General features: G+C 34.7%; 8 protein-coding genes and 1 long non-coding RNA gene across 16 annotated transcripts; 2 read left to right on the forward strand and 7 right to left on the reverse strand.

The window, feature by feature from the left end:
* Positions 1-21,762: 21,762 nt before the first annotated feature.
* Positions 21,763-49,121, reverse strand: PRL1 (pleiotropic regulatory locus 1). Of its 5 annotated transcripts, none has more exons than XR_016050115.1 (18): positions 48,836-49,121; positions 48,410-48,434; positions 47,758-47,881; positions 46,179-46,260; positions 45,618-45,689; positions 39,242-39,326; positions 37,885-37,977; positions 35,228-35,291; positions 35,012-35,116; positions 34,817-34,918; positions 27,222-27,305; positions 24,995-25,055; positions 24,845-24,911; positions 24,466-24,543; positions 23,115-23,179; positions 22,948-23,025; positions 22,563-22,757; positions 21,763-22,009 (listed from the first exon to the last, which is right to left on the reverse strand). XR_016050115.1 is itself a non-coding variant. In XM_006840528.4 (18 exons), the coding sequence occupies exons 1-17, from the start codon at positions 48,982-48,984 to the stop codon at positions 22,585-22,587; spliced, it is 1,488 nt and encodes a 495-aa protein (XP_006840591.1). In that variant the 5' UTR covers positions 48,985-49,121; the 3' UTR covers positions 21,763-22,009; positions 22,563-22,584. The 5 variants fall into 5 exon arrangements, 3 of the variants coding, with proteins under 3 accessions (XP_006840591.1, XP_088715565.1, XP_088715566.1); XM_006840528.4 differs by having other exon boundaries at positions 35,031-35,116; XR_016050117.1 differs by lacking the exons at positions 21,763-22,009; positions 22,563-22,757; positions 22,948-23,025; ... (2 more) ...; positions 24,845-24,911; positions 24,995-25,055 and adding an exon at positions 25,356-26,908.
* Positions 49,122-58,889: 9,768 nt separating this feature from the next.
* Positions 58,890-62,423, reverse strand: LOC18430372 (uncharacterized). Of its 2 annotated transcripts, XM_020664743.2 has the most exons (4): positions 61,879-62,420; positions 61,689-61,779; positions 60,388-60,500; positions 58,890-59,265 (listed from the first exon to the last, which is right to left on the reverse strand). In XM_020664743.2, exons 1-4 carry the CDS (start codon positions 61,952-61,954, stop codon positions 59,246-59,248), a joined length of 300 nt encoding a protein of 99 aa, XP_020520402.1. In that variant the 5' UTR covers positions 61,955-62,420; the 3' UTR covers positions 58,890-59,245. The 2 variants fall into 2 exon arrangements, with proteins under 2 accessions (XP_020520402.1, XP_006840590.1); XM_006840527.4 differs by lacking the exon at positions 60,388-60,500 and having other exon boundaries at positions 61,879-62,423.
* Positions 62,424-64,488: 2,065 nt separating this feature from the next.
* Positions 64,489-76,846, reverse strand: LOC18430371 (uncharacterized protein At2g24330). Of its 3 annotated transcripts, none has more exons than XR_016050119.1 (6): positions 76,586-76,846; positions 69,767-70,036; positions 68,562-68,706; positions 67,420-67,529; positions 66,167-67,288; positions 64,489-65,012 (listed from the first exon to the last, which is right to left on the reverse strand). XR_016050119.1 is itself a non-coding variant. In XM_088859441.1 (6 exons), exons 2-6 carry the CDS (start codon positions 70,031-70,033, stop codon positions 64,747-64,749), a joined length of 1,218 nt encoding a protein of 405 aa, XP_088715567.1. In that variant the 5' UTR covers positions 70,034-70,036; positions 76,586-76,846; the 3' UTR covers positions 64,489-64,746. The 3 variants fall into 3 exon arrangements, 2 of the variants coding, with proteins under 2 accessions (XP_088715567.1, XP_088715568.1); XM_088859441.1 differs by having other exon boundaries at positions 66,167-66,596; XM_088859442.1 differs by lacking the exon at positions 64,489-65,012 and having other exon boundaries at positions 66,794-67,332.
* A 4,179-nt stretch (positions 76,847-81,025) lies between these two features.
* LOC148783426 (uncharacterized) lies at positions 81,026-82,049 on the reverse strand. Its single transcript, XR_016050120.1, has 2 exons — positions 81,953-82,049; positions 81,026-81,266 (listed from the first exon to the last, which is right to left on the reverse strand). It is a non-coding gene; the product is annotated as an uncharacterized LOC148783426 (long non-coding RNA).
* A 542-nt stretch (positions 82,050-82,591) lies between these two features.
* SPX4 (SPX domain-containing protein 4) lies at positions 82,592-87,913 on the reverse strand. Its single transcript, XM_006840525.4, has 3 exons — positions 86,963-87,913; positions 83,742-83,907; positions 82,592-83,214 (listed from the first exon to the last, which is right to left on the reverse strand). Exons 1-3 carry the CDS (start codon positions 87,335-87,337, stop codon positions 82,691-82,693), a joined length of 1,065 nt encoding a protein of 354 aa, XP_006840588.1. The 5' UTR covers positions 87,338-87,913; the 3' UTR covers positions 82,592-82,690.
* Positions 87,914-103,286: 15,373 nt separating this feature from the next.
* Positions 103,287-106,832, forward strand: LOC18430369 (folate receptor family protein). Its single transcript, XM_006840524.4, has 4 exons — positions 103,287-103,597; positions 104,924-105,282; positions 105,842-106,179; positions 106,571-106,832. The coding sequence occupies exons 1-4, from the start codon at positions 103,519-103,521 to the stop codon at positions 106,692-106,694; spliced, it is 900 nt and encodes a 299-aa protein (XP_006840587.1). The 5' UTR covers positions 103,287-103,518; the 3' UTR covers positions 106,695-106,832.
* Positions 106,833-112,443: 5,611 nt separating this feature from the next.
* LOC18430368 (phylloplanin) lies at positions 112,444-113,507 on the reverse strand. Its single transcript, XM_006840523.4, has 2 exons — positions 113,265-113,507; positions 112,444-112,998 (listed from the first exon to the last, which is right to left on the reverse strand). Exons 1-2 carry the CDS (start codon positions 113,440-113,442, stop codon positions 112,697-112,699), a joined length of 480 nt encoding a protein of 159 aa, XP_006840586.1. The 5' UTR covers positions 113,443-113,507; the 3' UTR covers positions 112,444-112,696.
* A 6,079-nt stretch (positions 113,508-119,586) lies between these two features.
* On the forward strand, positions 119,587-124,885 carry LOC18430367 (putative glycosyltransferase 2). Its single transcript, XM_006840522.4, has 2 exons — positions 119,587-120,568; positions 124,240-124,885. The coding sequence occupies exons 1-2, from the start codon at positions 119,660-119,662 to the stop codon at positions 124,747-124,749; spliced, it is 1,419 nt and encodes a 472-aa protein (XP_006840585.4). The 5' UTR covers positions 119,587-119,659; the 3' UTR covers positions 124,750-124,885.
* Positions 124,886-128,473: 3,588 nt separating this feature from the next.
* On the reverse strand, positions 128,474-132,477 carry LOC18430366 (dormancy-associated protein homolog 3). The gene is made up of 4 exons (XM_006840521.4): positions 132,297-132,477; positions 131,928-132,071; positions 131,703-131,854; positions 128,474-128,821 (listed from the first exon to the last, which is right to left on the reverse strand). The coding sequence occupies exons 1-3, from the start codon at positions 132,400-132,402 to the stop codon at positions 131,706-131,708; spliced, it is 399 nt and encodes a 132-aa protein (XP_006840584.1). The 5' UTR covers positions 132,403-132,477; the 3' UTR covers positions 128,474-128,821; positions 131,703-131,705.
* Between the last annotated feature and the right edge of the window lie 4,869 nt (positions 132,478-137,346).

Below are 137,346 nucleotides of genomic sequence, written 5' to 3' on the forward strand. Positions count from 1 at the left end.
CATCATCTCAATGAGATGTACCTAAAAAGAAATTAAAAATATTTTTGATATCTTAAAACTTTTAAAAGTACTATGGCTTTTTTTTTTTTGTTAGGATTTTTTTTTTTTTGCATGTACAAGTTCAAGAGAGGAGTGGATGCCTAAATATATCAAAATATTTTATAAAAAAAAGATAAAAAATAAAACAATGTAGAGGTGTGACATTATGGTTGGGTTCATCTCAACCGTCCATTCAAATTGGACAGCTGGATTGGAGGAAGTATATAACTTATGTATAATAAGAGAAGTATAAAAAACCTTTCCTAATGGAAAATCTTTCTCTCGAGATTATTGTGAACCAACGTACCCATTAAACAATGGTCTTCATTTTTCTTTAAAAGAATTAAACGAAAAGGAAAGTAAATATAGCGAAGTATAGGAACTGAAAATGTCCAAATTGATAATGCAATAGGAATTTGAGATACTTCGAAATTAGAAGTTTTAAATGTCATCCTAGAGGACATTATCGTCCTTGGATAAGAGACTCGGCTTAATAATATGGGATTATCACTAACTATCTTTTGTACACGGAGGTCACAATCATTTTCACTCATTAGATGCCAAATTGGATAGCTTGGGAATAGGATAAGTAGTCAGAGAAATTTTTTTGGAACTTTGTGTCTATTCAATGACACTCCTACAGCCATCGATTTTGAAATTTAAGGAACAAGAATGATTGTGACCTGGATGTACAAAAAATAAATGGTTTCTTTATATACAATCTCTAATAATATTTGTAATTGATCTTCCTATAACAAAAATGAAATAACGTTCAAAAAAATATGTAAAAACAAAAAAAATAAAATCTTAAAAAGGGAACATGGGTCTAGAGTTTTGGAGTTTTACCCCACCACCCAACAAAGGAGTAAATCAACATGAAATAATTAGGTGAATTTGGCGTTCATCTAACTTTGAAGAGTCTTTGCTTGTAAATAAAAATATTATTTTTAAAGATAATTTTGCCTGTCCATTATTATTATAACTTTGTTCACCAGTTTCCTTATAGATGATGGGGGTCCCCATGCCTATAGGGTTCTCTCAATAGCTTTTTAGGGTTGGAGAAGGCTAGTTAGCTCTCCATGATTGATGAACCTGCCTCATATAATTTCGAACTTTTTTTTTTTAAAAAAAAATCTGCCTCATTAATATTAGGTGTGGTTTGTGACTCTAAACAATAAAATTAGAGCCTACCTTCAAATAGTGTCCAGATATGTGGTTTCACTACTGAAAATCTTTGTGATAGCCTTAAAACATATTTTCATTTTCATGTATAAAGCTTAAAACTTAAAAACTAGTGTAGATCGATAGATCTATGAAAACTTGAAAATCTTGAAAATTGAAGGTAAAAAAATGCGTTAGAAAATATACTATTTCTAAAACTTGAAATCCATTTTCTTCTCATGTCTATTCATCTTGATGTCGAGATGATCAATTTGAGGATATTTGGGCATCAAAACAACCTCTTCTAATGAAAATTTTGAGATAGGCTATAATTTGATTGTTTAGAGCCTCGGCTCTATGTAAACTTATCCCTATAATGTTTGGTTCACTCGCTATTTTCGGGTATGCAACTAGCCAATGAATACTTTCTTAACCACAGGGATATTAATATATTATAACATTTGTCTTTTGTGTCAATAAGCATTTTCTTTTACGGTTAGGATTTGTTTAAAGTGCCCACTTTATACTAAACAACTAAGGCGCATCTCTAAATTTAGCCGGAGGATGTTAATCTAGCGTTGAAAACTTTACAGTGACTTTTAAAATTCATGTTCAACTATGATTATAAAATTTTAAAATTAAAAATGATGCAGATCGTGCAGATCTATAACCATATCAAAATCTTGAAAGTAAAAGGTCCAATAACTTATTATAATGTGAACTATTTTTCGGACTAGGTAGAATGCTAGTTTCAAACGCCACTCTTCATGTGTACAACTGTAGGAATGAGGCTGCACTTAGTAGCAAAATGACTCCATTAGCGGGCTTTTGCTATATCAACAAATGAAAAAAAAAATACGTTTCTACTATCTTTTTTTTTGGGTGAGATAGTGGGGAGAGGGCCCCTAACCTTGGTTTGGACCTAGACCTAGTCCCCCAAGTCTAGGTTAGAGTGGAGATCTGGACATGGTCAGATAGGACCGATGGGGTGGTCAAGCCGATGGGGTTGTCAAGACCTGGTTTACACTCCTACCATGAGCATCTTGATTTTATTGGACCTTAGGACCCTATGAATAAGCTTTTTCATTCTTTTTGTAGGGTGAGGTTTGTAGAAGGTTGCATCTTTGAACTATAGAAATAAGGCAAACTCAAATTTGCTTAAAGATGTCAGTTTGTTGGAAACCATATGATGACTTGGAAAACTATATTGTCCTTAGTTAAATTTTAAAAAAGGTATACATTATGCAAATAAGTAAGCATTTGGAAATATTTAAAATAGATGGTCCAGATAAGTTGCTACAAGATGCATTATTTTTTGGACTTGGGATTCTTTTTTCTCATCAGGTCCAAACATCTCGAGATTAAGATAATTATTGAAGGGTTTTCCAACACCATAATACTATATTCTATAGGATTTGAGGTGCACTTTACTTCAATAATCTAAAGTTGCAATCTTATATAAACATTTTCTTTCTTCTTTAATATGTATCCATGCTTTTGTTTGGCAAGATGTGCTCTTTCATTGTGCTAGCTATCTTTTCATTCAAATTACAAAATTGAAAGATCTAAAAGGGTCTATCAGTTATCATTCTAGTTCCACTCATTCAAGTGCTAAAAAAATCATGCCTTATTTCTCAATCTTCAACTAAGATGGGTAGCCAAGAGGAAACATATGACCATCTTATGGATAGTGCTTTTTCCCCTATGCATAAAAGTTGTCCGTCGCTCCTACAGGTAGGAAAAAAAAAATGATAAAATAAAAATAAAATAAAATAAAAGAAGGAGACTTTTATGGCTCGTCAAGATGTGATATATTTGTCATTACTCCTCATTAGATTGCCATTAGCATGTTTATGATCCACTTTACAAGTAAACCAATTGCTAAAATTCCCCACAAAATAACTTTGTTTCTCATAAGGCTAGAAAATTTTTGTTAGGTAGATACGATATTTTTGGTCAATGAATATAAAATGCCTCGCAAGATATATTGGGATAAAAGGTCATGAATTGAGTGAAATATTGCACAAAAACAACCCAGATTCCACAGAGACATTGAAATAAGAACAAGGACTTGAGTTTCCCACGTTTGACATCTACCTACTTCACAAAAACGTGTGGTTTAACATTAAACTAGCAAAGTAAAGAGCAGCTCAGGTCGTGGTGGTGGCATCCTCACATTATAGTTATCATGGTGTGGTTTCTATTTCTACTGACCCCACCCAATTAACTTTTAAATTATTTGAAAAATGGGTAACAATTTCTCTTCTCTAACTGAATTACCTAGAAGTAAGGTGCAACTCCAAAACTATACTGAGCAATGCAGTTTTGATGTTAGATGTTATTAGATCTACTATTTACCACTTGAAATATTTTCTTATTCATAATAATAAATCTTATCCTCAAGATGATCTCAATTGGATGGTTTTTTCTTGCATCCAAATAACTTTTTTTAATGGGTTTTTGAGGCATACCTCACTTCTACAATATATAAAAAAATTTATTTATAAAAATAAAGGAAATTAATTTGAAATTTTTGTAGTTATAAAAAACATCTCTCATTTCTCATATCTTACATTCATTTTTTGTGTGTCCCCCCCCCCCCCCCCCCCTCCCCTCCCCAAAATACTCTATTGATCTATTCCTAACGAGGACATTTTTTATTTCGTTATTAAATTATTAGCTCATGACTTCATGTTCGGAATGAATCTTTTTTTCTTTTGTACGTCAACTAGTTTAGAATTTCAAGTTTTAAACCGGTTATTCTGTGAAGAAATTGTGTGGCACCTGTTCGAAACCTGGAGTACTTAACTGCTTGATCACAAGAAAATACGAAAATATCCACGAATCCAAGTTCTAAACCAGCTCACTTGTCTCAATTATATTTATTTTGTGCATGGGCAGATTAGAACTCCAAGTTTCAAGCCGATTGGTCACATGTTTTCCTAGCATATAAAACCAATTTGGGCATGGAGCTCTTACCCTATTATTCTAAATAGGGGTATTTAATTTTTCATTGAATGAATCAATCGGTTTACGAAAAATAAGTTTTAAACTTAAACTTTCATATCACATCATCATAGCATTTTTTCAATTAATTGGGGTCGGCTTAAAGTGAATAAGATCATCGTTTGATACTTATAATTTAGAACTGAAGGGGAAAAACAAAAAAATGGTAGACCATTTTAAGTACCACACAATTAAGGAATGCTTGCTTGCCTCAATTTCCTTTCAGTCCAAGAGCGAAGGATAAATATGATATTTTTCGCCACAACTGGTGGCATTCTCTACTTTCGAGCCACGTGTTCCATTGACTAATCGCCTATTTTCACCCGTTCTTTTTAGCAAGAAGCCGACTCTCTCTTTTTCGTAGGCCAGGCAAGACGCTGCCACGTGTACAAAAGAATCTGCCACGTGTGATACCGTCAATGGTCTCCCACTTCCTGGAAATCCCACAGAAGCCACCTTCCTAAGTCGCGTTTCTTTCGCTCTCGGACTAAGATTCCTCTCTCTCTCTAAAACAATTTTGAATGTTTCTCTCTCTAGAAATTAAAATATTGTTTAACAAGATATTTTAACTATGCTAAAAATATTTGAAATGCCTTAAAATTATTTGTCCAGCGATATTCATCGTTAGAATGTCACAGTACCCACCAACCCTTAATTTATTTTTTAGTAAGTAGCTAAAAATCTTCGCAGATTGAGGTCCATAAAAGTGAAAGTAGATAGTAATGGGGTTGGTGATCGTTCTGATTATATTATTGTATAATGATATTTCTGCAGCACAATCATTAATGGGTCAAAAGGTCCTAGTTAATATGGGAGATTTTTTTCTTTTTTTTTTGACCAAATTACATTTGGACCTTCTTTGAATGGGTCATTTGCTCATGGGTGCAGTTGCCATGCGGACGAGGTAAGGTGCCCTTCAAAATTTATTATGGTATATAATTTTGATGTAAAATGTAATTAGTATTATCTCAAAATCTATTTTCATACCTAATTATAAAGTTTTAAATTTCAAAAATGGTTAAAATCAAGTAGATCTATAAACATATGAAAATCTTGAAAATGGACATTGTAGATAATATGTTGTAAAATGCATTTTTTTTAGACTTTACATCTTTTTATTTTCATAGTCATACATCTCGATGATCAATCAAAGGGTTTTTCAACTTTAAATCTACTTTTTACGATGGATTTTTAGGGGCATCCGTAGTTCTACATTATAAGGTTGCATCTTTATATAAACTTTTTTCGATGAATATTTGTCGGGCCTCCGTAGTTCTACATTATAAAGTTGCATCTTTATATAAACTTTTTCATGTGTTCAATATTATGAACACCACTCCTCCCCAGGTTTTTTTTGTTTTTTAAATTGTCCCCTTTCTAACAATGAAAACACCAGATTCCTCCCAAAACTATCGCTACAAGGACCACATTACTTGTCTGCCTCTTCAAAATTATGTATGGAAATACTGATATTACATTTGATCAGGGGTTTTTTAATAAATTGATCCACCCTGATCGTGCAGAGTACTCCCATCTAGTGTTTCATTACTTGGATGAGCTAGCTTGGACTCGCCACCCTGGTGATGGGATTTTAAAAAATATATAAAAAATGTAAAAAATTCTAATTTTTGGTGAGGTTTTATTCTCTTAGTGAGTTTGTAAAGGTTTATGGTCCTTTAAATGTTATTTTCCCCATTATGAAAAGGAGATTATATGAAGTAATTCCTAGGAGGAATAGGGAGGACCAACTTTTTGATAAATTTTCCTCCACAACGAAAGTTTGCAAAGACATAGCTTAGCCATATTATATTTATGGTACAATAAAGAATGCAAATTGAGGGAAGGCTTCCTTTTCACGAAATGTTCTTCGAGCTGGAAATTAGTGGACCCGCCCTAATGAACAACTACTGTCTATGTCACAACATAAGACCCTTCCTCAACTAACACGTTGTGAAAAAAATCACACCTCAAGTTGGAGTATGAAAAGGGCCAAGAGGCAGGAGCATAAGTGAGGAGGGGAACCATCAATGTTAGTTCTCAAGTCTCTCTCTCTCTAAGGACCAATACCAATGGCACACAACCATTTCCTTTTTTTTAAAAAAACATTGATCATTTATGAATTAAAATTTGTTTAATAAATCATTAAAGGGGTAACAAATCTATTATAGATTTCACATTTCAGCTACCTCCTAAAAAATATTGCAAAAAATACACAACTCTAGTTATCCAAGGTTGGGCCTCTTGAGTGATCAAATTATGAAAATTCCCCTATTTATTCATGATTCTCAATCCTAAACAATAACAATTTATGCACCTTTGGAAATATATTTAAGAGAGACACCTAAATAAAATGAAAATTTAAACATCTACTCTATCTCTCAACCCCTTAAATAATATTTCCCCCTTTATTCCTCATGAGTTAACTGCAAAAGGCAAACAATTTAACTTGGTATTCAACCCAAGTACACACTAAATTACTTAGGTGGGTATAATATGATATGTTTTTTCCATGTACGATGGGATAATCCCTCTCGTATTTAGAAATTCAGATGGGAGCGGTCTCCTACCTATAATAGCAACGGAACTCCGGACATAGTTTCTACCCATGATAGCAATAGAACTCAAAACATTATACCAGGGCACCTCCCACCTTAACCACCTGGCCTGGAGCCCAATACTAGTTTCCACCTCGCGCTATCTGTACACAAACTCAAATAAGGCCAATGATTTCATGTAACCGTTGTATAGTAATATGATGCAATAACTTTAAAAAACCATCTTATAACCATTTGTTTGATCCAAATTTTGAAATATACATTATTTTCATTCTAACGAACAATTACAAATAATAATAATAATTGAAAACACAACCTATAAAGTATTGTTTTAGCCAATTAACATATGTCGTTCATTTTGGTGAGATACTTAGATTTAGGCCTTATAAGGATTTTTTCGTTTTTAATTTTTTTAGATAGTTTTATTATCATTAAATAAACAATGTTAAAAAAGAAAAAAATGATTTTGAGTTTATAAAGGCTAAGATCTTGGAATTCACAAAATGAATGGTCTAGATTTATTTTTGGAGGGGACTAATTTTGACAATATCTAAAGTTCAAATTGAACTTTTTATTTTTTTAAAGATTGATTATTAAGATGAAGAGTATGTGTAAAATTTGAGGTCATACAAATATCACAAACATGATTTTTTTGAAATGTCTTTGCATTATAATATGATAAAACCCGTTCCATCGTTCCTCCTCAAATAATTGCGCTCAAAGTTCTTTTTTATTTTATTCTATAGAGCCGAGGCTCTAAACAATCAAAGTAAAGCATATCATCAAATAATATCGAGAAATATGGTTTCAATACTGAAAATCTTTGTGACAGTGTTAAAATAAAATTTCATCTCTAATTATAAAATTTAAAGCTTCAAAAATAGTGTAGATCGAGCAGATCTATGAAAACTTGAAAATCTTGAAAATTGACGATCCAAAAATGCGTTACAAGATATACTATTTTCAAAACTTGAAATCTGTTTTTTTCTCATGTCCATGCATCTTGATGCCGAGATGATCAATTTGAAGATATTTTGACATCAAAACAACCTCTTCTAGTGAATTTTTGAGACGGGCTCTAAATTGATTGTTTAGAGCCTCGGCTCTATATAAGCTTTTTCCATAAATAAATCCACTCCACCCATCACATGGATGTGAGTGTACGACTCTTAAATAATAATGAAGCAATTTATTTCCCTTTTAACCCAGCCCATAGAAAGGGGGTTCAGTCACCATCTGACTGGCTTTTAATCCTTTATTTATGACATTCATATATGCCTTCTTTACTAATTTTTACTTTTTCAGTTGTCTTTTTGTCATTCCATGAATGTATACACCATTTACTGTTGTTGAATTTTGTTAGAAGTTTGAATACTGAGATTAGACAAAGATGTCGGTGACGAACTACAGTAGTACGTCATGATGTCCAGTCAATCTCCACGTAGCATTACACCTGCAAAACAAGGAAATTTTTGCCCCTCGACTTTGAAAATGAAATAGCAGTAAATTTGTATACCTCTCAACGCTGATAAGCAGAAATGGGGTGAAGTTTTCATTGCTAGTGACGCATTTGAAAATCATTAACTATTTTTAAAACAGGTAGGGTCTGTATTCTCTACTCATCCACCTCCTTTTTTTTCTTTTTCTTTTTTAATAAAAAACAAAAATAATAATAATATTTCAACCCAGTTAAGGCACTCATGAAAAATTTATCCAAAAAGATTGTTTTAGTACTGAAAATTCTACAAGTTGATAATCTCAACCTCAATGTTTTGATTTGAAAAAAAACGAAAAAAGAAAAAAAAAGATTTTAAGTTATGATATCAATACATCTTGTAAGTATTATTTATAAAACCTATTTTTAAATGCATATAGATATCCTTGATTTGTGTCATTTTTGGAGCATTAAATTTTATAATTAGGGGAAACAATAGATTTTTTAGTAACGACACTATAAGACCCTCCCACACCCATGTGAGTAGAATCCAAAACGATCATTATTAAATTTTGACATAAATCTCTAAAAAAGTTATCACATGGGTGTGGGACTTCGGTGATTGAGTTTATTGATAACTTTTATAGAGAATAGTGTCAAAATTTAATGGTGATCATTTGGGATCCTACTCACATAGGTGGAGAAGGGTCTCATAGTATCATTACTCTAGATTTTTAATGTTATTGTAATACCTTTCAGCAGGGAAATTGCATCTCTTGGCACAAATTTGAGGTGTGCCTTACTTTTAATAGTGTAAGGTTGACACCTTATTACATACCTCATCCGTGTAAGGTTGATACCTTATTACATACCTCATCCATTAAATATAGTGAGTTAGCTAATTCACCTATTTATGTGAGTCTCTTTATGCATCAAGGAAAAAGTTAACAATAGTTAGGCTGCTATAATGAATAGTAATATATGTAGAATCACAGTTGTCAGATATTCATCGAGTAGTTCAAAATACATATCATTATTTTAATTTTAATATGTTTTATAAATCTGATTAATATGAAATTTTGGTTGTATATACTCAACACTATTGCGCACCATATAAAAAAATTATTTTCAATAATTTTAAATGACCAAATTACCTTTGTCGTTTTTCAGGGGTATTTCGATTATTTTATATTTCGACAAATATTTTTTATATATTTTTTAATTATGCGCCCTATTTTTTAGTACACAGGTCTAAACTTTCATTATGATATGATTTCTAGAAAAAATATTAAAATTCATATAGTGATATGCATTCTAAACCACATGATAAATATCTGATGGCCGAGATTTCACATATATCACTATTCATTATAGCTGCTCAGCTATTGTAAGGTTTAGTCATGCATAAGGCATCTGTATTTATATATATATATATATATATATATATATATATATATATATATATATATATATGGAAAAGTCTTCCCAACGCCTATAGGCGAAAATGAACTGTAATTTCACCTATACTGTTCAAAGTTCATCGCACAGTCATGATTACCCGGTAGTGTTTCATTTTTTATTTTGCTTCTACATATATGGGAAAATATGGGATTAGCCTACTAACTCATATGAACATATGAGCCTAACGGCTCAGATAGAATCTGGGCCGATTTGACGATCACGGATGTCCGGTAATGCTTGAATTTTTTTTTTTACTTATCCAAATTACTTGAAATTTGAGGAATGTATTCTTCTCATCAAGGCACACCTAATAAAAATATATAAAAAAAATTTCGTGAAAAATAAAATGACCAAAATACCTCCCGAAACATTTCGAGGATATTTTGGTTAATTTATTTCATATAAAATATTTTTTGATATTTCTCGAAGATTTACCTATTTTTTATAAACACACACCTAAACTTTCAAGTGATTTGGATTTTTATAAAAAAAAAACTAAAATTTAAACACTACCGGACATCCGTGATCGTTAGATCGGTCCAAATTCAATCTGAGATGTTGTGGTCATATGTTCATATGAGCTAGTGGGCAAATCTCATATTTTCTCATATATATATATATATATATATATATATATATATATCTTCCCAATGCTTATAGGTTCGGACGGTATGTGGGCCTTTCGTGAACGATCGACTTCTTCAGTTGTTTGAGGTTCCGCCTTGTTCATTCTCGACTGATAGCTGGGCCAAGTCTCGTCGAGAGGGCTTCCCAAGTATCCAACGCCGACAGTTTAAGAGGGTTCAGGTTCTTCCGGATTCAGGAGCGAACGACCTCACCCCATTGTATTTGCTTTTTGTAGTAATAAAGTTGTTGGTTTATGTCTTCTGCCTCTGGTCTGCATCCACTTTAGGCAAGACTCAAGTCACAAGAGCACACACATGCACACGATCTAAATTGTACAACTCTCTCTCTCTCTCCCCGTTTTTTATATTTCTCTGTTTTAGTTTCTTGCTTGTTTTCCGTCAATTATCCTTGACCATGCAATCAGCAACCAACATTGGTGATTCCATGGATTTGTTTTGGACATTCGATTTGCCTGAATGTGTTACAAGTATCATGAATTATTCCTGTAAGAATAGATTAGTGTTTGCTTCTTCATCTCCTCCATAAATAATGCTGAGATATAGGTTTTAGTGAATAAATAGTAAATAAATAGATGCGATTTTCATAAACTACTTCATTGTGAAACTATATAATGTGTAGGTTGCATCAAATGTCTTCTTTTAATAAATAAAATTTAAACCAAAACATATTGTGAAATCATAGGTTAGCATTGTACATAATTGTGAGTATTTGCCTCAATTCAAGAAAAAAACTTTATCAAGAGGGTTGGGCTTCGTTACTGTCCCAAAATAGTTATTCTTTGGAACTATGGTTATAGATTAGATAATTGGTTTTAAATTAATAAATGCCAATATTTTGGTCATTTACAGACATGATTTCTCAAAATTGGAGCTAACTTTGTAAATGAAGGAAAAATATTAATTATATTTATGTTGTGAACCACAATCAATTATAACAAATAAAAACAATAACATTTTACTATTTATGTTGTGAACCACAATCAATTATAATAAATAAAAACAATAACATCTTAATATTTATGTTGTGAACAACAATCAACTATAACAAATAAAAACAATTACATCTTATAGTTCTATATATTCGTAAGGTGATATTTTACTTATGAATGGTTGATTTAGATTCAAAGGTTAATTTTTTATTGGTAAGAATACTTATGGCCTCTCACATTTTGAATCAACCACTCATTGACTACCTGAAATGGTAGATAATCGAAGATGTGAATGACCTTGTTTATTCCCGTTACGAAATTTATATTTATTTACTAATTAATGATATTGACCTATTATAAACTTTAAGTCATAATTATATTTATAAACTCATTTTAGTCTATTAATAAAATTTTTATGAAATTTATGTTTTAAAATTATGCTCATAAAATGAACTTAAATTCTACTTGTGTTTTATATATTCGAAATTTAACTTAAAACATAGAATTCACATATTTTAAAAGAAATTTTAGAAATAACATTAAAAATTAAATTAAATTGGAATAGATTTATTTCATCATGAGAATCAAATTTATTTTTCAAAAGTGTCTTTTAGGGAATTCGAAGTTGGTGAATTATTTTTAAATGATAAAACCACCCGTATTGTCTTTTCAATAAAGATAATGATAAATTAAACAAAAGAAAAGAAAATTAATTCGTATTTTTGTCTTCTAGCAATTAATGCAAGTCGTGGGTGCGTGTGTAAAGCTAAGGTTGAGGGAAGTGAGAAATTCTTGAATAGTGATCCTACTGTACCACATTGTGTGTCATACCTCATGTAAAATATTAAATTCTAAAATAGTTTTTAATCTTAATTTTAGGATCACTTCGGAATAATTGGTAGAGTATTTGAATAAATAATATGTCAAACTTTTTTCTCTAACCAAACATGTGGAATTATTAAAAGTTGATGCATGTGCCGGAACCTATTTTGTGCTTTATATATAATAGGTAGCTAATGTAGGTAATTTTGAAAATAAGGGACAATTTCCATAGAAAATGAGAAACTTTCTAGATGAAAATTTCTAAGTCATTGTAAGTGTTTTTTTATGAAAATCAAAAGTATGTGTTATCAAATTAATTCCGAAAATATTTTAGAAAATAAGGTATTTCTCACAATCCTAACCTTGTCACTGACCATAGCATTAGGCTTCCAGAATGTCCAAATATCACCTACCATGAATCTCTTTTGCATCATCGGCTACAAGCACACTTGATAAACAACTTTTACTAACTAGCAGTACGACCATCACAATGAATGTCATGTATTGTAATTATTTCAACCTTTATACATTTCATTGTTCTCTTCAGTCTTAACACTTCTGAAAATGCTCTTCCAGTCCCCTGTTACTCCTTTAATTTATCATAGTTAACTGAACACCAATTCATTTTTTGATCTCCATACTTTGAACATTTAATCTTTTTGTTCACCTTTCTTCATGATTTCCCTTTCCACCCTAAGTCAGCACGTCTTGTACCTGTCTGGTTGAAGACACCCTATCTCCTCTGGTTTCTTGTTATATTTGTTACCCAAGAAAAATTCACAGTCATCACCATCCTTTATGATTTTAACTAGAAGCTATTCTCTGCCCATCTCCTTTATTTTATTTAATACATTTTCTTGTACACTGGAATCTTCTCTTTGCAGTCCCTAACCTGCTTCATGAATCAATTATCAACCCTCTATGCTCTCCAATAATTTGGATACTCTCAAATCCATCTCATTTTCTGTCCTACTATTTTTCATACTAACACATTGTAGAGGTGACTATTTTTGGACATAAAATCCAAACTTAGTCACGTTAGGGACCACAACAGCCTAGTAGACCTAGTCACCTTTTTCGACATAAAATCCTAACTTTAGACCTATTCAAGCCCTAAAACAATCATCCTAGATAGTCATGAACCTAATAGATATAGGAAACCAACCCCGACATCGAACATACACCTTGAGACCTAAAATCAACACCCAAAAGTCTTATCCCCTTAGACCCTTGTAAAATCAACCAAATTGGGTTAAACATTATTTTAAATTGAAGAAGTGATCTTATGCTTTCCAACGGTCCAAGAATCACCTGAATTCGATTCACCGTTTGAGAGTTATGGTCTAGGTACTATTGTTTACCAAAAATTTCAGAATGGTCCCTGAGGAAATTCTAGAACCCCCCAAAATTTTTTGGAAGCTGTTGTGGCGGGCTTTGACTTTTTGATAAGCATGTGTTAAACCTGAAGCTTAAAATCCCTAATTTTCATTGTTAAACCCAAGCCCTAGCAAGCTAGACCTAGATCTTCAAGAAGAAAATTGAAGGAGCACGGTTTAAACTACCCGCGGTCCTGATATGGGCCCTAACTCCTGATTTCTCAAGTAAGTGCTCTTCCTGTTGTGATTTGTTTATTTATTTATTGCTTTAATTTTATAGTTTATTTTAATTTTCTGGAAATTTCATTTATTTTTAGATTTAGTTAAACTTTAAGAACTTTTTTTGAAGGTTTAATATACGGATTGGGAGCTGGCATTGTCAGAACACTCAAAAAAGGACCAGATCTGTATAGACCTATGACGTTTCTGAGCCCATAATTTGAGCATCCCACTCTCTCTATTATTCATAAAATTAACTCGTTTCGCATGGTATTTGAGTTGATCTCTCTCTCTCTACTATTTATAAAATTAACTCATTTCGCATGGTATTTGAGTTGATCTCTCTCTCTCTAAGATCGGTGCAAATACCATGCAAAACGAGTTAATTTTATGAATAGTAGAGAGAGTGGGATTGCTCAAATTATGGGCTTAGAAACGTAACAAATTTATACAGATCTGGTCCTTTTGTGAGTGTCCTGGCAGTGCCAGCTCCAAATCCGTATATTAGACCTTTAAAAAACATTCCTAAAATTTAACTAAAGCTAAGAATTAATGAATTTCCAAATAAATTAAATAAAACAAAAAATTAAAGGAATAAATAAATAAACATAAATGAGAGAAAAACAACACTTACCTGAGAATCCTGGAGTTAGGGCCCGTATCCGGACCGTGGGTTGTTTACACTGTGCTCCTTCAATTTTCTTCTTGAGGATCTAGGTCTAGCTTCCTAGGGCTTGGGTTTAAATTAGGTATTTTAATATTTAGGTTTTCTCTGATATTTGAGAATTTTCGGAATTTATTTTAGGTAATTTTCTGGGATCATTTGGTATTTGCTAAGGGGGTTTAATAGGAGTAGGTTTAGGATAATTCTAAAAATTTCTAAAAATGCTTGTAGTTATCCAATAAATACTTATACTTATCCTGGGGAAATTTGGGTCAACATATGATTATTACAAAGTCAAAACCCGCCACAACAGCTTCCGGAAAATTTTGAGGTGTTTTGGAATATCCATAGGGACCATTCTGGAATTTTTGGTAAACAATATTGTCCGGACCATAGCTCTCAAATGGTGAATTGGATTCAGTCATTTCTTGGACCATTGATTTCGTATACTATCATCACCGTCCAAAGTTCATTGCACAGTCATGATTGTCCGGTCGTGCTTTATTTTTCATTTTGTTTCTACAAATAGAAATGATCTAAAAAATTTGGAGCCTGTGTACATCTTAGTGAGGCACACTTAATAAAAATATAAAAAAAATAACTTGTAAAAAATAAATTGACCAAAAAACCCTAAAACTTTTTGGAGGTATTTTGATCAACTTTTTTATGTTAAATATTTTTTTGATATGTTTTTTTAGATTCACCTATTTTTTATGAACATACACTCCAAATTTTAAATCATTCCGATTTGTAGAAAAATAAAAAAAAATGAAACACTATCGGACAATCGTGATCGTGCGATGAACTTTGGATGATGATAAGGGTAGGCAAAATCACTGTTCATTTTTGCCTATAAGCATTTTGTAGTATATATATATATATATATATATATATATATATATATAACGCTTTCTATGTTCTCCTACCACCCAGCCATCCATTTTTTATCAAGAGAGCCACCCACCGTTTGATCTTACATCCGACATCTCAAAGTATTTTATTTTAATTTTTTTTAATACAATTTTTTTAGAATATGAAATTTGGTATGTGCCATCTTCTCATTGGGGCACACCTATAAAAAATATTAACAAATAATTTTTTGATAAAAACATAATGGTCAAAATACCCCTTAAAACTTTCAAGGGTATTTTGGTCATTTTATTTATTGAAAATATTTTTTTTATATTTTTTTTTAGTGCAAGTTTAATATAGGAATGGACGGCCAAAATTTGGTGTCAAAACAGTTTATAGAAAAAAATTAAAAATAAAACAGTGTAGATACGTGACATTGTGATTGGGGCAATCTTAACCCTCTATTAAAAAATGGAGGGTTGGATAAGGGGGAACATAGAACTCCTATGTTGTAGGAGGACATAGAAAGCTTTCCCACATATATATATATATATATATATATATATATTATTCAGAAAAGCGTTCCATATTCATGATCAACTTAATTTTTGAGATTAACAAACCTTATTTTGTATCTAAAATCCATCTTTAAGATGGATTTTGGAGGTGGGACGCACAATAATAAGTGAGTCAGCTAACTCACCAAATACTTTTCATAATAGTATGTACGTTCAAACATATACATCATATATCTGTTTAATCGGTGTAAAGGATGAAGAAAGCCTTGTTATTATTTTTTCATTTATTATTATTTATGGATGGTTGGTAAGAGAAGAAGTCCACACTCGAATTATCAAAACCAATGAGGTGCCAGAGCAAAAAAACTTCGTTAACGAACAAAATTTAGACCGACGGGTTAAGCTGGTCTCCCACCGGTTTTGAGCATGCTCATAATTGGATTGTCAATTTTTAGGGGTTTTAAAAAAAAAAAAAAAAAACAATAAAAACACTTGAAAACTGATGGGGTCTTGAACCCAACCCAGTAGCCCACCAAGTTGGAGTCTGCTCAGCAATTTTTAAAATACTAAATAATAAGATAAAAACATATGGGCACATTACATGCAGTGCAACAATACTAAACTTCATTAAACCTTAATGCTGGATACATATAATAGTGTGGTCGTAAAGCTCATAAAAAAGAAGAAATACCCTCATGCAGTTCACCAGAGCATATTCTGTGTCTCACATTTAAAAAACAAACAAGAAACTAATACGAGTGTTTATGGGGATCTTTTTATTCTATATTTTTGGAAGCACAACTGCTCCACTCCTCAAAGGCACATGCCTTAGAAGAGGGACAAAGTAGAGTGACCCCAGCGCAGGGCACAGAAGAGAGAAAGTTGGGAAAGAAAGCAATAAAAACCCTTAGAAATCGAGCAAGCCACGGACTCACGTGTTCAAAATAACAGAAAGTGGGACAATGTGGGCCTCCTGGCACCCTAAGTTTTGCAATGATTGTACCAAACCATGCTACATTGGGTTGGGACGAGGACCCCATAACTGAAAGGCACTCTTGGCAATACATGGACCCAAGGACCCCATAACTGAAAGGCACCCCTCCTCTCTATTGTTGGCCAAGGACCCCATAACTGAAAGGCACTCTTGGCAGTACATGGACCCAAGGACCCCATAACTGAAAGGCACCCCTCCTCTCTATTGTTGGCCAAGGACCCCATAACTGAAAGGCACTCTTGGCAATACATGGACCCAAGGACCCCATAACTTAAAGGCACCCCTCCTCTCTATTTTTGGCCAAGGACCCCATAACTGAGTGGACAAGCGATGGATCTCTCTCTCTAGGACCCCCATAACTGCCTGGACAATCGATGAATATAAATTATAAAAGGGCGCCCTAGTGGTTGAAGCACATGGATTCACTCCCAGTTCCCGCTTGGATGGACCACTCAAATGAGTCCCACTGCCATTCAATTTACAAGTTGAAAAGGACAAGGTTGGTACGCTTTTCTTATATGAGCCTCCACCATAACACAACAACTCTAATTTCAAAATGCCCATCAAAATACATATGATTTGGAATTGTATAGTACAAGAAAGGTAAAATGTTAAATAGTTGAAGAATGAGACATATTTCCATTCATTTCATTTCTCCAAGTATAATTGAGCATGACATGCACTTGCCTGAATACGCAAACAGGCCCAGTTAATTGGCAGAACGCCTACAAATTTCCGAAGAAAAACAAGCCATTTTGCCTTTACTTTTGATTAATTAAGACCATCTTCTCAAGAACAAGTTCTAAGTCCAAACCTGTCCGTGCTTATTTCTTGAATGCTAATCCAGCAGATCAGAATGCCATTGAACCGTTTCAAACAATTATAAAATACTTCCACAGAGCCTCTCTCGCTCTCTCATTTGGTTGGAAACAGGAGCACCAATGATTTAAAAATCAGCGATCCTCTCTCTCATCATGTGGCTGGAAGCAGGAGCACCGATTTTCTTAAAAACCAGCAATTAGAATTAGGAATCTTTGATCTGGACCACGAATTAGTCCGGACCACACTGGTTCCAAGTAAGTATTGATCCCAGCCCAATCCCCCCGTTGAAATTTTCCCTTTCAAACCTTTTTCTTGTCATTTTTTCAGAAGCTTATTTAATGTTTCTCAGTTCTTCCTATATCCCAACCCCATAAGCCCCCATTTTATTCCCCTTCTTTTTTTTTTTCTTTTTTTTTTTTATCAAATTTTATTATTTTAATATTTTTTTCGGAGTACGTAGTCAGATTGATCCAGATTGGCATTCATAATTGCATTTGATTTTGAGATATGGTTTTTTACAAGATTTTTCGAACAAGTGTTTGTTCTTTTCCATTTCTTTGACAAACTCAACTTGGTTGCAATGTTTTGTATTGTAAGTCCTTGTTTTTTCGATTGTTTTTGTGGCTTCTTTGCTTAAAGTTGGTGGCACTGATTCAAAATAAAATTGTTTTAAATTGACATCATCAATTCTGCCAATCTTATGATATCTCTTGTTCATTTCAGAAAAATGTTTCTCCAAATCTTGTCTTTTGAAAGAACAACATTTTAACTGAAAAAATTATTCTCTTGCAACATTTTGTTCATGCTTTGTTGGGCCAGTAAATTCAGAGACTATGTAGTTAAGGAACTCGAGCATAGACTCGCTATTTTTTAACTGGAGTTGTTTGTATTCTCCAAGGCTTATGTACCAGTCGAAAAGGCGTCCTCTTAATCTGACAATAACTTTCGAAATTGTTTGAGATAGAGTATTTGCTGGATTTTGCATTTCAGCATCCACCCATTCCCTCCGACTAGAACCCTCTACCCTCCAACAGGCTTAATTCCTCCCAGGAATTATGGGTTTAGACCTCTGAGAACCTTTGAACAAGAGAGACAATTTACTGAACATTTGTTATTCCCCCAGTTAAGAAAACGCCAAAACCTAAATAAACCAGCTTCATCCTCCGAAACTATACCAAGTTCTCAACCAAACTCAACACCAGTTGTTACACAGCCTCCACAACCTAAGAATGAAACACAAATGATTCAAAATTTTGACACAGAATCTGATGTCATTGTTTCTGATGTTGTAGCCTCTTCTATTCCCACACAATTACCATGCCTTCGAAAGATGGATGTATGTTGAAATGCTAAATCTAGCAAATACTGTATATCTCAAATAATTTCGAAAGTTATTGTCAGATTAAGAGGACGCCTTTCGACTGGTACATCAGCCTTGGAGAATACAGACAACTCCAGTTAAGAAATAGTGAGTCTATACTTGAGTTCCTTAACTACGTAGTCTCTGAATTCACTGGCCCAACAAAGCATGAACAAATTGTTGCAAGAGAAAAAAAATTTTCAGTTAAAATGTTGTTCTTTCAAAAGACAAGATTTGGAGAAATATTTTTTTGAAATGAACAAGGGATATCATAAGATTGGCGGAATTGATGATGTCAATTTAAAACAATTTTATCTTGAATTAGTGCCACCAACTTTAGGCAAATAAGCCACAAAAACAATGGAAAATCAAGGACTTACAATACAAAACACCAGTTTTGGTGAATTGTACCAATATGTTCTTCATGCCTTAGAAAGATTGTGCAAAAATCTTGTGAAAAATCTTGTGAATTGTACAAACACTTGCTCGAAAAATCTTGTGAAAAACCATATATCAAAATCAAATGCAATTCTGAAAAGAAATGCATATGCCCAAAAGGTCAAAAAGAAGACAAACTTCTGACAAAAAAGACACAAGAAGAAATTTAAATTTCTTCGAAAATCACGATTTCGAGATTTCAGACACAAGAAAGGAAATAGATGTTATGTCTATGGACAAAAAGGACATTTCGCAAAAAATTGTCCTAATCAGAGGAAAAAGAAGAAGATTATTCATCTTCTTTCTCATATCTTGGATGAAGAAATAGAGGATGACATCGAGTCAGTTTTTTCTTTAGATGATGAACAGTCGCCAGAAACACTATTGTCAATTGCATATTCAGATGAAAGTGAATTGAATGAAATATGCAAAACTGAAACTTTTGAGATATTGTCACCACAGGAATATGAGACAAACATAGCCAATTTACCCTTCCAACCTGCCCCAATCGCCATGGTTAAAATCCTACCAGAACATTATGCTAAACCATTGTCTGTTACTTCCTTTTTTGATACAGGTGCTTCTGCTAGTATCTTAAAGCTAAATCTACTGCCAAAACAATTTTGGGAATCATGCATTCAGACCTTTAGAGCAGCTAATGGAAAAAAGTTTACTATAAATCAGATCAACAAACCTATTTTGATTAAGCTTTTCTCTAAATTAGTTATCCAGCACAAACTGTTAGGATCCTATTTACCCAATAAAGAACTTTTTCTTGGTTTTGATGTTCTCCACAGCTAAAACTCCAATGGACCTCCAAAGGATTACACGACAAAACCCTGACCTTACCTGGGATTGCATCCATGGACCAGACATAGTTTGGAAACAATTACACAAAAATTTTTGACAGACTGTTGTGCTAATTTCCACACTGAGTTTCTCAAAAAATATACAAATCCTCTTGGGAGAAACTAAAACTTTTATGTCAAATTACCCTTCAAAAAGAATGAGGACATAAATCCCATAAAAGCTTCTCACAGAAGTTTGAAACCAGATCTTTTAGAACAAAAACTGGAAATTCAAGATTTGATAAAAGAAAAACCGATTGAACCTACAAGTTCTCCTTAGGGTTGTGACGCATTTTATGTCAATAAAAGAGCACAACAAGTTCGAAGAAAACTTCGGTTAATAATCAATTATCAACCTTTGAATAATTTTCTTGCAGATGACAAATTTCCTCTGCCAAACCAAACAACAATGTTTTTTCAGATTTCAAATGCACACATCTTTTCTAAATTTGATTTAAAATCATGATTTTGACAAATAGACATTGATCTAGATGACCGTCCCAAAACAGCTTTTTGTTTACCATATTATCATTTTCAATGGACAGTCATGCCTTTTGGATTGAAAAATGCTCCAACATATTTTCAAAAGGTTTTAAGTCACATTTTTTAACCAATTTCTAAACATGCACTGATCTATATTGATGAAATACTACTCTTCTCTTAAGATCTCCAGAGTCATATCATACATATTGTTAGAAAGTTTTTACTCCATTTGTTGTAAATATGGAATTATGCTCTCAGAAAAAAAAATGTATTTTTGCTACTACTGATATTGATTTTCTTGATATGCATTTCCGAAACGGAATGTATAAACTCCAACCTCGTGTAGCAAATCATTTGTTAGAATTCCCTATAATTCTTCCTATTGTTAAACATATTCAATAGTTTCTAAGAATTGTAAACTGTCTCCTTTTATTCTTAAACTTTTTCTGTTCACCAGTCCTCTTTATCTCCTTCCGTAGAAAAAAACACCACCATGGACTAACAAACAGATTGAGTGTTCTTAAGCTCAAAGATTTATCTCAAAATCTTTCCCCCTTGAAAATCCCTTGTGACGGAAAATAGATTTTACATACTAATGCTTTTGACGAATATTGAGCTTGTATTTTACTTGAAGAAAAAATAAAAAATTGAATGATTTGTGGATACAAAAGTGAAAAATTCAAAGAATCAGAACAACAATATCACTCTACATTTAAAAAAATCATTGCAGTAAAAAGAAAAATTGAAAAATTCCAATTTCACCTTATAGGATATTTTTTTTTAGTAGAGATGGATATGTCAAGTTTTCCAAATATACTGAAATTCTAAAACAAAATACTTCCAAATCCTCAATTACTCATATGGGCAAACTGGTTTTCCCAATGGAACTTTGATGTCAAACATATTCTTGAAAAAAAACAATATTTTAGCAGTCATGTTTTCTAAATAAAGAAAACCAAAAGAAAATCCTTTTCAAAATAGTCCCTTTAATGGGACCCATCATCAAGATTGAAGACATGAGCATGCAGGGTGGACAATCCACCCCATTGATCCAAGTTTTTGAAAGAGGGGCACTCAAATTTTCACACGTGCAAACTTAGTAATTCAACTAATAAAATTTCACACACGCAGACTTTATAATTAAGCTACTTCTATATTACCATAAAAAATGTAGTCCCCCTTTCGGTTATTTCTCACATAAAAATACGCAATTAATTTACAACCTTCAAATAGAGCAATTTATTGAGGCGGGTGCCTAAATTCTTTTGCGTGAAGCTCTCCATCTTAATCAGCAGACTCTTAAATGGCACCCCAAATCAAACATAGGCAAATGGCATCCTTGAACAATAATCATCGAAATGTTACAGGATACATGGTCATCTGCAAAAACCCCACGCCAGTGTCGTCAACCTTTGGTAGCAGCTTATACAATACGAAATGCAATTTTAAGGAATAGATTTATATTACACCTTAACATGGAGCAGCTTAATGATTCAAATCATTTGTCCATATGGTTAAACAATTAAGTTCCCGAATAATACTCATGGATTTGACATGCATGGTTTTGGTGTAGGTGCATGTGTGCTGCACACACACGTGTGTGAGAGAGAAAGAGAGATAATCATATGAAGTAATTAAACTCACAACAGAGTTTGACATGAGGGTGTTAAAGCACTACAACTGCTTCAGGTGAGAGAGAGAGATAGGATGTTGATCCCCTGTAGTAAGGACTGTTTAATACAAAATGTCAGTCCCATTATTCATGTCATTGGGATCTTACTATGAGAACTAGATCCTCAATTGCTCACATCCCACAGGTTTCTAATTCTTCTAATGTTTAAGAGAGAGTGATTTGAATCACACAGGAATGTAAAAGATTAACAATTTACAGCAATTCACAAAGAAACAAAGGATAGTAGAGAAATGAGATTACCACTAGTGGATTCTTTTTCCTCTTAATATCTCCGGAATTCTTTGGGTGGCTTGAAGTTAAGTGGATGGGTCTCTGGTGTGGCTCTCTCATCTTCTTTCCACAACTTAATAGTCTTGTCTGCCTCACACGAAATAAGTCTCGAACCAGTAACATCATAAGAAAGAGCATAAATGCCAGCTTCACTGTCCAATGATCCTGCAATGACAACCAGTTCAAAGAATCAGCAAGCTTGATCATAATGATCATAATTATACAATAACAAGAGCAAAACTCACAGTTTCCTTCCTCTACCAGATAAGCATTATAAAACAAAAGAGAATTGCATGCGTAAAAAAATGATAAAAGAGCAAGAGAATGATCATAGATATTGGTGTTTATTCCTTACCTGGCTGCACAATCGTCTGGGCTTGCTGGAAGTTATGGCCACTATTCCAGTCCCAAAACCACAGACTGCCATTATCACCTACAAGAAAAATCCAGAAAGAAAATGAAATAAGGAAAGATGGAACACAAACCATTAATGATATCACTATTCATATGTCTATTTCCTACCTCCAGTGACCATGACACCATCCTCATTAATCGCCATTGTGTTTATGATTGTTTTCTGTTGTGAGCTGCAAATGGGAAAATAGAGTATCAGATTCTGAAGCTGTCGATCCAAGTCACAATGAGCATTGTTTGCATGGGCTTACTAACAAATTATTTACAAAATTTGTTGCTTTTCCCGAGGATCAAGCCATGGAGCCTAGACTCTCTCTCTCTCTCTCTCTCTCTCTCTCTCTCTCTCTCTCTCTGTGACAACACTGTTTTGAAGTTTCCAATAAAAATTTCATGTCTCACTAGGACACAAAATGGTCTGACTGCAGCTGTACCGTCTTAGCAGATCTTCACAAGTTTTGACAAAATCTTATGGGATTGTATACAATTGAGACCATTTACCTTTGATACAAGGTGGTCACAATTACTTACAATGATCCGATGTGAAATTTGAGAGCTTCGATATGTCACAAAGTTCAAGAAAATTTCTTTTGAAGTTTGAGCTTGATCAATGATTAATTACATACACTCAATTTCACATCCAATGGTCAAGATTAATGTGACCACCTTGTACCAAAGATAAATGGTCTCATTCTATACTTTCTCAATTCTTATTTATATTGATTCTGGTAACATCAGAGGCCAATATCCGTTGAACAATTGTTTCATGAGGGCTGGACTACATTTGTACAATATGCGGTCCAAAGGTATAAAGCATCAATCTTAAAGATGGATGCAAATAGGTGGCCCATATAAAAACAATTGCAACTAGCGGTCCAATTGCTTTCTTAATATAATTATTATTTTTAGTTTTCAAAATTTATTTATTTTTCCATATTCGTGAACTCCATGTTAAAGACTATATATTCTCTAAAAATTATGATCAAATTATATTTAAAATATATATTTATTGCCAAGCCGACATTTGTACATATGTGGGCTTGGCCGCAAACTAAACGCATTCATATCTGTTTAGGCCAGATATACTTTTAGGGACATAATGTAACTAAGGCCTGGCTCATCAATATAAGGAATGAACACATCCAAGCTTCACCATGGATAAATATCCAGAGAATAGGCTACCGAAAATCAGGGTCATCAATGTCCAATCAAACGGTTGGACTAAGATGGCAATGGCCAGAGTAGGACTTGATGGAGTCATGTCATACTCTGGTGGTTCCCACAGCCTCTCAATTACCTCCCAATATTGGACATTAATGCCCCAATGACTACAAATTACAGCAACTGTAAAATCAGAAGACCATCGCGATTAATAACCACCAACAACATATTCCAAGAATGAATGGATACGCATAACAGTCCCAAATAAGGATTAGTAGGGTAGTTTCTGCAGTGAACTTACAGCATGTTGTGCAAGAACTCTCCTTTAGGGAGCTTGAATTTCTTTATGTTGTCAGCTGATGCTGATGCAAAGCTATGCCTACAATAAAATAGAAAGGCAGCCTTTCAGTAGGTATCTCAAAACAACAACAACAACAACAACAATAATAATAATAAACACAACACATGAATAATCTAACAAGAAGATATGTATGTGTATGTGTGCGCGTGCGTACGTAACAGAGAGAGTGAGAGAGAGAGAGAGAGAGAGAGAGAGGGAGAGAGAGAGAGAGGGAGAGGGAGAGAGAGAGTGATAGCAAAGAAGAAAAAGTTAACCACGAGTTATAATATATATAATCTTCTTATTAACTGATGAAGTATTACTTTATCCAAGAACCTACTCATTCGGATGTTTTGCAATTGCTCGAACCGATTTCTTGTGATGAGTAAGAGTTGACATTGTTTTCCCTGCAAGGTATAATCAGTTATCTGCAGAAGAGACAAGGCCGACTCAGAAGAGAGTTATAGACCTTAAATAGATCATTCATTACCTGCTACAAGGTCCCAAAACTTTATGGTTGTATCATGGGATCCAGTTACCACTTGTGGATCCTAATAAAGTACCATGTTAGTGTAAATAATGCAAAACCCATCATCAGAAGGAGAACACACACATGAGTACATTACTGAGGCACACCACATGCAGCTAGTAATTATTATGACGATAAGCAGGCAATGGGCAACAAACAAAAGCTATAAAACATGCCTAACTAAGATTTTGTATTTGTAGACGGACAAAGGAACCAACAACATACACAACTTATTTCATAAATCCATAGGAGCCAAATCTCATAAATCAATCATATCCCCCACAATCATTTGTCAGAAATCTCTCTTGCCCAAGTTCTTCAATTGCTAGAAGGTTTCATTGACTTTTCTATAAAATATTGTACAAAATGAGACTTCTCTTCACATTGACTCTGAGTGTAGATTAATCTACATGAATACAAATTAATCCTGTCTATGAGACCCAGGCTATACACTGAAACAGTGATTAAAAACTGAGATTCAGGATCAGACTTGCTAAGGTCTGAAGTCTCACAAACATTTGGCCAAGTGTCCCGTGCAAATAACACTGTAGGGTCCATGACCCGGTGAGACCTCAGCAAGTCCTGAGGTTTCTGAACTGGATCTAGCAATATAGTAACTCCAGCCCGAATCACAGAGTTTAAGCTCCACTGAACTGTAATCACCAACTGGTGTTTAGCTAAGCTTTCCTTTGCCAAAACATCTGCCCCTTGGTTATCATCTCCCCCTACGTGCTGCAAGGGCATTATCAGTCAGTATATGGTGCCAGACATTTTTCCTTGCAATCTGCCCACTTAATAACAATAGGAGTCTGCTTCAATGAAGATTGATTTCTACGCAGGATCCAAATTTTGGAGACCAATTACCAGATCCCCTGCAACTGCCTCAATAGGATCGTTTAAGCTGTAAAGAACCAGAGTAACTTCCTAAAACTTCTACCCAGGTAGTCCCTTATAACTTTTATGCCTGCCTTGCCAGGGTTGCTCTTAGCACTTGCATCAAAATTTAATTCTTATTGCACACTGGGGTCGGAGCCATTTCATTGCCTTAACTGAGTTTTCCTACTCAGAATTTAATGATCCCACTGATTCTCAAAGTCAGCTAGCGAGTAACCCCAAAACTCACTTCTTGTTCTTGGCCAAGAGATAACCACCACTCTGATTTGCTTGATCAATCTAATAGACTTCTGTTTTTGGTCTGTGATTTTTGAAACACCGCCTATTCCTCTCCATCCATAAGTTCCAGAGGACTGCCAGAACTGTCAGCCTCCACAGGGTTAAACCTATGCACCTGACTTTGGCAGTGGAGGTGTTAACCATTGAATCATGAGTGCTTTAATTATGGATCAAATTACCACGTCAAATTTGAAAAGAGATTTGAAACGAAGACCCCAAATATCTGTTGCCCATGGACAATGCAAAAATACGTGGCCAAATGTCTCAGCCTTGCTCCTACACCAGGAATAGGTATCACAAATCCTTGGCTTCTTCAGATGGTCAACAGTAGCATCCCATCAATGATCACAAACCTCCCAAATGTTTAATTCCTGGGTCGTCCAGGGATGGACCAGATTTTGTTAGTCGCAGCGAGCATCTGATGTTGACTCCACCTATTTTGATTTAATCGATAAGTCACCCTTGAGATCTGGCGCCCAGGTTACCTCATCAAATCTTTCAGGTCTGAAGAGCAATCTCTGCAACTTCGATAACAGGCTCGCATATGCTTCAACTTTATGCTTTGTCAAGGCCCTTCTGAGGCAGGGATTCCAGGCTTGAATTTCTTGGCCAAGTTTTTTAGGCCATAAGGGCATATTGCAGCATAGACCCTCAAACAAAAAGGCATTGCAAAATAAACCTGAGTTTCTTATTGTTTCTTTCCTGAAATGTGTCACATAGTAGGGTTTCATGATTCCAATTCAGCAAGAAGATAAAGTCAACTATATAACCAGAGAGTAATGGGAAACGTCAGAAAATAGGTGCTGTAAACTTCACATAATGATAAAGACATTTTATTAATTAGAACGCAATAATCTGAAAAGCAGGACAAATGCCAGAGGAAGCTAAGAATAGAACAATAAATAAACTCACACATAAAAAGTGCAAGGATCTCAATTTCATAAACCAATTAACATTCTAAGAAACCATTTCATTCTCATATATGGGATTCTCATATGAAGTGAGTTAGGCATACCACAGCTTGAGTGAAAACAGAGCAAACTGTGTTCTCATGCCCAGAGAGTGCAAATATCTGGGTCTTGGTACGTACATCCCAAACCTAGAAAAAGAAAATGCACAAACAATTAAAAAGATAGAAAGAAACGTCAATGCACATATAATCACCATACTAGATGCAGTCCCAATGGGAGGCTCAATGACTGAGGTGTAACATTCCTTTCAAAAAGCACATATTGGAATGTAGATACAGTAACATACCCCCCCCCCCCCCCCTCACCCTAAAAAAAAAGCAAGAGAGAGCGAGAGAGAATACATCCAGTATACCATAATCCAATGGACTACAAAAAAACCACGGACCAATGGATCATCACTGAAATTGAAATGAGCGATAGTGCTGAAGAGAGAGATCCACCAAAATACAACATATTCCCAATGCAAGGTCACATTCTCACCATTCATCATTGCTCCCATTTCAATGGATGGTGGCAACAAAGATTCAAAAATACTAGCATAAAGATTTGGTATGATTGAGGCACACTTGGCAAAATATAGTAACAGCAAATATATCGGGGCTAAAAAAGGAAAAATAATATCATCATCACCATCATAGCCTTTTCCCAACTATTTGGGATCGGCTACAAGAATCATTGTCCGCCATTTTGCTCCATCAAGGGCCATACCCTTAGTGAGATAACAATAATAATAATAATAATATAATAACTTTAAAACATAATAACATGTGATATTTGAAAAGATCCGATATTTATAATGAATTTATCAGTGGTGCTACATGCTTCAGAAAAATTAGATATTTCCTGCATACTTCAAACATTTGGTGCCAGCTATATTTTTTTTTTTTGCTCTAACATTGTTAGGGGGATTTTCATCAGAAATATTTAGGTGGGGTTTAAAACTTTAACACTTTTTTTGAGAGAGAGCAAGATTGACAATAATCAGATCTGGTAGCGAGATCAGGAAAACGGGATCATGAAATATAGGGATCTCGATTCCATTATGTGTGCGAGCTTGATCCAAACTTAATTAGGATGGAATGATAATGCAGGACTGTGCTTCATCTACTTAAACATCATGACCCCAGAGAGCACTTAACTGGTATATTATAGTATATACTACTATACTATACTACTATGCAATAATATACTACTATACCATTCCACAATACAATGCTAGCTGTTGTATTCCATCATAGGGTACCATATTATTAGCCGCTATATTTAATATTATTATATTATCATCATCATCATAGTCTTTCCTCAACAATTTGGGGTCGGCTACACAAATCTTGATCCGCCATTCTGCTCTATCAAGGGCCATACCCTCAATGAACCCATTAAGTCCTCATATCTTTTCTTACCACTTCCAACCATATCCTTTTCGGCTTACACCTTGCCTTTTTTTAGCCTTCCACTTGAACTAACTCGAACCTCCTAACAAGTGTTGTACTAGGTCTACGCTGCACATGGCCAGCCACCTAAGTCTACTTTCTCTCATCTTATCGCCTATTGTAACCACACATAAATTTGCCCGAATGTATTCATTTTCAAACTATATACCTTCTTGTCGTGTCACTCATCCATGTCAACATGCTCATCTCAACTACACTCATCCTATGGGTATGTTGCTTCTTGACCGCACAACATTATGCCCCATAAATTTGAGAGTGTAAAGTTGAGGACCTCCCAACAACTTATCTGGGTCTACCCCTCGAGCTGGGTAAACCTAAAAAGAGACATTGGTCCCATGTGATTGACAAGGCTGATAGACGCTTGGCAGGGTGGAAAGGGAGATACCTCTCTCAAGCAGGAAGAACCACTCTAATCAAAGCAAACCAGGCCAATGCACTTATGTACCTTATGTCTCTTTTTCAAATACCAACTTCAGTGGCTAATCGACTCGATCAACTCATGAGGAACTTTCTCTGGTCAGAGTAGGCCGAGAAAACCAAATTCCATTTAATTTCCTGGGATAAAGTATGCTTACCCAAAAAAAACAGGGGTGGTTGGGAATCAAGCTCTTAAGGAAACACAACTTGGCCCTCTTAGGAAAATGGTGGTGGCATCTGGCCACTCAAACGGACTCTCTCTGGGCTCAAGTACTACGGAGTAAATACAAGATTCCTCAAAACACTTGCGTGTCAGAGAGGAGACCTTGGACCAATGCGTAAGGAGCATGGAAATCTTTCACCTCCTCTCTCGCATTGTTCAAAAAATACATCAGGTTTCACCCAAGAGAAGCAACAAGAGTGCGCTTCTGGTCAGATCTCTGGCTTGGACACGCACCACTGAGGGACCTCTATTCACCCCTTTACTCTATCGCAGTGAACAAAGATGCCACAATAGTGGACGAAATGGTGTTGGAGGGAGGTCAAAGAGAGTGGAACCCCTCTTTTAGAAGAAACCTCTCTAAGGAAGAAACAACCACTTTATCTCCCTGTCGGCACTATTGCACCATTCTTTCCTCCCAACACAAGGATGGGACCAACTGGTATAGTCCCTCACTCCATCAGGGGCCTCATTGTGGCCTACTTCTACAAGAAACTCATTCAACATCCCATTTTCCCACTTAATCCCCCATCGGTTCTTTCCCAGATTTGGAATACTATAACACCTCCCAAGGTGCAAATTTTCAATTGGATAGCGGGTTCCCAAAAGGCATTTACAGTCGACTACCTACAAAAGAAAGGGATCCCAATCCCCAACAGATGCATCATGTTTTTATGTGAGGAGGAATCCAATCCTCACCTTTTCATCCACTGTCACCCTGCCCACGACCTCTGCTACAACTGTTTGGTGTCCGTTGGGTAACACCACCGACAGTTAGAGAGTTAATAGCTGTCAATTTTGCCTCCCAATGGCCGAAGGCCAGTAAACTCCTATGGAAGGCAGTGGTGGCAACAACCATATGGGTAATCTGAACAGAAAGAAATGCCAGAATTTTCCAAGGACAAATCAGCCTGGTCCCAACCCTCTTTCACAAGGTTACATCCTCAGTAACCTTTTGGGCGTCAAACCAACACCTCTTCAAGGGTATCCCTATGAACTCCTTCCTTAGTCAATGGAAGAATATTCTTGTCCACCGACCAAGGAAGGAGAAAAGATCAACCATTTGGAAGCCACCTCCTGATGGAGCCATAAAGCTAAACTTTGATGGGTGCTCCTTGGGGAACCCTCGCCATGCACGAGCAGGTGGTGTCTGCAGAGATCACCAACGTAATATTCTCTTCACCTACTCCGAATATCTTGGCCTTCAAGATTCTCAATATGTCGAATCAATGGCTCTTCTCAAGGGCCTGCCAAGCTTCGATCGATCTTGGGGGAAACACCTAATAGTTGAGGGTGATGCTTTAAACATCATTACTTGGGCAACCAGGAGGTCTACACCCCCTTGGTATCTAGCACCGATTATGATGAGATTGTTCACACCTGCAGGGAGATGGCCGTCTCCTGGATGCATACCTTGAGGACGTCAAACGAGTTCACGGACATCCTGACGAAGACCAGACCCGGTCCCTTGCTGCTTTGGACCGTTGAGGATAAACTTACAAAAACAACTTACTGTGTACGGGCAACTTTCTTAGCCCATTTTTGTAAACTCTTTGTAAACTTTATAAGGGGTCGATTTTTGTGTACTCACTGTAAACTTTGTAAGGGGACTATCTTATAACCCCATTTTTACCGAGAGTCCCGTCTACAGGGTACTCTCAGATTAACCAAAACTTGTACTTCCACTCTTTATAGCAATACAAAAGTTAACATTTATCAAAAAAAACAAACATTATGCCCCATAAAGCAAGGCCAGTCTCACAGTTGTTCTATAGATTTTGCCCTTTACATCGTTGGTATACGACGGTCACATAAAACTCCGGTTTCACATCTCCACCTCCCCCACCCAGCTCTAATTCTATGTGCGACATCTTCCTCAATCTCTCCATTTTTCGGGATGGATTGAGGAAGATGTCGCAAATAAAATTAGAGTTGGAAGCAAGGATTCAAGATTCATGTTTAGTTTTGGCAAAGTTTTACGTTAGCTGCCTACCTAACACAACTCACCTCCTTTATCCGGGCTTGGGACGGGTTAAGGGAAAGTTTAAGGTCCTCACCCTTCTTAGACCATTTAATATCACTATGCACAACTATATAATATATCGGGAAAACTATTAAACCCCCCTTCCCCCCCCAGGTTGGATGTTCTCCTCATAATGCCCGTGGAAAAGTATCTCTCACCCATTACCCCATAGATACTTTTTTCTAAATTACACCACAGGGGTACTTTTCAGTTATATTTATGATGAAAATGCCCTTATTAATGATTTCTAAAAGTCAAAATAAACAGTCATATCTCTATCTTTCCCCTTTTTTCTCTATAAGCCTACCTTTCATTGATATTCATCTCTCTCTCTCTAACAATGTAAATGGGTTTTTTTTCTATCTAAAGATGTGAATAAGTTTCTTCGTCTCTCTCTAAAGCTCTCTCACTCTCTCTAAAAGCATGAGTAGATTTGTTGGCTTCTCTCTAATTATAAATGGGTTGTTGGTTTCTCTCTCTTTCTTTACCATTTTTTCTCTATGTAGATCCCAAACCCATTAGGTCTAAAGAGTAAGAAACTAATCCATTTACATTTTTAGAGAGAGATATGAATATGAATGGGACTATGGGAATGTAGGCCTATAGAGAAAAAATGACGAAAAGAGAGCGAAATAAGGGCATTTTCATCACAAATAAAGCTAAAAAGTACCTTGTTAGTGAGAAAAAAAATAAGTTAGGATAGCGGGTGAGAGAGACTTTTCAATGGAGGCATTAAGGGGGTAACATCCAACCTACGGGAGCTATCGTAATTTCCCAAATATATACCAATATGGTATATATTACCAACTATACCAAACTGCTATACCATACTATATTGCTATACAAGTTACTAGTGGTTTAGGTGCGGAAGCCTAGGAGTATGGGTGGTCCTTTGGTTATTGATTGATTGGTGATTTGGGAGATCCTAAAATGTCTTCATCTAGGTCTAATAAGACTAAATCTGACCATCCTGGGGGTATGAAAATTTAATTTTTAAATGAACAAACTATGAATATGTTTGTACATATTGTAAATAAATAAACAAATAGGGCACATACTAGGTCAATGAGCATTTGGCCCAGAAGTCTGGCAAAGTGTGCAAATGCACTAGTGTGTGGGCAAATGTCATGTATAAAATGCAAAAGAGCATTGAAAATCACGACACTTAGCAGGAAAGAAAGCAATTGCTGTGAGATTGGCAAAACTTACCCTACCCCTAATGGAGACATTTGATGCTAATGAAGAAAAGGAAGGGCCGTCAGTACCAAATAGAGAGGGCAAAAAGAACCTGCTATAGTGGCTACTAGTAGGCCTAGAAGGCAGCTGGGATAGAAGATTATTTCCACCAAGGGCAACAATGCGGGCACAACCAACAATTCAAAGTATCTTGGTTGGGGAGAAGACCATGAAAAGGGCCCGGTTGATTTATGGTTCAGCCATATCGTTTGATGTCATCAACTCCTACTTTCAACCTACGTTGGATGCAATGTCATCCCCCTCAGCTTCATTGATATGATGTGATCACATAAAACCCTGGTTGCACGTCTCCACCTCGCGCACCCAGCTTTAATTCTATGTGTGACATCTTCCTCAATCTCTCCATTTTTCTAGACTATCAAACCAAGTAATCGAAAGTGTGTACTTTTTGGTATTTTGATTTATTCAGACTTGAGTCCCTTGATAGCCTGATAAAGAGTAATAAAGTTTGTTGTTCTAACTTTTAATCTTTAATAGTTCAAATGTCTTAACAAATTAACATGTGAAACAATGTAATCCATTCCATCTCAGATAAAATATCCAAAATTCTATACTTTAAAGTTTAAAACCCAAAGAAGCAAAGACAAAAAAGTTTGACATATAAAAGAAAAAGATAATCAACTTTCAGGTCTCAATCAAACAATCATCAAATACTTGAATTCCTTCTGTCACTTCCTTTTGTCTCATTTTCTTCTTTCGCATTGTTTGCTTGTGGGCATGCTTTAACAATCCCGGTAATACTAGCTAAGCGTTCCTTCTGCTGAAAACTACCCTCAGTATAAGTACTACCACATAGATTACAAATAAAACAATTTTTTCCATGCCGGCTTCTTGTTACTTGAAGTATTAGGAAATGAAAAATTACCAAACAATCCAAATAAATTTTGATGATGGCAATGCGGGTAATATAGCTGCATATGCGGGTGATGCGCAGCATCGGCCGCCACATATGCGAGCGCATCACATTTTTCCGCATAGGTGGCCTAAAGAAATGCGCTCCAAGCCACATAATGCATTGCCTTATGCAGCTAAATAATGTGTCATGCGGATGCATTTTAAAACAATGATTCTTAAAGTTATAAGCCAGGGAAATGATATTGTTAAAGAACGGGTCAAGCAAGAGGGCCTAGTTCTCAAAGACATGGAAGAACAATTAGATAACTGGATGGAAATGGAACTATCAAAAGTGGGTAACTTTTAAGTTTTAAGCTTTAAATACTCGATTCTTGGGATGATTTAGGGCATTTCATTTAAGGGGATATCAATGATGATGATCAAAGGTGGAAATGACGAGGAAGAATAAGAAACACGTGAAGATGAAGATGGTGAATATTACATGACTTGTATTTATTTGTCTGTTCTATCATTTATGTAGCAATGTAATTTTGAGATTTGGATTGCTTTATCATTTGTTCCTTTATTTGTTATGTCTTCGACCCAGTGAGAGTGTGACTGGGAGTATGAGGCTTTGTAAATTTTATGAACATGATGGATTCGCTTTAGTACTTAAATAATTACTTGCCTAATACCCTGACACCCTTCAAATTCATTGTCTAATTTGCCTTAGTGGAGTGCTTCATGTGATGTGTATTATGTAATGTTATCTAGAAATTTTGATTTTATAATTTTCTTATTCAGCCGTGATTCCAACACATCAAGAATGAGGGTTCTATAATTTTCTTATTATTACGATTTATAATTTTCTTATTAATCCTAATAATTTTCTATCTTTTGAAGTTTTTTCCGTTCTTTTGCAATTTTATTTGCACTTTTTCCTTTTTTTAGCAGTCTTATAAAATTTGGGCGGTACGACCGGTGCCGTAGTCCAGGCTGACAAAACCAGTGCCTCCACCAGCTCAATGATTGACCCAATCCTGATAACATCAACTAAAAACGCATGTTGTGAGCAAGTTTTAAAAAAAAAAAAGGTAATAAGAGATGGTTTATTCAAATTTCAAGAAAGAGAAATATTGGCAGTGATGCCAATACATAACAGCCACTATAAACCTCAAAATCGCCAATATTTGATCATATTGTGAGATTTTGACTTTATAGGCTACACCACCACATGTTGGACATACATTAGAGCATGCAAGGCCTTTTACATAAAAGCAGTTGCTGTACCCACTATTTTAGCTTCTTCTTTTTTTGAACCATGCTGACCACCAATTGCATCAATGATTTACAGTAGTCCATCAGATTAGTAAATTTTTCACATTGAATGTTCATGAAACATCAACTCCTTAGCTAAGAGAAGAAGCTTCATACCCGACAAACAGAATCACGACCACCAGTGAACAAAATGTCAAGAGTAGGATGAAGTGATAAGCAATAAACACCACTTAGATGCCCATGATAAGAACGAACAACCTGTACAATGATATTCACAAAATAGTTAAGAATCACATAGAATGCTAACATCGACCAGTAACCTTAGAGGTAACATGATAGGGAAAGCATTACATTGGAGGTGACAGCAAACCTTGTTTTGTTCAAGATCCCAGCATTTTACTTGTTTGTCATCACCAGCAGAGAACATGTAGGGATGGCGGCTACTCACAGCAAGACCTACGCATGAACTCAAAACATCAAGATGAATATGAGAAATACCAACAAAAGGTTCAAGACCTAAGACTATGCATTTGGTTATTTCACATTTGTATGATATAAGGAACTTACCACGTATTTGTTCAATATGTCCAGTTAATGTGAGTTTGAGTGTTCCGGAGGCTAGATCCCATATCTGATCAAATAAAATGAAAATTAATGTATGGGAACAACTCCTCAAAAATTATTCTGGATGCTAGATCCCATATTTGATCAAGTAAAATGGAAATTAATGTTTGGAAACAACTCCTCAGAAAATTAAAGGACTAAGGCAAGCCATATCAAGAAAATAAGGGGGATGATCTTGTGTATTTTCAATACACAGCCTTCTGATTTTAGCTCGTGACCGTCAGATGAAGGTTTAATCTCAAGATCAAACCTTCTTTCAACCCTTCAACCGGTTACCCTCATTTACAAATTTGTCCCCTGAACCTGTTCTACCCATATCTCTGTACTCTCTCTCTCTCTCTCTCTCTCTCTCTCTCTCTCTCTCTCTCTCTCTCTCTCTCTCTCTCTCTCTCTCGAATGTTCAAATGCTCTGAAGGCCGTAGAACTCTAAACAGAGAGAGAGTCTCTCTAACTTGGAGATCAATCTGACAACAAAGTGTTCAATGTTTGCCATGTTCTTATATTTCTTAGCAAAAAGATGGAATTCGTAGAGTGTTTGGGGATCCAATCAATGGGGTTTTTGTGAGAGTTATTGGCCTTTGAATAAGGCCAAAATCACAAAAAGTAATAGGAGAAAGAGTAATGAAGGAGAAAACAGAGCACTTAAAGCAAATAATCTTCATTTATTCAATTTTTTCTGGCATATAAGCCTCTGTCTAAGCTTGAATATAGTACATGAATTGTTTGTCCAGATAGGTTCTCAGATTTTTCTCTTTAGAGTAAGCCACTACAAAGGTGGGTACCATTTTTATTCACAATAAAATTGATGCAATTGGAGAACGAAAGTAGAGAGATTTCAGTTTCAGGTCGTTCTCTACTTCTTTGCACCATGAACAGCCAAATCAACCGCTTCCATCATTGTGAGCAAAGCACCCGACACCCACAGAGCACCACCCAAGAAGTAGCTATGATTAAGAACTGTATTTGCAGCAGCAACACCAGCAGTCCTAGAGATCAGGATAGACCAAACTCTTGATGAAAGGTTTCCATGTCTCTGCAATATGATCTAGAGGCATTGAGAGAGGGAGAGAGAGAAATAAGGGCATCTAGGTTACATTGCTGAGAGAAAGAGAATAAATTGCCCAGAAGCTTTGGGGGTGAGGCCATAACGGCCATGTTTCTGGCAAGAAAGGGGAAAATCTTTTAGGCCCATCTCTGCCTCTACCACCACCTGAACATTTCCATACAAAATACAGGTTTTATAATTGATTTAAGCGAAAAGGTTGCAGAAATAATTGGGCACAAAATGGAGGAGATTTTAGAGAAGGAGAAGATGGAGGTGGAATACTTTGTGGAGGTCTCATTTGGCTCTCTCTCTCTGTTAAGGTTTTATGCTTTCACAGCTTTGACCTCCTCAGAGGAAATAGAGAGACTCTCTCTCTCTCGGTCTAGGGCTTCTAGGGCCTTAAGAGAATTTGAATACTGAGAGAGAGAGAGAGAGAGCAAGGAAATGAGCAGGAGAAAAGTACGGGGACTTGGGTAGGAAAGATTTAGGGGCGAAATTGTAAAGATAAGGGTCACTGGCTGAAGGGGTTAACCGGTGGGAGAGAAGGTTTGACCTCGAGATAAGATCCTCATCTGACAGTCGATAGCTAAAACTACGAGAAGTCTGTACTGAAAATACACAAGATCATTCCCCAGAAAATAAAAATCAAATACAACATAAAAAATTGATGGAGATTAAGAAAAGAAGCAATGAAGGCACTCATTAAAACCATCTAATATTGGGAACACCACTTGGCAATAATTAAACAAGCACTGGGCTGGAAGTACCACTATTATAGGTATTACTGAAAGGATTATATCCAAAATGCACATATTTTGGAAAAATAGTCTTAAAAAATAGTGTACTTAAATCATTGGTCTTAAAAAAGAGTACTTAAATCATTAATTAGAAAGCTATCACTTGAAAGTTTAAGCTTCGCTTGCTTGCTTCCAGTTTTTCTCACCTCCGTGACATTCATGCTTTTGCATGGGATGGGAACCCCCAGTCCTATATCTAGTCTATTTCCAGTTACGATTTTGTTGATTCATGCTTTGTCCAATTGATGCTTTACGGAACAGTAGTAATCAAAAATGAAGAAAGACCCATATCATTGTCAGGAGTTGTTTATTGTGGATCTCTTAGTTCCTTATTAGTTTCATAAACAACAATAAATATTAAGAAACTTCACAAGAGAACTTTATATTTTGCAAGAAGAAAGATCATGATCATCATCAGATCCCGGCTCCTAGGTTCCATGTTTATAATCTAGTTAGTGAAATCTCATCCAAGTGCATGAATATCAAAGGTCCGGTATGATCAATCAAGAACTACTCAAGAAGATGAAAGAATTAAATTAGATGTCTAAATTATAAATTATAAGGTGGGCTTGGTATTAGTTTTTGTAGCTTAACCTTGAGCCAAATAAGATAAACATGACCCCTATCTTAATAACAGAAGAAGAAATCTTGAAGTCATTTTTTCAAAGAATTAAGCATCCTCTACTAGTTTTCAAGCAAACTTATCACAACAAAGAGTGAACCCAATTCTAAGAAACCTTCATGGAAAACAGAAATACCTTAATTGTGCGATCAGCTGAGCCAGTACAAAACCATTCATTGCTCGGATCAAATGCAACTGACCTTACCCATCCCAAATGACCACTGAGAACCTGGAACAGAGCAAAATTCAGAGAATGAACATCACGAAAATTTAAATTACTAGAGGAATGTGCCAATTCATAAATGTTTTAAGAAGAAAAACACAAAATGCATTACCACATTACAGAGACCTATATCCCCATAATAAATCTTAATTACCCACCAAAATATATAGGTAGGCTATCGATAAATTATTAAAGCCAGAGATTGACAAGATTCTTCTGATGCAAAAGCAGATATGACTACATAATAACTTCAGCATGCAAAGAAAAGACAGTTGCAGACAATATCCTGCTGCAGAGTACTTGGGGACTCATAAATGCATCTATGATGGCTGATATTCAACACCAAGGCACCATGACCTTAAGGGGCATAAATAACAAGGTTGAATACACGCAGCCAAAGTACTCTCACTAAATCTCCAATTTTAAAAATAAGATCCCAATTTTAAAGAGAAGGAAATCAAAGGTAAATAAATGCAATCAGATAAAAAATGAGAGATTCTCTCCTTCCAAATGCCCTATAGGATGCGAGTATTCTACTAATTCAGCAGAAGGAAGATTAAAGACAACTTTCCATGTAGTCCAGCCATTCAAATCGCACCTGTTAAAACCTAAAAAATTTCAAAGATACCATTCAAATCAATTAAACAAAAGAGAAGGAGAAGACAAGGTGAATGTTTTCATCACTCAGTGTAAAAGATGCAATCAAGAATATGAAAGACTCTTTCAACCACAGCCAAATTCTAAACAAGATCCTTCAAGGAAATGCACGCACTGAATAAACTGTATGGCCAGTTCCCATATCCAGTTTCGAATTGATAGGAAGCAGTGGTTAAATCCCAGATTCTGGCTTGTATTCACCAGGTCCTGAGTCCAAGTAGGAGACTGACTTGCAGTCCAACACAATCGAGTCCCTTAAACATACAAAAAAACAGCCAGAGTTTTAGGGCTATTATCCAGACTTGGAACCCTTCCGGGTCCGAGTTACTGGGTAAGTCCAAGCCCGAGTCACCAAATTTTTTAAACAAGGAAGAGATAGAAAATAATGATGGCACAGCTCTTCAAATAACTGATACTGCCTCCACAACCAGCACTGATCACTACCAACTCAAGCCAACAATTAAGTATCATAGCCAACAACTCTTTCATATGTGTACTGCCATGGCAAATATTTATAACTAGATAATTCATAGTCTTTGGGAAAAAAATATCAGCATGACAAACACCTACTGCACAAGTAAGATAGAAAAATAAAAAAGTAATTGAAGATTACTCTGTAGTTCCTCCATGGAGGACGCCATATCGGGCGAGGCCATTTGCTTGGAAGCCTTTCAATAACAGCTGCACTAGACTGATACCTAACCAATGGGAAAAAGAAATGGTTTTACAAACTGAATGGCATAGAAGTCTTGCCCCAGCTCATCATAAATCAAATGATAAGTAAACATAAACCAAAAGAATGAAAATAAAATAAAAAAAACCTTAAGAAGTTAGAATTGATAAATATAAAAGGGAAATGGTTATATAAATTGCTTAGCATCAAATGTTTGTTTAAGCCAGCCAAAGCCCAACGGGTCAGCAAGAGTAATGAGACCTAACAAGTTGAGACCGTCAAAGAATATACTAGACATAAAGCAAACTTTCTGCTTAACAATGCAATCTCCTTAATTCAGAGCAATCCAACCACACCATACAATCGTAGCCTTGAATCTCTCCTTTAGACACAAGGAACAAAAAAACTACACAATAAGCAGCAATCACATGTGCATTTAAAAACAAATAACCATTCCAGGCAGCACAACCAATAATACACTGAAAAAGCAATAAGCAATCTGGTCAGCTTCACCCAAAATCATAAACTTCAGCCAGTAGGCAAAGCCAAGCACAATTTTTATCTATGTTTATTTTTACTTTTGTAATAGGCAAAGCAAAGCACAGCTTGAAAGTCAGTCAGCATTCCTCCTTCAACAAAGGATCTACAAAATAAGATTTTTAGAAAGGCCAATAAGAAGCATTCAGAGCAATTGTGTAATCTCCAATTTGGCCTTTTTATATCAAAGTTTTACGAGCCAGACAGTAAGGTCCATGGAGAGGCTCCAACAGACAATGACTTGGATGCAGCAAATTTCATGAAAAGCCTCAAGACAGCAGAAAACCAAGAAATATTCAAAACAGGGAAATAACAAATTATGGAAATGAATAAATAAACTAGCAAATATAATCGAATTGTAGGCTATGTTTGAAAAAATCTAGCAGTTTAACACTCAATACACCTCAATTTTATGGCCTTCCAAAATTTCTTTTTACAAAATTCAAATTTTCAAATAATGTTCACATTCATATACCAAATAATTAAACTTGTCAACTTTTCAATCCATGTAATGTTTTTTAATAAGAAGGTGATTAAACATGAAAGTTACAAATAATCAAAAAAAATTTAATACTAGTGAATATTACTACAAATTAATCTAACCAGTGGAGGAACAGGTCTGATCAGATGGGCTCACCGGTAAGACTGATCAAATTTTAAAAAAAATACAAAAAATATGAAATGGAAACATACAAAATTTATAGAAATTTCTATAACAAATAAGAAAGTTTAAAAACAAGAAGAAAATACAAAATTTATAGAAATTTCTATAACAAATAAGAAAGTTTAAAAACAAGAAGAAAATTATAAGAGCTAGATCAGATCAAAGGAGCTGTCATTTTTTGGGCAACCCAGCACAAACACTTCAGTGGCCTTTCCGATTCCAACTTCCTCCACAGTTGGAACCCCATTCTCAGATTCAACCCTCAGAGGCCCCCTCGATCCTCCCTTTGGAGACCACCCGATGATAGGCAAAATGGCGGGGTATAAAAAAATTTGGCCTGTCTAGGTTCCTTGTATAGGTCACCCGTCCGTGTGTAGCCTATTTTTTGGGGCAGAACCCATATGTGGGTATCCAGACCACCTCCTTTTCTTTGTACCTCGTTTAGTTAGTATAGAGTTAACATATTCACAAAATAAAATCGATAAACTATTTCTGAAGCCAAGCTGCAAAAGTTATAAATAAAAAATTCACATGTTAAGTATCCAGATTTTTGTGTTAAGTATCCAGATTCCACCTGAATTCCAAAACAAACACCCGTCCACACCTAAAATAAAATATTCGAATCACCACAAACCCTTAATAAATTTACAATACAGAATAGAGTAGATATGTGACCAAAAAACAGAAAAGGATCACAAACTTTATATCAATTGTTTTTTCCCACAAATCAGAAACCCCTTTTCAAAAGATCTAAATCGTCTAACATGACAAAGTCTAAACAAAAACCTTACTTTCGAGAGATATAAACTCTGAAATAAGTAGATTCAGAGATGAGACCTAATATTTGCTGGAAAAAACTTATCCAAATTATTTGGACCCAGGTAGAAAGAGGCAAATTTTTTTTTTTTTTTTTTGGGGAGGTTGGGGGGGCGGTTGGTGGCCTCCCTCTCTCTCTCTCTCTCTAGATAGGGTGTTAAACCCTCACAACTCTCAAGCAACTCTAAAATGACTAAAACTGGCACAAGTAGCCAGTAAAACTATATAAAAAAATGAAATTACTGCTTCTTTTATTGTAGCAGCTTGGAACAGCTCGTTCAATCGAGTCTGGACTAGTCATACCGACCAGTCCACCTGGTCATATGGCGGCCCAAACGGTCCAACCAGCCGATTCAGTCTCTTGTTCATTCAGTGCAGTGAATAAACTTGCAATTGCATGCAAATACAGAATTCAGCCAATGGACGGGTTACTGAAGGTCTCCAATTCGAGACATAACAGAAATTGCCCGCATGCTAGGAAGGCCATTACCGAAAGAGGAAAGATTTCTGAAAACATATAAAATTTCAGGCCAAAATATAGGAATAGAATCAGGTTTTGGAAGGGCTAGACACTTTAGGGACCAAGTACCTAAGTTAGTCAAAAATAGCAACAAGCCTGATATTCTAGTGGCAAACATGGTGGCATTATTGGACGGGAAAGGATCTAGACCCAAACTTTTCGTCGTATCCTGAATGATGCCGAAGTTGAAGAACTCCAATCATTACTGTGCTATCAATGGACAACGTTATCTACCACTTTGAGGGCATGAAAAATTAGTATGAGCCTCTACAAATGCAGGTACCTTTTCAGCCCGTTCCTTTTATATGCAGCCACCAAAACCCAAACTCTTCACCTGTCATTGCTAACAAGGCCTGGTCCATACCAGCACCACATAAGGTCCAGATCTTTATATAGTTGGTGGGCGGGGACAAGGTCCTGAAAGCAGACGAGCTACAACATGGGAGGATCAAATCCCAAACTGATGTATATTGTGTCTGGATTAACAAGAGGAGACTACCAAACATCTCTTCCCATATTGCAAAACCTCTATCCAATATGGTTATATTTTATGAGGAAATTCAATATACCCTAGACAACACCACAATAAGTTGGCATCCTTCTAAAGCATTGGATGTCTCCCCTTTTACTAGAGGCAGGCCAGGTGCTTTGGTCCACTTGGCTGTAGCCAAATCAGCGAATACTTCGAAGTACCAGCATCCAGAATCATCAAAGTCCAGGAATGCAAAAAAATCTTCAATTAGCTTTTAGGCATAAAAGCTGCAGGGGTACCGAACCATTGACTTTGCAAAATATCCCATTCAGGTTTCCAAAATGAAGGCAGATCAAGATCATCAAATGCAGGATGCAGACTCGATGAGCTCGGGGATCCAATGTGTCACATGGCTCAATGTGATTTATATGATAGAAGGATTTTAATTTAGTATTTGCCTCTAACATACCCGTTGTCTAAGTCGTTAATAGCCTGATAAGGAATAACACAGTTTGTTGTCTGTATTATCCAACAGTCTAATGCATTTAACATGCAAAATAAATTAATCCATCCCATACAGTAAATTAAATAAAACATAAAAAAATATTTAATATACTAACTGACCAAGAAAGCACTTAAAAATATGTTGACATCCCCAAAATTTGGGTTAGCCTTAGACATCTGCCACACCACCTCACCCAAGGTCTTGCACCAAGGGTCTTTAGCCAATAGACCACAAGTGCGTGCACCATGCACCAATTCTGCACCATCTTAACATCTCACATGGTCAAGGCTGAGGGGCATCTCCCTCATATATGATTGTCAGTCTAAAGAGCTGGCTTGCTAGGAGAGATAGCTAACCCCACAAAAGCGGCACAAGTCGATCACTTAGGACTTGCAGATCACCCAAGGGGAACCGCATGCGCACTTAACCTGAACATGTGACACTAAGGGAGAGGGCTTGACAAGCCTCCCCCACCTCAACTCTGACATCCTCATCAAACGTTTGTCCTACACCGGTTCCCCATAAACCACGGTTTTGGCCCAAGCCTGTCGCTAAGTCCTTCTCGTACTTAGCCATCAAGTCTCTACGCATTCCCTTGGTCAGGTCCACAATTGCCACTAAGCCCACGCACACACTCAGATCCTCGAGCTGCCGCCATGTGTCTGGATACGTGGCCAGCTCCACAGCTACCACAACCCATGCCACCTACTACAGATTCAATTAAAAAAACTGATTCATAATTTCTAGACTTTATCCCGTTAAAACCAAAGCTATTAAGACCAGACAGGTGGTCGAAGCACAGCAATGGTGTGGCCTAGTCAGACCGTTCGAACATGACTTATTCACTTGTTAAGAAATAAGAATCAAAAAATTGAAGAGAAGTAGCTATAATGATATAAATATCAAAGTAAATAAAATTAAAAGTAATAAAAATTATACCAGAACCTAACCAATTTAACATTTAGAGATGCATTTAAGCATTAAACAACCAAAGCATGTGTAAATCAATCAAATCTTAGATAAAATAGAAACCCAAAAATACTCAAAATCCATAATATGGAACAATTTTCATCTATCAACATTCTCGATGTTTCCATAAGTGTTAAAGACCCAAAAAATAAAACAAAAGTGTTGAAAAGGCCAAATCTATATATACAACAAAAAATCCACATAAGCTACCAAATAAGTAAACAAACTACACATTAAACTATAAAAGTAAAACCGGAATCTAATTAAATACACTCAATCCATTGCATTGATTTGGAAAAAAAAAAAAAGAGGCAAAAACCCTAAAAAAAAAAAGATCTAGTTTTGCTAAATATAAAACAAACAAATAAAATGAAAGGTGTGATGAATTTATTTGGGGCTTGAAATAGAGCAATTGATGGCTAGAGTCCACTCTTAAAGTTGTCAGATTTTTGCCAAGGATTTGAAGGTTTTCAGGTAGAGAGAGAAAAAAAATTGCCGAAGTAACTCTCTCTCTAAAAGAAACATTTTGAACCCCCAAATATTAAAAAGGGCCAAAACACTCCTAAACAAATTCAAACAAGAAAAATAAAAACATATAAAATATGAAAATTTGACCCTAAATGAAAAAGAGAGAAAGAGATCATTTTGGACCCATATCGGGACCAGGTCAAATAAGACTGGTTGAACCACCTGATCCAAGTATTTGACAGGCTGGTTCGCGGGTCTTACCAGTATGGGACCCTTGGACAGGCTGGTAGGACCACTGTTTTTCAATCTGAACTGGCAGGTAGAGTCTGGTCTTCATAGCCTTGCTTAAAACCATGAAAAAAATGACTCTTAAGGGGGTTTTGGGTGGGTATATACCGTTGCCGCCCTCCCCCCCACCCCCCTAATCAAAACAAAAAAGAGAGAGAGAGCACCCAATGCCCTCCAACTTTATTTTCTTTTGGTGTGGGTGGGGGGGGGGGGGGGGGGGGTCTCAGCCCCCAAGCAGTCACCCGAATATGCGGTTGCATAATTCTAGATAATGCACCCTCATATGTGGTTAATGCACAAAATATGCAGGTGCATAAAGATACCGCGCATATGTGGGTATAAGTAGGGCGTCCAAGGGCCCATCCACTTTAAAGTGATAGCATAATGCGTTATGCGGAGGCATTTGATTAGGCAGATCAAGGTGTTAAGAGTGGTTGCCACCCGAAGCAGGTGTGGTGAAACTGAACTTCAAAGATAGTTCAAAGAGAATCTCTGGACCCACACAAAGAGGTGGCCTCCATAGGAATCACAATGGCCAAATACCATTAACCTATTCAGGTCAACATTGAAACCCAAGATTCTATTGTGGCTGAAGCTCAAGCCTTATTGGTTGGACATCAAAACTTTGCCACATCATTGGGGTTGGGGGTAACAACTTGATCATCGAAGACGACTTGGCATAAACAATTGCCTATTGAGAGGCACGGCCATGATACCTTGGAACTAGATCCAGTTTGCGAACAAGTTCACCATATGTGCTCGTGTTTAAGCGTGACTTTCAGCCACACTTGCATGGAAGTAAATTAAATTGCAGGTTCTTTAGCAAAAGCAGGGTTAGAAGAACCTTTCCATATCACTAAATGACCAACCATCTATCTATATTTGGATTGCAAACATTCACATTGTACACAGTTTCAGTGGTATAGAATTTTGTTACTCATGGATTGAAATTTTGAAACACATAGAGATTAAATCAATTAATTACTTACCAGTATAAGAGAAGGAAATTCTTTTGTTGATGAATAACTACCAAGAAATAAAGTTTGATAATTATCTTTTTAAAGAAAAGTTTCATACCTTTCAGATGCCCCAGGTTGTGCTACTATACTCCCAGTGGCAGTAGCACTTCTACTTGACACTCCATCAGTTCTGTAAAATTCAAACTATATATAAGCATTTTAATCAATAGCATCTAAAGTTCTATTAAAAAAATGTGGAATCTGCCCATCCAGATCTCCAAAGCTAGTTATGATCTACAAGAAATAGGGGTGGCAATGGACCTGGGACCCGAGGGGTAGACCCAATCCGGGTCTGGGTCCAGGTCAAAAAATTGGACCCGAAGGGTCAGATTTGGGTCCAAATCTTGCACCCCGAACACTATTCGAGTCTGGGTCCGGGTCCGGTAATATTTTTCGAGTCCCAGTATATGAAATATAAATATATTTAAATACATAGATATTTAAATACATAGATATTTTAATTTTTGGGTCGGGTCCAGTCAGGTTGGGGTCCCATGCTATATTTTTTGGTCCAGGTCTGGGTCCGGGTCCCATATCATTTTTTCAGGTCTGGGTTTGGCCGGACCCGGACCTGGATCCAACCCAACCCATTGCCACCCCTAACAAGAAAGAGACTTACGGTGCTTTTGGTAGTAGAGGAGGAGCAACTACTATAGCAGTTTCACTCCCTTCCTTTTGCAAATCCCCTGCCGGAGGTAGACCTACAAAAAATGATGGTGAATAACTAACCAAACAGAAACCATGCCCAAAGCTCAACTGGAAGGCATTGAGTTTTTGTGTATCAAACCCATGTACCCACCAATCAAAAAGAAATTTTTTTTATGAGAATACAACAATTTCAGGGCACAGCAAGAGTGCAAATGTGAAAAAACATGATGATATTGATGATCTCTTCTATACTCCCTTCTTTATAAGTAGAAGGAACCATCCACAAGGCACTATCTTGCAATAACCATCAAGAAGTCATGCATATATATGGGATTATATATTCCTTTGGAACATAAGCAAGAAGCAAATATGAAGAGCAAACAGATTAAGTTCATACTCCATAAAAATAAAAATAAAATACAAAAGAGGTCACAATCGAACATCATGAGCTCCATTTCTCAAAAATAACATACCACAACATATTAACTTGTTGCACCTATAGGCCTAAGCTTGTTTGCCTCTCAATAAATTACTTTACTTCCCCATCCTATGAGCTACACCACAAACTTGCATTAGAATCTGAGATTCCCAAAAATGCACAACATATTCATGGAAAATCAATATGCTTGGAAAACAAATTAAGCATGCAATCAAACCAGCCTTTATCACAAAAGAAAGTGAAATAAGTACTTGGGGTAAATATAAAGTGTCATCCTCAAGTCAAAAGTTTGAAGCTACAGAGAATCCACCCTCGCATTGAGGCCGTACAGTAGACGACAACCAACCCAAATTCTTCTATTTACATGATCCAATACCCAAGCCAACCAGATGCATATGAAATACTCCCCACCCATTAACAAAAAAAATCAAGTGCCAACATGGTGAAGAACACCATGCCACTAAAGGCCATGAAGCATGCACAATTCCTATATCACCCACATCACGATATGCTAAGCATGTTTACTACTACTTTAATGGCCAATTCATCAGCATGGAGCATGAAGTAAAACAGCCATTTTAGCCAGCATGGCTTGTGGGTTCCAAATGTTTGATGCCCATTATTTTTGGTTATTTGGGATATCAAACAAACAATTCCAACAGGTAACCCAGGGTCACAAAACAGCATGCAAGAAGGCATGTGAGTGCACATGCACAGGCAGGTTTTTGCATGTGCAATTGTGCAGGGACACACACACACAAGCATACACATGCACACACTTAAAGACATATGAAATTAAGCTTCACTTGGGGAGCCATTTCATGCAACAAGCCTCTCTAGAGTCATTCTATGGATGCTCGTTTAAAGTTCAGAATTCATACTCAATGCCAGTTAAATTTAAGACATTCACTTGCAAGTACCATGGACAACTTTTATCTTGAAAGCAAAACAAGAAGATAGAAGGAAAGATAAGGATTTAGGACATAATCCAACGTCATCCTTAGATACACAAATCAGAATGAAATAGTTTTGTAATAATAGTGACCAAGAAAATCTCTTTGAGCTATATGATAAGGTTTTTTAAATTAACTTGCATCACATTGAACCATACCTGGGACTGCAACTGCATTAGATGAAGTGGGAACCTGAGCACCTTGATCTTGTGATGCAGGATTCCCATGGTCTTGTGCTGGTGGAGTTGGTATGTTTTTTACGGCTCCATATTCAGCATTCATCTTTAAAAATATAAAAAGCAGAGGATCGATAAGTGGGGGATCGTAACCTACATGAATTTTAATTTAATAAAAGATTTTAACTAAGGAATGCAAATTTCTTATCTCACTCCAGATTCAACTGAGGTCTTTTACATTCCATTTTTAGGCAATGCTTTCAATTAAGGTCGTAAAAGGGGAAAAATTAAGCTTGAATTCAAGCTGAAACATGTTAACAATAAAAAACAAGTGCATGGAAGAAGAAGATATCTATCTTTCATCAATAAATCAAAGCCTATTTTTCCCCGCTTAAAAAAACAGAACTTATGTTAACAGAGCAGAGACTGACCAAACCCACCACAAGTCAATTTGATATAAATTTTGATAAGCAACTAATGAGTTAACTATAAGTTTATAGTAGCAATTACATGCAATTTTGTGAATAAACGGATACATACATATACAGACGCATAAATTTGAGAGCACACGTGCGGGTAACGAATATACTGTTTTTCCATTAAAATTGAAAATGGTTAGAGAAGGGATGAGTACCTTGTAGCTAATCCTGATGCGCTGACTGTAGAACCCGGCAGCATATCCATAATTAAAATACATGGAATCAGAAGAAGAGAAAAACAAGAATATTCAGATTTCTAGTAAAGTTTTCTGCAACGGTCAAACTAGAAAACTGAAGCATACGAGAAATATAGAAACTACTTCATCGTGATTAGGGATTAGAAAACTGGAATACAAAGAGCCATTCAGAACAGTAAAATTCCTAACCAAACAAATTTATCTGGCAGAGAAGATAAGCTTTAGGACGTAAGAATACCATTCCCAATGAGTGATAAACAAGTGGTCCAAGATGTCAGTCTACAGCATCAATTCAAAGAAGACCAAAACAATCCAAAAAATAGCAGAAAAAAAGAGGAAATTAAGTTCCAAGACTCGAGGGATTTAGGGTTAGGGTTTTCGCACCTCTCTGGATCAGGAGGAGCATGATCGATATGGCCTGGAGAGAAGACATCAAGGGCCCTCTTAAGGGATTTGAGACTGAGTTTCTTCAGAGACTGTGGCTCCACTCCCTCCATTGCTCCTGCTACTACTGCTGTTGTTGAACCCGGCATTATCTCCCTTCTCTCTCCTCTAATCACATGTGCGCTCTCTCTATCTCTCTCGGGCCTTTTGGAACTGGGTATCCAAACGATGACGGAAACCAAAGACGGCCTCTCTCTCTCTCTCTCTCTCTCTCTCTCTCGGAGATGAAAGGAGGGAAAAGATGACACTCGGTGGAAGCTTAAATACTCTCACTCACTCTGGGCGGGCACTTCGACACAATAGGAAAAAGGGCTTTCCACTTCTCTACTTTCTGCTTTAAAATATGGGAAAAGTTTACATGGACCCGAGCCTCTAAACAATCAAATTTGAGCCTACCTCAAAAATATCGGAGAAGTTTACATAGAAGAGCTTGTTTTGATGCCCAAATTTTTTTAAATTGATCATCTCAACAACAAGATACATAAACATGATAAAAAAAATGGATTTCAAATTCTAAAATAGTGTATTTTGTTACATAATTTTTTACCATCAATTTTCAAGATTTTTAAGTTTTTTTAGATAGGTCGATCTACACTATTTTTTAAACTTTAAACTTTATAAATAAATATGAAAATATATTTTAAGACTATCACAAATATTTTCAATAACCTGTCATGCGAGCTACAATCTGGATTCCTCCCATAACCTTTTCATGCCCGACGGGTGTTCCATAAAAGAGATAGCTTAATCCACCACACAGTAGATGTTGGGGTCCGGAGAGATCTGCCTATTCAATTCATGAGTACGCTGCCCACTTAATCAAACCAAGTTACGGTGTCCAAATTGGGCGTTTTCGTAGACCCTTGAACGCCATGGAGCAGTTAGCAACCTGCTAGTCACTTGAGCTAGTAGGAGCCTGCTTGTAGCTTAGCTAGTCTTAGGCCTAAGTCTGGTAGGAGCCCACTAGTAGCTTTAGCTAGTCTTGGGCGTAAGTTCAAAGGTCTACAACTATTCTAACTTAATGGAATTGTACGAAAATAAATTCTCAACTCCAATAGGGGCGGAATGGGTGGGCAGCTCGACCCAAAGCTCCTCCATCGAGATTTCCCCTTGCTCCTCAAGCGAGATTTGAATCTCGATCTTGAAACCACATTTCTCGATGCTATTTGGCAGTAGACTCTAATTTGATTGTTTAGAGCCTAGGCTCTATACAAACCGCATCCTAAAAATATACATATGGATACGAAAATATAATACTATAAAGGGTAGGTATACCTCAAAATAAAAAAGATTAATATTAGAAGTTGTTATGATGGATGTATTTATTAAAAAAATCATTTTTTTGTTTAAAAAATTATTTTTATAGTTAACTTAACTATTAAACAATAACAAAATTGAATTTTTTATAAAAATAAAATGATATTTTAAAAATTAGTATCATGAAACTTTATTTATGGAGTGCTCTTGTCTTCTATCGTAAATTTCAACTTTACCCCTTATAGAAATGGCAAAAATACTCATGGTCTTGTAGTAATATTTACAAAATTACTTTTATTTAATATAAAAATTATTTTTTTTTAAAAAAAGTAATAAAATTAAGAACTCCACCATTCACAACTCATTAAATTATTAACTTTTGTAATTTGAAGGATTGTGAACTTTAAATTATCCCTAATATAATATAGCTATGAAAATATAAATATATTAAGTTATAAAATAATATATTATGTAACATATTATCTTCAGAGTCTATTTTCATGGTTTTGGATTAGTTGTAAATTTGCTTGATCCGTACCACTTTTTGAGCTTTAAATTTTATAACAAAGGGTGTACGTAGGTTTTGCCAGCATAGTTTTGATTGTTCTAAGTTGACATCCTATGCAAATTGCACCCCTATTTAATTTACTTTTTAAAAATATATTTTGGTAAGGGTGTGGTTTGTATAAGTTTGAGCCCCAAACAATCAAATTACTACGTGCTTCTAAATAATGTCAAAATATGATTTTTCAATAGTGAGAATCTTTGTGATAACTTGAAAAATTATTTTCATATCTAATTAAGAAATTTAAAGATTCAAAAATAGTATCGATCAAGAAGATTAATAAACATTTCAAAATATTAAAAATTGATGGCTGAAATAATGCTTTACAAGATGCATTATTTTCTAACTTGAAATCCAATGTTTTTCACAGCTATACATCTCGAAGTCGAGATTATTGAGTTGAGGGTTTTTTAAAATCAAAACATCTTCTAGTGAATTTTTGATCTGCAACTTAATTTGGTTGTTTAGAGCCTCATCTGGTATGAACTCTTTCCCTATAGTAATGCCTAAAATAAAAATGCATGAGTTCCCCAAACAATTATTGGTGTTTCATAAGACACATCCCAAACATCATCCTCGACAATCAGGGGCACTCATATCATTTCACTACAATACCCCTAGGTTTTTGGGGTTTATATGGTTATCTTTTAATATAGAGCAATGATCCAACGCAACGATTGTATCATAGTATAATGCAACGACTGTATCATAGGATAATGCAACGACACTTTTAGAAAATCATGTTTATGGTATTTGTATCATCTCAATAATCAATCCTCTAAAAAAAAATAAAAAATCAATTTGAGCCCTAGATATTGTCAAAATGAGTCTCCTCCAAAAACGAATTGAGACTATTTATTTTGTGAATTTCAAGATCTTAGTCTTTATAAACTCAAAATCATTTTTTAATTTTTTAACATTATTTATCTAATGATAATAATTCCGTCCAACAAAATTGGAAATGAAAAAATCCTTTTAAGGTCTAGATCTAAGCATCTCACCAAACTGAACGCCTTGAGTTAATTAGGCAAAAAAATACTTTATAGGTTGTGTTTTCAATTTTTTATTTTTTGTGATTATTTATTAGAATAAAAATAGTGTATATTTCAAATTTTAGATCAAACAAATGGCCATAAGATGGTTTTTATAAGATTGTTGCATCATATTACTATACAATAGTTGCATGAAATCATTGCCCTTTAATATATTTTATAAACAGGTATACCCCTTTAAGTACCATGCGGTTTGTATAATGCCTAGGCTCTAAACGATAAAATTATAACTTAAACAATCAAGTAAGGGTACGGTTTGTATAGAACCGAGGCTCTAAACAATCAAAGTAAAGCACACCTTCAAATAGTATCGAGAACTGTGGTTTCAATACTCGAAATTTATGTGATACCTTTAACATATATTTTCATATCTAATTATACAATTTTCATATCTACACTATATTTTCATATCTAATGTAGATCGAGCAGATCTATGAAAACTTTAAAATCTTGAAATTTGACGGTCAAAAAATACATAACAAGATGCACTATTTTCAAAACTTAAAATCCATTATTTTCTCATGTCCGTCCATCTTGAGGTCGAGATGATAAATTTAAAGATATTTGGGCTTCAAATCAACCTCTTCTAGTAAAAATTTTGAGGGGCGCCCTAATTTGATTGTTTAGAGCCTCGTAAAAAACAATACATAACAAACAGATCTAAAAATATTGGAAAATCTTGAAAATCGATGGTCCAGATATTTTGTTACAAAACTCTATTTGTAGGTCTTAAATTATTTTCTTTTTTCTTTATATCCATACATATTGAGGCCTGTATGATCAAATTGGAAGACTTTCTGACAACAAAACATTATCTTCTAGAATATTTTTGAGGTGTATTGTACTTCAGCAATACTAGGTTGACACCTTTTATAAACCTTTTCCTTACTATGGCTATATAATATTAATGAAATATTATCATGAAACTAGGTAAATACTTGAATATTCATATGATATGATACTAATGCATTACGATAACTAGTTCAATTATGTTCATTGCACGTAACAATAAAATTAACAATCACAACTTTCTCATATATATATAAACTAATGTATTGTATATATATATATATATATGAAAAAGTTTATATAAGGATGCAACCTTATAATGTAGAACTATGGATGCACCTCAAAAATCCACCGGAAAAGGTAGTTTTAATGTTCATTGATCATCTTGACATCGAGGTGCATGACCATGAAAAATAAAAAGATTTTAAGTCTAAAAAATAGTGCATTTTACAACATATTATCTACACCGTCCATTTTCAAGATTTTTATATGTTTATAGATCTACTTGATTTTAACCACTTTTGAAATTTAAAATTTTATAATTCGATATAAAAATAGATTTTGAGATAATCCTAATGACATTTTACATCAAAATTATATACCATGATAAAATTTGAAGGTTTACCTTGCCTCTATAGCTACGGATGCATCCGTATGCCAACTGCACCAATATATATATATATATATATATATATATATATATATATATATATATATATATATATATATATATATATAACATAATGAACTTATGAATGGTGAATATTTGACAATAATATTGTACCTTAACTCTAATGATTATATAATTTTTAGGTATTAAATAAAAAAAAGCAATACCATAACAAATAACTTTGTTATAGTGAATACCATATTCTTAATAAGTTGTATGCTTTATTATGTCAAAACTATATTATGCACATTTAATAAAATAAATAAATAAATCACTCTAATAGCAAAAATGTTGACATATATATGATATCCAATAAAAGAAATAGCAATGAATTAGATTTTATTGTCTTCTTGTTGCAACTGTAGTTTTTAAGTAATATAGGAGCAGATAAATATTGCACTACATAAAAATGAACATATGCTATTTGATTTTGTGGAAGTACAACATGCATGATAATAATAAATAAAATAAAAAAAATAAAATAAAAGCATATACACATGGGACCAAATCTATTGACTTTTGGTAGTCTTATGGGTGTATGCGTAGACTATTACAAATTAAAAAATTGGTTAGTGGTTTATCAACCGTTTTATTGAATATATTATGAAAAATATAAAAAATCATATTTTAGTATTATTAGCATTACTAGTGCTTATACCTTTAGAGAGAAAATAAATGATCGTTTGAGAATGAGGGCTTTAGAGAGATAGCTTATTAGTGGTTGTTGGGCTTCTTGATTTTCTGCAATTGAGGAGATGTTAAAAAATAAAATGAGATCATTGGGAAGCAATCATACATATAAATAACAAATCATTTAAATAAGCAATAACTTTTGCTTCTAATGTACAGTAATTGTAAATTAATGTGACCACTTACTTGAGAAAGAATTCTACATTTGATGGACTATGAAAGACACATTGATTTTCAAGCCAACAAAATTTATAAGTACATCTTAGTTGTATAGTACTTTTCACCCCTATGTCCAAGTGGGGTGATCCAAAACTCTCTATTTGTCTCTCCCTTTCTTTCTCTAAAGACTTGTTTGTTTTTCTAAAAAATTTATTTCATAAATAAATCTTTCTAACTTTTCAAAAGTTATGCGTTTGACACAGGGTTTCTTTCTAAAAGTTCATAAAGTAATCTTCCAACAAAAAAATATTATATAATATAATATTATATTTATTATATCATATATAATAATTATATTAGTATTTATTATATTATATATAATATATACATATTTTATATTATATATTATATATAAGAAAAAAGTTTATATAAAGCCTAGGCTCTAAACAATCAAATCGGAGCCCACCTCAAAAATTCCACTAGAAGAGGTTGTTTTGATGCCCAATTTTCTTCAAATTGATCATCTTCACATCAAGATGCATGAACATTAAAAAAATTTAGACTTCAAGTTTTGGAAATAGTTCATCTTGTAATGCATTTTTGGACGGTCAATTTTTAAGATTTTCAAGTTTTCATAGATTTGCTAATGTACACTATTTTTTAAGCCTTAAATTTTATAATTAGAGATGAAAATATATTTTAAGGCTATCATAAATATTTTAAGCATTGAAACCACATTTCTCGACACTATTTGAAGGTGGGCTCTACTTTGATTGTTTAGAGCCTCGGCCCTATACAAACTACCGTTATATATAGTACAAATATATGTTAATAAAATATATAAAATACATTTTATTATATATTATATAATGTTATGCATATTATATATTTATATTCATGGGAAATGTTGGCGTAGGCCCATTAGCCTACAACTACATATAGGCCCAACGTCCCATATGCAATCTAGGCCGATCTAACGAATACGATCGTATTTCATATTTTAATTTTATTTTTCTTCTACATATGAAAATCATGTGAAATTTTTTATGTCTGTTATTCTCATCAAAGCGCACCTAATACAAATATTTAAAAAAATAATTCACAAAATATAAATTGATCAAAATACCCATGCAATATTTTGGGGGTATTTTGGTCAATTTATTTTTTACAAAATATTTTTTTGATTTTTTTATTGGATTCTAATGTTTTTAAAGAACACACACGCAAAATTCTAAGTGATTTGAATATATATAAAAAAATCAAAATATAAATATGAAATACAATCGTGATCATTAAATCGGCTCCGATTCAATTTAGGTCGTTGGGCCTATATGTAGCTGTATGCTAGTGGGCCTACATCAACATTTCTCTATATTTATATTGTTTATATATATATATATATATATATATATATATATATATAATGTTCATTATATTAAACATATTATATATAATAATATTATAATATTATATATGATTTATTATATTATAAGCAAATTCTGCTGAATCACTGAAAAAATTAAAATGCCATAATTTTATATTTGTTGTGAGGCAGGTGGTTAGAAACACTATGTGCAACTACATGTAGTATCTAAATCATGAAATTGTTGTATAATTTTGTCGGTGATTCATTATCTGTTACATACCTTTCTACTATGGATTATGGAAAATCCAAATGCAGAGTGTACCATGAAGGCTATGGTTAATCTCTCAATTGTGAATTTTGTATTGTGATATTATTATCTCTTAGGATAGAGATTATCTCTGTGGATCAATAATGTGACAGATCATACCCCATGCCTTTGCTGTTTGATTACTTAGAGAGAGATTGATTGCTTAGAGATTTTTCGATAAAAGATAAATAGCAAATATATTGGAGCTTAAGGATTTGACGAGTAGAGAGAGATAAAAGACGTAATCATATGGCCTCGAGGGTAAAGATGAGATTTTTCTATTTTAAATATCAAAGGATAATAACAATAGAGATAGATATTATGATTTTGAATAACAATCTATCATCACCACTAAAAACAATCGCAAAAGGAAAGATCGCGAAAATATCTCATCTAAAAATAAAATCTGCAAAATTACAAAAACTTGAAAAAAATATTGGAAGAAAGGCCACCATAAATCGGTATATTCGCCTTAAATAACATTAATAGTTTTCCATAATAATGCCACACAAGCCGATGCCCATGAAGTTTCAGCTTTGGAACATAATGATATTATATAAAGTGACATGAAGCCCAAATATATAAAGCTAATGCCTAAAAAAATTAGATGGGTATCTCAATTTATCTATGAACAAAATCTTAAGATTATTTTATCCAAAATTTCATTGCAAAAAATCAGAAGAATAACATGAAGAGCATACAATAACCATCAAAATTCCTAACATATACTTAACTCAACTTCTCGCTTCAAATAGCCAAAAGATTGATTAAAAAACTAAAAATCTATCCATGAACAAAATCCTAATATTATTTTATCTAAAGTTTCACTACAAAAAACGAGAATAATAACATGAAGAGCATGTAATAACCATCAAAATTCCTAACATATACTTAACTCAACTTCTCGCTTCAAATAGCCAAAACATTGATCAAAAAACTAAAAAGCCATAACTTCCTTAATTCAAATAACAAACTAAAAACCATAAAACAATAATTTTAAGAAACTTGCGCATAAACAAAGAGAGAGGGAGAGAGACGAAACACATATTGTTGCATGAAAAATAAAAAACAACGTACTTACTTTGAGAGGTTGAAAGAGACACATGAAACTATTTTGAGAGGTTGAAAAATTTATATTTATAAAACTTTTAAACTTCATTAGGATGTAAGTCGTAACACGAGGGAGATATTTTAAATGAGGAAATAGTAACTATAGATTTTAAGATATAAGTGAGATATAGATTGAGTTATCTCTCTCTATTCCCTTTCTTCCTCTTCCTCTCTCTTGCACGTACTCTCTCTCTCTCTTCAAAATCTCTCATTTGGTTCAAACTTCTTAAAATGGGCACTTATCCCGAACTCAATTCAAGTGAAAGAGATTTGCATATGTATCTAAGATTGTTTCCATATCCAAGATGACTCCCCATCCAAGTATTATAACATCTTTCAAGGATACACGCTCCACTTTTTTTTCTTCTATTCTTTTGTTCAAAGTTCCTAAAGTTGGTACCTATTCCCAACTCAAATTCAAGAGAGAAAGATACACACAAATCTAAAATTTCTCTTAAAACCTCTCATTATCTTTTCTCTCTCGTACATATTCTCTCAAATAAATCCTACAAAAATATTGATTTTTTAAAATCTTATATTAGGAGATTCTCTCTTTCTCTACTCTCGTATCTTCCAAAATCTCTCTCTTGCACATACTCTTCTCAAAATCGTTTTTAAAACCTCTCATTATCTCTCTTTCTCTCCCTCTTTTCTATTTTAGAAAATGAAGTTTTTTTTCCTCTACCCTATTCTCTCTCTTATCCCCTATGACCTAAGTTTTTTTTCCCTCTACCCTACTCTTTCTCTTATCCCCTACAACCTATATATAAATAGAGATCTTTTTCGTTTTCGAAACACGTGTCCACATCTTAACTCTTAATTATGGGACGTGGATTTAAAGAATCTGAAAAAATATTATATAAGCTCAAAAAAACAAAAAATAAACTTAAAAAAATAAAAGGATTTATGGTATCTCAAATCAAGTTCGATCCGGACAGGATAAAAAATAAGGTTTTAAAACACCGGGCCCAACAAAAACCTTCCTTGCGTACATCTTCAGCTCAATTAGCTAAAGGTCGAGCTGGAAAAACGTTTGCTTGGAGTCAGGTAGGAAGAAAAGACTGATTCAGCCCGCATTTTCACGTGAAAAAAGAAAAGAAAGAAAAACAACTAAAAATAAAACTCACCATACAAAAAGCATGTTTCATAAAGTACATACATTAACAAGTCCGCTAGACGTGGCACTGGGCCATATGAAGGTGCAAGCGAGCAGGTGGCAATTGTCCGTTACCGTGCGGTTCAAGTTTCTATAAGATCCAGGATTTATGAAACAAAATAAACCCACTCCACCTCAAATCTTCATCCGAAAAGCCTAATAAGTCATCGGCTCTAAAATCAATTTTCAATGACGTACAAATTTTATGAACACTTATTTTCAAGACCAAATCCATTTCGTCTTAAAAATTCGATACATCACTTTTAGCACTTTAAATTCTGAATTTTTTCCACAACCACGATGTTTATTGCGGCCAAGATGATCGATGTAAAGTTTTTTCAATGTTTTGAATTTCAATTTTCGATGAGTTATGGTTTACTTGTTTTGATAGGGATGCATCCCTATCAAACCATTTTCCTCTATTAATACGTCCTCTTTAGATTCTCTTGATTATGTTTCACTAATGTTTAACCAAACAAGTCGCTGAGGTAAAGGAGGTTTTGAAAGCCTATGAATGTGAGATTTAGCAAAGCTACATCTTTCTTTGAATACCATGATATTGAAGAAATAATATCTCAAATATCCATATCCCTCGACTTTAATTAGCTTCCATTTTATTGTCAAGGGATAATTTGTTATATCTGGTACATGAAAACACAATATGGTTAGGGGTGATGTTCGTATGTGATTATTCAATATTCTCATCTTCAAAAAGCTTTCCCCCTATCACCAGTAAAGATACAGTTCAACGAAATCAAGAATAATTATTCAATTGTACAAAACTAGTACATGTAAAATCTCTCTCACACACGCACACGGGCACACAGATGCATGTCCGCGCAACAGACCAAATAAGACTTGCTAGTTCCCTGATTTTAGCAGCATCTTTTTCAATTTATTAATATCAAGGTTGTACTACAAATTTATCAGTTCATATCAGGGTGGCTAAAGAGCCTAATATAAAGGAAAAAAATAAAAAGAACAAAAAATTTTTTTCCCATGTAAACCTTTTCAAGTATAAAAAAATCATAATGGGAGAAAAATGAGGCAACAGTCAGAATTCAAACAAAATCCATAGAACAAAAAGCAGATACTACAGTGTAGTAATGCTCAGTCTTTATGAGGATGAGCATCAATTGGAAGAAACTGGCTTGCGTATCTATCTGCCTTCGATCCTGATTTGTGGTCGTAATACTCAACGACTGCAGCTCCAGCCAAAGCAGCCAAGGTTAAAGCCTGGGCATGCAACCTGCACAAAAAATTTACCAATAATCTCACTTTTTCTGTTTGATTGTTAACTAAAATCCCCAACAATCCCTTTCTCTCTCTCTCGACACACACACACATATATCACATGTCTAAAGAGTTCAGGGAAATTAGATAAAACTATTGATATGTAAGTTATCAGTAATTTAAAGTTTTAAGCCACAAGCTACTGATTAATTTCAAAAAAGAAAAACAAAAGGAACACCACAAGCTACTGATTGAAATATAGATTGAATTCCTAAGCACTCAAATACTTGATTTACTGGTCCTATCGGGTACTCCGGAATCATATTTTAGGGAAGGGGGAGCTCTGGGAGATCAGAAGTTCAGAAATAAAAAAAATTCCCATATACATAATCAAAAGCTTTTTCCAACTCAGTATTATAAACCACAACGAACTAAAATTGAAGCCTTTGATCAATAAATCATGAACAATTAAGAAACTTAAAAAATTGGTAGCCAATGAAAAAGCCTCCTCAGTTGATATCATTAAGGGATAACATTTCCCCAACCTTCTTCATAAATAACCGAATGGCAAAGATCTTGTCTAGGTCCCCAGCTAAACTAATAAGCAAGTAAATAAAAAATTTCCACACCTCTCCGGGAATAATATATATAAAAATAGTGGTGACCTATTTAAGCATTCTATACTGATGATAACCTCTCAGACTCAGGAAAAGGAACCAAGACGAGCCCAAGTTGGGTTGAAGAGCCCTTCATCAAAGTTACTACCCTCATTCTCAATCTACACAAACACCTTGCTTTACCTTACCTTCCAGCCTGCGGTGCTTTACGGATCTAGAACTTCCAAACCACCCATCAACAAAAGGACTGCAAAATTCAAACCCTTCCTATCTCTATGTTTCCCCCTCTCTTTTAGTATTGTAGCATCTCAATCCTCTAAAGCATTTAGTTGTTTCAGGCTTCCTGAATTTCACATTTCCTTCTCATATTGTAGCATTTCTAAGTAAGATCTTTTAAATTGGCCATTTATGAATCATGTACGAGGGGAAATTAGTCCTTAAAGATTAAATATTTTGTTCTTTTTTTCTTTTTTTGTCTTTTTATGAAGCAGGCAAACAAAAAACAGCTGTTACCGACGGACCTTCCTGTTTCTCAATTTCACCAGTGGCCAGATTCTCCGCTTTGTTCAGTACCAAACTCCCAGGAGGAGATCCATCTATGTAGCCCGCCCACAAGAGACGACCCTTCTCCTTTCTACTCCATATTTCAGAAGCCCATAAAGCATAAGCACCAAATGGGCAAATGAAATAAATAAGACAGATAGGAAATGACAGTATCAATCAAATTTATAGGTTATACTACACTCAAGAGAAATCCTTCTTTTCATTCCACAATTTCCTGGAGGCCGCAAACCATAAATACACATAAGAGACTAGACTAAATTCCACCCGCCACTTCTTTTTTCTTTTTTTTTTGGGAAATAATATAACTCTTTGAACTTTACATTTGGCACTTTTTTATATAGTTCAAGTTATACATAAGCTACATTGATAGCTGAAACACCAAATAACAGACTTCTTAGGTGATCCAAAGCACCAGAGAGAATCTTTAGCAATTCAAATAACATTTCTCATGCTCATTTTTCCTTTCCTTCGATCACATTAAGTCCACATAAAAGCAGAAGCTGAATTGTGAAGCTTTTCAATGTAGTGATCCAAAAAAAAGAAAAATAGCTTAACGCATTTCTGCATCTGAAAAGGAAAATAAATAAAGCTATGCCCCATTCAACACCTAGATTGACATATCACTAGTGGATTTTGCATATAAAATTCATAACAACAAAGTCTCAAAAGTCCCATTTATATCTACTTAATATGAATTCATAAACAAATTAAACCCAAAATACACTAATCCAAATCAAGTAAAAAAGGAAAACCAAACCAAGCCCTATCATCAAAATGAATAGCAAAAACTCCCTAAACCAAATAATTAGAAAGGAACCACAATTTCAATTCCACTAACCCCTTCCAGCCAAAAACACATTTAAACAGAACCGAATAGATATTTAAACTAATAAGGAAAACTAATTTCAAATCAGTTTCAATGAGGTTACCGAGACCTCATAATATCATGTCTGCTTCAAGATTCAGAGAAAATAATGTTTTCCCTAACTGAATAGGAAGGTTTTAAAATGTTGAGTTTTTCTGCTTGAATTAAATCTGTTTTCTTCTCTCTTTTACCCTAATTAGAAAACGGGGCTTGCCCTTTAATCAAACGAAATCTTCATTAAATAAAATAAAATCCATTAGGGTGTCTGCTGCATCAATTTTTCCTCAAATATTTCATCCAACAACAAAAACATATAAATCCATAACCAAAAATGATAAAAAAATGACGAAAAAGAGGAACATAAAGAATTATAATCAATGAAACAACACATGCCTGGCATGAATGATCTTAACGCTGGTTTTCATGTTGGGTTGAGACCAGTTGTAGGCAAATGAACCAGCCAGTCCACTTAGCCATAAAGCACCTTGAAACACATAAAAATCAATAAAAAATTCATTCTAATTAATGTAAAAAAATTTAAGAAAATAGAAAAAGAACAAAGAACAAAGAAAAGGAAGCATACCAACTGTGCGTAACTTGTGTTGAACAACCCATGATCTGAGATTTTCGAGACTCGTTTTCTCACTCTCTCCTCCCATTTCTCCCCACCAGAAAGCAATAGAATAAATGGGTTTTCTTTTCTCTCTCCTCTATACTCCGCGTTCTTTGCTCTCTTAACAGGAATGAAAAAATGCAACAAATGTGAATGAATCAATGAACAAATGCATATCTCCCAACGTAATTAAATACAGGGATTCTAAAAATAGCACGTGTCAAACGCATTTGCTTCCTGCCTTTCAAGGATATCGAGCGGTCCGTAGCGTAAGAACGTGAGAGACTTGACCGCGTGGACCGTCAGATTAAGAGGGAACTGCCGCCTTAATCGACGGTTAAGAGATGAAGAGGGCGTTTGCGTTGGATGATGTGGATCGTCCATTTAAAGATTGAGTGACAAAGATTTTAGGAAAGTGGCGGTCAAATTTGGGGGACGCACCAACCTCCCACTGCCCATGGTTCTTTGCTTCGAGAGGAATGGAAATGACACGGCCTTTCTCCGTCTCTCACACAGGTTCATTCGACTCAAAACCCTGATATGTAAATCGACCCGGTTTCTATGCGGGCCTCTTAATAAATTTAATTTTAGATGGATTTTAAGATTTTATTTTTAAAGACATGTAATTTATAATATGGAGATCATGAATATGAAAAAATAAATAAATTTTTTAAAAATAGAAATAATAATTCTAGTCTAAAGACATTTGGACAATTAGTTTCCATTGTTTTTAGATGGAACACCTACTTGCATCCATCTCTAAGATGGATGACTGTATATGTAGAAATACAGTCCAGCCTTCGTGAAATAATTTTTTTATATAAATAGAGTACTTTACGCGATATAAGGTCGCAACTTTAAAATGTAGCATTAAGAGGCACCTCGAAAATTTCTTCAGAAAAAGTTGTTTTGAAGTTGAAAAAATCATCTCGATATTGACATATATGAATATATGAAAAAAATAAAGATTTCAAGTCCCAATTGGTGAATCTTACAACACATTATCTAGACTGTTTATTTTCAAGATGAACTATTTTTAAAGTTTAAAAATTTAAAATTAAATAAACAAATTAATTATAATGCCATCCTAATAATTTTTGACACCAAAATTACGTACGTCTTATGATAAAAGTTGGAGGTGCACGTTTTGTTGGATTGTTTAAGGCTGCAACTTTATATAAACCACACCCTTTAAGAATTGGATGGGATTTCTATAAGTTAGCTGCCTCATTTTGTGCATATATCCCCCCCCCCCCCCCCCCCCTCTTAAACTCATCTTAAAAATAATTTTTAATCCAATATTTTAGGATGCATAATCTAGGTTAGGATGATCATGAATATGAAAAAATAAAATAATTTTTTTAATATTTATAATTTAATTTTGTTAAGAAAAATTTCTACATCTCATTTTAGCCCCAATATTTTTTACAACATCCATCTTAGAGATGACATTAGTGAATCACGAATAACTTTTCCCTAAGAATTTCCCTCGGAGTTTTGGTATTACATTTATTTATCTTTTTAATTGTTTATTTTTCTCAAATTGCTCCTATTTCAATCCTGGAAGGAAACTGAGTTTTTGACAACTTCAATTTCAGACTTTTGGGAATAAGTGAAAAAATTAGTCAAAATAGGTCCGAAGCTAATAACAATAGCGTACACAACATGTGCACAATTTCAATAGATTGAACCTAACCTCATCCAAGGCTCTAAAATAATTTTTTTATTTTATTTTTAATGTTTTATTTATACATTTATTCAAAAATTTTATAGTGTAAATTAATTTATACGAAAGAAACCAAATAAGAACAAAAAATATTACAAAAATTATTACAAAAAATATTAACTAGAATACATTTAAGGGCATTTTGGTTATTTTTATTTGGTTTCCTTTAAATTTTAGATAAATATGATATTTAAATAAAAATAAAAACAAAATTACATTTCAGCCAATATAGCCTTATTTAATCTCAACCATTAGAAAGGACACTTTTCCACCATCCACATGATGAGGAGGGGAGATTGCCCTTTTTTCACATACTATTGAGGACCTCAAAGCTAACTACCACTCCAAATCCCGCGATCTCTCTATCTCAATTCTCAGGCTAGCTAGGTTCGAATTTTGAGCCATATGGCTCAAACTGGGTTCGAACTTCGAACCATCACCCAAGTTAAGTAAATTAGGCTCATGGAATTTAATTTAGTGTTGATTTTTTTGTTTTAATGAGAAAATGTGTTATGATCCAATTGATTATACAGAACCACAGGCCCATTTGATTATGGTAAGTTTTCCTTTACTTGTTTATATGTTCCATCCTACCAGTAGGGCCACCAAATTGGCCATAGGATTGTTGCTAGCGAAATGGGGTAGCAAGTGCAGGGTCAGACAAGGCCAGCAATCTAAACTAACACTTAAATGACCTCCAATTTTTATTTTATGTTTCTTTGTTATTACACATTCATTCTTCATCACTAAATAATGGAATAAAATTTGGCTGAGATATGGGAATAATAGAAGGAGGATGAGCTACAAAAAGTTCAAATGAATGATAAAGGTACACAATCTAGCTCAGACCAACATTCTTAAAAAGGTCAGTGCCATAAAAGAAATATAATTTTTCAATTCATGATATTCCCACCTACCTCCTAGAAAAAGTACATGAAACCATTGGAAACAACCTCATCCTGCCTTTCCCATTGATGATCTTACGATCTTACATCTTACTAACATTATACACAACACCCGAGAGAGAGAGAGAGAGAGAGAGAGAGAGAGAGAGAGAGAGAGAGAGAGATGTGGGTACATTTACAAGTGTATAGAAGCATCAAACATCTCAATCAGTTTCCTTCACTTTCCCTTAAAGTTTTCTCCACAGCAGGAGCACCAGTGGCTGAGCTGCTTAGGGCTTGAGCCTCTGTCACACCACTATTAATAGTAGTAGGATTTAAGGAGTGTGGAGAGAGCGGGCGATTTAACCCACTTGGATTACCTTCAATTTTTGGCGCATCCGAGCTTGTATCATCTGATTGTTGTGGTCCATTAAGTGCATGACAATGGGGGCAATAATAGGTGATGTATTGGAAGTCCTCTTTCTTTGCCAATCCTGAAAAATTGGGATACTCTTTTCTTGATAATTGACACAATAAGGCATCTAATTGAGAATAATGAATGTAGATTACATGATACAAATACACTCTCTCTCTCTCTCTCTCTCTCTCTCTCTCTCTCTCTCAGACATCCCATTTTCTCTGTTAATCGCAGAAATAGAAAAATCAAATATCACACTGACAGAAAAGAGGCTGTTATCAATTCAAACAATTGAGAGTCAAGATTGGCGATATCCAAATATCCAAAATCTCTCGCTCCCGCATGTGCCTGTGTTCGTGTTATCGTGGGTGTGCACGTCATTATAGTAGAACAATGAACAGGTTTCAAGAATTTATTGCAAATTGAGGAAACATCCCTGGATATACACCCATGCACAAGCTCCATAAAGAAATATCTGAACTTGCACGAGGCACATACTCCACACGTTTCTATATTGTACGACTCAAGATGGTAAAACACATAAAAAGATCTATTCCTAAAAAGCCAAAATCCCTAAAATTTGAGGTTTAAGGATTATGCTTCCAATGAAGATAATAATCTTCAAAGCAGGAGAGAATCTCTATATAAGTGCATATGCATCGAGAATGTTTACCAAGTTGGGATGAGAATAAGGCTTTGGTTACAAGGAGGATTTCCTTTTTCAATTAGATTCACTATCATAATTTTCTGATGAAATTTCCAATGGCAGCAATATGGGAAGAAAGCGATTGAATTGAACTAGAAGTCAGTGAACTCCCACTTAGTAAGACCCTCCTCAATAGCTACCCCTACCCTAAGTCACTCCCTCTATACGGCCCTACTCTAGTAGAATGCTACGTACCTACCTTTAACTGTAGCCTAATATATGTAGAATAAATATAACCCACATTTGTCTAAGAAATCAACTAGTGCAATGCTCTTTGAGAAGCAAGCACAAAAAAATATTTCCAAAAATGCTCTAATCCTAGGTACTTGAACAGTTCATTTCTCACTAAACCCTAGAACACACAGTTCAAAATAAAAAGCCAAAACAAAAATGCGGAACATATCATGAACAAACATAGCTAAAGATCTAGTCAGAAATCTAAGTAGTGAAAATCTCATTAAAAAAGGACTACCCAAGCAATGAAAAAAAAAATAGGACTTCTCAAAAGTTAGCATAGCACTTACCATTGTGCATATGGCAGTTGCTACATATGAGAGCATAACACTGTGTAGGATCCTCTCCAACAAGCATGGCAGCAATCCGAGCAATCCAACCCCCATCAACAGCAGTCCGTTTCAGATGATTTCCCATCTCAATTGTCGGATTTTCTTCAGCAACCTCCTCCTGGGGAGCCCCAAGTCCTGGATCCTGCGGATTAAATTCCTCATGAAACTGGTGATGGGCCAAAACACTACCTGTGCTGTTGTTTCTTGCATGAGTTGGCCTTCTCTTTCTTAAGCCATCAGAGCGCACAACCTCAGCTCCACTGCTTTGAACAGTCGATGTGTTGATATTCGTATCATCAACAAATACTTTGATGCCAGAATCAGCTCCCAGTTTAGATGCCAATACACTTGCAGCTGCCGCTTTTGCTGCAGGATCGAGATCATATCTCTACAATTGACAGGGTTGATGCATAAATGGTGAAAAGATAGTTTTACAAGTAATGCAAAAGCACGACAAAGTAGACGTGAGGCCACGTGGTACTCACAAGAATAAAAATCTCAAAGTGCTGTCTCTCTCACCCCCCTCTTTTTTGCCATTCCAAATGTCCACTTTTCTTTACTTTTTCCTATGATGATTTTAATTCCTTTCTTGTTTGTTCCTTCTCATATTTTTCTTCCTTATTTTGTTTGGTGTATTTTTTCTTTTTTTCATTATTCATGTATGTAACTTGAATGCATTCTGGTTATGTTGCAGTATCCAACTATCTTTTACAGTTAAATCATGATTGATTTACCTTTTTTTCTCAGTTTCTCTTTTACTCATTCATATTTAAGTACCTAAGAGCTTCATCTGTCACGCACTCATGAGCTTTGCAACAAAAGATGTTCCCACAACAAGCATTAAGAGTAGAAGTCTGCATCACCAGGAATTTGGCAATACATGACAAAGGAGCTTCTACAAATTGTCTCAATGCATTGGCGGTCTGGAGAGATTGAAAAGTGGACACAGAAGGACCTTAATTTACTGAGTTCCTCAAATGAGAGCTTCCTTGAAACTTTGATAGCTCAGCAACCTGATGAGCTTGCCAAGTTGGATAATACAAATGGATGGTGTCAAGTTGCAGAACGACCCACCACTCCCTAAGATATCATATTTTTCGGCTTTTATTCCTCATAGTTAATAACTACATTAAAAAGACCAACAAAAACAAAATTTAAAACCAAGTTTGCTGCTGCCTATGTATATAATTCACAGAAAGCAAGACTGCCACCTGAATAAGTTGTTGTGTCCTGTAATAATTAGTCCTCTCTTTCAGCTCATCAATCTTTTCTTTCCGTTCAGCACGCAACCTTTCGAGTGTCTTCTGGTCCTTACGTTCACCTGCAGTTAAATTTCAAATATTTCACTTTCATAATTTATCTGTGGGTAGTTTGACTAAGGGTATGACCCTTGATAGAGCGAAGTGACAAACAGGATTCAAGTAGCTGAATCCAAATTGTTGGGATAAGACTTCGATGATGATGAATTAATCTGTGGGTAAAATTCTACAATCAACCCAGGAAACTAAAAAACAGTTATGAATAGAAACATGAATAATCACATTCCGCTCATGCAAATCACTCTAAAAGGATAGCTTCTTTTCTAGTCTTTCTTTAAAAACTAGATATATGTCTTTTTTTTAATGAGTTCATCATTGATGGTGTTTTCTAATGTAGAAGATGGGTAGCACAATGCTTCCATGGTACAACAACACTGCATATATTTGTAGAAAGGTCACTCGGATGATTTCAGTATGAATGTAAAGTTTTTAGGATGTCAGTACCTGGTAAGGTAAAAGGTTGATAAACAAACAGAATCTCCAATCATGCCCTTTAACTTAAACAACTGACATGGACATAATACTTGTTAGAATCTATGACTTCACAGCATGGTTAAGAAAATGAATATGTAAGAAAACCATAAAGAATTGCAGACTCACAGAAATAAATCCCATGGCACTCGAAGTTAATCCAATAAATAATGTAATGCTTTCATGTGGACCATAAGCAAGTTATAAAAGTCGAAGTCTGTTTCATGTTATTCAAGAAACACAGTTTCAGATGAGCAGCTTTGGTGCTCATAAGGACTTGCAAGACAAATATACAAAGTCTAAATCTTCATGAGATTCAGAAGCAATTCTCAAGCATGCACACTAGCAATCAACTGTAACTTTACTAAAAAAGGCAATTATTGTTAGACCTACGACATAAAGTTCCTGATCCAATAATATACTTCAGTTTAATAAAAAATTAATTAAAGACTATCCAACTTGCGCATTGTGAATTTACTCATCCTTATGTAGATGAAGTGAGAATTTTTGATATCACACAATTGCATCCTAGTGTAGCTGGAAGTGAAGTTAGTGATATTTACGCATCCTTATGAAGCTTGCGATTGTTGAGTAGATAACAGAAGATACACCGGGAACAACAAAAACGGGCAGTACTCTGAGTGCTCGCATATTCCAAGTCAAATCTGGTGTTCTTGTCATCATAATGGCATAGGCCACTGCCACGGCCTGAAAATTATCAATCAATAAGAATCATACTTCATTCTACCACAACCAGGATGTGGGCTAAAATTCTCATATAGACCCTAATAAACACAAACTCTATTATATAAAAGGCTACAAAAATAGAAAAAGAACTAATAAAACCCTCGTATACAGGGGAGATAAAATATTTAAATCTACAGAATAATTGCCAGAATTCCAGATGAGTAGAAATCGACAAGCATTCCAGAAAGAATATGTGATGATAGCTGGCATATTTCATAATAAATCTAGGAAACATGACTATTATGATAAAGTACACCACTAACTTGGCAATTACAAAGACTGTAGGAACACATGCAACAATATTGCACTTTTGAGTATTCAAAAATGTTTTGCTCCGTCCCTCCCTCACACGCAGGTACATGATTGATGGATAACAATTGCAGCAACACGTACACGTGCGTGTGGTGTCCATTTGGCCTTTCAAATGTTGAAGAGGGAGACTATGCAAACTATGTCATAAAGATCAACCGGTAAGAAGCAGACGTTAGACCTCAAAAATATCATTTTAACTTAAATAAGAAGCACATTCTCGCAATGAAGTTTTGAAAATAGATGGGACTTGGCAAGCTAGAGTTTTAAGAGCTTCTACGATGTAATAATCGTAAGTAGTAACAAAACCCTCTCCAATCAGTAGGTCAGGAAATCACAAATGCACTCATTAATACTGCATATTTACTAATCCATGAATAAAGTATGTCAAACCAATCATATTTATGAATGTAAAGGAAAAGCAGAATGAACACACTTATGACATTTAGAATTAACATCAAATACTGAGCGCATGGCAATTGAAAAACTATGCTAGGTTGCGAAAGTGATTGCATCAAAAGTACCAGAAGCACAATAAAACGACAATGTTGAGAACCTCCTAACAAAATCTTCAGAATGCATAGGCAATAAAGTTTCTGGCTTCCTAAGAAACTACAAGTTTTAATCTAAATTTACAGCAAGTCAAGTTTCAACTCAAGCTCAGTCATAGCACTGGAACAATGTGCAGGTATAGATGTGAGGAAAACCTCACCTCCAAAACCACAGAGTAAACTATAAGATTTCTTGCCATCTTTCGCCAAGTCTCAGCTCTCTTCTTTGTCCGTGCATGAACAGACGCCTCCTCCTTAGAGAGGTATTGCAATTTCTTTTCAAAGTCATCGCTACGTCTTCTGAAAATTCCATTCCATATTCGAGAAAGAAAACCTTTGCGCGGTTGAGAAACTACTTTACTATCCTTTTCTCCTTTGACTGACACTGAGTTGCTATCAACAATGTCCTTCTTATCATCATCAGCCATTATCTACAAGATACACGATTTTGGAAAATCAACTACAAGTAGCAGCAGAAAAATTGATGATAAGAAACAAAAATATGCACTTGATAACTCTTAGTTTTGAATTTGACCAACAAAAAAACGATCAAATAAGCTTAACAAAAGATAAAATGAATTTTACAAGAACTGAAATAATTGAACAATGCATCATAGACAAAATAATGAGGAAAAATTTAGGGAATTCCGCACAATTCTTATGTTTTAACAGCAAACAGAAAATGCACTATAACATTTGCTCACGAATGCACAGACAAGTGAGGAGTCTCATAGATTATCTTCCACTAATGTTTCTCCATTAATATAGCGTAAAGAAATGATTTTCAGGATCAAAAGCGAATAAAAATATAAAGCGAAGTCTAAACAGCTCAGATAACAAGCTCTATTCAGATTATGAACTTAAATAAGAAGTATATTACAGAGTGAACAAGCTTTAATCAGTTGAAGCCCACAATTGCACAACACAAAACCTAATACGAATCCATCTGTCAAAAACAGAGTTCAATCCAGAATAGGATATTGTCTCATGTGCATTGAGAGCAAGCAGTAACATTAAAGTAGTGCTCAAAACTTAAGTTCTATAATGTTCATAATAATTCAACTGAAAATGATGACCTGCCTCAAGATGTACAATTCAAGCAAAAAGCGTATACAAGGGTACGTATACAAGGGTAAGAAAACAAGGATTTGATTTGAGACTCCCTAGGGTCTTGACCCCCAGCCAGGTCTGCCAGACTCAGCCAAGTCTGAACAAAACAATAATTAAATATTGGGAACCGACCAACCTCAATTGGTTCGCATATGTTTAGTTCCGGGATGGGTGCTGGGCCGGACCTGATCGACTCAGGCAAGTCCGAGTGGACTAGCCCAAGCTTTCCTACACTGGCATATACAGTTGAAGATTGTCTATGATACTTCTGTTGTACTTGCTATGGGCCCACAATGTATGTTTGATATAAGAAACCTAAAACTAATAAGAACTCATGGAAATAGAGGTCTTCTAAACCATGCATTAACCATATGAAAGAAATGGATGCCGTGGTGTGTCACCTACCTTTGGGGCTTGAAGTCATAACTACAGGCACTAGTCCTAGAGCATCAAAATCACTTGGGTCAAGTTTGCCTCACCAGAACACTTTCTGGAGGCCCTGAGAGAGTTCGACCCCAAAGAGAGCTTTCCATAACAGTGAAATAATATGGGAAAGCAGTAGTCCAGCAGGAAAAATCTTTCTCAAAGAATTCTTTCTCAAAGAATTCTTACACTTGACACAAACGTGTCCTGAATCTTAGAAGAACCTTGGCATGCAAAGATTAGCACAAACAACAGAACCTATGGGACAAAACGAAGTTCAAAAGGAGGAACTGAGAACGGTCATTATAATTTTTTTATTACATCTTTTTTTTTTTTTCTTTCTTCTGACAATTACCTTTCTTTTCACTGTTCAAAACATCTTTAGCTACCAAAACTAGATAAAACACCAACATAATCGCAGGAAATGTGACATTTCCAATATGTAGCTGTTAGTCCCAATAATAATAATAAATAAATAAATTTGAAAAAAAAAATCTTACTCGGATCTGTCCTTAAATCACACGAGGGACTTGAGGTTCCATACCAAATCCTATAGACCAAGCCATGCGGTGACAGGCAACCTTAAGAGTCATCTTTAGTAAATCTCATTCACCTTCCATCTCTATTTTTCTATACTTTTTTCTATCTTTTCTAGAGGGATTAACCTCTTTTTATAGAGTACACATTTATTTTATAACTCTCACATTCATGGTCTATAGGAGTCGAGATCCAAGTGTAACTCTTGCCTTAATTCCCTTTAAATCAGCTAATTAGGGTTAACAAGTTGTCACCAAATTGTTAATCCTATGTAATGAGTTAAACCTGTCATTAGTCCACTAATGACTCGCATAATAGGATGTCATCCAAGCATTTTCACAATTTGATAAAATATATTTATAAATTAAATAAACTTTGTATATCTATAATATTAAACAAATTCTTACAAGAAATCCAATTCCAAGCACACCACTGGGTTTTCCCTCCAGTGCAACATTCTATTAAAGCTAAAAAATAGATCCAAATATATGGCATTGCCTCATGTGAACCACATGGGATTTCATATATACTGCAATATGGCTTTTGTACCATTATTAAAATAAATAAATTTCCAGGAGAAAAGAGCTTGATAGGCCACATTTCCAACAACTTCCACTGGTCTGAAGGCCCTTTAACATCTTGTACATGGTATTGCCTCATGCTTTCCACATGGGATTTTCATATAGCCAGCCAGTGTAGTTAAACACCACACTTAAATTTCCTGGCCTCCATAGCCATATATATGGCATTGCCCCTTGCAACTTGCATGGGATTTCACATATACCCTGCCAATGTGGTCATACATCACACTTAGATTTCCCGGCCTCAATAACCTTGTATATAGCATTGTCTCACGCTACTTGTATGGGATTTCACATATACCCTGCAAATGTGGTCAAACAACCTTGTATATGGCATTGCCTCATGCTACTTGTATGAGATTTTATATATACCCCGCCAAAATGGTCATACATCACACTTGGATTTTCTGGCCTCAACAACCTTGTATATGGCATTGCCTCACACTACTTGCATGAGATTTCACATATACCCTGCCAGAATGGTCATACACCACACTTGGATTTTCTAGCCTCACCAACCTTGTATATGGCATTGCCTAATGCTACTTGCATACATATACCTTGCCAATATGGTCATACACCACATTTCGATTTCCTGATCTCAACAACCTTGTATATGGTATTGCCTCACACTACTTGCATGGGATTTCACATATACCCTGCCAAAGTGGTCATACACCACATTTGGATTTTTTGGCCTCAATGGTTTTGTATATGGCATTGCCTCATGCTATCTGCATGGAATTTCTCATATACCTTACCAATTATTCACCAACACGTTGGATTTTATTTACATCGTTTTTAGCCAAGAGAAAAAAAAGGCCCATTGCTTCCGCATGTTTCTCAAACATGACATCCACCACTAGTCTTTAAGTCCAAAGCACAGATTCGGATCATAGGTCAAAATAATAAGAACAATAACAATTTGACAAAGCTTTAGGTGGTGAAGGTTCCAGTCCTCTTCAAGGCATTGCGAATGCTCATTGAATGAGCAATTCAATGAGCATTGATCACCATTGAGATAACAAATTCAAGTCTAATTTGGTAAATAGATTTACTCCCACTATCCAATGAATAGCTATCAACAATATGATAATTCAATCTAACATGATACATCATTAAATACTTTTAATGTTATGTGGATATACACATAGCACTATAAGGTGCCAATGATTACTACATCTCAATGAAAAATAATAGCTTAGCATCACATCCTCATGGGTACAAATTTAGTTTTCTAAATATAAGGAAGACTAGTAAGCAAAATAAATAAAAATAAGTCACAACTAGGTTAAAAATAATGAACAACATTATTAATTCAAACAAAATGTTCTTACACAACATGGCCAATAGGCTTACACTTTCCAAGGATGTTGTAATGCATAATCTTGTAAAAAAATAAGAGAGGAAAAAGAATATTATCGCAAATATACATATATTGTTGAACTTGGAATATTCATAAGCATTGATCACCATGCAATATTTCAAATCAAGTATTTCTTTACATAAATAGTTGTCTTGTCATAATATGCATAATTGCTAGAGGGCTATATTAGAAATAAAAAAGTAAATAGTGAACACCAAATTTCTCTTTCGCACATGGAAAATGAGAGAGTGTATCTCTCTTTTCCTCTCCATAGGTTTTCATACAAATGATTAGATGAATGAATATTGAGCCTTGCCTAAAACTACGGAAGCTGCCTTCCGTGCACTAAGAGGTTTAGCTAAAATATAAAATAATGTCTTACAGTATTAACATCAACGCAACTTTTTGATGATGTCTATAGTCATGGACATGGGGATTATGATGTTCATGTGGTTCATAGCCCATGGTGTAAATGACAAGCTAATGAATGTGTCCTTCGTGTTCATTGAAGAGAGAGACTTACTTATCTTTAGGTAGAAAAACTTCACTTTTGAAAAAGAGAGAGACTTACGCTTTGAAATAGGACCACGCACTGATTTGCATTGGTTTCATGCTATTCAGATAAAATAGAATGTGAACAAATTTCTAATTTAAGGCAATAAAAAATTTACCATAAAATCCTTGTAATTAAAACCTTCCAAATACTTTTCATATTCAAAGTGCATTGATTTCATGCTATTTAGATATCTAAATAGAATGAGAACAAATTTCTAATTTAAGGCAATAAAGACCTTACCATAAAAACTTTGTAATTTAAACCTTCCAAATACTTTTCATATTCAAAGTGCATTGATTTCATGCTATTTAGATAAAATACAATGTGAACAAAATTTCTAATTTAAGGCAATAAAGAACTTACCAAAAAAAAATACTTTTCTAATTGGAGCTTACCAATTATTTTGAAAAACTACCTAATATTAGTTGTGGTCTTTAAAGCAAACTCAAGGGAGTTCCTTTTATTTACCTCTTTTTTTTTTGGACATTGCAGCTACGGACATTTTTGGACATTGCAGCTACGGACATCTCCCATCCTCATAGACAAAACTCCATAAAAAAAATCATGTTACATCGGGAGGCAAAATAGCCATTTTAAGTTCACTTTCTCTCTAGCGTCCTCATGTTGCTTCTCTTTATGGAGAAGCATGAAGTCTGCTGATCCTAAGGGCTAGCAAAGATTTTGATCGTTTTAGAGAGAGAAGATCAGGTGTAGTAGTGGAACCAGGTACTATTCAGGAGATAGTGAACGTGGGGCTTTTAGGTTCTATTTCACGGTTAACAGTGGTTGCAAGAGGCAATAATCACTGCACCAATGGTCAGGCTCAAGCTAATAGAGGGCTCAAAGGAAACTTCAACTTCTGCAAAACTCAGGGTTGGCATCAATGGGCAGGCTCAAGCTCATAGAGGGCTCAAAGGAAACTTCAACTTCTACAAAACTCAGGGTTGGCATCAATCTAACTAACCCCAGGAACATTCTCTCTCTCACAGCCTCAGTCCTCTTAATGAAATATAAGACCTCGACCTTGCAAAAAAAGTCTCAGTACTCGATGAAATATTAGACCTCGACCTTGCAGAATAATGGGAGAAGGTAAATGGGAGAAGCAAAGCCCACTCTAACTCCCTTATTCTAAAAAAAAAAAAATGGGAGAAGGGAAGCCACTCTAATTCCCTTATGCTACTGTAAAAGGAAGAGATCTTTTGCGATCAAAAGTCAAATGACTTCTAGATGATGAAAACAATATTGAATGTTTCGCAAAATAGCATGTTGTGGTTAATATTATCATGCACATCTCTGTGGGGCAAAATGCCTTTCAAGAACCAAACTCAGTTGCCTCTATTTCTCTTTCTTTCGGCAACTTTTCTAACCTCGCTCTGATACCATTGTTAGCTCCAATAAAAATAATAATAAATAAATAAAATTGAAAAAAAAAATTACTCAGATCTGTCCTTAAATCACACGAGAGGCTTGAGGTTCCATACCAAATCCTATAGACCAAGCCATGCGGTGACAGGCAACCTTGAGAGTCATCTTTGATGAATCTCATTCACCTTCCATCTCTATTTTTCTATACTTTTTCTTATCTTTTCTAGAGGGGTTAACCACCTTTTATAGAGAACACATTTATTTTGTAACTCTCACATTTATGGTCTATAGGAGTTTGTAACTCTCACATTTATGGTCTATTGGAGTTGAGATCCAAGTACAACTCTTGCCTTAATTCCCTTAAGTGGAGCTAATTAGGATTAACAAGTTGTCAAATGAGCTAAAACTGTCATTAGTCCACTATGACTCACATAATAGGATCTCATCCAAGCATTCCCACAATTTGATAAAAGATATTTATAACTTAAATAAACTTTGTATATCTATAATATAAAAACAAATTCTTACCAGCAATCCAATTCCAAACATACCATGGGGTTTTCTCTCGAGTGACAATGGGTTTTTCGGGAGAAAAGGGTCTGAAAGGCCACATTTCCAACACCAGCCAAATAAACTCCCAGTAAGGACAAATTTTTTTAAATATACATGACATCAAATGAAGATCACGTCATCAATGAAACTCCTGATCGAAATACTCCATAGGAACACATATAGATTTCAAAATAATTATTCTTATGTTTTTTTTCTTCTAATTTTTACCAGCAATTCACCTTGAAGACATACATATAATTGTCCAAATTAGTTATCAAACACCAGGAAAAATCCCTCTGAAAAACGACTGGGAAAAAAAAAAAAAACAAAAACAATAACTGTGCAGAATCACTCTAACATTTAAGACAACAAAAAATGAAGCCATCTAATAATCGCAAATGCAGTCTAATTAACAGGAACCTTTCAAACCCTAGCACGGAAACTTCCTAATTACAAAAAATTCCGAAAAACAGAAGAATAAGAGACTGACCTGGGAATAATCACGGTGGAAATCAACGAAACCAAGCGGATCTCCAATTAACTTCCAGCAAAAAAACTAAAATCTCACAAAAAAAAGAAAAAAAGATAGAACAGTGAAACGAGAGAATATTCCAGCTATGGTTACAAACTCCGGCGAAGTTCCGGTGAAGTTCCGGCGAAAAGAAAACGAGGAGGTGAACATCAGGGCTTAGCGAAGAGAGAGGATCACGTCGAATAGTGAAAGCCGCTGTTTAAAGAAACGGTGAGCGGTGGGATGAAGCGAAGCATAAGGCCTTTGTTTTTTATACAGAGAAAATCAGAAAATTATTATATTACCCTCGTTCATTTTATACATAAAGGAAAAAGTTTATATAGAGCCGAGGCTCTAAACAATCAAACTAGATCCACCACAAAAATTTCACTAGAAGAGTTTGTTTTGATGCGTATATATCTTTAAATTGATCATCTCGACATCAAGATGCTTGGACATAGAAAAAAAAATGAATTTCAAGTTTTGAAAATAATTCATCTTGTAAGGAATTTTTGAACCGTTAATTTTCAAGATTTTTAAGTTTTGATAGCTTTGCTCAATTTATACTATTTTTTAAGCTTTAAATTTCATAATTAAATATTAAAATACATTTAAAGCTATCGCAAAGATTTTCAGCATTAAAACCACATTTTTCAATACTATTTGAAGGTATGCTTTACTTTGATTGTTAAGAACCTTTGCTCTATACAAATAGCAACCCTATCTAAATTACAAGAAAACTTTTTTTATAAATTACCAGAAAAAAAAAAAAAAAACCTTGATTTTTAAAGTTAGCTATGCATTTGAAGCGAAGCATAAGGCTTGTTTCTTTATAGACAGAAAAATTATTCTTTTACCCTTGTTTATTTTATGAATTATAAAAAAAAATTCTTTAGACTTTTAAAATTAGCTACTTGGTTGCTGTAATGTTCTCCTATCTTTAGTTTCAAACATATCCATGTGAACTGTGTTATTTTCTCTCTAAAATTCTCTCCCCCAATAGCACCAGGCAATTAGTGAAATGGGAAAAGGAAAAAAGTTTATATGAGTTTGATACCTTCAAATGTAGAATTAATGTAGACCTCAAAAATTTGTCGAAAAAGTTGATTTAATGTTGGAAAAAAATAGATTTTAAGTCTTAAAATTAATAGATCTTGTAACATATTATTTGAACTCTCTATTTTCAAAATTACCTTATGTTTTATAGATAAGTTTGATTTGAACTATTTTTGAAGTTCAAAATCTTATATAAAAAAATAGACTATTGCATCATCATAAGAATTTTCGACACCAAAATTGCATCTCATGACAAAGTTTGGAGGTGCACCTCAATATGATTGTTCAAGGTTGGAACCTCATCCAAACCACCCACATAGAAAAAGACCATCCAATTTCCATATATTTGTTTTACATCTCTTCCGTACTTGAAAAAAGTTTCATAAAAATTGAGAGCTTGGGGCATGTAGGTTGTTTTATATAAGGGCCCGTTTGGATAGGAGGAAATTAGAAATATAAGATATTTGAAATCTAAAAAAATATATGGATTTTCAATATCACGGATTTTATCATGGATTTCTCAAATCCCTTGTTTGGATAAACTATATAAAATTCTTGGATTCCTTGCAATCATTTTCATATCCATTGTTTGGTAACAAAACTTGATAAAACTTTTTTCTTTAAAATTATTATATACTTTTTCTCTCTAAAACTCAAAATTTGGGATGGTTAAAAATTTTGAGATAATTTCTCTCTCTGAAATTTGATATGGGTTCTCTTTCTAAAATTTAATATACTTTCTATCCAAAATTTAAAATTTGAAATTGTCTATCTAAAAATTTTGAGACAATTTCTCTCTCCAAAATTTTTAGGTGCTTTACTCTCTCTAAATTTGAATATAGTTTCTCTTACTAAAATTGTAATATACTCTCTTTAAAACCTAAAACTTGAGATAGTTCCCCTCTTCAATAATTTTGATATAGTTTCTCTCTCTAAACAATTTTAAGTAGTTTTTCTCTTTAAAATATGATATAGTTTTTCTCTCAAATTTTAAGATACTTTCTCTTTCTAAACTTTCTCTAAAAAATTTGTGATAGTTTCTTTTTCTAAAATTTTTATGAACTTTCTCTCTCTAAAATTTGTTATAATTATTCTCTTAAATTTTAAGATGCTTTCTCTCTAAAATTTTGAAATAGTGTAGTCTCTCTAAAATTTAATATATTTTCTCTCTTTAAAGTTTAAAATTTGAGATACTTTCTCTATCTAAAACTTAAAATTTGATATAGATTCTCTCTTTAAATTTTTTTAGGATAGTTTATCTCTCTAAAAATTTAATGTAAATAGTTTCATTCTAAAATTTTAAGATACTCTCTCTCTAAAACATAAATTTTACAATAGTTTCTCTCTCCAAAAATTTTGAAATAGTTTCTATCTCTAAATTTATTTAGATAGTTTCTCTCTCTAAAATTTCATAAATTTCTATATGTAAAATTTTAATATGTTTTCTCTCTCTAAAATTCAAAATTCGAGATAATTTCTCTCTAAAACTCAAAATTCGAGATAGTTTCTCTCTCTAATTTTTTTGGTAGTTTCTCTTTTTAAAATTTAGAATAATTTCTCTCTAAAATTTTAAGAATACTTTATTTCTCTATAATTTTAAGAATAATTTATTTCTCTAAAACTTAAGGCTTGATATAGTTTATCTCTCTAAATTTTTTTGAGATAGTTTCTGTCTCTAAAACTTTTTAGGTACTCTATCTAAAATTTGATATAGTTTATTTCTCTAAAAATTAAAATATGATATTATTTATTTCTCTAAAAATTTTAAAATAGTATATCTCTCTAAAAAATTGCATGTACTTTCTCTCTCTAAAATAGTTTATCTCTAAAATTTAAAATTTGAGATAGTTTCTCTCTCTAAAATTTTGAGATAGTTTATCTCTCCAAAAAAAATTGATACTTTTTATCTCTAAAATTTTAACATACTTTCTCTCTATATAATTTTAATTTACCTTATCTCTCTAAAAGTTAAAATTTGAGATAGTTTTTCTATTTAAAATTTGAGATAGTTCATATCTATACAAATTTGGTACTTTCTCTCTCTAAAATTTCAACATACTTTTTCTCTCTAAATTAACATACTTTATCTCACTAAAAATTAAAATTTGGTATTTTCTCTCTCTAAAATTTTAACATACTTTCTTTCTCTAAATTCATACTCTATCTCACTAAAAGTTAAAATTTGAGATAACTTTTCTCTTTGAAAACTTTGAGATAGTTTCTCTCTTTAAAAAAATTTAGGTACCTTTTTTTTAAAAAAAATTCATATCTACTAAATGGTTCCTGTGTTTCGGGTTGAAGGAGCCTATGAGTGAATCCATGGGCCTTGGAAATGCAAAAAAACAGATTTTGGTGTGGAAATAAAGTCATGGAACAGTAGATCTTATTTCCATGATTTTGATTTCTCTAATTTTGAGTATCCTAGTCATTAAGTAATCCAAACGGTAGATTTTGACAATATCCAAAATATTACGAATCCATGCTTTAAAATCCATGTACCCAAACAAACCCTAAGAAAATTTTATCTAGCTGCACTTAACTTTGTAACAGCTTAATAGTTTATCTTCCTTCAACTGTTCCACTGATAGTCATGTGTATTTTTTTATAGGTATTTTAAAATTAAATAAAAAATATGAGTAAAATGTTAAATACTTTAGGAAAAATTATAGGTATCCCCTACATTGTATTTTCTAGGCACGTTTTACTTAAGATTTTCTAGACCACACTATTATCTCCAATACTGTTTATTCTTACATCTACTCCCAAGTAAAAAAAAAAAATTTTGGACCAAAATAACTTACATGTTAACCCACAATTTTTCTCCATAGATATGATGCCCAAAATTGTGCCGGTTCCGCACAAAAATGGGTCAAACCATCATTTGATCTTCAAAACTGTGATGGTCTGGCACAAATCTTTATGTTCCACACTAGCTTATGTTGTTGTGTTGAACTACTTTTCTATTCAAGTTATATCAAGCCAGATTAGAGAGATAAAGTGGGAGTATGATAAGAAAAAGAGAAACATGGCTTAAAATAAAGGTATTTTGATAAAAAACATAATAACTTTTTTACTTGGAGGTGAGCTAAAGAATAAATATTGTTGGATTAATAGTGGAGTATAAAAAGTGTTTTTTTTTCTAGGGGGGATACCTAAGAAGTACAAACCTAACGCGGTTATTTATAGTTCTCACAATAGTTTATTTCTTACATATTTTTTTATCATCATCATCAAAGTCCTATCATTACTATTGGGTCGGCTATACCAATCATGTTCCATCATTTTTATACTAGCTATTTAACTTACCTCATTTATTTGGCGTGGGGTTCTTATTTATTAAAAAAAAAAATTAAGATCCTCTCCTTTATTAGACAAAAAAGCATGTAATAAATACTAAATAATATATCCTCCATGCACGAAATTTGGCTCGTGAATATAACACATGTACATGCTAAAGAACATGACAAGCTCAAGAAAATATGTTGTTGGCAATGCCCAACTGTGCATGACGTACCATGAATACCCATCAGCCGGCATTGGCGGCAGTGAGTTCCAATCTTCCTGCAAGCCATAAATCCTTCGGAATGCATCTGTAAATGCAAACCTGCAAATGCCAGCATTCATATATGTGGTCAGTACTAAGGTGTCAAACCTGCAAGACGTATGCAATACTTTTTGATAAAAGGAAAAAATTTATATGTCAATATTATATTATAGAAGTACGGTGCACTTCATAAATCTTCCAAAATTGTTTCGATATCATAAAACTCTACTACTCGATATATATAGATATGAAAAAAAATTAAATCTTAAAAAAAAAAATTAATTTTAAAAATAATACATATTGTAATACATTATCTAAATCTCCCATTTTCAAAAATTAATAATATATATTGTAATACATTATCTAGACCTCCTATTTTGAGAAATTTTATGTACTTATAGATCTGCTCAATCAACACCATTTTTTAAACTTTCGATTTTGTAATTAAGAATAAAAATAAACTTTTATACCATCATAATAGTTTTTCACACTAGAACCATATGTTTAGCTAAATTTGAAACTTTGATTTTTTTAAGTTGACATCCTATACAAACAACACCATTTTGTTTAAGACTTTGTGCCAAACAATGACACATCTTCAACCACCTGATTTCAAATCCAACGGTCAATAATAATTATGACCTTCTTATATAAAAAATAAATAATCTCATCGTATACTTTTCCTAACATATTTTCTACTTTTCCAAACACCGAGAGGAAAAAAAAGCATAAAACACATGTCATACGTATTCTGCCAACAAGCAACGAACGGAGAGAGTCCATGTAATTCGTATCTTGCCAACAAGCAACGAACGGAGAGAGTCCATGTAATTCGTATTCTCTGGCAACAAGCAACATAGAAAAAATAAAATAACATATATATATATATATATATATATATATGAAACCAATCTAAATTACATGAGAGGTTATATGAATGCTTCGTTTCTTTCTCTATTGAATTGGAGCAACTATGAATGCTTCGTTTTTTTCTCTATTAGATTGGGGCACTTGCTTCATTTCTCTCTCTCATATCCAAAGCTTAATCGAGGAAGAAACGAAGCAAGTGCCCCAATCCAATAGAGAAAGAAAAGATATGTAGATTTATAATCTCTCTGCGGGTATGACCCTCAATAGAGCAAAATGATGAATTTATGTAGCCGAAAGTTTTGGTGATGATGATTCCTCTTGCACCAGCATAAAGCACACTTAACAAAGATAAACCAAAAGCATCAACAACCTAGTTATGTAGTTATGGATACAACTTCTAGCAAATAATAGGTGCCAGGCAGCCTTAGGAAATTAAAGCAAGTCAACAGCCATAGTAAATGGAGAAATTCCTTCATACCATAACAAAAACCAACCAGAAAAGAAAATAAGAGACATTTAGGACACTAATCAATATGATCATGGACACATGGATCATGAATATTATTCCAAATTATTCGGTTATAAAAAGTTCTCTACTTAAATCACCCAAATGTCTAATTGTTGGAATGAACATCCTCTTGATCAACCTCCTCATTTTGAGAACCGTGCATCGACCCCGGTGCTGAATTCTCCACCGTGATTGTCCCCACGTCCTCATCACCCTCCCCCCTCAAAAACAAAGTCCAAGACAAAGGATTATAAGTCGAACTTCCCCTTCTTAATCCTTGAATTGCCCTCATAGCAGCCAATGTACTCCTGTAAATATCCGAAGTGTCTTCCTGAAGGGGTGCCTGTTCAGGGGCATCTACATCAGTTTGACCATCTGGTCGATTCGATAGGGGGTTCTGTGCACTTGTATTTACATCATTCGCATCATCCAATCTGTTTGAGGGTGGGCCTGGCTCTATGACCTCGGCCGAAGAAGGGAACAGATCTTCAAGATTAGCCTCACACTCTCGAACCAACCTTGTGAGAGGCTCAATGGTGAAGAAGGGTTGGTGTAATACGTTTTGAGTGAAGGGCAGGCGAAGCAGGGTTCCCGTCCTCTTATCATACTTCTTAAGGATCTTCACAAGGCCTGAAAGAACATGGTTACTGTATCTCATTAAATAAAAAGTAAAAAATAAAAATGGAAATAAATATGGTTTGTGTCAGTAGAGAAAGAGGAATACAAAGGAAATGATAGGTATGGGGTTTTAGAATCAGATTGGCTTTGAGAAAATGAAGTGCCAAGGAGTTTCAAACTTCAAAGTCTAGGGTGGAATACTTGGATTTTTATGGAATGCTTCCATTTCTTTCCTTTGAGGTTGGCACCAATGAAACTAAAAAAAAGGCGGGGGTGGGAAATGTTGGCATCGAGGAGCTGTCCTGTAATGGCCAATCTAATTTCAGTCCCTGGTGGCAAAATAAAGTATTACATTAAGCTAGTCACCACTAATCATTTACAGACGGAATTTGACTCAAGAGGCATAAATTTTTCATAACAGGTTTTAGAACCAACGGTAGTTTGACATTTCTCTTCGTTAATGATAAGTTCAACAACGTTTCTCCATTTGAATTAAGATGTTGGCTTGTACTGATACTGGGAATTCCTTCAAGTCTTACCCATAAAGTTAAGAGAGCTGTAGTTCTTTAGGAGTACCATCTCCCCATGAATGGTAACAAAGTCTTTGCGAATGTTCACCATCTCTTCACTGAACTCGCTTTCAGACGTGTGAAGCCCGCTTTGGTTGCTCTTCTCTTTCACCCTCTCAATTCGCTCCTTGAGTTCCTGTGTAAAGGTTTTCCCCATCTTAGAAATGAACTAAATGTCATATTTCAACATCTCTAGTTCACTTTGTCAAACAATAGATTCAATACTTTTTTCCATAATTAACAATGCACATCAATCTTTTCTACAAAAAAAAAAAATATTTCAAATCCTTGAAAAAAGGTTCACATACAAGGCTGCAGCAATAATAATAAAACAAACAGACAACTGGTTTGAACCTAAATCACTTCCAAAGAAGACCAAGTTTCTTAAATACTACAAACATAGCACAGGATCAAAAGCTAGTGCATTTCTCAAATTAGCAAAGCCGAGTTTCTGAAGTTAGCAGAGCAATTCTTTACCATCAAGGCAATACTTCTTGAGCTCTTTAGTGTGACCCAGTGTTTTTAAACTCAGACTCAGGCCTGTGACTGTGCAGGGGCACCGTCCAAGTCGGTCTGAACACGGGCTCAGCCGAGTTTTCATGAAAATAATAAAGATACCTTGGGAAACAAGGAGACTAGCCAGTTCCCAAGGTTTTCACACCATCCTAGAATGACCTTGGGTCATCCGTTTGGCCCATTATTAGGCCTCTAACACTCCACGTACCAATGTTTAATTGCTACAAAATATAGGCCTGAAAACTCCATAGTGAGAGAGTGAAATGTGCTTCAACTCCCTAGTGGCCAATATTCCTTACATTAAGCAATTAACAAATTAAGTAAAATTCCCAATTACAGTTAGCCATTCTTAGTAAAAAACAAAGTGTACTCATCAACACATGAGCAAGTCACTCGAGACAAACTACTCACTAGGATCTTCCATCCAACTTGGTTCCACGATTAGGGAGAGAGAACATGTTCCGAACAAATTCCCATTCTCTTGAGAACGTGTTCCCCATCTTCTTGGGAACTCCTGCTAGTGTTTAGGAAGTGCCCCCTCTCTACTTTGGTGAGCTCCATTATCAACATAAATGATGCATCATAAGGTATAATTTGGGTTTCAAAGAAGGGGAACTTTTTCATTGTTAACCAAATCTGAAAGAGAACCGAAGCATCAGGCTCCTTCAATTATTATTTTAAGTTCATCTTTTACAAAACATATTTATCTTTTATAATATTTCTTGTATGGGTACAACCAAAGTCTCCCCAACTAGGGAACTTCTAGTAAGCAGCGATTCCCCTCTCCAGATCCCGCTGCCAATCCCATTCCCAGCAACCATGCGAGAGAACTCCAAGAAGTTTGCTCCCAAATATGTAATCAGCAATCAGTAATAACAAGCATCTACAACACAATTACAGGCAAACTAATCGTTTCTATTGCATCGACCAGCATTATCATCTTTCTTTCTTTTTTTTTCTAACATTGGTTTCAACTTTAATGACGCCATCAATCAATAAACACCTCCACCAGCACCTCAGAAGGCAAATGTTATCTAAAGTATTCTATGATTTGTACATGATTGCTTGTTTTTTCTTGAGATGACAAAATCTCAAATCCTATATACCTTGTTCAACATAGGCCACTGTGAATATATCCCACTCTTAAGACAGCAACCTCTACAAATGACTAGATAAACCATGTCTACACCTGTAGTGACTCGTGTTCAACATAATTACAGCACCAAAATGGAAGAATTTAGATAACGTCGGCCCAGTGTATATAAGTGATCCAAATGGAAATAAACTACATTACTGCATCTATATCAAAAAGAATAGAGTAAATGAAAACTGTATTTGAAAGAACTCTTACTCGTAATAGTTTAAAAAGGGAGCAGAGAGGTAACTTACCAACAATTTGCGATAGAAACAACTTGTGATTGCTCGCAACCACTTTGGCCGAGAAATATGTGGAATGTCAATCAAAAGAAACTTCAGGGAAAACCCTTAACTCCCATAGACTGCTCCATCCAAATGAAGTGCTACTCAATTTTTACATATTAGTGCACTTGTCAAGAGAATAAATTATAAACCAGTCAAATTGCACTCCTCAAATCGACATATGGTTTGAGAGGGCCATGCCAAGTGACTGTCTAAAGGGATTGAATGTCTATATCCAATTGAAAGATTCATAGCCAGTCATATACACTCTTTTTTTTCCCCTACTCTAGGGTGGGTCAGCATGGCTCCAAATATAGGACATAGTGTTGCAACCTCGACACTGTAACTAATAAAGTCAGTGAAAGAAACTCAAATCATCTAGTTAGACTTGCAAGGCACATTTCTATTATCAGCCAACCACTACACTGGGACAAATGTGTTGCTTCCTTTCTTCTATGAGATAAGTAAATACCCAAAAGAGATTTAGCAAAGTATTGAATTACAAATTAAGGGATAGCAAGCATTGCATTAAGTAATAGATATTATACAATTTCAATGATGGACATCGGAAGGAATCGAACTTGGGATATAATGTTGGATAATGTACCTACCGTTGGTTTTCCATTGAAGAATTCTACTAAATAATCATCGCAAAACCCACATTCATGTGCATAAATGATACATACACATACATGTATACATAAATACATGCTTCAAACACAATAAAGAAATATAAATAAAAATACTCACATGAGTGCATGTAGATACAATTTAGATCATACGAATACCATTTCTAAATTATTTAATATGGTCTCTTGCAAAAACAGTAAGGATCACATGCGTGGTGATGAAGCATCTGTACAGGAATTATCAGTTTAGAGACATTGACATTCATTAAGTGAACAAAGTTATATTGTCAACCATCATGTCCAACTCAAACATGTAGGGATAGAAACTAAGCGAAGACACAATTAACACCCTATTGATTATGTTTTAGCCACGCCAGTGCCATCCGCAAGTAAATAAGCAACAGAGTCCAAGATGCGCTTAAGGACCGACAAAGGAGATAAGAATAACACTAAACACTTTATTCCAAGTTTGGATTCTTGCTTTCGCACAGAAACATTCGCCAGTGTGCTAGTGGCAGACATACGCACACAAGCTCGCCCGCGAGTGCAGGGAGAGAGAGAGAGAGAGAGAGAGAGAGAGAGAGAGAGAGAGAGAGAGAGAGATTAGCAGCACAAACAGTAACCAACCTGCAATCGAATCACAAACTCCTCCTCTTTATCTACATAGAAGTCATTGAATTTGTCCAATTCTTCATCCAAGAGCTTAACAAACCAATCTTCTTGAATAGCCCATGGCCGACCACCATTTTCTCCAATCTCTGCAACAATTCTAGAAGGATAAACACACTGAAAGCCACCATTAACTGATTCAGACGACCCAATTCTGCGATCACCAAGACCAACAATCTCACGATTTGCCCCAAAATCATCCGCCCTACTATGAACTTCACCAGCTGAAGCCTGCTTCAAAAGCTTCTTCAATGGCTTATATGACAGGAACTTATCTCTCCATTCTGGAATGGTTTCTTCTAAGTGGGTTTTGAATTCCTTGCCAAATTTCATGATTCAGAAAGAAAACTAAAAATATGAAAGGAGAACAATTCTCAAATCGAAGAAACCTAAAATCCGCCCCCCCCCCTCCCAAAAAAAAAACCACTTATTCTATAAGGAATGATAACAATTACCCCTTTCTTTAGAAGGATTGATATTAAAATTCACCAATATTGAGCACCCAGAGGGAAAGGGCATGAATGCACAGCAAAAAATGCAGAGAAACCCACAACTAATATCCTTTCCCTAACAAAAGAACAACAAAAACTTCACAGAGATAACGGTGAAAAGTTGAGATTTTACGAGGAAACAGATAAACTAAAGAAAATAAGAATGATGAAAACATAAGTAGGAGGAAAGCAGCACTAGAACCTTGAATTTTCAGCAGAAGACTCTTATATACTGCACGTTTCTTACAAAGAATTTAGGCTACTCCATGGAAACTAAGAAATTTATAGAGCAATAGCTACGCAGATACAAGAATTCAAGTCCCAATACCAAGCACTGAAAACGCTAATTTTTGAAGAAAAAAAACCCAAGAATCAGAAGATTCAGAACAAGCTGCACAAGCTCCATTTTTTAGGTGTCTAGGAAGAAGGTATTTGGATTAGCTGTCTTAAATAGAGGCCTTAGATAATTACTAAAACGTCTAAACAATTTGTGTAAATGACATGAACATCCCTTATTTTTGTACGGGTACTTAGGCGATGGTAGGGGTGGCGACGGCTTGGGTACCGGTCGGGTCAAGTTGGACCCGGAGCAGTCCCAAATAGTAATCGGTTCCCGGTTTTGGATCGGGACCTGACCTTTTGGATTCAAATTTTGGCCCATACTTGGACCCATCAGATCCCGGGTCTAATCAGATCCATTGTTGGCTGTGAGCTTCTTCTTTTTTGCCTTTTTTTTTCTTCAGGTCCCGGACTCGAACACGATGCAGGTCACTTTGGGTCTAAAATTTTGACCTATACTTGAACCCGAGGTCAGGTTTACTCGTTGGATCCTGGGTCTGGTCAGGTCCATTGCCACCCATAAAGGTCGTCTGAATTTAAAAACTTCCATCAAGAGTGACTCTTACATGGAAAAAAATATATATAATTTGATCCATTGGATCTTGATGACAAGAGGATCATGTGGATCATCGCCATCCAATGAACCAATTACATGGGGAGAGTCGTAAAACGTCAGTTTAAAATTTGACTTTTTTATATCAATTTGAAAATAATTAATTTCTAAAAAGTCCATTTTAAAATGTTTTTTTCTTTTTTTTTGGGCGAGGGGGAGGGAAGCTTTATATGTGACCCCGATCTCATATAAATGATATGTGACTCCACTTTTCAGTTGTTCGATCTAAATTGACGGCTAGGAATACTCATGCCATAATGTCACACAAAAATCCACCATGGTCTTTAATTTTTTTCTTCAAAACATTTTTGACTGAAATTTGGGCTTCCCATCTCCTTCTTGAGAGCACTTAGGAAGAAAAAAGAAAAAAAAAAGGAAAAAAATCTCTATATACCCTATATTTAGGTTTTATTTCTCAATATATCCAAGATTTCAAAACATATCAAGCGGCATAAAGATCTCATGTATTACATCTTCTAACCTCCTGGACCAACTTCACTCCATCTTTTTAGCCCTAACAAAAGTTCAAAAAACATCATTTTTTTTTATTTTTTTATAAAAAGATTAATGAATGTAAAAAATAGTTTATGGAAATATTTTTTCAAAAAAAAGAAAAAAATTATTTATAAAAATAAATAACCAAAATACCTCTGATAGTTTTAGGGGTCTTATGTAATAGAAAATATTTTTTATTACTTTTATCATGTGCATCTGTTAAATGTATACATTCCCCAAATTTCATTGGAAAATGCTTTATAAAACAAAGATTAAAAATAAAACTATCTAAGCTATCGGATCAAGATTGTGACTCAAGCCATCTCAGTCATCTACTGGGATTTAATGGTCCTATTGTGTGTGTGGGTGGGGTCACATGAAAAGCCTCTTTTTTTCTTTTTTTTTTGGTAGTTTAATTTGGGAGAGGCCAAATCATTTTGCAAAGTAATCAAAGGATATAATGAAAATGATATCATGATATAGATGCCCATCACACGATTCGGTTTAGACTTAGTAAATGATGTTTTTGCCCCTTCTTACCTGCATTGGGGTTAGGGTTGGCAATGGGTGGGGTAGCCTGGCCTAGTTGGCTGAGCCCTTAAAAAGTAGGGTTGGAGCCATTTATTTTTAACTTTGTTTTTGGCCCGATCTGGGCCGGCCAGTCCCAGCCATCCTTAAATGGGATCTCATGGGCGTGAGATGTGAAAGTATAAAATGGATGTGCTCATGAACTTAGAGAAGTGATTGTGCATTATAATCACATTTATTTTTGGTAGGAAGAAGTACACTCTTTTCTTTTTTTTTTAATTGTCAACTATGAAATTTGATAACTTAGGATGTGCTATAAAATTTCTAAAAAAAAAAAAAGATTGAAATTTTAAGCCCAGTCAATGGCCCACCTCTATGTTACATCTAACTACGGTTGATGACGGTCACTTCCTTATATCCAAGTTAAATATCTTACTGTATTATTTTCTTACAAAATAAAATATATAAGGATGAGGTTTCTATGAGTCAGCTAACTCATATCTACATGTGCGGCCCCCTCTAAAGTTCACCTTAAAGATAGATTTTTCATCTAAAATTTTAGAGATTCTCATCTAAGCCAAGCAGATAATAAATATGATTTTTTAAAAACTTTAAAATGTCTTTTTTTGGGGGATTTTTTTTGCTCCATCCATATTTGATTTGACCTTGTGCATTTTACACAATGTCCATCTTAAAGATGGACATTGGAGAGTAAGCCCGCTGAATCGTGGAACATTTTTCCAATATATAATATTGAATATTTATCTATAGTACAAGAATCCTGATATTTTATTTATAATACAAGAATGATCATTATGAATTTTGATACCGTACTTTTGATAGATTAAGTTAATAATCCAGAAAAATTGAGGTAGATGTCGCACGTAAAATTAGAGTTGAGTAGGCAAAATAGAAATGTATGGAATTTTATGTGATTGCCGCATACCAATGAGGCTGAAGGGCAATTCCTATAGGACAACAGTGAGATCGGGTTTATTCTATAGGGTGGAATGTTGGGTGGATAAAAAACAATATACCTATAGAATGAGTATATTGGAGATGATGATGTTGAGATAGATGAATAGCAAGACAATAAGGGATATAATTTAAAATGGATCTATTCAAGATAATTTAGACGTGACCCTAATAGGCGATAAAATGTGAGAGAGTAGACTTCGGTGGGCTGGCCATACGTGGTACTGACCAAGTACAATACCTATTAAGAAGTGCGAGTTAGTTCAAGTGGATATACTGAAAATAGCACGGGGGAGGCCCAAAAGGATGTGGTTTGAAGTAGTCGGATAATATATAGGGACCTATAGCCTCATTGAGGATATGATCTGTAATATAGCAGAATGGAGAACCATGATTCATGTTGTCAACTCCAATTAATTGGAAAAAGCTAAAATGATGATGCTGATTTTATAGTACAATAATGTTACAATTACTATTTTGGGTAAAATATACGCTTAGATGATGTTAGGCCACGGGTTATAAATAGGTTGGTTCAATCCGGATCAAGAAATGGGCCCAGTTAGGTCATGATCGACCTTGACCCCAACCTGACCCAACTGCATCCCAAATAGACTCAGGCTTGGCATGAGTCCAGGCCATTGCACCCTTAAACAATCTTATTAAGGCGCGCCTCCAAATTTTATCATAACATGTAATTTTCATGTAAAAAATTCTTAGGATTATCCAAAAATCTAATTTTATCTCTTATTATAAAATTTTAAACTAAAAATATAGTTAAAATCAAGTAGATCTATAAACACATAAAACTCTTGAAAATGGACTGTCTCGATAATGTGTTGTAAGATGCACTATTTCTAAGACTTAAAATGTTTTTTTTTCATATTCATACATCTTGATATCGAGATTATCAATTGGAGGGTTTTTCAACATTAAAACAATATTTTCTGATGAATTTTTGAGGTGCATATGTAATTCTACATTTTAAGGTTGCAACCTTATATAAATTTTTTCCACACACACACACACATAGACATACACATACACATACACACACACACACACACACACACATATATATATATATGAAAAACTCTTAAAAACACTTATAGGCGATTTTGAACAGTGTTTTGCCTCACCACGGACATGTTATATCTGTGGCAGTTTATTGAACGGAGCCGCAATAGACCCACGTGGTCCGTGATGGTTTTCGCGTATTTTTTGACTGCGTCCGTTGTGGTCTTTTAATCCACACCATCTGAAAAAATCGGACGGTGCCGAGCCTATAGGCAAAAACACCATTCATATTTGCCCATAGGCATTGCATAGTGGCTTCTTTTATATATATATATATATGAGAAGGGGCTTCATGCAACTATCTCCCACGCACCCCCCTTGACCAAAGACCTGATCCGACCCAATAAGTTCCAGGATGGAGCTGGATCCAAATTTAATGGGCTCGAAGTTTAAAAGTTACTTCTTTGAAAAGTTTATAAAACCTACTTTTGACTGCCGAATTTCACCTGTGAAAATATGATAACTAAGAGTGATGGTGACTTTTTTATACTAAAGTTTATATGCACTCCGGTGAATTTATGCTTATGTGAGTTTCTAGACAAAGAGAGGGACACGATGTTCTATCTATTGTCACAAATTCTAAATGAGTACTTGAAAATGCTCCACCCCTTCATCAAATTGCTTGCTAAAGCTGTCCGAGTACATGAGAATATTTGAATTCAATGAAAATCTCTACGCGTTTTGGTTCCATGAGAACATTTTGTAGCTTCAAAGCATATGAAATGGTTTTTTTTTTTTTTTAATGTAAAGCACATGGTCAAATATGGTCCAAAGTTGTTATATTCACTTTGGAGTTTTTTTTGGTTAGGTGAGAAAAGTGAAGCAACTAAGTGATTAGGTTGATTCTGGGAAAGACTTTGAAATTCTTAAAAAAAAAAAAATATAAATAAATTAGATATTTATATATAAAAATTTATAAAAATAATAAAAATTAAAAAAAACACACTTTTTACATAGATGTTTATTTACTTAGGCCGAATCAACCCGAAACATACCCGAATGTAACCAAAGAAGCCCAAAGCTTGATCTGTCTGCATTAGGTGCATTATGCCACATGATTGAGTGGAACTTGCATTTGTATATAATAGGTCATAGATTCCTAGATATAAAAGAATGTTAGATTTTTTTTATTAGATGGATAAGGACGGACATTTTGCAAGGGATCTATTGTCTTTGTTCAAACTTATTCTCTATTTTTTGTGAACGTTTTTTTTTAACTTATTCTCTATTATGGGGATCGTAAACATTCAATGCCGATAAGATCGAGGAAATGCGTATATATTATAACGGCCTGCCGGGGGGGTTCATGGAATCCGGACTGGACTTTGGTTATACTTTAATAATGGGATTTTTTAATTTTTTTATGGAAGATAGGTTATTTAATTTTCAATCATGTTTTTTAGTTGAATTTAAAATACCCATCAAAAGACAAAATCAAATGGGTAAGATACTAAATAGTGCAACTCTTATGAGATTCTGATCAATTTCCCCTTAATTATTAGAAATACAATCCCGTCATAGGTCCATCTTTCTAAAAATGATACCAATATAATGAGATTTGCATAAGCACATTGAATGGTGCCAAAAAAAAAAAAAAAAAAAATTTTGATTTATCTTTTTTTAGATTCATGATGTTATGGTTGAAATTATCGACTCCTGAATTTTTATAATAAAAATTCATTCTCTAACCATCACTAATATAGATTTTGGAGGGAGGACACACATAAACAATTGTGTCGCTAATGCACAAAGACCTTGGCTTACATTATACCAACAAATATATGATCGAATGTTATAGGATTAATTCGTTTTATACAAGGTCACAATCACGTTTAGTTGTTTGATGTGAAATACGACAGCAAACGGCTTATAAAATTTGAATTTTTTTTTTTGAATTTTGAGCATGTTCAATGGCACACCTTTAATCATCCAATGTGACCTTCTTGCACCAATAAAAGATTAATATTATTGTATATAATATTAAAAAATATTTTTTGTTAAAATAACAAATTAAAACTTTATTGCAAACTTAGACTTACATTCGTGTCAATAAAAATATGGGAGCCATTGGCATATAATTAATCGAATGTGAGATGTAGAAAAATCATCATTTTGATAACTTCTATCAAAGTTCTCGAGTTGTGATAAAACGTCACATCCCTTATTTTTATGTCAAATAACAATGTGCTCATGCGGGAGCACACTGTGCATGCCAGTAAGAAAATACCTCAGATGGCATTACTAAGCCCCATAGTGGGGTATTTGGCTCCATTCTCAACAAAAGGTAGGGGCTTAAATCCCCACTGACTTACTGTTTTTGATTTTTTTTTACTTGCCCAAAAGTTATTGTGCTCACATAAAATGCACTTGGACTCACTTACATATCATCCACATAGATATGCATCTCTCTGTCACTGGATGGTGCACCTTATCATTATTTAATTCGAAACATAAAAATGGTTTAGAAAGGTATACAATGAGATCATTTACCTTTAGTATAAGGGGATCACAATTAATTATGCCCATTGGATGTGAAATTGGATGATTGCATTTATTCCATTGACCAAGTTCAAACTTCAATATAAATTTTTTTAAATTTTGTGACACATCTAAGCTGATAAGTATAAGCAATTGTCGCATCCCTGTATAAGTTACATCTATTATAAGGGGCCATGAATAGAGGTATAGAGGAAAAAAGGGCTCAGGTCGTGGTGATAGCATCCCCACATTCAATTATCACATCATGGTATCCATTCCTACCACTGACACCCCAAATTGACACTTTCAAAATGTAACTTCTTAATCTATTAATAAAACGGGTAGGGCTTGTCTTCCCCATTAAATAACCCAAAAAAAAAAAAAAAACTTTGAAAAACCTGGATAAATCGGGGCAAAAATAACGTTTGCGATGAATGAAAAGTAAGATTTTTAATCTCTATGATTCGAAGCACAAGGAATGTGCTAACATAAGATGATTTTGCCCCTTAATGAAATGAATCAATATGCATCTAATATCTGCAGGCAAATATATTTTTGAGATACATGGAAACATGAATTTTATTTACTATCTCGTAAATACTGCGAGTTCTAGACCACTGGAGTTGCCTTTTTTTTAAAGATAGAAAGTTTACAAAACACTTGAAAATAATTCAGAAAGTTCACAAAACACTTGAAAATAATTCAGAACTTTATATTCAAGAGGAGGAAAATGAGTTCTGATTTATAAAGAAGGTTCACGTTCAATAATGGTGAACATTCAATGCACCTTTTAGGGGATGTGACTAGCCTAGTGTTCGTAAAATCGAACCGAAACGGTTAATCGGACATGGGCCTGGAAGCGGTTCAACCGGCTTAATCGGTAAACCGGCCGATTCAATCGCTCTAACCGGGCAAGTCCTTGGCGGTAAAAAAAGTGTTGAAAAAAAAATAGAAAATACAAAAAAAATCTACTAAAATATAAAAAACATATAAAGAATGATTAAAACAAAACACATTCAAATGAAATTGAAAATTAATGAAAAAAATGGTTTTAACCCATTTTATATTTTCCAATGGCTATTTTTTAAATTTTCTAAAAAAGATGAGAAAATATAAAAGTGAGTATTAATGACCTAAGTAATTTTTAATATTTACCATAACATAAATAATATTTAAACATGCATTAAAAATCAAATTATTTACTTTTTAAAATTTATATACATTTTTTTTTAATTTTTTTCTTTTAAAAATCAGTTGATCACCCTAGCCACTCAAAACCGAAACCTAACCGAACAGCTAACGGTTAGATCGAACGAAGTTACGAACAATGGACTAGCCAACAGTTATACGATTCAACACGTGTGTTTTCGGTTTCCAAAACCCAAACGTCGTGCTTGATATATTGTAAACACCTCCGCCATTCGGAGCAGGAGAACAAAATTAATTATCTCATGCTCTACTAATGGTGACAAGGGCACATCAGTAATATATTACATCACCAGTGGGGCGCTAAATATTGGAGCCAAATTATCAGAATGCCCATTGAACTACCGGTGGCTAGGCAATAGACCCATATCTAACTTGGGACGTGGCTCGGGTCTGGGTCACTGTTGACCCGATCCGGACACGACCCGAATAGTGTTAATATCTAATAATATTTAATATATAATATTTAAATAAATATGATTATATATTTTTAATTAATACATATATATATACATATAATATTTAAATATATGTATTTTTTATTTTTGGGTCGGGTCCAACGGTCAGGTCTAGATCCCATAATTTATTTTTAGGAGAAAAATAAAATATGTAGATGACACGTTGGAAAGAGAAAGAGTTTTCCTATAAATCCTTTAGGTCGGTATTTTAAGGGTCATTTGGATACTTGGAAATATATTGTCTGTGAAATATATTACTGGTGTAATACATTACTGTGTAATATATTATATGCAAATAGATTGTTACTGTTTGTGTAATGTTTAGATGTAACCAGGTAAATACATTGGTATTGTTACAAGAATCTTTTACCCACCAAACCCTACTTTTATCTCGAGGTTGTCCAAAAATGAAAGCCCTAACAGAGAGAGATAAATTACTCTTTTTGGACAGAGTAAGAGAGACAGATGTTGACTTTGAACAGGGTGAGAGAAAAAGACGTAATTTTACTCGAGGTTGCTCCAAGTTTGTTGATTTGATGGAGAGGTAGCAAATTTGTTCGCAGAGTTACCCGCATGGCTTGTTTGTAGAGAGAGAGCAGAGAAGGGAGGCTCGAAGAGGGACAAAGAAGAGAAGCTGAGTTAGCAGCGAAGAGATTTGGGGAAATGGCGCATAAACAATTACCATTCGCATCTCGTAATGATTTCTTAGCTTTCCCACACATAATAGTTTTCATGATATATATCGTGCCTCGTAATTAATTTTTTAGCTTTCCCACAGGTAATAGTTTTTACGATATATGGGAAAATGACGCGTAATCTATTTTCATTTCTTTACTAATCTGTTTCCTTGTAGTGGATTTCCAGGTATCTAAACGACCCTTTAGACGTAAAAATCAAGGTTCTCTTTCTGAAAGAGGCATCACGACATAGTTTCTCTCTAAGAAGTTCACTTCTGTTTGGAGTCGCCACTCCATGTGCAAGAGGCCTACCTTTTACCATATGAAGCATGTTCAACGAACTCGTAGTTCGAGAAATGTGAAATAGACAAACATATTTATTTATTTTTTGGGTAATTATCATTAGTGGTTTTTTAATATATTAGGTGAGAAAGAAAGCCTAGACTATAACTAGGACACAAATGGTGCTACCACCTCGACCCGAACTCCATTCTCAATAGACAAATAGATTGATGAGCAAAAGATGTATGGTGAGCATTCTCTATCTCAACAAATCCACAGCGGGAAGAGGATTATTCACTCTCTTTTATTTAATAACTTGTTGGTATTGTATACTATATGACCATTTAGCTGCAAGAAGGTGATAATTAATTACTATTCATATCCGACAGGTTGGGCCGTGTTGTAAAGCTCGATAAATTTAGGTTGGGGTGTGTTGCAAAGCTCGATAAATTCTCTCGTGGGCTTTGTGCATGGTCAAAAGCATCTACTCATTTGTTCAATTAAAAATCTAATGGTCAAGGGTGATTGTGATTTTCTTGTACAAAAAATAAACGATCATCTTGTACTTTTTTCTATTGCCAATTTAATCCACATGGGACTCCAACTTATTAGAAGTTTAGAATTAGAGAATTTATGACTTCCAACCTAAAACCAATCATTACCTATCCAAGAGAAAGAAATTGAACTTCAATGAGTGAAACTTACATAAATAAAGGAAAAGTTATAGGTGCGGTGGGTCTTAGACTCTTATCGACCAATATGGTGTTCCATCATTTGTCCATATTTTGACTTATAATGGACTGAAAAATCTATAAATCCATTTCGTAACACCCCAAATCAAGATCCTAAAAAAGGAATATGATTTGAAGCCTCAAAAAAGGAAAAAAATTATGTAAGGTTGCAATATTAAAATGTAGAATTATAGACGCACCTCAAAATTCCATTAGAAAAAATTGTTGTATGGTTGAAAAAACCTCTAATTGATCATCTTGACATTGAGATATATAAATATGTAAAAAAGAAGATGAAGATTTTGAGTCTAAAAAATAATGCATCGTGCAATACATTATCTACATCATCCATTTTCATGATTTTCATATGTTTATAGATCTACTTGATTTTAACTTTTTTTGGAGTTTAAAATTTTATAATTGGATATGAAATTAGATTTTGCAATATTTCTAAATTTTTTTTTTTTGCCAAAATTACATGTTATGAGAAAAAATTGGAGCTGCACCTTAATTGGATTGTTTAAGGTTGCAACATTATAAAAACCACACCCCCAAAAAAAAAAGTATTTCAATATGCAATAGGCACTGTCCATTCCATTGGAACTTGATCACTCAAAATTGTATTGCCTTGAGAGTTGCAAATCCGTATTCTATATTAGTTGGGGTTTGAGGTAGGTTCTTGGGTCCCCTGTCAATTGACAAAAATGGATTGAGGGGGGCTAGGCAACCACGGCTCGAAATTAGGTCTGGCTGGGTCGGGCCAGGGCCATCACAAGGCTGGTCCCTAAAGTTTTTGGGCGCCAATACATTGGCCTTGAGCTAGGCAAAATTTGGTTCAAGCCTGGCGTGAACTTTTTAGCTGGATCTGGGCTCAAAATTTTGGATCAAGTTGTGGTTTGGGCCCAATTTGAAATATATAATTGAGGCCTGAGCCTGTAACCACCTGAGCTGAAAATGAATCGGGGCGGCTTGAGCCTTGACCTAGCCACATGAAGGTTTCCAGTCTACAGGCCATGGATTATATTGCATGGTATGTAGAAAGATTATAGCCTAAGGAATTTACAGACGAATCATATAACATAAAAATTAAGAGTCAAAAGACTACAAATTAAAATATATGGACTATATAAACTTTATATAATATGGAATGCAAATATTATAGTCTATAAATTCGATTTTTAGATCAGGCAATGGCCGGCCAGGGCGAGCCTAGGCCTGACCCTAATTTTCATCAAGTGTAGTTATGTTGGGAGTGCACCCAATTCTAGGGGCTCATAGTGTAGCTTGAACATGGACGGGGATCTCGCTTTCAGGTCGTATAGCGTGGCCCAAAAGACATAATTTGGGTTTGAAACTTTGTAGAAGTTTGGGTATTTATATCATTCAACTTAGGCCTCTTAACCGGAGCCAATCTACTAAAATAAAAAGGGAAATGTTTCTATACTTTCCCTACAGCGTAGAAGATCTATGCTTCCCCTACCATCCAGCCGTCCAGTTTTGATTAAGATAGCCACTCATCGTTTGATCTTAGATCTAATGTCTCAAACTATTTTATTTTTAGTTTTATTATACAAATTGTATGTATATGAAATTTGGTATGTATCATCTTCTCATTGGGGTGCACCTATAAAAAATATTAAAAATAATTTTTTAATAAAATATAATGATCAAAATACCCCTTGAAATTTTTAATGATATTTTGGTCATTTTATTTTATTAGAAATATTTTTCGCTAGTGTGAGTTTAATAGAGGATTGGACGTCCAAAATTTGGTGTCAAAATAGTTCATATAAAACAAATTAAAAATAAAATAGTGTAGAGATATGACATTGTGATTAGGACAATCTTAACCCTCCATTCAGAATGAACGGTTGGATATGGGGAAATATATAAGTTTTATGCTGTAGAAAAAGCATAGAAAGCTTGCCCAAATAAAAATACTCGTAAAGGATGTGAAAGTTAAAATAAAATATAATGTTGCAATCTTACACTATAGAAGTAAGGTGCACTTGCAAAATCTAGTAGAAAAGGTGTACCGAAGTTGAAAAACCTTCCAATTGATCATCCTAACCTCGATATGTATGGATATAAAGAAAAAAAGAATGTCAAGTTCTAAAAACATCGCATATGTAATAAGTTTTTTGGATTATCTATTTTTCAGATTTTCACGTATTTATGGATATGCTCGATCCGCATTATTCTTAGACTTTAACATTTCATAATTAGAGTTGAACGTAGATTTTCGAGCCATCATAGTGGTTTTGAACATTGGAACTATAGTTTTTCAATAAAATTTAGAAATACAATGCGGGCACCTTATACAAACCTCACCTTTTAAAGTTGCGAGAATATTTTCGTAACAATTAGCTGTCAATTAGTGTGAAAAGATGCACCGGGACTAATTGAGGTGAAAATATTCCCACATCTAGCTGTACAAGGGCATACTTTCATACCATTGACTTATGAGGGATATTTTCATACCAAGTAGCTGCCAATTAGTGTAAAAAGATACAATGGGACCAATTGCGGTGAAAATATTCCCATATCTAATTATATGAATGAATTCTTCATAGAAAAATACTTTCGAAAAATATTTTTAAGCGAACCAAACGTGCTCTAAATGTCTAAGAGCCCAAATCTAATTTATTTTTAAAATACTCAATTTTAGTTATTCCAAAGTGTATCCTTATATGTCAATAAAAAACGTCCTCTTCACAAGTCTTTTGCCCGATGGGGTAAATGTATAGTATAAAAAAAAATTAAAAAAAAGAAATATGCAATTCTGATTTTCCCCAATTAATTGTACGTATAAAAATGAATGGTTACGTGTGTTTTTTTGATAAGCTTAACTAGGGAGGACTGGTCTCTAATAAATTGCAAGTAAATGAAAAAACTTTGTGAACCATGAAGACCTTGTATTTTTAACTAGAACACTCTTTATATAGACTAAAATGGACTAGGCTAAAGTTTATAAGATGAAGTTCTATAATAAGGTATTAGAAGATCAGACGTAAGACTAAAGTAAAATTTGAAGAGAGAGAGAGAGAGGGGCATGGTCCAGTAAACTATGAGGAAAAAAGAGAGCTTTCATATTTGGGAATATTTCTGAGAAATTCTTTTAAATTGCGACATAATATAGGTTGAAAGAGACCATTTATCTTTTATACATGAAGGTCATAATAATTCATACTCATTAGATTTTAAATTAGACAGCTTCTCGTGAGTCAAGAAGTCCGAGAACTTTTTTTTGGAACTTTGTGTCTATTCAATGACACTCTTACAACTACCAATTTTGAAATTTAAGGGACAAGAATGATTGCGACTTTCTTGTACAAAAAATAAAAGAAAATTGTTTCATGCACGTTGGACAGCATTTTTACATATGCGGTCCAGAAAGTGTAAATCATCCATCTTAAAGATGGATGCAAGTAGGTGTTTCATCGAAAAACAATGGAAACTAACAGTCCAAATGTTTTTTTTTACTAGAATTATTATTTTTAGGTTTTAAATTTTATTTATTTATTTATATCCATGATCTCCATGTTAGAGACTGCGTGTCCTTAAAAATTAAATCTTAAAATCCATCTCAAAAACTACATATGCGGCCTTGGCCTCATAGAAACCTGGTCCAAAGATAAATAGTCTCTTTGTAGACAATCCCTATAAGTTATATTTTGTCTTTCAGAAACATGAGGTTTTTGAAAATAATTTTAAATTATGCATTTTCAATCGTTTTTTTGAAAGGAAAATAGTTTGATAGGGCTGCAGTCCAATCAAAATAAGTGAAGCCTGACCTCATAACTCATTGAAAAATACAATTCAAGCATTGAAAAACCTTTACATCGATCATCTGGGCTTAAATACTATGGTTGGTGAAAAAAAAAAAGAATTTCAAGCATTAAAAATAATGTTAATTGTAATAAATTATCTAGATCATCCATTTCACCTTAAAAATAACTATATAAAGATTCGTAAGATCTGTATCATTTTTTGAGTTTCAATTTTATTGTCTGTGTTGGAAATTGATTTTAAAACCATCATGAATATTTCTGTTGCCAAAAGTGCTTTCTGAACGAGGATTTAAAGTGAGACTTTATTTTATTTTCATAAAGCCTAGGTTTTTATCCCTTTCCTTTGTTCATGTCTTTAGGGAGGTAAATGGCATGATGGATTCCCTTGCTAAACATGGTTATTCTCTTGCTAATTAAGTGGTTTATGATGTTTTTCTTTCCTAATTTGTTGCACTACTTTTATAATTGAATAAAATTTATAGAATTTTCATAAAAAAAATAAAGCCTAAGCTTTATAGAAACTTCAGCCTTTTCTCAAAATATAAGTCTCGTTTAGAAAAATCATCTTAAAAGTAGAGTATTGCTAACTATAATCGTGCCAAAGCTTATTATGAAAAATGGAACAAATAAAAAATAGGAAAAAGTTTATAGGGGAATTATAAGAAATATACTTTAGTTTTAGCCTAATTAAAACAAAACCTCAAACTTTTATGAAGCTCGTCCACACTATTTTTTCTCAATTTTGGTTTTTTTTTATTATATAAAAATAGCTTTCACGGAAGTCGTATTATCGTGATATCTATGCATTATGGTACCTAAAGTACGGTGATGGCTAAAACATATATTTTAACAGGGTATTGGAAGGTAATGTCTTGATGATTCATAAAACATCTTATACGGCACTTAAAATGCCACGAGGAGCCATGACCAGAAGGCTAAAGGGCGAATGGGATTGATAGAGGCACTTCCCATAGCATCCCCCACCAATGTTAAAAAAAAGAAAATGATGAAGAATAGCAATGCCCCTATAATATTTTCATTTATCTTAACTTTCATGTCTATCTTACATATTAGAAAGATATTATCTTTTTATTTTTTTTTGACAAATAATTAAAAAGATATTCTTCCTATATTTTATTTCTCATTGCACAACTCTTTTCTTCCTTTCTTATTGGATTATATGGGGATATATCTTTATATTATTTTTTATTTATCTTCTCTTTATCTTTTTTAATTTTAAAAAATATCTTCTTAAATCTTTTTTTCTCAAGATTTTAGGGGATTTTAAAAAATAGAAACTCATTCTCTTACATGTAACTCTATTCCTCACACTCTTACATATCTCTCCATATCGCTTAGATATTATTTTTAAGAATCACCTCGTATCCTATTTAAAAGGCACCAAAAATTTTAGGCGTTTTTTTCTAAAAAAATCCTTTTTACTCTATCTAATCGTAACTCTCTCTCATACATCCTTACATATCCCCCCCTATCTCTTAGGCATTGTTTTAAAATCTCTTCCTATCTTATTTAAAAGGCACAAAAGAATTTAGGGGTTTGAAAATAATGAAAGTCCTTCTCTTTCCTCCTACATAACTCTGTATTTTTATCTCCATTACGCAATAAAGGAAATAAATATATAGGACATCCCAGCAGTTCTCTCTCTAGGTGTAGAGATAAAAGATGTTGAAGAAATGTTGTGATTTTAAATATAACGATACAAATTGAGAGAAAAAGGATGGGTTATCCCTATGATGGATTCGGTTGCAATTAAGGAAAAAAAAGGTACGGATGAGTTTCAAGAAAGTTTTTTACGTAAAAATTAGAGTATATTTCTCATAATTTCATAAATTTTATATAGGATTATCCCTAATAGTATTGAAATAAGTGGTTCAAAAATATTAAAAAGGGTGTTCTCATATTTGAAGACCTTCAAATTGATCATTTCAACCTCGATATTTGTGGATACCAAGCAAAAAGAAAATGTCAAGTCTTCCAAATAATGCATCTTATATCAAGTTATCTAGACTGTTTTTTTTTATTTTTTTATTTTTTTAAATTCTCAAGTATTTATAGAGATATTGCTTGAGTCATACTATTTTAAAAATTTTAAATTTTATAAATAGGGATAAAACTAGACCTTCATGTACTACTAAAGTTTTTGACGCCAGGATTACCAAAAGCTTGTTATGCTAAACGAAAAAAAGAAAAAGAAAAAAAAAAAAAAACTAAAGGGTCTAAAAGAACATTTCCGCAATATCAATTTTCAAGGAAAACCAGCGAAAGTTAATAATAATTTATTTCCTTTGTTCCCCTAAATGCTGTTGTGTTGGCTCGCGGAGTCGCAGTACAAACGCTCACTCACTCTATTGAGAGATGAAGACTTACGCAAAGGCGCCTCGATTCCATGGCTTTCCCCTTTTCTGCTTCCTCCTATTTGGCGCCATAACTTTGGGTAAGAAACATGAAAATTATTGAATTATTTATTTCCTGGATATTGTATTCATATATTATTTGAATTCTGTTTGAGCGAAGGAAGGATATAATACATGTGTAATTTCCTCATCTGATTATGACGATTTTAGGGTTTTTTTAGCTCTTTTAAGGGTGATTCATTTCTGATAAAAAATAGGAATGGATGCCATCTTGTGGTCATATTAGCGCTTCTGTTGGATTCATATCGTGCGATGACTGATTTATGGGCGTGAATTGATATTTGGATTATTTCTGGAATATTTGAAGAAGCTTGTGTTGGTTATGAATAAGCCGCATGTCTTGGAAGAATGATGTGAAAAAGCATGTTAAACCTTTGTGAATCACGTTAAACAACTAAGAATACTTGAAAGATGGATTTTCATTGCCTGCCTTGATTATCTTGATGCTTCATCGAAGAATTTAGGGGAGACTTATAAAGAATCTCTCTCGCTCTGTCCTATTAGATTGTTTTGGTTGGATGATATATCGGTCCTCAAGGATGATGAAATGGCTGTTACCAAAGACCAAGTTATTTTTTCGACTGGTGGTTATTATCAAATTTAGGAGCACCGAGAAAGCATTTTTATCGGAAACCATGGTGAATTGCAATATTTCATAGTTGTTTATTATAGAAATAGCTCAACTAATTCACAGCTAGGTGTTTTTGCTTTTCATTGCAATAGCGCCGAGTCTTATTGAAGAGAAGGTTGCGGTTTGTGGTGTAAAAATCTACTGCTAAGGCTGAGTTTTGTGGAATGGTTGATACATTTAGTAACCTTATATGGATTTTTGACAAATGGTCAAATTTGGAGTTCTTTTCGTAAAAAGGATAGAATTTGAATTTTTCAAATGTTTGGATAATTCCCATCTTTAGTAAGAATTTTTCAAAGAATGTTTGTTCATGAATTATAAATATAAAAAAAAAATTGTTTATTGAGGACCTACATGTATTGAATCTCTTGATACTGACTTCTATTTCATAGAAAAGATGGGAATGCACTTGCATGTACTCTATATTGGAATTTCGAATGTGAGTACTGAATCCCAATAAGTATATGGGAAGTGCTCTTCTATATTCTTACTATTATGCTGATAATGATTGATGAACACCCACACCCATTGGTTTAAAGTTCTAAATGTCCACAACACACAATCCGAGCTATTTTGTGTTGGATACATTGTCCTTAATGCGCATGTCATAAATGGTTGCATGATCAACTTATCAAAAGTTCTCTTAGAGAAAAAACTAATTTCCAAATAGTGGCATCTGGTAATGAAATTTGTAGTGCCTTTTATCCTATTGCAGGAGAACCAAATCGAGTGTGCATTTCTCAAGGTGGTCGCTTCCCCCCTTTCTCATTGGAAGGAAAACCTCCTCAAAAGGCAACAAAGGGACCAAAAGATTTGGCTCTTTGCCGGGTGTTTAGGGCAAAAACTTGCTGTGATATAGTTCAAACTTATCCTGCCTTGTTGTCTATTAGGAGGTTGGCATCTAGCGGGGAAGCCAACCCAGAATGCTTACACTTATGGGAAATGCTTGAATGCTCTCTATGTGATCCACGAGTTGGTGTGCAACGTGGGCCCCCAGTCATATGCAAATCCTTTTGTGATTCAGTGTTTCAAGCGTGCTCAAATGCATATTTTGCTATTGATGGAAGCACCCAGGTAACTTCTTCTATAATTAACATGTTACAAATAAATGAGAAACTTTGTAATCAAACCAGTTTCTAAAATTTTTACTGGAGAGATATTTGTCAAAAGTAAAAAATGTAACTGAAACCCATGGATTTTAAACGAGTCACAAATATTTCACATTTCTGAGTGACAAATAATGCTATACTTTAATATATGGTCACCTTTCCTTAAAAGAAAAAATGGCAAATAGTGCCTGCTTGTTAACCATAATAAACAAATCACCAAAATTTTCAGTCTCAACATCATTCAAAGAAAGGTCTTCTCTGTCCTCTCTGCAGTCTTCAGAGAGTTTCATTTGGGTATCTTTATATCGATGGCATTTTTGGTGAGTTTATGAAGGCTTTTAATACTAATGACCCATTCGTCCATATTTCAAGAATTTGTGGTATTCTAGCAATATTTTGTTTGAAATCAATGGAAGGTAGGTGTGCATCTGTGAGGGTTGCCTAAGTAAGAGGGAAAATGCTTACTTTGTTATTCACACAAGTTCTAAGTGTGTTCATCTGGTTATTATTTTCTCTGTGTTCAGGTTCTCTCACCATGTGGTTCAAAGGACATTGTATGTGGTGCTGCTACTGGTTGGGCCAAAAATGGTTCAGAGTTTTGCCAACTTGCTGGTTTCTCTGTCCACTCACTTGAGGACGGGTCTCATGGTATTGAAGATTCATATTGTTTCGGTGAGAAAATGGGTATTGACTCAGTTCAGGATTCATGGAAGAAGGGATATGAATCAACCTCAACGAGGAAAGAAGAGGAGATGGGGTTTGTGCAAGATTTCCATCAATGGATACAGCAAATGCCCTTTAGAGAAAGTGTGTCTTGGGCAGTAGGAGGGTTGGTCCTCACAGCTGGCCTCATGTTCATGAGGTTTGTACATATCACATGTTTGCATTGTTGCCCTTTGTAGCTCTGCAAAGTAAATTCTTTTGTTTATTATACACAGTATTTTTTTTGCTTTGAGTTGTTTTTGAGGAGTTTTGAACGCCTATCGTCTTGGTCAGCTCTCTCTCTCTCTCTCTCTCTCGCTCTCTCTCTCTCTCTCCCCACCCTCCCCCCCAGCTGAAAAGCCTGTGACTCTTGAATGATGCTGTAGTATTTAACAAACCTGAACTCGGTGGCTGACTTGTCCTTTGCCAAATCCGTGTCAAGTCTCTAGGTTAAACAGTCGACTTGGAAAAACTTGTGCGTGTTTTTCAAGGTGAAAAACACAGTAATTTACAGTGTCAGTAATTTACTGTCTTTTCTAACCTGTATGCAGCAAAAGGAAGAGTTACAGCTGTCGTCAGAAGCAAGCGGCTCTTTTTCGCACTGCAAGGAGACTGGAAGCAATGGCCAACCACAACTCTCCCACTCAAGGAAGTGCAAGGAGGTTGAGGAGATAGCTCACTCCCTATCCGGCTCTTTTGTGAACTCCTGTTCTGTCTTTTTGTAGCTTTTTTAACTGCACTCTTTTTTTAACTTAAAATAGGTTCTACATATTGTACATGATTCAATTTAATGAATACCTCTTTCTTTTGCCATTATAGTTGTCCTTTAACCCAAATCCAGGGTCGCAGGCTTTGAGTTTTGAAATAGCATCCAACTTTGTAGCATTATTCAATTTTTAGTTTCAATCCTATGTTGAAAAAGTGTTCAGAGCTAGGAAAAAGAGGATTAAATACATATGAAGGATTCTTTGCTTTGCCTCATTTAGAACCCAAAAGGGGCTTACTGGTGGTATAAATCTTCTACTTGATCACCCATACGCGTCCTTGTTCTGAGTATGTATTTGTTGGCTGCCCCTTCAGTTCGTGGATATTTGAATTATAATAAATAGGTATCCGGTATAAGATGTTATCTGCGTCAATCTCTTGGTCCTTGCTTGAAACATTAAATTAAATGCCAAGCCAATGACTCAAATGTCTACACTACATGCTATCATTGAAGCATCAGACTTTGACAGGCCAAATTCCCTCGATGATTTCAGAGCCTGAACCAGATCATCCTCTACTAAGCAATTTATATATTTGCCCTATATTTAGAAAGCAATTTTGCTTGCTACACCACTCAGCAATAGTCATATGCGATGTCCCATGCTAGAACAAGGGTCAGCTGAATCTAGAACTCATTAGTCCATCATAAGTTGTGCCTTATAGGTACCTCAACATCAAAATAATGGAGTTTGGGGGATCTTGAATGGTTTTGAGAGATTTTTAATGGGTATATACACTATCCACTACAGATATGCTTCAATGCTTAGTTGTGCCTTCAATGTGACTGTTTGGGAGCATACCCCAAAGGGTCCAGAGGTAGGATGAAAAACGTGGTTCCCTTGCTTTATATCTATCCTGGTTTTTGTTTACAGAGTAAGTGTTTCCTTATCTGGCAACTCCATGCGTAGTTATATGGAGCAAGCTAGTCCACTCTATCCTAAGAGACTACAGATACTTCAACTACTTAGTGGGCTTCCTTGATGTTTCATGTCAAAATTAGTCCACTCTACCCTAAGATTATTGATACTATCCATATCAGTACTAGTAATAAAAACGGAATAGTACAACATTCCCAGAAACAAGGTGCCAGAAAATACCTCTAAACCACTGACCGGTGGGCCCAAAACCTCCCACTTATCCCCCTTTGTACTTTTTCGACCAAAGTGAATTTTTTTTTCCTGATCAACCATCCTCATTTTTGTTGCTAACTTCCCCCAAGTGCTCAAACTCTCTCTCTCTCTCTCTCTCTCTATCTCGCTTTCTCTCCACACCTCCTAGACCTCCATCTCTGCCTCTCTTCCTCTCTGTCTATGCTTCGCATCCCTGTCTTTGCATATCCTTTAGAGATTAATTTCCTTCTCCATTGTTTTTACTTTCTACCATAGCAACTGAGATCTCAGCAGTGTCTTCCTTGTATATGTATCTCTTGTTCTGTCTTCACTCTCTCAATACTTGGAGTTTCACCCCATGCTGCTTGACAAAGATGTCACAAGTAACTACACGGATAATCTGCAATTCTGCATTCTTTGCTCTTCAGCAGACACTTCTGAAAACTTTTGCATAAGATAGTGATAAAAATCCCAAAATTTCAGGGCAAGAGAGCTAAAGAGACCCAGTTTCAATATTAGTAAAGAAGCATATCTCTGAAGAAATCTTCCAGTTAGCTCAAAGGTTTCTGACCTAAAAGCACAAGAATGTTTTCTTTCTCTAAAGAAAACAACCAGTTAGCTCAGAGGTAACAGTCCTTAAAGTACAAGAATGGCTCTCAGTAAGGTAACCCCTGCTAACCCTCTGGTTTTCTTTTCCCTTTCTTGGTCCCTATGTGGAACACAACCATTATAGGGTGAATCCAAAAGAGGGGACTGGTTTCCTGGTTTCTCTTGTACCTTTTTAGGACTAAGCGGTGATTAAATCACCATTTTCGAAGGGGAGTTAGTACTTGAGAAAACCAGCCATTATTTTTAATTTTAGGATGCAAGTAAATGGGGGACCTGCAACTGATGTACCCATCAAGATTGAATGGGGAAGCAGATTTAGGATTTGGACTTAAAGAAGAAACCTGATCGTTTGGATTAAACACAGTCCAATAATCATCAATCTGTGAACTGAAACTGCGAGGACAAATATCATTCTCTTTCCTCGATTCATCGAACTTCTTATCTTGTAGTGACGTTTTGAAGAAAGCCCTTTTCTAATACAAGGGTATTTGTTAAATTATCATTTACTGGTAAGAGCACCCCATTTGATGAAATGGGGCATTATTCTCTCTCATCCGACACAAACCCATTCTGACGAAGGCCCTGTTCATTACTCTCCCAAATTTGGTTTCTTCCTTGAGGTTACATGACCATTGTGTGAATTAGGGCATCATTTTCTCAAAAAAAATTTAGGGCATCATTTACTCTCTCTTCTATCACAAAGACTATTGAGAATCATGGTTCTTAACTTCTATACAACATCCCCATCTTCTGATAATCCACATGGAAAGTTGTGAGAGCAATCAAAGAACTTGAGAGAGAGAGAGAGAGAGAGAGAGAGAGAGAGAATTATTGATACTAATTAATCGCTTCTCATGTAAAAAAAACAATAATAAGTTCTGCTTCTTTTGAACAAAGAAATTGATTTTCTCTCTAAACCAGTCTCTTTATCAAACAACTTGAGAACTTTCTTGTGTCATCATGTCCATGTAGAACTGTTTAATGTTCTTGCTCATGGTTCTCCCTATAAATTGTTGCTGAGGGCTAAAATGAACCTGATTGCAAACAGAACTTGCAAAACTAAACATTTTACATAGTTCTCAGTGTAAATTTGCATCATAGTTTATACTGTTCAGAATTCATTAATCCCCAACATAACCACCCCTACTGAACTTCATTGATCTAAATGTATATATATTTGTCAATGTATATTTACAAATTTATTTCATGTACAAAAATTAATCATGCTTTGCAAACCCATTGGTACCTGAAAGCCAATTCTAATCGAGTAGACAAACAAAGACCATATGTCAATTCTCCTTAACAACTGAAAAATCTTCATCACTTGGAAAAACCCACTTTGATTTCAATAAGCTTCGCTACGTGCACAAAGCTTGTGATGTTTGGGCACGTAAACAGAATGATTAATGCATGAATTTGCATGTAATTCATGATGACTGTTGATCATTATGATGCGTTGACCCCCCTTTTAAGTCCCAGCAGTTCTCACTGATGAGTTGCTTGAATTCTTGTGCCTATTAGTAACATGTAACAACTGTTGGTTTTTGATAATGTCATCACAAATATAGAGCTTTTATACTTTAGATTCTATGCAAGAATAGAGCTTCTATACTTATAGAATATACGCATGAAGTCTGTGTGTGCAGCCTAGCCATTGTACTCTTTACAAGTACTTATTACTCATGCTGCATGTGCACTAATGCTATCATTTGTGTACCTTTGCATGCATACAAGCGCACATGCTACCATATATGTTAGGCATATCAGTATACATTCATTAATGGATTCTATATAGGCTGGTGCATGTGTGCATGCATCCGTGCTCAATGTGAAAGCTTATGATACATGTTACATATATGCCTGCGACATACATTTCTGAGTCTATGAAGGTAGAATTTCAAGATATTTATCATTTACAATGCAAAACAGAGAGAGAGAGAGAGAGAGAGAGAGAGAGAGAGAGAGAGAGAGAGAGTCTAGTGCTATCACTTCTAAAATGACAAACCTGACATCTTGGGTTCCATTCCAATTAGTTCCCAAGTTAACATTTTAAGAAAACAAGAAAAAATGATGAGCCTTTCTGGTTCTGGTTTTTTTTATTTTATTTTATTTTCTGTTGAGCTATTATTGTATAGTTTACGAAAGGGTTTCAGAATGCAGTATATGATTTGTGTCTTGGTGTGTTGCTGTGACTTTGTGAAATGCCAAGCTTTTCAGGTTCTGATTTGTTGGTGAACTATTGTATTCCTTGGGAAGGGATTCTAAATTACAGTATGGGTATTTTGCCTTAGTTTGTTTTGGCTCAGCATTTACTGGTGCCCAAACCAGATCAGCATATCATGCAAAATGCTTGCGTTGTTTATTTGAGGGGTCGAGCTTTTCTCTTATTGTATGGCACAATGATGCGGTGGTGCTTTTGGGAACTGAAATGTTGCGGTATTCAATTGTAACCCGTTGCAAAGAGAACCCATGCCTTTTGATTCATGTGCTAAGGGTGCATAGTTCATACAAGGAGCTCAACGTGCTTTAACATCATTGCTGTCGTCGAATGACTACAAGGGCTGGTTGTGATGCGCCGTTGCTCCATTCAAAGTCTGTCAAATATGAATTGGACGGTTGGTTAATGTCACGGGAAATTAATGTCTGCATCTTGTGTACCAAGTATAACCCCACCCAAAAAAAGAATGGAAAAAGGAAAAAAAACTTTAGTTTTAGTCAGTGTTTTAAAACCCAACAGTTCTTGATTTCAATGGGGAACCGGTCGGGACCAAATTGGTTCTGGGATGGCATGGCTCGTGCCCTTGTTCTCCCTTAATACTACATTTTTTATACTTATTTTTTTGAGTGGATCTAATGTTTTCGTAGGTCCCTTTAAATTCCCGTCGCATAAATCCTTATTCTAGTTTTTATTCTATTTTATTGATTTTTAATATTTTTTGGATCACTGGTTCAGATTGTTCACTAATCCAGTGATTCAACACAGATTTGTGGGTGGGTGAACAATCCTTGCCACAGGGTCGGGTTTTGAAACATCAGTTCCAATGGTTGGGCTTTTTCCACATCACTGAGGTAATTAAGATGTTATATGTTCTCAACTTTGTTACTGTCCCGGGAGAACGGTTTTGAACATCTGACGGGATTAACAAATGCATTGTATAAGAGGCAACACACCTTTTTATTTTAGGGCAAATTTCGTATAGACCTTTAATTTTTCATGTTATTTTATGTAGATTCTCTTTCTATTTTAACCGTACCCCTTCATCTCTTATTTTCCTCTTTTATTGACTTTTTGACAATAAAAATTAGCCCAACAAATCTTTTGATACTATTTTAATTCAAAAACTTTTTTAATGAGTGGAAATAGAAAAAGATGGTTAAAAAGTTTTTGGGTTGAAATGATTTAAAAAGATTTGTTGAAGTTAATTTTTATAGTTAAAAGTTAATAAAAGAGGAAGATAAGAAATGCGGGGGTAAGGTGAAATTTTTAAAGGGTTTTTTATGCTTCTTGAAAGAAAAACGGAAGGAGGGTCTATCATGAAATCATATGAGGAATTAGAAGTCTATATGAAATTTTTCTTTTATTTTAATAGCACATATATTATGCTCTCTCGAGAGTAAAGTTTATTTTTATTTCCTCAACCTTGGGAGGATATTTTCAAAAATTCAGGAAATTAGATGATTATTCTAAAAAAAACAAAAAAAAAAGAGAAAATTCAAGCTTTCTAGCTGGAACATAACGGTCTACAAATTGAATGGTTTATGTTCAATCTCAAGAAATTATTTCTTTTCAAGCTTATAAAAGTTACAATTAGGTAAGTTTTTTTATTAAGATTAATCTATGGGTCGAGGATATTACATCCTTTTGGGACCTAGAATTAATTCTAGGTGGGATTTTGCCCGAGGGAGTAAACGTGAGAGTAGAATATCTTTTGCCTTACATCGAAAGCATAAAAATACAAAAGGTAGTATTAGAAATATTAAAATTTTTTAAACACGGTAGTACTGCATCAACCATGCCTAGACCTAACCAGTACTTCTATTTGACACAGCTATAACACATCAACCTTACATCAGCTATAACACAGCTTTTACTTCTATTTGACAAACATAGAGCCAATATCTTCTAACCAGTACCTAGACCTAAAAACTTGCAGAATCGACCATCTCATAACAGTGGAGAGGGAGAGAGAGAGATCAGTTGTTAGGCAGATTGGGAAAAGGAACGAAGGTGAAAGAAGTGGCAGCTAATTTGATGACTGTTCCTAGAAGCCGTTCAAGCCTTCCAACAAAGGTGAGAGGCGATTGCAAGATGCCTTGTAATTGAGGGGTGGTTTTGCATGTGGTGGTGAGAGGCGTTTGAACGACGACCGAGCAATCGCTGAGGAGGGAAGAGAGGAGCATATGGAGGGGGTTCACCAGGAACTGGAACGCGCCCGTCGAGTCTGTGTTCACTGTTGATATGTTGTTGCCATTGCACACCAGCTGCACTGGGGCATCTGCATGCATATGAAAGAAAAATTGTTAAGATTTTGGAGAGCGAGTCTACCTACTAACGCAATAGTGTTATTTTTCTAATTTGTTTTTGGCCACCAACTAATGTGAGGATTACTCGTACTAAAATAGCTCCCTCTATCTCTCGTGCCATATTTATGGGCAGAAATAAAACTCTTGACATCATGTTGTGGTTCCACCATCTTGATCACTTAAATCGAGGTCCCATTCTCTCTCTCTCTCACTCACGGTCACACACAATTGGACTTACTAGGAATCACTGGTGTGGCTGAGCCAAGGATACCAATATTGCCATTAGAGGTGCAAAAGATGGTCCCTGTGATTTGAGTGAGTCCTAGGAGTGAACCCAGACCAAGCTGCGCATGTGTGGTGGGCGCCGGCATCAACACAAGAGCAAGAACAACAAAGAGAAGGGATTTGAACGCCATGGATGATAGTTTGGTTTTCTTTCTTCTTTTTGTCTCAAGAAATGGAAGTTGATGGAGTTTAGCGTTGGAGGGATGCCAATTTATAGAAGGATCTCGCATGTGGCATGATCCTCTTCAACATGTGTGGTCCTAGACAATACCTTATTACACATGAAACCAGTAAGCCTTGTTGTAAAATGGTCCATGGGGGCAACCACCATTTTTGTGAGCTTAGCATGCATCTCTCTCCTTCTCTTTTAAAAATTAGGCATCTCCAATGATTTCCAATAATTGATGCTGAAATTGGGGGAGAAATCTTCCCATTTATCTCTATTTTTAAGTCATTTTTTGAAAAAGAGATATTCCAATAAATCATTAGCGTCATCTGAGTCTTATCCCAACTATTTGGAGTTGGCTAAACGAATCATGTTTTGCCATTTCGCTCTATTAAGGGCCATAGCCTCAATCTGATCACTCACCATATCTCTTATCACTACTGTCATCCATGCCTTTTTGGGCATTCCTCTTGTCTTTTTAGAGCATTCTAATTGAACCAAATTATCCCTCCTAACTGGTGATGTTCTAGGTTGACGCTACCCATTGCTAGACCACCTAAATTTACTTTCCTCGTCTTATTGCCTAGCTATTCTTAAGTTCTCTAGAATGTATTTATTTCAAATTCTATCATTTCTTGTCATGGCAATCACCTATCTCAATATCATCACTTCGGCTACACTCATACTATGGATGTGTTGTTTCTTGATTGTCCAACATTCTATCCCATAAAGTATTGCTAGTCTTAAAGTCGTAATATAGAACTTTCCATTTAGTTTCATTGGTATGCAGCAATCACATAAGATTCAAGAAGCATATCTCCACTTCATCCATCCAACTCTAGTTCTATACTCAAAATTTTCCTCAATCTCTCTACTCTTATATTCCTATAGAATAGTTAGAGAATTTATTATCTCAAAGTGAATCTTCATTCCTAATCATCTTTCTTTCTTACAAGCCTCATGTTCTCTCTCTCTCTCTCTCTCTCTCTCTCTCTCTCTCTCACGAACCCTCATTAAGAATTTTCAAGAAAATTTTCCCTGCCGATCATTTTGAAGAATTTGTAGAGAATTGCTTGCATTATTCGAAGGCAAAATTAAGCAATCGATGTTTATTTTAAAAAATGTAATACATTGTTCTTATCTTGAAGAGAAAATATAAAGAATTGTATACTATGAGACCATTTATCATTGTTACAATGAGGTCACAATTGTTCTTAACAAATGTCAAATTGGATAGCTTTGGATGTGTCACAAAGTTTAAAAAATTTTATTTTGAATTTTGGGTCTATTCAATGAAACATTCACAACCACCCAATTCCAAATTTGAAATATTAGAGTGATTGTGACTGTGTATTAAAAGTAATTAGTCTCTTTCTAATTTTCCAAAATATAATCGGCGAAGTAAAAGCCAAAGAAAATATCACCTTATTTCGCCAAATGAATAACCCTAGATTTGATAGCGTGGGCAAAAATTGAAAAGGACAATGATTCATGAACCCAAAGTCATAAGATAATTGCATTTCGTTAAGTGAAGGACGCGTGTAGGCTTTCCATTAATGGGGGCTCAAAGCCTAAGCTTTCTTTGCCTCTTATCTAAGGCCCAAGCAAACCACACTCTACGATATGTCAAACTCGAAAGGTTACGGAGCCCCATTTATGGGGTTGCCTCAATGGACGGTCCAGATCCTAGTTTGTTTGGATTGACGGTTCAGATTCAAGAAGTTGGAACTTTTTTTATTTTTTTAAACATTAACAAAGGATCACTTTCATTACTCTCAAAAAGAGCACAGGCCCTTAAAGGTCATAATAAGTGTTTCATTATAGTATTTTTATTATACCTCAGATACTTGCACTTACTGAATTTTCAATTGAGCTACCAACAAAAATTTAGTTTAATTTCTCCATAAAATCCGACTTTAGAGATTTTTAGACAATACATTGTGATCTGGTCCATGGTCTCATGGTGCGACATGAGGTTTGTTAAGGTCAAGAGTTTGAACCTAATTCGAAACCAAGCCAATCTCTTGACCTTTCTCACCCAAACCATTATGGTACACCATTAAGTCGAAGCCTAAAAATTTACCCCATATTCTCATTTATTAAACTAACACAAAAGAAACATTTGCTTTTGAAAATCCACAATGTCTTCTTTAAAACTACACCCCTCCTTTTGAACGCTCATAATTTGTTCCTTTGTGCAAATTGTTGCCCCTATGTTCCTAAGTTTCTCCAAAATTGGATGAAACTTGAGGACAAAGGGTGCGGTTTGTATAAGGCTCAGGCTGTAAACAATCGAGTAAAGCGCACCTTGAAATAGAATAGAAAGGTGTTATTTTAGTACTCGAAATTTTCGTGAGAGTTGAAAATTTATTTGTATCTCTAATTATAAAATTTAAAGCTTAAAAAATAGTATAGCTTGAGCATATATTTAAATACTTAAATCTTGAAATTTAACGTTATAGAAAATACATTTTAAGATGTACTATTTTCAAGACTTGAAATCTATTTTTTCATATGTTCATATATCTTGAGATCGAGATGATTGTTTTGAGGATTTTTGTGCATCCAAACAACATCTTCTAGTGAATATTTTAGGTGTACCTTAATTTAATTGTTTAGAGCCACATGTAAACTTTTCCCTTAAATTCGACAATTTTACTAGTGCGGTTTTCCAGTTGTACATCCCAAAATTCAGCTGTGTTTTCATCCAAAGCCTGAAGTTTTAAACCTATACCTCACCTTTCGGCGGACTTGCGAACTTCCTTTAGACCCATTCATGATGCAAGTTGCATCTAAAAACCTATTATTTTTATGGCTCTTAAGCCCCTGCTACTGGGGCATTGATATTGTTCACAAAAACAAAGGGGGTCCAAACAAAGGGACCTTATCATTTTAGTGATCCACTTGCCCTCCAAAGTTTGAAACCTTAGAAAAACTTATGCATGATGATGACGATGATGATGTACTTAAATGATAAGTTTTGGCGTGTTTCGTGGTGTGCTTATTTTAGTCTGCCAGCTTTCCAAGTTACTTGTTGGAGATCGATTTCAAATTTAAAATTGAGAAATAATCCCTATATCCCCTATTTTTATCCAAGGTTGCAAAAGATATCGTCTAACTCCCTGACCACTTTAAACCTATTTTTTAACTTAAATAAATGTGAGAAATACATGTTATTTCTAAACCTAATACTTTATCTATCTTCACTTATATATCCAAAACTTCACTCCCTCTCTTCGTGTGTCTTTCTCACTCTCTCCTCCCATATTTTTCTAAACACCTATCTCTCTCTTCTCTTGGTAACCTCTCACCTCCATAATGTACTCTCTCTCTCTCTCTCTCTCTTTCTCTCTAGAAGTTTGGTTAGAAGGGTTTTAAAAAATGCATGTCTTTTTAGATATGTTTGGCTTAAAAAAACAAGTTTAAATTAGCTTTGGGGTTTAGAAAAATAAAATATAAAATTTTTATGCCTCAAGATATCTTTTAAAACCTTCGGTCTATTATGAAATGAAACTTAAACATAGGGGGTATGGGGATATTTTCTCTTTAAAATTTTACATGTATATCATCTTGACCAACACAATTATGAATTCGGCTTTTTCCATTTCTTTGGGTGTAGCATGGAATTACTAGGCAGAATTTCATGCCTTGGAAGAGGGTGTTGACTTAGTTATTCGGATAGATTGTTTTTCCTTACAAATTGAAAGTGATCCTTCCCTCCTTGTTTAAGTCATATGTGGGTGCTATAAATCTCCAAAGGCACTTCATATTATTGCTTCCAATTGTCAATTCAAACTTACAAATTGTTTATGGTTGATTTGTTACATTTATCGTGAGGCAAATATGGTAGCGGACTCACTTGCTAAAAAAAACCACAACTTTTTCAGATGTCACTATTTGGTGCTTTAGGCTTTCAAACTTTATTTCTCTTCCTTTACTTCATGATATTGCATGATTGTTCTACAGTAGGATTGTAAAATAATGATTTGTAATCTCTTTTTATTTTTATTAATGAAAAGGGATCGTCTACAAAGAGACCATTTATCTTTGTATATGGAAGTCACAATCATTTCCGCTCATTAGATGTCAAATTGGATGGCTTGTGGTGAGTCTGAAAATTTTCTTTTGACACTCTTGAAACCACCCAATTTAAAATTTAAGGGACATGAATGATTGTGACTTCCATATATAAAAGATAAATGATATCTTTGTAGACAATCCCTAATGAAAAATAGGTAGGGGGACTTGTCCCCATTGATTTACCCAATCAAAAAAAAAATGAATGTGAAAAACATTGAATTTTTAACCACAAAAATGGTTTATCTTGTACTCGGGATTGTTCATTTTAATTCTTTAAAAATCATCATATCTATACTAATTTTGGACCCTCCAAATCCGCGGCAGAAATGAACATAGAGTGATTTACGATCCTAAGACTCTTTGAAAACAAGAGCAAACACATGAGTTTCCTTCTAGAAAAATTAAACTGAATTGACGTCTTTTTTGTCAAGGAAAAATTTTATATAGGTTCAAGGCTCTAAACAATCAAATTATAACTGACACAAAAAATTTCACTAAAAGATGTTGTTTTGATGCGCAAACATCCTCAAATTGATCATCTCGACATCAAGATGCATGGACATGGGAAAAAAATCGATTTCAAATTTTAGAAATAGTGCATCTTGTAACGCATTGTTTGACCGTCAATTTTCAAGATTTTCATAGATCCGTCTGATCTACACTTTTTTTTAAGCTTTAAGTTTTATAATTAAAGATGAAAATATATTTGAAGGCTATCCCAATTATTTCCAGTATTGAAACCATATTTCTCGATACTATTTGAAGGTACGCTTTACTTTGATTGTTTAGAGCCTCGGCTCTACACAAACCACATTAGCGAGGGATTTTGATCACGTGTTCATTGCATTGCGCGTTACAAGATCTTATGCTCTTAAGAAGGCTTTGAATCACGGACGGTCTAGATTCAAACTTCTCTATGATGTTAGAGGGCTATATTGCCCATTTGGTGAGTCTAGGTCAACCGGCCACATGGCCCTTCACGAGAAAGTCATATACAATGTGCATCTCTCATCCTTAGCTGGCGCTGTATACTCTTTCTTTTTTTTTTGGTATTCTACAATATATTGGAAAATGGTGGGATAGAGCTGCAGCCCTATTAAAATCAGTAAAGCCTCACCTCATAATTCATCAAAAATTTACAATTCATGGATTGCAAAACCTTTATATTCACCATCTCGGCTTGAACATATTAGTTGTAAAAACAAATTAGGAGTTTAAGCTCTAAAACCGTGTATATTATAATAGATTATCTAGACCGTCCATTTCACTTTAAAATAACTGTTTATAGATCTGTACCATTTTTTAGCGTCAAATTTTATTTCGGTGTTGAAAATTGATTTAGATCCATCATAAAAATTAATGTTGGCAAAAGTGCTTTCCAGATGACGATTTGAGGTAAGGCTTTATTTTGTTTTCATTACAGCCTCGGCCCTCTAGAAACTACTCTACCAAAACTGTATTTTCTATTTTAATTTTTTTAACATAAGGGCTTAACTTTTTCAGGTGCACGGTTAGACCCACTTTTCTTTTATGGACTTTGGAATCTTTTAAATGGAAAAGCTATTTTTATAATATTTGCAAGCCTCTGTTTTTTGGTTTTGTTTTAATGTCTTTCTTTTATGGATGGCGTTTCTACGAGTGTGTTCAATCTGTGGGCACCCAATTAAACTTTTGATACTTAAAATGTGATTTTTTTGAAAAAAAATTCTACATCGTATTAACCTTGTGAGTTTTTTACAACGTCCATCTTAAAGATGGATGTTTAATGTTATTATACAGTATACATCATGTACTATATTGTTTGTATGCTAAATGTCTCCATTGTACCTCTTAGTAAAAGATATTGGAAATGCACATTCTGTACTGCAGCAGATAGTGGTAGAGGAAAACTTCATTGTCGACCCAACATCACTAAATCAGCAGGTCAATAATTTTGTAAAGCATCTGAACAATATGCTACATGTATCATGGTATTGTTCTCCATGGTTTGATTTCATTGCTTTATGTATGTCCCTTGCTTGCAAAATCAACTATCCACCACTTATTTAAAGGTTCTACACACCACAAGCATCCATTCTTAACCCCTCTATCAATCAAAGTCCATGGAGCCATTGTTTGTGCGCCCACTACTGTATCTCAAAGGCCTGGCCATGGCCTTCATAGGTTCCATCATCTCTCTCCTCATCTTCTACCACTTATTGACCAGTCCTAATGCCCTAGAAAACAAAGCCCTTGTCTTCCACAGTGCCCTATCCATTGGGTCACACGAGGCCTCTAGTGAACATATAGAAATCCCACCAAGGACCCCTATTGCAAGTGCCCCATCTCTAGGCCCTCACAGGATAGCCCCCACCATACTAAAGCCTAAGGCTGTGCCAGGCGAGCATGCAGAGCGCCAAGGTTCACCCAAGACAACAAGCCAAAGTTCACATAAGGTAGGGACCCCAAGTTCCCCTAGGGTAGGTACCCTTGGTTCACAAGGGGTCCCTAGTAATGAAGGTTCATCAATCATAGAAAAGCAAAGTGCACATAGGGTGAAGACCCTAGGTGAACAAGGGGCCTCCAGTGAAGACACAGGGACCCAAGGCGACTACGGGGCCTCTAGTAAAATATCAGGGACTCTAGGGAGGCTTAGAGGACCCAAAATTGGGGCGCCTGGGTCACACACCGGCTTGAATCCACCCTTCATTTTGGTGTCTGGAGAGCGATCGGGGCCTTGTGAGACTGTAAATGGATCTGTTGTGATGGCCAAATCTTACAAGAACAAGGTGGACTATTGTAATTGGCATGGGTGCACAGTATGGTACACTCTTGAAGTGTGGGAGGAGGGGTACACGGGGACATGGGCTCGATATCCGTTGCTCCTCAGGCTCATGAAGGCGAACCCAAGTGTGGCTTGGTTCATGTGGATGGACTCTGATGCCATATTCACTGACTTTAGCTTTGAGATACCTATACATGCTTATGATTCATGGGGGAAGAAGATGGTGGTGCCTGGCTTTTGGGATAAGGTATGGACTATGGACTATGGAAAAAGGAAAAGTAGAATTCATGGTAATTTGACTTTTTTTTTTTTTTTTATATAATGAATTTGCTAAAATGAAAAGAATTATCCATAGTTTTTGCCTTCCACTTTTTCCTTGAACCGTATCAACAAAAGGCTAGGCATTTCATTTGCTTTTCTTTCATCTTTTAATTCTGTGAATTGATTTTCATTGCTAATTTTTGCAGTTGATTAATACATTCTAGTTTCTTGTTGTTAGTCTTTCATTTAGATTTAATATCTTTCACATTTTACTTATGGGATTGTATATTATGAGACCATTTACTTTTGATACAAAGAGGTTACAATTACTTACAATCATCTGAAGTAAAATCCGATAGCTTAGGTGTGTCACAAAGTTTGAGATTTTTTTTTTGAAGTTTAAACTGAGTCAATGGAATAAATACAATCATCCAATTTCACATCCAATGGTCAAGATTAACTGTGACCAACTTATATCAAAGTATACTTTTCATTTACTTATTGTTTGTTTTATACACAATTAATACTTTTTTGAGTTCGTTTTGGATTTTATTTATTTATTGATATGTTAAAGTCTTTTCGTTGAGATTTAAAAGTTTCTGCCTCCTTTGAAGAAACTGACTTCTTTCATTGTATTTTTAAGAAAATGAATGCCATAATTGCTATAGCGTGGACCCTTCTGGCAATGCATTGCATGTACCCAAGATTAATGACAATGAACCAGATGTAATGCACATTAAATTCCTAATTCCTATTAATAGGAGGTCTCCATAATAGGAAGATGCCTCTCTCTCTCTCTCTCTCCACAGGTTGTTTCTCTCTGTGTTTTTCCCCTTGTCCATAAGCATCATTCACTCAGTTAATTTATTTGTTCTTATTAATAATTTGTAAGAGATGCCTTATCTGTGGAAAATCCATCGATATAGTGGTAAGGAAAAGACAAAGGCATTCAAGCCAATTAAGAATTAATTTAATAAAAATAGCATAATCTAGAATCATGAAAGATAAGTTAGGGTTCCATTCCTAGGTGACAATCTAGACCTAATAGAATGGTCATTTTTAAGTTGAATTATTGGACTATTGCATAGTAGAATGATGGGATACTTTGGCCCTTTATGAAATTCCATTGTAGAAAGCTGGGGTATATTGGTTTTTTTTAAATATACAGTAGGGATGAGTATTAACGGATTGGGCTGGTTTTCTAATTGATAAGAGGTCTGTTCAAATCAAAATCGTTCCACCATAAAGAATCGGTTGGATGAGATTAAAAAAAAAATTGAAATAATAATTAAAATAATAATCTAAAAATATAAAATATATTAAAAAAAACCCAGTTTGATTTAACCAGTTGAATCAGTTAAAAATAGCCTACCCTATCGATGAGCATTGATCAAACACTAATTTTGATTAATTTTTTACCAAATTTTTACTTTAAACTAGACTGATCAAGTCATTAGTTAGTAGTTCGGAGTGGTTAGTCTGGTGTTGACAACCATGATCGTTCTTGGGTGCTTAATTAGAAAAATGAGAAGTTACCTTGCACTCTTGCATTGAGGGAACAAAAGTCAACGGCATTTTGTTTAAAAATAACTTAAATACTCCTTAAATTTTACAAGGAGACGAGCAATTAATAGTTACCACTTGGCGGTTTGTAATCTCACTCACACCAAAAACCCACTAACACCTTAAAAAAACTTAACTCTTAATCTATTTGAAAATATGGGTTGAGGCCTATCTTCCCCTCTTCTAAATTACCCAAAAATAAATTAAAAAAGGAGAGAGATGGTTGCTTTAGGTGCTTGTTCATGGCTCAGTTAATAGGGGTTCATATTCCCAGGATATAAATTGTTGTCACCCTTCACAATCCCTTTATGCCTGCAACCTAAACATGACCCCTTTTCACAGAGAGAGACAGAGAGTCACAAAAACTTAGCAACTTGAAAACTACTTTTCAAAAACTTATATCTCTAAAATTTGGGGTTTTAGAACTTGTTATCCAGGAGGGGCTTAAAAAATTGGACGAAAGAGGCACATTTAGGTGATGGTTAGAGTGACAGACATAACATAACGTCTAGAGTTCCATTCTCATCGGGGTCTCAAGGTAATATTCAAAATGTCGTCTAGATTTCGATTCTCACCGGTCTCAAGGTAATATTAGAAAAAAAAGGTTTATCATTTGAGTGACTGCCATACATGGTTCCTAGCCTTAGAAGCAAGGATCAAAGGTCTTTCTTAACTCTCGGGTATCATCTCAACCGTCGAATGGATAGGATTTTATCATCTCAACAGTCGAATGGGTACGGCTTTAACCACGAAACTGGCATCACATTAACTGTGGCTGCAGAATTATCCATGGTGACTAGTATAGATTTCCAAACATCCGTGTAAACATGAAAACCCTTTTCCACTAAAAAACGATAGCAAATAATAGAATACTCGTTTCGTTCAGACCACCAAAACCTGCCAAAATCGGATTGACTAGTGCCCACCTCCAATTTGATGAGGCTCCAAGTTGGACCGGCCGAGTTTCATACCTTAAATGGTTAAAATAGGTTGCACTTCTAAACCCCACGGGAAAATGCAGTTATGTTGTTGGAAACTGTTATAATGATTTGAAAATCTATTTCTACCCTTAATTATACAATTTAATTAAAATATTTGTCATAGTTTTAAATTAACTTTAAAATTCGTTGTAATAAATCTTCCTTTCCGTATGGACAAGGTGAGTTCTTGGCAAGTTAAATGTATACTTGGTCAGGTCCAAATAGATGCTTAAAAAAAATTGTATGAAAAATATAATAAAATTCAAAAAATTAAGAAAAATACTACCATAATGATTATAAATACTTCTTAGAAGATTGTGTTATTGTATCCTTTTAATTTTTTTTTTGAAATATTCAAGGTATAAATCTAATTTTTCAAGAATTCCTCTTTTGTAGCTTTATTCATCTTATTTAAGGCTTCTAATTATTTTATTAATGAAGCTGAACACAAATTCTATAGGACAGTTGTTAGACCAGTTTGTTCTATGGGGCGGATTGTTAGGTCGTAAAAAAATAATATACCTATAGAATGAGTACATTGGAGATGAAGATGTTTTGATGGATAGTGACAAGACAAAAAATGATAGAATTTGAAATAAATACATGCGAAAAAATTTAGGTCTGGCACCAATAGGCAATAAGATAAGAAATAGTAGGGCTGGCCATGTATAGCACACCCAATACAACACCTGTTAAGAAGGTGAAAGTTAGTTCAAGTGGAAGGCTCAAAAATGGAAAAAGGATAGGTTTAAAAGGACATGAATGAAATAAAAAAAAAATATGAGGACTTATGACCTCATTGAAGGTATGACCTTTAATAAAGTAAGATGGTAGACTAAGATTAATGTCTTCAACATCAAAGGTTTTAACGATAGATGATGATTTTCAAAGTTTTTTTGAGTTATTTTTATCCTTTTATAGCTTTTTCTACTTTTTTATAGGGTACCTAACTCGACCAAATAATTTAGCTAGGCCAAGGGAGAGTACCTTAGCCAAGTCGATTTTCTGTGCACTTTGTTTAACTTATTCATACTCAACATTTAAGGAGAGAAAATATTTGGAGAGAGACAGTAGCAGTTAAACAATGAAATCCCTATTTATTGAGTTGGTGCAGGTTTACAGAGATGATCCAGATTGGGTGGGACTAAACGCTGGGGTTTTCCTGATGAAAAATTGCAATTGGTCCCATGAATTCCTCAAGAAATGGATGAAATTTGGGCACCCAAAAAACAAGGCATCCTCAAAGATCTCCATCAACTCCATGGTGAAGTCCAGGCCTCAGGATTGGGACCCAGATGACCAAAGTGCCCTCGTCTTCCTCCTAAATTCTAACCGCTCCGACTCGCAGGCGAACGTCTTCTTAGAGGCGAGCTACGATCTCCACGGCTTCTGGGAGCTCGTCATTGATCAATTGGTCGAGGGCAAAAATGGGAATCGAAGGCCACCTTTTGTCACTCATTTTTGCGGGTGCAAATTTTGTGGGGGGAGGGGGAGTGAGGTCCCACTCGTGTGTTTGGATGGGTTCACACGTGCGTTTGGTTTCGCCGATAATCAATTTCTGGCACGTGTGGCACTTAGGCACCCCAATATCACTTCTCCAGACCCTTTGCTGAGCCCTATTTAACTCAATCCATGTGCTATACTTCCCCGAATTTAATTTATTTTTTGATTTTCCACATCATCTTGATGAGCATATTTATATCCATATGTACGTGGACGTGCATATACATGGGTAATTAACGGTTGAGATTGTTGGGTGATGGCATGTGGAGTATCTGGGCCTTTCATTAGCTGGTGGCTCCACAGGTACGTTGAAAATATGCGCATATACTATGCTCCTGGAAGCATATTGTCCATGTACTCCATTGGGCAAAGAGCCCTATTTTGGAAGTATTTTTTTTTTAATCCAAAATTTTGAGAACTACCTAAGAATCATCATATGATTATTTTCAAAAGATAAATTTTAAATTTAAATATTAAATAATATTTAATTTTAAATATGAAAATCAATTTCATATTAGACCATACTTAAAAATTATATGTTTATCCTATAAAATAGGGCAGTGATTTCATACGATGGTTATACAACAATATAATGTAACAATCTTAAAAAATAATATTAGGATAAAAAAATTTTAACCCAAATTTTAAATATACACTCTTTTTGTTTCAATAAATAATTACAAAAAAAATAAAATTTGAAAATACATCCTAGAAATTTATTTTTTTAGCCCAATTAACATAGGTTATTCATTTTCGTGAGGTGCTTAGATCTAGGCCTTGAAGGATTTTTCCCTTTTCAAAATTTTTAGATGACTTTATTATTTTTATATAACCATTGTTAAAAAGGAAAAAAATGATTTTGAGTTCGTGAAGGCCGAGATATTGAATTCACCAAATGGATGGTCTTAATTATTGTTGGAAAGGAATTCATTTTGACCATATTTAGGTTGCAAATTGAATTTTATTTTTTGAAAGATTGTTTATTGAGAAGAAGAGAGGATCCATGCAATTTTTTGGGTCATACAAATACCATAAACATGATTTTTTAGAAGTTTGGTTCCTTTATATACAATGACCGGTGACATGAAATCATTCCCCTTAAAAATATTATTTATGAGATAAGATTAGAAGAATATATAAATTGTGCAGTTTACTTGAGGCATATCCCCCTTAAAAAAAAAATAAAGTCGCACCTCAAAACCCTTGGAAATGCAGTTTTGGCATTGAAAGCCCCTAATGGCCCTAAAAACTATTCCTCCCCCCTAGAGAGCTCCAAAAGTGGTGTAGATAAGGTGAATTTATTACTTGGAGGGTGTTACAAGGTACATTGCCTATGGGTTTGAAATCCCTTTTCATTTCTCGAAACTACAGCTTTTGATGACTACATGATCAGTCTGAGAATCAAAATTACAGTTCAAGGTGAGATCTGAGAAGTGACTTATTTTTGTAAAGCTTGAACAGTATCAACCTTCTCACAAATTAGGTCATGACAAGCAGTGGAGAGCTATCAGTTCATATCATTTTCAGCAACAAGGATTTCGTGATTCCATAAAATTATGTCCTTGTTTTTCATTGTCAATATGAAATATATATAAGTATTTCATTTTGAAAACTAGAGGCGTGCTAGACCGTTCTCTTTAAAACTTTAAATAATTCATGGAAAGTGATGGGAATGATCATATTGCGTCATATATTCGCTTTGCGCTGAAGCCACAAGTTTAGGCACTTATCTTCACATCCATCAATATCATCATCACAATATTTTTCCAATTAATTAGGGTTAGCTAAAATGTGACGAAAACTCTTGCCTATTTTTTATTGTAACTAGGTAACACTACAATGTGTCACTTCTGGAGAACTCCATAGCAAGCCCTTGTTCATTTTTCCTTGTACTTGGGTTCTAGAACCGTTCATCGTTTCTGGAGAACACCTTAGCATAAACAAAAATTATATATTTAATAAGTTTTAGCAAAATTTTATGTTAGTTGCTTACCTAACAACACAACCCATTCCCTTTAACATGCACGAGATGGTTAAAGGAAAAATTTAAAGTTATCACTCTTCTTAGACCATCTTGTCGTCACATCCATGACAACCGAAAATGAAATACAGGAGAAATTTGCTGACCCATAAAATACTAGAAAGAAAAGACTAATAGGCAAGTAGACACCAGCTATAAGAAGATCTTTTTTAAAAGAGAAGAGAATAAGAAGCAGTTACTTACTATAGAACATACCACCTAAAACGAATTGAGCCCTAGGGTCAGAGGGTATAGTGATATCAAGAACATGCTCTAGTGCTCATGGAAATTGAAAATGGGCGAGGCGTATTTTAATGTATATGGAAGCTCTAAGAAGCAAGGGATTAATGAAGTAGTATGAGGCGTGAAGAAGAACTATCAAGATCTCTTATCCGTTGAGAAATAGTTTATAAAATCAGTGCGCCCAAGCTTGGCCGAGTCCATTCGCCCAAGTAGAGGCGAGGCCGAGTTTTCTCGAGTTGTGTGTATAACTTGTGGATATTAACAAAAAATTAAAAATTTCCAAAAAAATATGGGATTGATGTATAATTTTTGGTCTTGACAAAGATTGGTATGTGTTTTTTTTTTTTACCAAAAATCTCCATATATATATATATATATATATATATATATATATATATATTAATTTTTAGAATATCTCCAATTATAAAGTTGTTTTTTCTAAATCCAGTTTTTCAATACTTTTTAAGCTTATTTAGACTCCTTAAAGTCGTATTTTTTTTATTTTGTTTTAAATTTTTTTAATTTTTTAAATATATATTTTTTTCAATTTATTGAGAGCTTTACCATAGGAACTCATCTCGACAAAGAATGACTGTTATAAATTAAAATTCGATGAGAGTTCTTTTGATAACCCAAGTTCAACATTTCTTTCCTATAGACAGTCTATCGGGAGGTAAAAATAGTTCAACATTTCTTTCTAAAAATGACCTGGCGGATGAGTTAGCAGAGAGTGGGGTGGCTATGTCGGGTTTAGTCTTTATAATGTGACCTTGTATGCGCTTCATGGGTATGATTTTAAGATAACTTGTACTCATTTACAAGTCCAATTCCGCCTAATCCAAATGGATTGAAGTTCCTAAAATCCGATTCATTTAGGTCTATCGAAACGATCGACGGTCCCGATCAGATATTGAAATAGTAGCAATGGTAGGACACTTTAAGTAGAGGTGGCAACCGGTGGGGTCCGGTTGGATTGGACATACACCCGAATACTATTTGGATCTAAATTTTGAAATTTGATCTGGATTCGACTCGTCGCGTCCAAAAATTGCACCCATACCTGTACTAGTCAGGTCTTAGGTTTTAGTCAGATTCATTGCCCCTCTAACTATGAGCTTTTTATTTTTATTTTTATTTTTATTTGTCATTTTTTACTATCATATACCCATATTATTGACAACAATACCACAATCACACGCCATTAGATTTCAAACCGTTTGATTTATCATTTAAAAGCTAAAGATAACTACAAATTTTTATTGTATATGATCCTTAATAGAACCAAACGAATAGAAATTTTTGTATTTTATCCTTAATTTACGGGTACGAGTATACGTCAGATCCAACAGGACCCAGCGCCAACCCCGAATAGTTTTCGAGTCTAAATTTTAGACCCGGACCTGACCCGGTCCAAATGTTAGACCCATACCCGAATCCATGTGGGACAATACCCAGAAGGTCTGAGTCCATCACTCTTGGGGCTCATAATCTTCTTTTTCAACGATATGTTTTCATCTTTCTTTTCAATTGACACCGCGCTCTCTCTCCGAGAATTTCACCAAAACATCAGAGAAAGACAGAGTCATCAAACACCTGAAGCGGTGATCCAATTTCCAATTTCGCAAGTAGACAGCCATTAGAGACATGGTTGAACAGAAGTTATCTTGTTATTTTTACATCCTCAACTCATTCTAACATGCAGTAAAGCAAACTCTAATGCATCCGACACAAACGAAACAAACGCACACTTCTATATATTACATGAACAACACCAAATGCACAACCAAACAGAAAGACTGTACAATGATCTATTCACCACTTGCCTCTCTTTCCTCCTCCACATTTCTAATTTCTACTTGATGCTCGTTTCTCTCTCTCTCTCCATCTCTTCTTGCTTCTCCTTGGTGTTCGATTAGAAACCATATGATCTCTGCACCATAAATGAGTTGAGTCATGTGAGAGAAATCAACAAAGAGAAACAATTATCTCAAAATAGTTCTATCAGACCACAAATAGTTAGGATAAGATTCATATGATAATAATAAGCTCCATTAAGAAGAGACTTTTTCATCTATTTGAAAAGGGTGAGATTTCCATTGAAAGCCTCATCGAAAAATATAATTTCTATGAGCTGAAATCTACATATCTATTTATAAAATTTAAAGCTCAAAAAATTGTATAATTGAACAGATCTACAAACACTTGAAACGTCATGAAAATAGACCGTCTAGATAACATGTTATAAGATGGACCATTTTTTAGGACTTCAATTTTTTTTTTTTTTTATATCATAATGCTTGAGTTGAGGTTGAAATGTACATTGGTAGGGCTTTCAGAATCATGACATCTTTTCTCGATGGATTTTTGAGGCATGCCTTATTTCTACAGTAAAAAGTTAACACCTTATATAAACCTTCTTTATGAGGGCAAAAACCTACTAAAAACAAAAACAAAATTGACAAAAATGGCCCACAAGTACGTATATTAAGTGCATGCATGCTGGAGAACTCGTGGATAAAATCTCCTACGTATGGTTGTATGCACATGGATATAATGAAGGCCCATACATATGTGCCTACATATTTATGATCATGTTATGGTTGCCAGCAGGCGCATAGCAGCTCATGTGAACATGAGGAACGGATACATGTACATCACACCGGCATATGCATACCGCCAGTAAAGACAAGCAACCCCTCTCTCTCTCTCTATCACTGTAGGAAAACACGACCCGGGAATGAAACCTAGCCATGGGCTGGGTCAAAGTACCGGTTTGGCAAAAAAAAAATTGTTAATAATATGAAAAAGACAAATATATTTGAAGTAAAAATAAACAAAACATCCAGAAAAAGGTTAAAAAAAAAAAAAAAGGGTAAAAAAAAATAGTAGTGACATAGATTTTAAAAAATCAATTTGTGACCATGAGAATCTTTGAAATAATATAAGAAAGATGCAAAAATATAGAAATAAGTATTTGTAGCCAAAAATATTCCAATAGTTGCGAAAATGATTAAAAACATATAAAAACAGAATGAAAATAAATTTTTTTTTTTAAAGATTTTTTAATAATGTTTTGTGAACTTTTTTCAAACTTTGACAACTTGACCAACAAGATGGCCCATGGCCGAGTTCCGGGTACCCGGCCGGGTCCCAATGTCTAACACTGATTTCTACAAGAGCCTATTTCACTGTCGTTTCTATAATTTATCCAAATGACATAAAAACATATGATAACAATGGGTGGCGTTTGTATAAAATACCACTTTATACCATGTGAACTAATCCTACCCATAAATTTTGCCCGAAGACTGTAGTTTTCATTTTAAATAGCTTGGGAATCCATTTTCAAGCTCCAATACTGAAATTTAAAATTATAAAAAAAGTACATGTCATGGTAGAATTTGTTGGATGTATTTATTGGATGTATTTATGTGGTTTAGACCGAAGCTTTACGTCTACATATCCAAAACCCAACCCAATCCAACCGGCTCTATATCTACTATTTTTGAATGAATGTTCACATCACTGAGTACCTTTATATATACCCAGATCCAAAGACTAACTGGCTCCATTACTCTATTTGGATGAATCTTACTTTTATATATAAAAGATAATCACGAAGATAAATATGGAAATAAATACAATATAATAACTTGATGACTAAGTAAATCTCTATCTTTTTGATACCTAATCTTATCAAGAGATATGTACATATACATCCATATTTATATATATCAATATGAACCCGAAATATCCATATCCTAACATATCAAACGGATCTATAAACACCAAAAAAAATCTTGAAAATAAACCGTCACAAAACTAGTTATAAGATGCGTTATTTTTAGGAAGTAATTTTTTCTTCTTTAGGGACATGATCAATCCGAAAATTTTTCAATTAGGTACGCTCCTTTACTGACTTTTCTCTCTTATCCTAAGATTTTTCCAATATTAATAAGGTATTGATTTACGTACGTACCCTAAAATTTAAGGTAAAATACAAAATACTCCATTTATATGTGAAAATTACAAAAAAGCCACTCAACCGGTTTCTCTTTAATTTTTTCAAAATACCCCATGGTCAACCTGAGTTTGATTTTTTATTTTAGTTTTTTGTTTTTTTAAGTTTCGGGGCAGTGCCCCAAGCTTCAAGGAACTGCAGAAAAAACTAAGAACAAAATTTAGGTCGAACGAAGCGCAGTTTTAAAAAAAATCAAAAAATTTGAATTGACCGACCTTTTGTAATATCCGCATATAAATAAAGCATTTCATATTTTACCTAAAATTATATTGTCTCTACATAAATTATTCATTATGTAAAAGTCAGATATTTATATTTTCATTTGGTATGCGGTCAAGCCCAAAATACGGGGCCAATAAATAAAAATATTTTTAAGATGGATTTTTTGATTTAATTTTTAAGAATAAAATAAAATAAATTTTTAAATTAAAAATAATAATTGACATTTGTACCATTAGTTTCTATTGTTTTGGGATGGAACACCCACTTGGAATGGATGATTGAAATTTTTTTGTCCAGCCCACGTAAAATAATTTTCTTTTTTATTTTCATTTCTTTGTATAAAAATTTAAGACAAAGATACCCCTGTGAATCAGATTCCTAGGAGTGAGTGCCCTGCTACATTGTTCTAGAGTCTTCGGTGGATACCATCTTTTCAGAAAAAACATTTTTTTCTTCGGTGTTCCTTCCGGTTTATTATCCATAAAAACAAGCCGAAATTTATCAAAGTGATCAGTGATTACGATAAGCCCCGAAATATCGGCCCAAACTTTCGGGACTTATAACTCACCAGTCACGAAAGGGAGGGCTTTTCCCCCCCCGGAACGAAGCCGCCTCTCTCGTACTCATCCGACGAAAATCTACCCCGAGGGCTTTTCCCTCCAACGATGCGGCTTCTCTCGTACTCCTCCAACGAAAATCTCCTCCGAAACCTCCCTGCCCCTGCAACATACCCGAAATTTCGGCCATTTCTCAAAAGCGAATGAACAAAATCAACCGAAAAGTTTGACATTACCGGCGAAAGGAGAAACCGGAGGCGTCATTCCGGCCGGAGAAGACGGCGGAGTTCCGTTTTCTGAAGCGTTATTTTTATCCGAAGGCGGTTTCACGATCATTATGCTTCGCGTCACTCTATTGGCTTCATTAGAGAACTCATCAACTGAAAATCGTTAAACACAAAATGAAAAATAGAATTAAATCAATTACCTTAAAAAAAGCGCACACAGAGAGAAATGGGGAAAATCAGTGGAAAAGAGTGATAAATACAAAAAAAAAAACCCAGGAAAAAACACTAATACGCAGAAATGCACCGAGAGAAAGAAATAGAGTGGGTTTTAAGAAAAACAATAACGAAATAGAGATCAAACTGTATTTTCCGGCTCACCTTTGGCCGGAGATGGCCGGGAAACAGGTTTCCTGAGCTTGCTAAGCCCATTTTCCGGCTGAGGTCCGGCTAAAGTGTCATCCCAAAGCTTATCCAAGAACGCCATAGTTCAATCTTATCTCTTCTCTAAAAAAAATGATCGATTATAATCACAACAATTCCAAACTTTTATCGACCTCTTTTCGCCAAAAGCTAGGCCGCGAGAGAGTGAGCAGTGATATTTATGGAGAATTAGGGTTTAAAGGTCGAGCAAGTCCACTGAATGGAGACAGGGATTTATGCCACGTGTCGAGATTACACGTTATTGGATAAGGTTGACGTGACAGAGAGCTGTTTTGCGATTTGGATGGGCGAATAAGAAGGGGACAGGCATCACGTGATGGGACCACGTGATGTGGGCCCCGAATTTTCTCGAAATAACTGAACTGCCCTTGGCTTCTTCTATCCGAAAACGGTTCCTGAATTTGAGGGGTTTATCTCTCTAAATTTTAGGGCTTAACTTTATTAACTGGACTTTCTCTAAAATTTCGGTACTCACTCAAGCGACTTACATTTCCATGGAAGTTTTGCAAAATAAGGGTGAGCATTATATAAGATGTCATCAACTTTGTACTATTAAAGTATGAAGTACCTCAAAACCATGTCAAAAATGCACTTTTGGTGCGGCTAACCGCTTGCTATGCAAATCTATTATTGTGTTGGTAAAGTTCCATAAATGTTAATAATCAAACAAGTCTATAAATATTTTGAAATTTTAAGAATAGACAGTCCAAATAATATGTTAGAAAGTGAACCATTTTTAGGGTTAGAAATATGTCTATGAATCTCTATGTCAATATTCCCCATTTGAGGGTCTTCTGGCATAAGAACAACCTTCTCTAATGGGTTTTAGCAGTTTTTTAAGTCCACCTTATTTGTATAGGATAAGGTTGACACCTTATAGAAATTTCTTTCTTCCCAAAAGAGAAAACATTTATACTATGTAAGGTGCATCTAAAAAAGAAAATTGTTTCATGCGGGCTGGACCGTATTTCTACAATATGTGGTCTAGAGGTATAAAGCATCCATCTTAAAGATGGATGCAAATAGGTGGTGCATCTAAAAAACGAGTATAATTACTGGTCCAAATGTTTTCTTAACATAATTATTATTTCTCGTTTTTAATTATTATTTTTTTCATATTCATGATCTCCATGTTAAATATTACTAGTTGAATTATGTGTGTTCCACATATACAATTACTTGTAGTAGATTAACTTAATATTCATTGATAAAAAAATCTATTAATAAAAAGTTTGATTCATCATAAATCATCCTTTAAATAATAAGAAATTTTTAACTACTTATCATTTTTATGAAATAAATCCTACTAAAACATTGGTTTCTTAAAATCTTGTTTAAGAGATTATCTCTTTCTCTACTTTTCAAAAGCTTTCATAAAAATCTCTCATCTTTCTCCATCTTTTGGGCATGTTCTCTTTCTCCTTCTCAAATTCTCTCATAATGTTGAGATCTCTCTCTTGTGTGGACTCATATTCTCTCTCCCTCCCTCTCTAATTAAAATATAGAAATTATGTGGAGATATGGAAATAATATTGAGATATCTTTCTCTTGTGTATATTCATACTCTCTCTTTCAAATTTAGTTATCTTAAAATAAGTCTCTAAAAATTTGAAAATATATTTTTTGCCAAGCTTCCATTTCTACAATACGTGGGCTGGCCGCATAGAGACCGTGTCGGTAAAACCCTACATTAAGAAACCCTCAAATTAATAATCTCAACCTTGAGATTCATGTATACAAAAAAAAAAAGGATTTTTAGTCTTAAAAATAGTTCATCTTCTAACACATTATCTAGATGGTCAATTTTCAACATTTTCCAATTGTTTGTATATCTGCTTCATTATCACCATTTTTTAGACTACAAATTTCGAAATTGGAAGTAAAAATATTTTTTCATATCATCCCAAGGCTTTGGGACACTGAAACTGCATTTTAGAATAGTTTTGAGGTGCACCTTGCTTCAATAGTATAAGGTTGACACATTATGCAAAACCTCACCCTTTCATAAATGGTGAGGTTTGTATAAGGTTGCCTCCTTATACTATAGAAGTCTGGTACATCAGTATAAAATTTACTTAGAGATGTTGTTTCAGTGTATAAAATCTGATTATGGCTTCAAAATCTATTTTTATCTTCAGTTATAAAATTTTAAATTTAAAAATATTACAGATTGAGCAGATCAATAAATACTTGAAAATATTGAAAACACAAAATCAAAATGACTTTTTACAATATGTACTATTTTTTGAACTTGAAATTCTTTGTTTTCTTCATGTTCATTCATCTCAACCTTGAGACTCCTATGTGGGAACACTCTCTACTTCAAGATTTTTGAGATGCACCTTTCCTCAACAGTATAAGGATGCAGCCTTATACGAACTTTTTCCTTCCGGTAAAAAATGGCCCTCTCTGTAACGCTTTCTTTAACGCAAACGGTTTACCGGAGGAATTGGGAATTTTGTGTGGTCTTAGTTTAGAGTTGTAAAACTCTCTCTAAACTCAATTAGTAGTCACTCGTTATTCGTAGAACCGCCATTAACCCTCCTTTGTGGCGTTGTTATCGAGATAACTCCCTCTCTCCTAAGTGTCCGTCTCCTCACGAGATAACTCTCTCTCTATATATATAATATTATATTTTCCGTATCATTTGCCCGTTTGGCTCTAACCCATATAATTTTTTTTTTTTATTGCATGCCAGATTTTTTTATTTTTTTTAAGTGCCAATCCATGTATGATCTTGCTGAATGATATTGACCACACGCATGGCCAATTTGGTTGCAATCTCTATGCAACAGTCTCTTACAAGTAGAGTTGGCAGTGGGCTGTGAAGCCCGACCCGGCATAAGAACAGTAGGGTAGGGGCTACAAGGGTGACCATGGTTCAGGTCGGGGCAGCCCCAAAAAATGATATGGAATCCGGACCTAGACCTAGATTTGGACCCGACTCAAATATTAAAAAATATCTATGCATTTAACTATATTTCATATATTAGGAACCAAAAAATGTTATCGGACCCAAACACAAACTCTGTTTGGGTCTAAGATTTGGACCAAGGCCAGACCTGGCGGGTCCAATTTTTGGACCCATACCTAGACCCTACCTTTTGGGTCCCGGGTCAAGTCCAGGCCCATTGCTACCCTCCAGGCTTTGGCCAGTGCTGACCCGGTTCAGCTCAGGCCCGGCCCATTGACATCCTTATTTAGAAGGATAAGATGATAGAAGAATTCTTGTGTGCGGTAAGGGTGAGAGAGAGAGAGAGCGAGAGAGAATCAAAATAATTTATAAGGATAAGATCATAGAAAATTCATGTTGCGTGCATGTGGGAGAAAAAGAGTCAAAATGTTATAATCTCGTCGATGTTTATGAGGATAAGATCATAGGGAATTCAATAGAAAGATAGAGAGTTGAGCTAATTGGTTTGCGTGATTGGGGTTTCTTTATTAAATTATTAGTATGATTGGAATTCTATTATTTAAATCTTGTTTTCTTTGGGTAAATAAATACTTTTATTGAGATCTTGTGAAACGCTCATTCTGTATGAAAATTAATCCCATTTTCTTAATTTGAAATGTCGCCACACCTTTAAAATGGCTAATTCCACCGGGTACGTTTTGTCTATTGATTTGTTTCTTCAAAGTTCAAATACTTAATTTTCCAGTTAAATTTTGATCGTTAAAATTTATTTTAAATTTAAAATGCTGAAATGGATCCGCATGTTCCAAAAGAGCGAAATCATTAATTTAAGGAAAATTAATCGATGAATTATATGATTAGGAATGGTTGAAAAGGAGTAAAATGTTAAATAGTTGAAAATATAGGTGAATTTTGATAAATTTTCTATTAAATTAAATAGAACATTGATCATCCATAAATAGATATGATAAAGAAAACTTAGCCATATGCAAACATTAGGGAAATATTTAAGTTTGCTCGATTCATTTTCCTTGAAAGCTTAATGGTTATTAGATTCCACTAGTCCCAAAGTGAATTCAAACCTGAAAGATTTAGAAAATCAGGATTATATAGGAAAAGTATACCAAATAAAAATCAGTAGAAGAAATTGCCGCCTGTTATAAAGATAAACGGCTAAGATAAGCTCCAATCTTGTGACAAATGTCCATCATCGTACCTAGTTCATCTGGAGTGTCCATCACTTATATGGATGGTGGATGCCTTCACTATGCACGGTAATGCCATCCACAAAAGTTGTTCGTTGTAGTTTCAAGGGCTTTATAGCATGATTCCGAAATGAATCACAGTGCCATGATTTTCGATCCGGATAATCAATTCCAATGGGAATTAATTGGGACCGAAATTGGTTGGGGCCGAACTAGTTTTGAGATGGTATAAGACCCAAGCACGTCGTCCAAGTAAGTTGCCATCAAAGGCTTGTTACCATTGTAACTAGTGTGCGAAAACTCTTCATGGGCTCAGTATTTGGTGCCTAACGGGCTGAGTGATGCCCATAGGGGGCGCACAAAAAACAAACAAACAAAAAAAAATTGAAAATATAAATAATTGGTGTTTTCATCAAAGGGCTGGACTTTCATCACAAATCAATTATCGGATTTGAAGAAATTGAAGTTTTTCAAATTCGGACAAAAATTCCTAAATCCTATGCCCACAAAATACAATAAACCAAATGGTTTTTTCTCAAATCCAATGCTTCAAATATTTAGATTTTTAATGGCTTTTTGTTTTTAAGCTAAATATGTAGATCTAATGATTTTTCTTAGCACAATCTGAAAATATGAATAAACGAATGGGATTTGGGCCTCCTACGCCCAAGAAAATGGGAAACACAGGAGTCAGATTTCTGCCTCCCTTTGATTTAAGGATGCAATATAGTACTTGGGCAAGGTACTGACTTGCCCAAGTACTGTAGATCTTGGACGAGTTCACACGATTTATATAGTACTCAGGTGAGTCGCTACAATACTTGGGCACGGTCGAGTATTGTACATGTCCCCTTAGCCCATGTGCACA

Source organism: Amborella trichopoda, chromosome 2 (genome assembly GCF_054954075.1).
Source record: "Amborella trichopoda isolate Santa Cruz 75 chromosome 2, AtrichopodaSantaCruz75HAP2 v2.0, whole genome shotgun sequence".
In the NCBI taxonomy this organism is placed as follows: domain Eukaryota; kingdom Viridiplantae; phylum Streptophyta; class Magnoliopsida; order Amborellales; family Amborellaceae; genus Amborella; species Amborella trichopoda.

What these genes read in the sequence shown, in the direction of transcription:
- PRL1 (XM_006840528.4), bottom strand. Translation starts at nt 48,984, where the DNA reads ATGCCGGGTTCAACAACAGCAGTAGTAGCAGGAGCAATGGAGGGAGTG. An exon ending in CAACCTGGGGCATCTGAAAG is followed by an intron (nt 39,327 to 45,617) that starts GTATGAAACTTT and finishes CCCATTGGTTAG; the next exon opens with GTATCAGTCTAGTGCAGCTG. An exon ending in CAGCTGATCGCACAATTAAG is followed by an intron (nt 35,292 to 37,884) that starts GTATTTCTGTTT and finishes TTATTTGATCAG; the next exon opens with ATATGGGATCTAGCCTCCGG.
- LOC18430372 (XM_006840527.4), bottom strand. Translation starts at nt 61,954, where the DNA reads ATGGGAGGAGAGAGTGAGAAAACGAGTCTCGAAAATCTCAGATCATGG. An exon ending in ACACAAGTTACGCACAGTTG is followed by an intron (nt 61,780 to 61,878) that starts GTATGCTTCCTT and finishes ATGTGTTTCAAG; the next exon opens with GTGCTTTATGGCTAAGTGGA. An exon ending in GTTAAGATCATTCATGCCAG is followed by an intron (nt 59,266 to 61,688) that starts GCATGTGTTGTT and finishes TTTTTTGTGCAG; the next exon opens with GTTGCATGCCCAGGCTTTAA.
- LOC18430371 (XM_088859441.1), bottom strand. Translation starts at nt 70,033, where the DNA reads ATGGCTGATGATGATAAGAAGGACATTGTTGATAGCAACTCAGTGTCA. An exon ending in TTTACTCTGTGGTTTTGGAG is followed by an intron (nt 68,707 to 69,766) that starts GTGAGGTTTTCC and finishes GATAATTTTCAG; the next exon opens with GCCGTGGCAGTGGCCTATGC. An exon ending in CAACTGCCATATGCACAATG is followed by an intron (nt 65,013 to 66,166) that starts GTAAGTGCTATG and finishes CCAATTTTTCAG; the next exon opens with GATTGGCAAAGAAAGAGGAC.
- SPX4 (XM_006840525.4), bottom strand. Translation starts at nt 87,337, where the DNA reads ATGAAATTTGGCAAGGAATTCAAAACCCACTTAGAAGAAACCATTCCA. An exon ending in AGTTTGTGATTCGATTGCAG is followed by an intron (nt 83,908 to 86,962) that starts GTTGGTTACTGT and finishes ACCTTTACACAG; the next exon opens with GAACTCAAGGAGCGAATTGA. An exon ending in CAGCTCTCTTAACTTTATGG is followed by an intron (nt 83,215 to 83,741) that starts GTAAGACTTGAA and finishes ATGTTCTTTCAG; the next exon opens with GCCTTGTGAAGATCCTTAAG.
- LOC18430369 (XM_006840524.4), top strand. Translation starts at nt 103,519, where the DNA reads ATGAAGACTTACGCAAAGGCGCCTCGATTCCATGGCTTTCCCCTTTTC. An exon ending in CTATTGATGGAAGCACCCAG is followed by an intron (nt 105,283 to 105,841) that starts GTAACTTCTTCT and finishes CTCTGTGTTCAG; the next exon opens with GTTCTCTCACCATGTGGTTC. An exon ending in GCTGGCCTCATGTTCATGAG is followed by an intron (nt 106,180 to 106,570) that starts GTTTGTACATAT and finishes ACCTGTATGCAG; the next exon opens with CAAAAGGAAGAGTTACAGCT.
- LOC18430368 (XM_006840523.4), bottom strand. Translation starts at nt 113,442, where the DNA reads ATGGCGTTCAAATCCCTTCTCTTTGTTGTTCTTGCTCTTGTGTTGATG. An exon ending in AGCCACACCAGTGATTCCTA is followed by an intron (nt 112,999 to 113,264) that starts GTAAGTCCAATT and finishes ATATGCATGCAG; the next exon opens with ATGCCCCAGTGCAGCTGGTG.
- LOC18430367 (XM_006840522.4), top strand. Translation starts at nt 119,660, where the DNA reads ATGGAGCCATTGTTTGTGCGCCCACTACTGTATCTCAAAGGCCTGGCC. An exon ending in TGCCTGGCTTTTGGGATAAG is followed by an intron (nt 120,569 to 124,239) that starts GTATGGACTATG and finishes GAGTTGGTGCAG; the next exon opens with GTTTACAGAGATGATCCAGA.
- LOC18430366 (XM_006840521.4), bottom strand. Translation starts at nt 132,402, where the DNA reads ATGGCGTTCTTGGATAAGCTTTGGGATGACACTTTAGCCGGACCTCAG. An exon ending in CCGGCCATCTCCGGCCAAAG is followed by an intron (nt 132,072 to 132,296) that starts GTGAGCCGGAAA and finishes AACGATTTTCAG; the next exon opens with TTGATGAGTTCTCTAATGAA. An exon ending in TCCGGTTTCTCCTTTCGCCG is followed by an intron (nt 131,855 to 131,927) that starts GTAATGTCAAAC and finishes GGTATGTTGCAG; the next exon opens with GGGCAGGGAGGTTTCGGAGG.